Source organism: Oncorhynchus mykiss, chromosome 12 (genome assembly GCF_013265735.2).
Source record: "Oncorhynchus mykiss isolate Arlee chromosome 12, USDA_OmykA_1.1, whole genome shotgun sequence".
In the NCBI taxonomy this organism is placed as follows: domain Eukaryota; kingdom Metazoa; phylum Chordata; class Actinopteri; order Salmoniformes; family Salmonidae; genus Oncorhynchus; species Oncorhynchus mykiss.
Genome location: NC_048576.1, coordinates 98,972,313 through 99,074,812, shown reverse-complemented (window position 1 = coordinate 99,074,812; position 102,500 = coordinate 98,972,313). Strand labels below are relative to the sequence as shown.

The window sequence follows — 102,500 nt, the reverse complement described above, 5'->3', positions numbered from 1 at the left end:
TTGAGTTGAACTCCAGGAGGTGGAGGAGCGGTCTGAAAATGGCCCCCTGTTCCCTCCATAGTCAGCCTTGAGTTGAACTCCAGGAGGTGGAGGAGCGGTCTGAAAATGGCCCCCTGTTCCCTCCATAGTCAGCCTTGAGTTGAACTCCAGGAGGTGGAGGAGCAGTCTGAAAATGGCCCCCTGTTCCCTCCATAGTCAGCCTTGAGTTGAACTCCAGGAGGTGGAGGAGCAGTCTGAAAATGGCCCCCTGTTCCCTCCATAGTCAGCCTTGAGTTGAACTCCAGGAGGTGGAGGAGCGGTCTGAAAATGGCCCCCTGTTCCCTCCATAGTCAGCCTTGAGTTGAACTCCAGGAGGTGGAGGAGCGGTCTGAAAATGGCCCCCTGTTCCCTCCATAGTCAGCCTTGAGTTGAACTCCAGGAGGTGGAGGAGCGGTCTGAAAATGGCCCCCTGTTCCCTCCATAGTCAGCCTTGAGTTGAACTCCAGGAGGTGGAGGAGCGGTCTGAAAATGGCCCCCTGTTCCCTCCATAGTCAGCCTTGAGTTGAACTCCAGGAGGTGGAGGAGCGGCCTGAAAATGGCCCCCTGTTCCCTCCATAGTCAGCCTTGAGTTGAACTCCAGGAGGTGGAGGAGCGGTCTGAAAATGGCCCCCTGTTCCCTCCATAGTCAGCCTTGAGTTGAACTCCAGGAGGTGGAGGAGCGGTCTGAAAATGGCCCCCTGTTCCCTCCATAGTCAGCCTTGAGTTGAACTCCAGGAGGTGGAGGAGCGGTCTGAAAATGGCCCCCTGTTCCCTCCATAGTCAGCCTTGAGTTGAACTCCAGGAGGTGGAGGAGCGGTCTGAAAATGGCCCCCTGTTCCCTCCATAGTCAGCCTTGAGTTGAACTCCAGGAGGTGGAGGAGCGGTCTGAAAATGGCCCCCTGTTCCCTCCATAGTCAGCCTTGAGTTGAACTCCAGGAGGTGGAGGAGCGGTCTGAAAATGGCCCCCTGTTCCCTCCATAGTCAGCCTTGAGTTGAACTCCAGGAGGTGGAGGAGCGGTCTGAAAATGGCCCCCTGTTCCCTCCATAGTCAGCCTTGAGTTGAACTCCAGGAGGTGGAGGAGCGGTCTGAAAATGGCCCCCTGTTCCCTCCATAGTCAGCCTTGAGTTGAACTCCAGGAGGTGGAGGAGCGGTCTGAAAATGGCCCCCTGTTCCCTCCATAGTCAGCCTTGAGTTGAACTCCAGGAGGTGGAGGAGCGGTCTGAAAATGGCCCCCTGTTCCCTCCATAGTCAGCCTTGAGTTGAACTCCAGGAGGTGGAGGAGCGGTCTGAAAATGGCCCCCTGTTCCCTCTATAGTCAGCCTTGAGTTGAACTCCAGGAGGTGGAGGAGCAGTCTGAAAATGGCCCCCTGTTCCCTCCATAGTCAGCCTTGAGTTGAACTCCAGGAGGTGGAGGAGCAGTCTGAAAATGGCCCCCTGTTCCCTCCATAGTCAGCCTTGAGTTGAACTCCAGGGGGTGGAGGAGCAGTCTGAAAATGGCCCCCTGTTCCCTCCATAGTCAGCCTTGAGTTGAACTCCAGGAGGGGGAGGAGCAGTCTGAAAATGGCCCCCTGTTCCCTCCATAGTCAGCCTTGAGTTGAACTCCAGGAGGTGGAGGAGCAGTCTGAAAATGGCCCCCTGTTCCCTCCATAGTCAGCCTCAGGCACTCTGGAAATAGTGCACTGTTTAGGGAATAGTGTGCCATTTCAGATGTTCCCATGGAGACACTAAAGCTAAAGGCGATGACCCACAGAGGAAGGGTTGAATTTAGACGGTAAACCTACCGGGACACCTGGCTGAGCTTTAGTAAGGTCTCCGTCTCCCGCTGGAGACACTCCAACATGACATCCTGGTTGTCAGAGCGAGGGATGTACTTGTTGAAGTTACAGTAGGAGCATCTCTTCAGACAGTAAGGCCACTGTGAACAGGAGAGGGTCAGGGTTAGTGTCAGGGATGTACTTGTTGAAGTTACAGTAGGAGCATCTCTTCAGACAGTAAGGCCACTGTGAACAGGAGAGGGTCAGGGTTAGTGTCAGGGATGTACTGGTTGTTACAGTAGGAGCATCTCTTCAGACAGTAAGGCCACTGTGAACAGGAGAGGGTCAGGGTTAGTGTCAGGGATGTACTTGTTGAAGTTACAGTAGGAGCATCTCTTCAGACAGTAAGGCCACTGTGAACAGGAGAGGGTCAGGGTTAGTGTCAGGGTTGTACTTGTTGAAGTTACAGTAGGAGCATCTCTTCAGACAGTAAGGCCACTGTGAACAGGAGAGGGTCAGGGTTAGTGTCAGGGATGTACTTGTTGAAGTTACAGTAGGAGCATCTCTTCAGACAGTAAGGCCACTGTGAACAGGAGAGGGTCAGGGTTAGTGTCAGGGATGTACTTGTTGAAGTTACAGTAGGAGCATCTCTTCAGACTGTAAGGCCACTGTGAACAGGAGAGGATCAGGGTTAGTGTCAGGGATGTACTTGTTGAAGTTACAGTAGGAGCATCTCTTCAGACAGTAAGGCCACTGTGAACAGGAGAGGATCAGGGTTAGTGTCAGGGTTGTACTTGTTGAAGTTACAGTAGGAGCATCTCTTCAGACTGTAAGGCCACTGTGAACAGGAGAGGATCAGGGTTAGTGTCAGGGATGTACTTGTTGTTACAGTAGGAGCATCTCTTCAGACAGTAAGGCCACTGTGAACAGGAGAGGATCAGGGTTAGTGTCAGGGATGTACTTGTTGTTACAGTAGGAGCATCTCTTCAGACAGTAAGGCCACTGTGAACAGGAGAGGATCAGGGTTAGTGTCAGGGTTGTACTGGTTGTTCCAGTAGACAGAGGAGGCTGGTGGAAGGAGCTATAGGAGGCTGGTGGGAGGAGCTATAGGAGGACAGGCTCGTTGTAATGGCTGGAGACTCAATGGAACTGATTCAAATACGTTGTTCCCATGTGTTTGGCACCATTCCATTTTTTTTTTAAACTTTTATTTAACTAGGCAAGTCAGTTAAGAAACAAATTCTTATTTACAACGACGGCCTACACCGGCCAAACCCAGACGACGCTGGGCCAATTGTGCACCGCCCTATGGGACTCCCAATCACGGCCGGTTGTGATACAGCCTGGAATCCATTACAGCCATAATAATGAGCCCATCCTCCTATAGCACCTCCCACCAGCCTCCTCTGCAGTAGGCGCATCCCCTCAGACAGTATGGCCACTGTGTGTGTGTGACGGATTGACAAAGTGTTAGTTGAAATCGGATCTCATTCATTCATTGCCCTTTGCGAGAAGGATGGATAGCAGAAAGAGGGAGGCAGAATGGAAGAAAGCGATAAACTGATTGAATATAACGTTAGTAGTCTACTAATACTCACGTGAACATAGAGTGAAGCCTCCGTTGAGAACGGTGGAGAGGAGAAACCGGGTAACGTGGAATCTCCACCACTCACTTCACTGCTGAAACACCGACCCACGCAGACCGCAGGACCGCGGACAGCTGTTAAACATGTTCTCAGCATCCTTTCACTCAATATGTGAGCGAATGTCAGACAATCATTTCAAGTTGTTGCACTACTGTACAGTAACGTTACCTCGTGAGTTGGTTGCCTTTGAACTGTAGCACCAACCACGCGCAAGTCCGGTTTTTTAGTAACAATGTAACACCACGTCGATGTAGCGATCCGTGATTTACCGCGGGCATAATCATGACATGACACAATGTAGCTAAACTGTTACTGTCCATAGACCGTGCAATAGCATGCGATCAACTTCATACCGCGACACACATCTAGAAACAGGAAGACAACAAAACGATTTCCGTTGTGTAATACCTGCTACAACCAGACGGTGGTGCTGTTTTGTTTGATTTAAATGTGTCACCTTGCTGTACAGGCAGAATGATTGGTCAGGCTGATGGGCCAGACCATGAATTTTTCCCAGGGCCAGGAGTTGTTCCTGGTAAACTAAAGTGGTCGGGAAAAAAAATGTTATCATATATTTTGGCCTCTAAAACAGTCAGGCCATGAAGTGTAACTTTATATAGAGACATGTGACCACTGAGCACCATATACAACAGACTAATCTCATCTCTAACCACACTGTGGAGATATCAGATGTCTCCAGGCAACAGGTTGTGAAATGTAAGAGAAGTAGAGCCGTAGCAGGAGTTGGACTATCTAGACGATGTGGACCAAACATCATGTTTGGAATCTAAGACGACAAGAGCTACATGCCATTTTATTATGTATGTTATTTCACCTTTATTTAACCAGGTCGGCCAGTTGAGAACAAGTTCTCATTTACAACTGTGGCCAAGATAAAGTAAAGCAGTGCGACAAAAAACAACAACACAGAGTTACACATGGAATAAACAAGCGAACAGTCAATCATACAATAGAAAAGTCAATAGACAGTGTGTGCAAATGAGGTAAGATTAGGGAGGTAAGGCAATAAATAGGCCGTAGTGGTGAAGTAATTACAATGTAGCAAGTAAACACTGGAGTGACAGATGTGCAGAAGATGAGTGTGCAAGTAGAGATACTGGGGGGCAAAGGAGAGAAAATAAATCAATAATATGGGGATGAGGGAGTTGGATGGGCTGTTTACAGATGGGCTGTTTACGGATGGGCTGTGTACAGGTGCAATGATCTGTAAGCTGCTCTGACAGCTGATGCTTAAAGTTAGTGAGGGAGATATGAGTCTCCAGCTTCAGTGATTTTTGCAATTTGTTCCAGTCATTGGCAGCAGAGAACTGGAAGGAGAGGTGGCCAAAAGAGGAATTGGCTTTGGTGGTGACCAGTGAAATATACCTGCTGGAGCGTGTGCTACGGGTGGGTGTTGCTATGGTGACCAGTGAGCTGAGATAAGGCAGGGCTTTACCTAGCAAAGACTTATAGATGACCTGGAACCTGTGGGTTCGGCAACTAATTTGTAGCGAGGACCAGCCTACGAGAGCATACAGGTCGCAATGGTGGGTAGTATATGGGGCTTTGGTGACAAAACGGATGGCACTGTGATAGACTGCATCCAATTTGCTGAGTAGGGTGTTGGAAGCTATTTTGTAAATGACATCGCCGAAGTCGAGGATCGGTAGGATGGTCAGTTTTACAAGGTTATGTTTGGCAGCATGAGTGAAGGATGCTTTGTTGCGAAATAGGAAGCTGATTCTAGATACAATTTTGTAGACTAATGGAAATGGAAACATCTATTTGTATGGAAACAAATGGAAACATCTATTTCCATGGAAACAAATGGAAACATCTATTTCCATGGAAACAAATGGAAACATCTATTTCCATGGAAACAAATGCAAACATCTATTTCCATGGAAACAAATGGAAACATATATTTCCATGGAAACAAATGGAAACATCTATTTCCATGGAAACAAATGGAACATCTATTTCCATGGAAACAAATGGAAACATCTATTTCTATGGAAACAAAGGGAAACATCTACATCTATGGAAACATCTATTTCTAATTCCACATACTTTTTGAACACACTAAAGGCACCCGTCAACATGGTTGAGATAGGTCTGTCTATCAATAGAGACAGGCCTATCATTTATGACCCTGTTCTTCTCACAGATCAAACATAGTTCTGCGTCACAAATTACACCCTATTCCCAATCAATGTACTACTTTCGACCAGGACCCATTGGCTACCATTTAGGACAATGGGCCTCGGTCAAAAGGAGTCCACTATATGGGGAACAGGGTAGAATGTATGTCTTGTCCATAGGCTACGGCTACAGTAGATAATGAGTTATTGATCTGTCTGCTCTTCTGTTAGTCTGGATAACCTGGCTAAATGACTAACGCCCCGTAGCACTCACGACGGTGGCCATGAAGGAACAACTCTGAGCTATTGATCTGTCGCTCGTGATGTAGATCTGTCTGCTCTTCTGTTTGTCTGGAGAACCTGGCTAAATTACTACTGCCCCGTAGCACTCACGTCGGTGGCCATGAAGGAACAACACTGAGCTATTGATCTGTCACTCCTGATGTAGAACGGTCTGCTCTTCTGTTCACTGTCCTGTTCTGTTTGTCTGGATAACCTGGCTAAATGACTACCGCCCCGTAGCACTCACGTCGGTGGCCATGAAGTGCTTTGAAAGGCTGGTCATGGCTCACATCAACAGCATCATGCCGGAAACCCTAGACCCACTCCAATTTGCATACCGCTCCAACAGATCCACAGATGTCGCAATCTCAACCGCACTCCACACTGCCCTTTCACACCTGGACAAAAGGAACACTTATGTGAAAATGCTGTTCATTCACTACAGCTCAGCGTTCAACACCATAGTGCCCTCAAAACTCATCACGGGCTGCCCCCAGGCGGTGAAGATAGGCAACAACACATCTGCCACACTGATCCTCAACACGGGGGCCCCTCAGGGGTGGGTGCTCAGTCCCCTCCTGTACTCCCTGTTCACACACAACTGCATGGCCAAGCAAGACTCCAACACCATCATTAAGTTTGCTGACGACACAAAAGCCTGATCACCGACATCAATGAAACAGCCTGTAGGAAAGGAGGTCAGAGCCCTGGCAGTGTGGTGCCATGACAACAACCTCACGGCCTGGTATGGCAACTGTTTGGCATCTGGCCGTAAGGCACTACAGAGGGTTGTGCGCACGGCCCTGTACATCACTGGGGCCAAGCTCCCTGCCGTCCAGGACCTCTATACTAGGTGGTGTCAGAGGAAGGCCAAAACAATTCCAGTCACCCAAGTCATAGACTGTTCTCTCTGCTACCACATGGCAAGCAGTACCGAAGCACCAAGTCTAGGTCCAAAAGGTTCCTTAACAGCTTCTACCCCCAAGCCATCAGACTGCTGAACAGCTTCTACCCCCAAGCCATCAGACTGCTGAACAGCTTCTACCCCCAAGCCATCAGACTGCTGAACAGCTTCTACCCCCAAGCCATCAGACTGCTGAACAATTCATCAAATGGCTACCTGGACTATTTGTATTGACAGACACCTCCCCCCCTTTGTTTTCTACACTGCTGCTATTCGCTGTTTATTATCTATGCATAGTCACTTTACTCCTACCTACATGTACAAATTACCTTGACTGACCTCTAACCCCACACATTGACTCAGTTTAATTTTATTTCACCTTTATTTAACCAGGGAGGCCAGTTGAGAGCACCTTTATTTAACCAGGGAGGCCAGTTGAGAACACCTTTATTTAACCAGGTAGGCTATTTGAGAACACCTTTATTTAACCAGGTAGGCTAGTTGAGAACACCTTTATTTAACCAGGGAGGCCAGTTGAGAACAAGTTCTCATTTACAACTGCGACCTGGCCAAGATAAAGCATAGCAGTGTGAACAGACAACAACACAGAGTTACACATGGAGTAAACAATAAACAAGTCAATAACACAGTAGAAAAAAAGAGAGTCTATATACATTGTGTGCAAAAGGCATGAGGAGGTAGGCGAATAATTACAATTTAGCAGATTAACACTGGAGTGATAAATTATCAGATGGTCATGTGCAGGTAGAGATATTGGTGTGCAAAAGAGCAGAAAAGTAAATAAATAAAAACAGTAAGGGGATGAGATAGGTGAAATGGCTATTTACCGATGGACTATGTACAGTACCGGTACCCCCTGTATATAGCCTCATTATTGTTATTTTATTGTGTTAGTTTAAATGTAGATATATTTACTTTAGTTTATTTAGTAAATATAATTAAGCATTTCATTTTGATTTAATTTGATACTGGTACAGTTCAACTGAATGACCTCTAGAGGAGTTTAATGATCTAAGCTGCTATACTGTTTAACTGAATGACCTCTAGAGGAATGACCTCTAGAGGAGTTTAATGATCTAAGCTGCTATACTGTTTAACTGAATGACCTCTAGAGGAGTTTACTGATCTAAGCTGCTATACTGTTTAACTGAATGACCTCTAGAGGAGTTTAATGATCTAAGCCGCTATACTGTTTAACTGAATGACCTCTAGAGGAGTTTAATGATCTAAGCCGCTATACTGTTTAACTGAATGACCTCTAGAGGAGTTTAATGATCTAAGCTGCTTTACCGTATAAAGATGTTATGTACAGTAGGTCACACTTTAAACAAGCAACAAGCTGTACAGGCTTCATAGAGCATTCATAAAGGCTTCATAGAGCATTCATAAAGGCTTCATAGAGCATTCATAAAGGCTTCATAGAACATTCATAAAGGCTTCATAGATCATTCATAAAGGCTTCATAGAACATTCATAAAGGCTTCATAGATCATTCATAAAGGCTTCATAGAGCATTCATAAAGGCTTCATAGATCATTCATAAAGGCTTCATAGAGCATTCATAAAGGCTTCATAGAGCATTCATAAAGGCCTCATGGAGCATTCATAAAGGCTTCATAGAGCATTCATAAATGCCTCATGGAACATTCATAAAGCCACTGTGCATCTGTATCTGCAATGCTTGCTCTTTGGGGGTTTAGGCTAGTTATCTGTAATGCTTGCTCTTTGGGGGTTTAGGCTAGTTATCTGTAATGCTTGCTCTTTGGGGGTTTAGGCTAGTTATCTGTAATGCTTGCTCTTTGGGGGTTTAGGCTAGTTATCTGTAATGCTTGCTCTTTGGGGGTTTAGGCTAGGTATCTGTAATGCTTGCTCTTTGGGGGTTTAGGCTAGTTATCTGTAATGCTTGCTCTTTGGGGGTTTAGGCTAGTTATCTGTAATGCTTGCTCTTTGGGGGTTTAGGCTAGTTATCTGTAATGCTTGCTCTTTGGGGGTTTAGGCTAGTTATCTGTAATGCTTGCTCTTTGGGGGTTTAGGCTAGTTATCTGTAATGCTTGCTCTTTGGGGGTTTAGGCTAGTTATCTGTAATGCTTGCTCTTTGGGGGTTTAGGCTAGTTATCTGTAATGCTTGCTCTTTGGGGGTTTAGGCTAGGTATCTGTAATGCTTGCTCTTTGGGGGTTTAGGCTAGTTATCTGTAATGCTTGCTCTTTGGGGGTTTAGGCTAGGTATCTGTAATGCTTGCTCTTTGGGGGTTTAGGCTAGTTATCTGTAATGCTTGCTCTTTGGGGGTTTAGGCTAGTTATCTGTAATGCTTGCTCTTTGGGGGTTTAGGCTAGGTATCTGTAATGCTTGCTCTTTGGGGGTTTAGGCTAGTTATCTGTAATGCTTGCTCTTTGGGGGTTTAGGCTAGGTATCTGTAATGCTTGCTCTTTGGGGGTTTAGGCTAGGTATCTGTAATGCTTGCTCTTTGGGGGTTTAGGCTAGGTATCTGTAATGCTTGCTCTTTGGGGGTTTAGGCTAGGTATCTGTAATGCTTGCTCTTTGGGGGTTTAGGCTAGGTATCTGTAATGCTTGCTCTTTGGGGGTTTAGGCTGGGTATCTGTAATGCTTGCTCTTTGGGGGTTTAGGCTGGGTATCTGCAATGCTTGCTCTTTGGGGGTTTAGGCTGGGTATCTGTAATGCTTGCTCTTTGGGGGTTTAGGCTAGGTATCTGTAATGCTTGCTCTTTGGGGGTTTAGGCTAGGTATCTGTAATGCTTGCTCTTTGGGGGTTTAGGCTAGGTATCTGTAATGCTTGCTCTTTGGGGGTTTAGGCTAGGTATCTGTAATGCTTGCTCTTTGGGGGTTTAGGCTGGGTATCTGTAATGCTTGCTCTTTGGGGGTTTAGGCTGGGTATCTGTAATGCTTGCTCTTTGGGGGTTTAGGCTAGGTATCTGTAATGCTTGCTCTTTGGGGGTTTAGGCTAGGTATCTGTAATGCTTGCTCTTTGGGGGTTTAGGCTGGGTATCTGTAAAGGACTGTGTGACAACTGCTGATGGAAAAAGTGCTTTAAAAAATAAATTTGATTCATTGATTGAGCACTACATAGATTTGTAAGCAAAATCATACTACGTAAATGGTGATACAATTATACTACAAGTACGTAAGAGTGATAAAAGCTTAAATCAGGTGTGCCGAATTAATGTTTGGTTTAAAGTAGGCCAATTACATATCACATTGCATCAGCCAGACATAATCAGGCCATCATTCTCCCTCACGCTGCCATCGTTTTAGCCGTCCATATCGGATATGACAACATGCGTACGTGTCACAGGTGAATTCAGTCATGCAAACCAAACGCTCTCCTGACATAACATCGATCTCTGAGTGAACCACACTCTGGCTCCATGGAGGATGCTCCACAGAAACACTACTTACTGTAGACTCAGTTGGCTTTGGATATGACAACAAACGGTGAATTCAGTCAGGCAAACCAATCAAGCTGGTTTGCTTGATTCATTAGTCCAAAGGACAGATTTCCACCTGTCTAATGTCCATTGCTCGTGTTTCTTGGCCCAAGCAAGTCTCTTCTTCTTATTGGTGTCCTTTAGTAGTGGTTTCTTTGCAGTAATTCGACCATGAAGGACTGATTCACACAGTCTCCTCTGAACAGTTCATGTTGAGATGTGTCTGTTACTTGATCTCTGTGAAGAATTTATTTGGGCTGCAATTTGAGGTGCAGTTAACTCTAATGAACATATCCTCTTCAGCAGGGGTAACTCTGGCTCTTCCTTTCCTGTGGCGGTCCTCATGAGAGACAGTTTCATCATAGCGCTTAACGAAACTCGAAATGTTCTTGAAATGTTACGGATTGACTGACCTTCATGTCTTAAAGTAATGATGGACTGTCATTTCTCTTTGCTTATTTGAGCTGTTCTTGCCATAATATGGACTTGGTCTGTTACTAAATAGGGCTATCTTCTGTATACCACAGAAGGGGGTGGCAGCGTAGCCTAGTGGTTAGAGTGTAGGGGCGGCAGGTAGCCTAGTGGTTAGATTGTAGGGGCGGCAGGTAACCTAGTGGTTAGAGTGTAGGGGCGGCAGGTAGCCTAGTGGTTAGAGTGTAGATTGGCGGCAGGTAACCTAGTGGTTAGAGTGTAGGGGCGGCAGGTAGCCTATTGGTTAGAGTGTAGGGACGGCAGGTAGCCTAGTGGTTAGAGTGTCGGGACGGCAGGTAGTCTAGTGGTTAGAGTGTAGGGTCGGCAGGTAGCCTAGTGGTTAGAGTGGTGGGGCGGCAAGTAGCCTAGTGGTTAGAGTGTAGGGGCGGCAGCGTAGCCTAGTGGTTAGAGTGTAGGGGCGGCAGCGTAGCCTAGTGGTTAGAGTGTAGGGGCGGCAGGTAGCCTAGTGGTTAGAGTGTAGGGGCGGCAGGTAGTCTAGTGGTTAGAGTGTAGGGGCGGCAGGTAGTCTAGTGGTTAGAGTGTAGGGGCGGCAGGTAGTCTAGTGGTTAGAGTGTAGGGGTGGCAGGTAGCCTAGTGGTTAGAGTGTAGGGGCGGCAGGTAGCCTAGTGGTTAGAGTGTAGGGGCGGCAGTTTAGCCTAGTTGTTAGAGTGTAGGGGCGGCAGGTAGACTAGTGGTTAGAGTGTAGGGGCAGCAGGTAGCCTAGTGGTTAGAGTGTAGGGGCGGCAGGTAGCCTAGTGGTTAGAGTGTAGGTGCGGCAGGTAGCCTAGTGGTTAGAGTGTAGGAGCGGCAGGTAGCCTAGTGGTTAGAGTTTAGGGGCGGCAGGTAGCCTAGTGGTTAGAGTGTAGGGGCGGCAGGTAGCCTAGTGGTTAGAGTGTAGGGGCGGCAGGTAGCCTAGTGGTTAGAGTGTAGGGGCGGCAGGTAGCCTAGTGGTTAGAGTGTAGGGGCGGCAGGTAGCCTAGTGGTTAGAGTGTAGGGGCGGCAGGTAGCCTAGTTGTTAGAGTGTAGGGGCGGCAGGTAGCCTAGTTGTTAGAGTGTAGGGGCGGCAGTGTAGCCTAGTTGTTAGAGTGTAGGGGCGGCAGGTAGCCTAGTGGTTAGAGTGTAGGGGCGGCAGGTAGACTAGTGGTTAGAGTGTAGGGGCGGCAGCGTAGCCTAGTGGTTAGAGTGTAGGGGTGGCAGGTAACCTAGTGGTTAGAGTGTAGGGGCGGCAGGTAGCCTAGTTGTTAGAGTGTAGGGGCGGCAGTGTAGCCTAGTTGTTAGAGTGTAGGGGCGGCAGGTAGACTAGTGGTTAGAGTGTAGGGGCAGCAGGTAGCCTAGTGGTTAGTGTATAGGGGCGTACTGTACATATCTATTGTAGACTCAGTGACAGTGACATATATATCTACTGTAGACTCAGTAACAGTGTCATATATATCTACTGTAGACTCTGTAACAGTGTCATATATATCTACTGTAGACTCTGTAACAGTGTCATATATATCTACTGTAGACTCTGTAACAGTGTCATATATATCTACTGTAGACTCTGTAACAGTGTCATATATATCTACTGTAGACTCTGTAACAGTGTCATATATATCTACTGTAGACTCTGTGACAGTGCCATATATATCTACTGTAGACTCTGTGACAGTGCCATATATATCTACTGTAGACTCTGTGACAGTGCCATATATATCTACTGTAGACTCTGTGACAGTGCCATATATATCTACTGTAGACTCTGTGACAGTGCCATATATATCTACTGTAGACTCTGTGACAGTGCCATATATATCTACTGTAGACTTTGTGACAGTGCCATATATATCTACTGTAGACTCTGTGACAGTGCCATATATATCTACTGTAGACTCTGTGACAGTGCCATATATATCTACTGTAGACTCTGTGACAGTGCCATATACAGTGGGGAGAACAAGTATTTGATACACTGCCGATTTTGCAGGTTTTCCTACTTACAAAGCATGTAGAGGTCTGTAATTTTTTATCATAGGTACACTTCAACTGTGAGAGACGGAATCTAAAACAAAAATCCAGAAAATCACAATGTATGATTTTTAAGAAATTAATTTGCATTTTATTGCATGACATAAGTATTTGATCACCTACCAACCAGTAAGAATTCCGGCTCCCACAGACCTGCTAGTTTTTCTTTAAGAAGCCTTCCTGTTCTCCACTCATTACCTGTATTAACTGCACCTGTTTGAACTCGTTACCTGTATAAAAGACACCTGTCCACACACTCAATCAAACAGACTCCAACCTCTCCACAGTGGCCAAGACCAGACAGCTGTGTAAGGACATCAGGGATACAATTGTAGACCTGCACAAGGCTGGGATGGGCTACAGGACAATAGGCAAGCAGCTTGGTGAGAAGGCAACAACTGTTGGCGCAATTATTAGAAAATGGATGAAGTTCAAGTTGAAGGTCAATCACTCTCGGTCTGGGGCTCCATGCAATATCTCACCTCGTGGGGCAATGGTCATGAGGAAGGTGAGGGATCAGCCCAGAACTACACGGCAGGGCCTGGTCAATGACCTGAAGAGAGCTGGGACCACAGTCTCAAAGAAAACCATTTGTAACACACTACGCCGTCATGGATTAAAATCCTGCAGCGCACGCAAGGTCCCCCTGCTCAAGCCAGCGCATGTCCAGGCCCGTCTGAAGTTTGCCAATGACCATCTGGATGACCCAGAGGAGGAATGGGAGAAGGTCATGTGGTCTGATGAGACAAAAATATAACTTTTATTGTCTAAAATTCACTCGCCGTGTTTGGAGGAAGAAGAAGGATGAGTACAACCCCAAGAACACCATCCCAACCGTGAAGCATGGAGGTGGAAACATCATTCTTTGGGGATGCTTTTCTGCAAAGGGGACAGGACGACTGCACCGTATTAAGGGGAGGATTGATGGGGCCATATACTGCGAGATCTTGGCCAACAACCCTCCTTCCCTTGGTAAGAGCATTGAAGACGGGTCGGGGCTGTGTCTTCCAGCATGACAATGACCCGAAACACACAGCCAGGGCAACTAAGGAGTGGCTCCGTAAGAAGTATCTCAAGGTCCTGGAGTGGCCTAGCCAGTCTCCAGACCTGAACCCAATAGAAAATCTTTGGAGGAAGCTGAAAGTCCGTATTGCCCAGCAACAGCCCCGAAACCTGAAGGATCTGGAGAAGGTTTGTATGGAGGAGTGGGCCAAAATCCCTGCTGCAGTGTGTGCAAACCTGGTCAAGAACTACAGGAAATGTATGATCTCTGTAATTGCAAACAAAGGTTTCTGAACCAAATATTAAGTTCTGCTTTTCTAATGTATCAAATACTTATGTCATGCAATAAAATGCAAACTAATTACTTAAAAATCGTACAATGTGATTTTCTGAATTTTTGTTTTAGATTCCGTCTCTCACAGTCGAAGTGTACCTATGATAAAAAATGACAGACCTCTACATGCTTTGTAAGTAGGAAAATCGGCAAAATCGGCAGTGTTTCAAATACTTGTTCTCCCCAGTGTATATCTACTGTAGACTCAGTGGCAGTACCATATATAGTACCATATATGTGTGTGTGTGTGTACTGTTTTAGAACAAATGAAGAAATATTCTGATTCAGAACAGTGTGTGTTGACTAATCTGAGTTAATTGGCTGAGTCATTATCCACCCACTGTTACATTGACACGAAGAGAAACGTTTTCTACTGTTTTCACTCACTGGGACCTCATGACGTAGCTTTTCATTTACACTGAGACTCAGCGATATGACAGGTTCTCTTCATTTAAACTGAGACTCAGCGATATGACAGGTTCTCTTCATTTAAACTGAGACTCAGCGATATGACAGGTTCTCTTGTGTCTCCTGCAGCAACGTGACAGCTGATGCTGACTTATGCAGCAGCCTCTCAGTACATACGCTACGTGTTCCCAGCGGCACCCTATTCCCTATATAGTGCACCACTTTTTACCAGAATGGCACCCTATTCCCTATATAGTGCACTACTTTTGACTAGAGACCTATGGGCCCTGGTCAAAATAAGTGAACACTCTTTTCACACACTCTTCTGAAGGCTCCTTAGTGCTGAGTCTACCTTCACATTGGACAGTAAGGTGAAGTAAAAAAAGGGACGAGTACATTTGTGCTGCAGTGTGTGTGTGTGTGTGTGTGTGTGTGTGTGTGTGTGTGTGTGTGTGTGTGTGTGTGTGTGTCTTTGTGTGTGTGTGTGTGTGTGTGTGTGTGTCTTTGTGTGTGTGTGATTTGTGTGTGTGTGTGTGTGTGTGTGTGTCTTTGTGTGTGTGTTTTTGTGTGTGTGTGTGTGTGTGTGTGTCTTTGTGTGTGTGTGTGTTTTTGTGTGTGTGTGTGTGTGTGTCTTTGTGTGTGTGTTTTTGTGTGTGTGTGTGTGTGTGTGTGTGTGTGTTTTTTTGTGTGTGTGTGTGTGTGTTTTTGTGTGTGTGTGTGTTTTTGTGTGTGTGTGTGTGTGTGTTTGAGCGTGTGTGTGTGTGTGTGTGTGTGTGTTCGTGTGTGTGTGTTTGTGTGTGTGTGTGTCTTTGTGTGTGTGTTTTTTTGTTTTTGTGTGTGTGTGTGTCTTTGTGTGTGTGTGTTTTTGTTTTTGTGTGTGTGTGTGTTTGACAGCACTGTTCTTATTTTAGCAGGCTCCTGACCTGAGGGCATTTTCCACCTAATATGAAATAAGCTGAGAGGACGATCAATGAGGACAGAGGGAGAGAAGCGAGGGAAAGAGAGGAAGAGAAAGAGGGAGAGAAACGAGGGGTGATGTACAGTGTCTATCCATATCCATGCAGCCAAGGGGGGGGGGGGGGGGGGGGGGGAAGAGAGAGATGAGAGAGATAGAGATGAGAGAGAGAGAGGTACTGTGCAGTATAGTATCAGTGGGTTCTACAGCCAGAGATCCAGTAGTCATCGTGGAAGGCTGGACACCAGAGCCCCGCTAGAGTGGATTTGTGCAGCAGTGTAGGAGTTTAGCTGTGAAGGAGTTTAGCTGTGAAGGAGTTTAGTCGTGTATCTGTGAAGGAGTTTAGCCGTGAAGGAGTTTAGCCGTGTAGCTGTGAAGGAGTGCTGGAGGGAGTGCATCTCTGCAGAGCTACAACCTGGCCTGTGGAAGAGTTTAGCTGTGAAGGAGTTTAGCTGTGAAGGAGTTTAGCCGTGTAGCTGTGAAGGAGTGCTGGAGGGAGTGCATCTCTGCAGAGCTACAACCTGGCCTGTGGAAGAGCTGTCCTGGAGTGTTTCTCTGTCTGCACCATTAACAGCCTGGGAGAGATGGACAGTCACAACCACAGCCACAGGAGGCAGGAGGGTGAGTTTGGAACAGAATAATGGACGTATCCTTTTGACTGTCAAATAGCAGGCAGTTAATCCAAAGGTGACTTTTCAGTGGAATGTACAGTATGTATGAACCCTTTTTACAGTGTCCTGTCCAGGGGGTGTCCAGGGGGTGTCCCGGGGGTGTCCCGGGGGTGTCCAGGTGGTGTCCAGGGGGTGTTCAGGGGGTGTCCAGGGGGTGTCCAGGTGTCCATCAAGCTGCCTCACGCTACAGAAACAGGGGGAAACAGCCCTGTAGGCTGTTCTGTCTGGGACAGGGCTTCCTTACTCGACTGTAATGCTGCTGTGAGCCATAAGCGTGTTCAATGTCAGGGTATAAACGTGTATTAAAAGGTCCATGTTTGACCTAAACACGAACCTATACTTTTGTGTTGTTGGAAACCTACATGAATTGGTTTCTATGTTGATCTCTGGCTATGTCCCACATGGCAACAAATGGCACAATATTCCCTATGCAGATGTAAAGGAGAGTGAATTATCACCTTAAGTGATAAATACACTAATTTGGGCATCTTTGTAACGTTTTATTTATTTGTACTTATTCATTATAAAGGTTGAATTATTGTACAGTATTGCGTTGATTCATGATCGTTCTTGTTTGTTGTTCCAGCAACGTCCCACTGATGTGTGTGGTCTGACTGGTCTGTTTAGCTGTTAAACAGGGCTGTGGTCAATTAGAATGGTCTGTTTAGCTGTTGAACAGGGCTGTGGTCAATTAGAATGGTATTTTTTAGCTGTTAAACAGGGTTGGGGTCAATTAGAATGGTCTGTTTAGCTGTTAAACAGGGCTGTGGTCAATTAGAATGGTATTTTTTAGCTGTTAAACAGGGCTGTGGTCAATTAGAATGGTCTGTTTAGCTGTTAAACAGGGCTGTGGTCAATTAGAATGGTCTGTTTAGCTGTTAAACAGGGCTGTGGTCAATTAGAATGGTCTGTTTAGCTGTTAAACAGGGCTGTGGTCAATTAGAATGGTCTGTTTAGCTGTTAAACAGGGCTGTGGTCAATTAGAATGGTATGTTTAAGTGTTGAACAGGGCTGTGGTCAATTAGAATGGTCTGTTTAGCTGTTAAACAGGGCTGTGGTCAATTAGAATAGTCTGTTTAGCTGTTAAACAGGGCTGTGGTCAATTAGAATGGTATGTTTAAGTGTTGAACAGGCTTGTGGTCAATTAGAATAGTCTTTTTTTAGCTGTTGAACAGGGTTGGGGTCAATTAGAATGGTCTGTTTAGCTGTTAAACAGGGCTGTGGTCAATTAGAATGGTATGTTTAAGTGTTGAACAGGGTTGTGGTCAATTAGAATAGTCTTTTTTTAGCTGTTGAACAGGGTTGGGGTCAATTAGAATGGTATGTTTAAGTGTTGAACAGGGTTGTGGTCAATTAGAATGGTCTGTTTAGCTGTTAAACAGGGCTGTGGTCAATTAGAATGGTCTGTTTAAGTGTTGAACAGGGTTGTGGTCAATTAGAATGGTCTGTTTAAGTGTTGAACAGGGTTGTGGTCAATTAGAATGGTATGCTTAACTGTTGAATAGAATGAATGCAATTCAGGAGGTGATTTGAATTTAAAATAAATACATTTGAACTTTTTTAAATAAATAACTTCTGCTTGTTAGTTTATTGAAAATAGATGCCCTGTCTTTATTATTTAATTGTAATTTCAGTTTGCTTCCTGAACTGACTGCCTTCAATTCGAATTGACCACAACCCTGTTGTTAAGAATCTAATGGTCTTTTATCCAATGAAAAGTGAAAACATATTTATGACTTTTTTGTTTCACAATAAAGAGACGTCAACATAGATGTGATAGTGATACTAGTTGATGAAAGGTAAAGGAATGTTTTGTTGGTCTTTGTTGTCCCGGCAACATGTGCTAATATGTGGTCTGACTTACCTTTCCGTAGCTGTTGATGATCAAATGGTCTTTGTTGTCCCGGCAACATGTGCTAATATGTGGCCTGACTTATCTTTCCGTAGCTGTTGATGATCAAATGGTCTTAGCATGATGAAAACATCATGATCTTCTCCGGACACTGATACGTGGTTAGACTGATCTTTAACTGACCTAAGTTAACCTTTCCATAACTGTTAACCATCAAATGGTCTCTGTTGTCCCGGAAGCTCAGTCCACTGACATGGAGTTGAGGATCCTGGTGGTGGGGTCCAGTGGACCGTCTCAGTTCTCCCTGACCAACTCTATCCTGGGGAGGGAGGAGTTCTCCAAGGAAGTCACCAGCATCGTCCAGAGCAGGAAGAACCTGGGGGACCTGGCCGGGACGCGTGTTGCTGTGGTCAACGGACCCAACCTCTACGGGAAGCACCTGTCCCGCACCAAGATGAAGACAGAGATGAAGAGGTGGCTGTAATGTCGTGCTGTGTCTATGCTCTTCTGTGTCATGTATTCTGTAGTGTTAACGTCTGTACCCATAAGAAGAGGTGACGTTAACATGATTGATTCTTGCTCACAGTTGACAGAAAGTGCAGAAATCCTAAATGTAATATATTAATACTACAGGCCATTTAGCAGACACTTTTATCCAAAGTCACTTAGTCATGCAGACATCTCACATACAGGGAACTACTACCTGCTACTCCTGGGAATCTCACCATTCTGGAGTTGCAAGAGCCATGCTCCACCAACTGAGCTACAGATACAACACAATACAACACTATACCATACAAAACAATACAAGGTACAGGGTCCAGAAGTCCATCATAAATAGTGACATATTAGACAAAAATACAACACAACACAACACAACACAGTACAATACGATACAATACAATACAACACAGTACAATACGATACAATACAATACAACACAGTACAATACGATACAATACAATACAACACAGTACAATACGATACAATACAATACAACACAATACAACACAACACAGTACAATACGATACAATACAATACAACACAGTACAATACGATACAATACAATACAACACAGTACAATACGATACAATACGATACAATACAACACAATACGATACAATACAATACAACACAGTACAATACGATACAATACAATACAACACAGTACAATACGATACAATACAACACAATACAACACTACACAGTACAATACGATACAATACAATACAACACAGTACAATACGATACAATACAATACAACACAATACAACACAGTACAATACGATACAATACGATACAATACAATACAACACAGTACAATACGATACAATACAATACAACACAATACAACACAGTACAATACAACACAACACAATACAACACAGTACAATACAATACAATACAACACAATACAATACAATACAACACAATACAACACAACACAGTACAATACGATACAATACAACACAACACAGTACAATACGATACAGTACAATACAACACAACACAACACAACACAGTACAATAAGATACAATACAATACAACACAGTACAATACGATACAGTACAATACAACACAACACAACACAACACAGTACAATACGATACAATACAACACAATACAACAAAATACAACAAAATACAGTACAACACAATACAACACAATACAACACAATACAACACAACACAGTACAATAAGATACAATACAACACAGTACAATACGATACAATACAACACAATACAACAAAATACAACAAAATACAGTACAACACAATACAACACAACACAGTACAATACGATACAATACAACACAATACAACAAAATACAACAAAATACAGTACAACACAATACAACACAATACAACACAACACAGTACAATAAGATACAATACAACACAATACAACACAATACAACACAATACAACACAACACAGTACAATAAGATACAATACAACACAGTACAATACGATACAATACAACACAACACAGTACAATACGATACAATACAACACAGTACAATACGATACAATACAACACAACACAGTACAATACGATACAATACAATACAACACAACACAGTACAATACGATACGATACGATACAATACAACACAGTACAATACGATACAATACAACACAACACAGTACAATACGATACAATACAACACAGTACAATACGATACAATACAATACAACACAACACAGTACAATACGATACAATACAATACAACACAACACAGTACAATAAGATACAATACAACACAGTACAATACGATACAATACAACACAGTACAATACGATACAATACAACACAGTACGATACGATACAATACAATACAACACAACACAGTACAATACGATACAATACAACACAGTACAATACGATACAATACAACACAACACAGTACAATACGATACAATACAACACAGTACAATACGATACAATACAATACAACACAACACAGTACAATACGATACAATACAATACAACACAACACAGTACAATAAGATACAATACAACACAGTACAATACGATACAATACAACACAACACAGTACAATACGATACAATACAACACAGTACAATACGATACAATACAATACAACACAACACAGTACAATACGATACAATACAATACAACACAACACAGTACAATACGATACGATACGATACAATACAACACAGTACAATACGATACGATACGATACAACACAATACAACACAACAATACAAATTGTAAGCGTTTAGGCTGCACCTTTTCAGTAAGGTGTTTTGCAGCCTTTTCATGTGATAGAACACTGTAAATAACATGTGATTTTATTTAGGTGTAAGTGTCTGTCAGCCCCCGGCCCTCACGCTCTGCTCATGGCCTTTGACCTGGAGCAGATCTGCCCCAACGACGTCAAGACGCCCAAGCTGATGGTGAAGCGTTTCGGTGAAGACGCACTTTCCCACACCATAGTCCTCCTGGCCTACGAGGGGGACGTGGACATTCTGGCCCTGGAGAACCGGGTCAGCACCGACTGGCACCTCCGGGAGCTCGTCGAGCAGTGCGGCGGGCGCTACCACGTCTTCAACAAGAACTGGAGGGACCGTTCTCGAGACAAGGAGCTCCTCCAGAAGATTGAACGGATGCTGGCGACCCTGGGCGGGCAGCACTACACCAGCCGCTCTTACGGGCAGGCGGAGGAGAGCGTGAGGAAGGAAGAGAGGAAGCTGCTGAAGAAGAGGGCGGCGGAGACGGAGGAGGCGTGGAGGGAGCTGGAGCAGCAGTACCGCGGGGAGGCGCTGCGCTGGCAGATGGAAGCCTACAACAACAGCGTGGGAGCAGAGATCAGGGCTAAAGCCGAGATGGACAACGGATGGTTGAGGACGTCGCTCGCCGTAGGGGCGGGGTTGGGGCTGGCCGCGGGGGCCGCCATGGGGATGGCGATGGGGGCGGTGGCGGGGGCGATGGGGATGACGATGGGAGGGGCTTTCGGAGGGTTGATGGGCGGCTCGGCGGGTGGGACGGCCCAGGTAGCGATAGAACACCTGGAGGACAGAGTGGGACCACACGCTACTAACTTCAACACTGTTTTCATCAACCGCTTCTTCAGACCACCACGTTCATGACATGGAGGAAGTGTTAATGACTGGAACCTGGACACATACATAGGTAGTAGTTACTGGAACCTGGACAAATACATAGGTAGTAGTTACTGGAACCAGGACAAATACATAGGTAGTAGTTACTGGAACCAGGACATAGGTAGTAGTTACTGGAACCTGGACAAATACATAGGTAGTAGTTACTGGAACCTGGACAAATACATAGGTAGTGGTTACTGGAACCTGGACAAATACATAGGTAGTAGTTACTGGAACCTGGACATAGGTAGTAGTTACTGGAACCAGGACATAGGTAGTAGTTACTGGAACCAGGACAAATACATAGGTAGTAGTTACTGGAACCAGGACATAGGTAGTAGTTACTGGAACCTGGACAAATACATAGGTAGTAGTTACTGGATCCAGGACAAATACATAGGTAGTAGTTACTGGAACCTGGACACATACATAGGTAGTAGTTACTGGAACCAGGACAAATACATAGGTAGTAGTTACTGGAACCTGGACATAGGTAGTAGTTACTGGAACCAGGACAAATACATAGGTAGTAGTTACTGGAACCTGGACACATACATAGGTAGTAGTTACTGGAACCTGGACACATACATAGGTAGTAGTTACTGGAACCTGGACATAGGTAGTAGTTACTGGAACCTGGACAAATACATAGGTAGTAGTTACTGGAACCTGGACATAGGTAGTAGTTACTGGAACCAGGACATAGGTAGTAGTTACTGGAACCAGGACAAATACATAGGTAGTAGTTACTGGAACCAGGACATAGGTAGTAGTTACTGGAACCTGGACAAATACATAGGTAGTAGTTACTGGAACCAGGACAAATACATAGGTAGTAGTTACTGGAACCTGGACACATACATAGGTAGTAGTTACTGGAACCTGGACACATACATAGGTAGTAGTTACTGGAACCTGGACAAATACATAGGTAGTAGTTACTGGAACCTGGACATAGGTAGTAGTTACTGGAACCAGGACAAATACTTAGGTAGTAGTTACTGGAACCTGGACAAATACATAGGTAGTGGTTACTGGAACCTGGACAAATACATAGGTAGTAGTTACTGGAACCTGGACATAGGTAGTAGTTACTGGAACCAGGACATAGGTAGTAGTTACTGGAACCAGGACAAATACATAGGTAGTAGTTACTGGAACCAGGACATAGGTAGTAGTTACTGGAACCTGGACAAATACATAGGTAGTAGTTACTGGATCCAGGACAAATACATAGGTAGTAGTTACTGGAACCTGGACACATACATAGGTAGTAGTTACTGGAACCAGGACAAATACATAGGTAGTAGTTACTGGAACCTGGACATAGGTAGTAGTTACTGGAACCAGGACAAATACATAGGTAGTAGTTACTGGAACCTGGACACATACATAGGTAGTAGTTACTGGAACCTGGACACATACATAGGTAGTAGTTACTGGAACCTGGACATAGGTAGTAGTTACTGGAACCTGGACAAATACATAGGTAGTAGTTACTGGAACCTGGACATAGGTAGTAGTTACTGGAACCAGGACATAGGTAGTAGTTACTGGAACCAGGACAAATACATAGGTAGTAGTTACTGGAACCAGGACATAGGTAGTAGTTACTGGAACCTGGACAAATACATAGGTAGTAGTTACTGGAACCAGGACAAATACATAGGTAGTAGTTACTGGAACCTGGACACATACATAGGTAGTAGTTACTGGAACCTGGACACATACATAGGTAGTAGTTACTGGAACCTGGACAAATACATAGGTAGTAGTTACTGGAACCTGGACATAGGTAGTAGTTACTGGAACCAGGACAAATACATAGGTAGTAGTTACTGGAACCTGGACACATACATAGGTAGTAGTTACTGGAACCTGGACACATACATAGGTAGTAGTTACTGGAACCTGGACATAGGTAGTAGTTACTGGAACCTGGACATAGGTAGTAGTTACTGGAACCAGGACAAATACATAGGTAGTAGTTACTGGAACCAGGACATTGGTAGTAGTTACTGGTACTGGTAGTGATTGTGTGATAGATTGTCTCTCTATCTGACTCAACTCTAAACCACTGCTGCAAAAATGCTGCATTTCGTGACGGAAACTCGGGAACCTAGGAGTTAACCTAAGTTTAACAGCCTGGTTAATTCTGATACTTTCCAAGTGGGAAACTCAGGTGTCATCTCTCTATGAGTTTTCAAGTACTAGTTACCTAGCAACAGTATGTGTGTGTACCTGTATAGAGAATATCCTCTTACCTCTTATCGCAAGTCGAGGTAGTATTTTAGGATTATACTGAGTAGATATAGGTTCACTAGAAATAGTTATACATGAGGCTATTTATTCAGTAGACTGCTCTATGGACAGGTTGAGGCTATTTATTCAGTAGACTGCTCTATGGACAGGTTGAGGCTATTTATTCAGTAGGCTGCTCTATGGACAGGTTGAGGCTATTTATTCAGTAGACTGCTCTGTGGACAGGTTGAGGCTATTTATTCAGTAGACTGCTCTATGGACAGGTTGAGGCTATTTATTCAGTAGGCTGCTCTATGGACAGGTTGAGGCTATTTATTCAGTAGACTGCTCTGTGGACAGGTTGAGGCTATTTATTCAGTAGACTGCTCTATGGACAGGTTGAGGCTATTTATTCAGTAGGCTGCTCTATGGACAGATTGAGGCTATTTATTCAGTAGACTGCTATATGGACAGGTTGAGGCTATTTATTCAGTAGGCTGCTCTATGGACAGGTTGAGGCTATTTATTCAGTAGACTGCTCGATGGACAGAATGAGGCTATTTATTCAGTAGACTGCTCTATGGACAGGTTGAGGCTATTTATTCAGTAGACTGCTCTATGGACAGGTTGAGGCTATGTATTCAGTAGACTGCTCTATGGACAGGTTGAGACTATTTATTCAGTAGACTGCTCTATGGACAGGTTGAGACTATGTATTCAGTAGACTGCTCTATGGACAGGTTGAGGCTATTTATTCAGTAGGCTGCTCTATGGACAGGTTGAGGCTATTTATTCAGTAGACTGCTCTATGGACAGGTTGAGACTATTAATTCAGTAGACTGCTCTATGGACAGGTTGAGGCTATTTATTCAGTAGGCTGCTATATGGACAGGTTGAGGCTATTTATTCAGTAGACTGCTCTATGGACAGGTTGAGGCTATTTATTCAGTAGACTGCTATATGGACAGGTTGAGGCTATTTATTCAGTAGACTGCTCTATGGACAGGTTGAGACTATTAATTCAGTAGCCAGCTATACTGCCTTCAGAAAGTGTTCACACCCCTTGATTTTTTCCGCATTTTGTTGTGTAACAAGGTGCGATTTAATTGTAATTTATTGTCAACGATCTACACAAAATACTCTGTGATGTTAAAGTGGAAGAAAAAATCTAACAATTGTAAAGAAATGATGGAAAATGAAACACTAATAGATCTTGCTTATTTAAGTGTTCAACCTCCTGAGTCAATACATGTTAGAATCACCTTTGGCAGCGATTACAGCTGTGAGTATTTCTGGGTGAGTCTCTCCGAGCTTTACACACCTGGATTCTACAATATTTTCACATTATTCTTTCTAAAATTCTTCAAGCTCTTTTCAAATTGGTTGTTGATCATTGCTAGACAGTCATATTATAATCTTGTCATAGATTTTCAAGAAGATTTAAGTCAAAACTATAACTAGGCCATTCAGGAACAGTCTATGTAATTTTGGTCAACAACTCCAGGGATTTTTTGGCCTTGTTTTCAAGGCTATTGTCCTGCTGAAAGGTGCATTTTTCTCTCTGTGTCTGTTGGAAAGCAAACTGAACAAGGTTTTCCTCTAAGATTGTACCTGTGCTTAGCTCTATTCCATTTATTTTTATTTAAAAAAAAACTTCCTAGTCCTTGCTGATGACAAGCATACTCTTAACATGATGCAGCCACCACCATGATTCAAAATATGAAGAGTGGACCTCATCAAATAAATTTCAACGCGTGTTTAGCAGATGTTATTGCAGGTGTAGCGAAATGCTTGTAATGACAATTTAAAGTTTGTATCTTTTAGAGACTGTATCCATAATATAGTGAGGTCATCAGAGTTGGGTTTTAGAGAAACTGGAGACATTATCCTGGTCCTCAATGAGGCCCTTCAAGGTAGAAGAGGAATCAAGAGAAATCTTCAATCACCGACATACATTGATACTTTTGCCTCTTAATTTTTGCCCCTTAATGTTATCATTAGACCTTGATGTTATCATTAGACCTTGATGTTATCATTAGACCTTGATGTTATCATTAGACCTTGATGTTATCATTAGACCTTAATGTTATCATTAGACCGTAATGTTATCATTAGACCTTGATGTTATCATTAGACCGTAATGTTATCATTAGACCTTGATGTTATCATTAGACCGTAATGTTTTCATTAGACCTTGATGTTATCATTAGACCTTGATGTTATCATTAGACCGTAATGTTATCATTAGACCTTGATGTTATCATTAGACCGTAATGTTATCATTAGACCTTGATGTTATCATTAGACCTTAATGTTATCATTAGACCTTGATGTTATCATTAGACCTTGATGTTATCATTAGACCTTGGTGTTATCATTAGACCTTGATGTTATCATTAGACCTTGATGTTATCATTAGACCGTAATGTTATCATTAGACCTTGATGTTATCATTAGACCGTAATGTTTTCATTAGACCTTGATGTTATCATTAGACCTTGATGTTATCATTAGACCGTAATGTTATCATTAGACCGTAATGTTATCATTAGACCTTAATGTTATCATTAGACCTTAATGTTATCATTAGACCGTTCTACTACAATGTTGTTGATCCATCCTCAGTGTTCTCCTATCACAGCCATTAAACTCTGTAACTGCTTTAAAGTCACCATTGACTTCATGGTGAAATCCTTGAGCGGTTTCCTTCCTCTCCGGCAACTGAGTTAGAAAGGACGCCTGTATCTTTGTAGTGACTGGGTGTATTGATACACCATCCAAAGTGTAATTAATAACTTCACCATGTTCAAAGGGATATTCAATGTCTTTTTTTGTATTTATCCATTTACCAGTAGGTGCCCTTCTTTGCGAGTCTTTGGAAAAACGTCCCTGGTGTTTGTGGTTGAATCTCTGAAATTCACTGCTCAACTTAGGGACCTTACAGATAATTGTATGTGTTGTGTACAGAGATGAGGTAGTCATGCAAACATCATGTTAACCACTATTACGGCACACAGTGACTTATACAACCCATTATGTGAATTGTTAAGCAAATATTTACTCCTGAACTTATTTAGGTTTGCCATAACAAAGGGTTTGAATAATTATTGACATTTCAGCTTTTCAGTTTTGTATTCATTTGTGAAAATGTGTAAAAACATCATTCCACTCTGACATTATGGGGTTATTGTGTCTAGGCCAGTGACACAACACCTACATTTCATCCATTCTAAATTCAGACTGTAACACAACAACATGTAAAACGATTCAAGGGGTGTAAACACTTTCTGTAGGCTCTGTCTACGGACAAGTTGGCTTTGTGATTCATACCGTTTATGTCCTACCAGTAGATGTCAAGTCGTAGGTAGCTACAACAACGTCCTACCAGTAGCTGTCACGCCAAGTCGTAGGTAGCTACAACAACGTCCTACCAGTAGATGTCACGCCAAGTCGTAGGTAGCTACAACAACATCCTACCAGTAGCTGTCACGCCAAGTCGTAGGTAGCTACAACAACGTCCTACCAGTAGCTGTCACGCCAAGTCGTAGGTAGCTACAACAACGTCCTACCAGTAGATGTCACTCCAAGTCGTAGGTAGCTACAACAACGTCCTACCAGTAGCTGTCACTCCAAGTCGTAGGTAGCTACAACAACGTCCTACCAGTAGATGTCACTCCAAGTCGTAGGTAGCTACAACAACGTCCTACCAGTAGATGTCACTCCAAGTTGTAGGTAGCTACAACAACGTCCTACCAGTAGCTGTCACTCCAAGTCGTAGGTAGCTACAACAACGTCCTACCAGTAGCTGTCACTCCAAGTCGTAGGTAGCTACAACAACGTCCTACCAGTAGATGTCACTCCAAGTCGTAGGTAGCTACAACAACGTCCTACCAGTAGCTGTCACGCCAAGTCGTAGGTAGCTACAACAACGTCCTACCAGTAGATGTCACTCCAAGTCGTAGGTAGCTACAACAACGTCCTACCAGTAGATGTCACTCCAAGTCGTAGGTAGCTACAACAACGTCCTACCAGTAGCTGTCACGCCAAGTCGTAGGTAGCTACAACAACGTCCTACCAGTAGCTGTCACTCCAAGTCGTAGGTAGCTACAACAACGTCCTACCAGTAGCTGTCACTCCAAGTCGTAGGTAGCTACAACAATGTCATACCAGTAGCTGTCACGCCAAGTCGTAGCTAGCTACAACAATGTCATACCAAACATACAATTCCTAATAAAATGTACATATTTAGGAGTGTTTTTGTACGATGTGAAACTGTAAGATCCCTATGGGGTTTCTGTTATGGATCTCCATTCAGTTCCTAATAAAATGTACATATTTAGGAGTGTTTTTGTAAGATGTGAAACTGTAAGATCCCTATGGGGTTTCTGTTATGGATCTCCATTCAGTTCCTAATAAAATGTACATATTTAGGAGTGTTTTTGTAAGATGTGAAACTGTAAGATCCCTATGGGGTTTCTGTTATGGATCTCCATTCAGTTCCTAATAAAATGTACATATTTAGGAGTGTTTTTGTAAGATGTGAAACTGTAAGATCCCTATGGGGTTTCTGTTATGGATTTCCATTCAGTTCCTAATAAATTGCCTGACCATTTGCTGTACTATATTTATTGTGTTGAAACACAGATCTGATCTTCTACATACTAAACTGTACAGTCTCACAGAGAGGTCAACCAGGAGAGACTGTCTCCCTAGCAACGTTGGAGTCTGTCTCACAGACAGGTCAACCAGGAGAGACAGACTCCAACGTTGCTAGGGAGTCAGTCTCACAGGCCGGTCAACCAGGAGAGACTGTCTCCCTAGCTACGTTGGAGTCTGTCTCACAGACAGGTCAGCCAGGAGAGACTGTCTCCCTAGCAACGTTGGAGTCTGTCTCTCCTGGTTGACCTGTCTGTGAGACTGACTCCCTAGCAACGTTGGAGTCTGTCTCTCCTGGTTGACCTGTCTGTGAGACTGACTCCCTAGCAACGAAGGAGTCTGTCTCTCCTGGTTTACCTGTCTGTGAGACTGACTGTAAACACATAACTGGTTCTATCACACAGTGTGTAAACACACAACTGGTTCTATCACACAGTGTGTAAACACACAACTGGTTCTGCCAGCAGCCAATGTTTTATTGAACTGTTAATAACAGACATATTGTGCACCTCCCTCTGAGACTCCCAATCACAGCCAGATGGGATACAGCCTGGATTTGAACCAGGGACTGTAATGACGCCTCCTGCACTCAGATGCAGTGCCTTAGACCGCTGGGCCACTCAGGAGCCTTAAAGGAAAAAACAAGTTGTCAAATATTTGGTGAGTTGCCTTTTGCTTGAGTGTAGATTGAGCTAAAATGAGTCTAAAATGAGTAAACTATGCACATCCGGGTAACCCGTAATGCATCCTGATTGGCTGTAGCCGCTGATGTCACTTTCGATTTGACTCTAAATTATAAAGTTGACGTTCTAAAGCCTACAGTTCAAACCGATTTGATCAGATTTGTATATGCCTATATCTTCTCATTTAAATTATATCGTGAACTGGATTATTATGCAACGATAAACGATATAGTTTGTTATTTTAGCGTGTGTGAATGAATAAAGTTTCGGAGCGCTCGACCGAACGACGTTGTTGACAAAAATGAAGACGTAGAATTCTCCAGTCGGCAAATTCCGTAAGTAATGGACGTACATGATTCCTGCGGTAAAACAGTTCTTTCTATTGGTTGAATATTCCTGTCCACTTTATTATAATTATCCTATGTATATTGTTATATGTCATGTTTTTCTTTCTTTCTGTGAAGTACTTGTGATGGTTTCGGTGTTCAGTAACTGTACAAAGCGGTGCATCGTGCCTTTATAGGCCTGTACACAAAGCCTTATGAGATATTCAAATATACGTTCTGATCACACTAATTATCAGGCTACTCATTTCCTCCACATTAACCATTGTTTCACCGTTGTTTTAATAGGTTAAGCTGCACAACTATGGCATCCAATGAGCGTGAGTATCATTCCTTATTCGATACATTGTTGGATCCCATTGGGCACAGACGTCAAACCAAGGTCTATTCCACCATGGTTCAATGTAATTTAATTGAAATAACGTGGGAAACAACGTTGATTCAACCAGTGTGTTCCCAGTGGGATATTGCAATTGTTATTGCTGAGTAGGTCTGTATGTAGTATATAAGTATTATAGTATATTATACTGTATTATAGTATATTATAGTGTGTTGTGTTTGTGTATGCTGACTTCTCTAAATTAATTTCCATGTAAATAACAACAAAGTATATTTAAGTAATAAGACCAGAGGAGGTGTGGTGTAATGTACTGTAGCTAGGGGCTGTTCGTACAGACGACGACGCAACACTGAGTGTCTGGACACAGCGCTTAGCAGTGGTATATTGGTGTAACAGTATAACTTTAGTCCGTCCCCTCGCGCGAACCAGGGACCCTCTGCACACATCGACAACAGTCACCCACGAATCATCGTTACCCATCGCTCCACAAAAGCCGTGGCCCTTGGCAGAGCAAGGGGAACCACTACTTCAAGGTCTCGGAGTGACGTCACCGATTGAAACGCTATTTAGTGCGCACCACCGCTAACTAGCTAGCCGTTTCACATCCGTTACATTGGCCATATACCACAAACCCCGGAGGTGCCTTATTGCTGTTATAAACTGGTTACCAACATGATTAGAGCAGTCAAAATAAATGTTTTGTCATACCTGTGGTATACGGTCTGATATACCACGGCTGTCAGCCAATCAGCATTCAGGGCTCGAACCACCCAGTTTATAATATACTTTATATTATAGTCTGTTGTGTTTGTGTATTTGTTTGACTTCTCTAAATGAATTTTCCATGTAAATGGACAGTAGAGTATGTTGTATGGTATGTCAGGAAGGGATCTGGGTTTACAGTATATTTAGTAGGTCCGTAACTTAACATGTTTTCATAGGTTCTCAACCGAAAAGGAGGAGGAAGAGCAGCATGGAGGAGCCCCCTTATTGTGAGTTCTATACATTTTAGTTTTGTATTCATCTGTACATAAATAAATACTTGTGATGGCCAAGAGAATAGTGCATGCTGGTCTAATTGTGTACTTTTGTTGACTGTTGGTTGTGTGTGTGTGTTTGTCAGTGTCAGGCGATGCAGAGTTTAGAGTCCTTCTCTTTGGGAGAAGTGGCCGCAGTCAATTTTCTCTGGCAAACTTCATTCTGGGGACAGATGTGTTCAGCGATGAGCTCTGCCACATTACAGAGAGTCAGAGACACAGGAGCGAGGCGTTCGAGAGAAAACTAGCTGTGGTCAACACTCCAAACCTCTCTGAGTACCAGGCATCCCAGAAAGAGCTGAGAAGAGTGTTCAAGTTGTCTGTGTGTATGTCCTCTCCTGGTCCCTACGTCGTTCTCTTTGCATTCGACCTGAACAACATCTCACCAAGTGCAGCAAGCATCCTGGAACTCGTCACAAAGCACTTTGGGGACAGCATCTTGAACCACATGATGGTTGTGGTGTGTCATGTAGAGGAGAAGGAGGATTCAGCTCTGGAGGAGAAAGTCCAGACTAACAGAGACTTCAGGGAGCTCCTGGAGAAGTGTGGCCGAAGGTATCACCTCTTCAATGAGAGGAAGGCCCGGAGAGATGAGAAGGTTTCCAGACAGCTCCTGGAGAAGATGGACGACATGGTGAGGGAAAACGGCTGCAGATTCTACTCCAATCACCAATACCAGGAAGCAGAGGAGAGAATCCAGAAAGAGGAGCGTTTCATGATGAAAGGGAGAAAGAAAGAGATGCTGACAAAGAGGAAGGAGCTGGAGAGCAGGTACACAGGGGAAGGTCTTGAAAAGGAGCTGCTGCAGTTTGAGACCGGGATAAGAGTAGAGAACCGAGCGACGGCTGAGAGGAAGATCTCAGAGGTACTGGGATTTACTCTCACAGCAGTTGACTATGCTGCTGCGGTAGGTAAAGGGGCAGCTCTAGGGGCTTTATGTGGAGCGGTCGTGGGGTTTGAGGGTATGGCGGTGGGAGCCGCTGTAGGTGCCGTCGTCGGCGGGGGCATAGGAGGTGCTGTCAGTGCGGCATGGGGTTACCTCACAAACACTGCTGCACAAATGAATAGACGTTGAGACAATGCTGCTTACATCGATGATGCATTGCCCAGTTTAACAGATTGTGTCATTTTGGTGCCGTTCCTGCCCAGTTTAACAGATTGTGTCATTTTGGTGCCGTTCCTGCCCAGTGTAACAGATGGTGTCATTTTGGTGCCGTTCCTGCCCAGTTTAACAGATTGTGTCATTTTGGTGCCGTTCCTGCCCAGTTTAACAGATTGTGTCATTTTGGTGCCGTTCCTGCCCAGTGTAACAGATGGTGTCATTTTGGTGCCGTTCCTGCCCAGTTTAACAGATTGTGTCATTTTGGTGTCGTTCCTGCCCAGTTTAACAGATTGTGTCATTTTGGTGCCGTTCCTGCCCAGTTTAACAGATGGTGTCATTTTGGTGCCGTTCCTGCCCAGTTTAACAGATTGTGTCATTTTGGTGCCGTTCCTGCCCAGTTTAACAGATTGTGTCATTTTGATGCCGTTCCTGCCCAGTTTAACAGATGGTGTCATTTTGGTGCCGTTCCTGCCCAGTTTAACAGATGGTGTCATTTTGGTGCCGTTCCTGCCCAGTTTAACAGATTGTGTCATTTTGGTGCCGTTCCTGCCCAGTTTAACAGATTGTGTCATTTTGGTGCCGTTCCTGCCCAGTTTAACACCACTGTGTAGAGGTCTGAGGCTAATCAGTTCAGTAATACATTTTATTTGTCAGTGAGAAAATATTCAGAGATGTATGTTTTGTAGATATTAGACGCTGTTGATTTGTTTTTGGCTGCTGATCTGGTGATGGTTTCTAGTCGGTTATTTTAAACAGATTCATTGTTGAAATACGTAATCATGAATAAAGGGAAGATCCTTTAACAATGGAATATTTAAACACGTAATAAATGTACTGTTGCTTTTGATGTCTTTGGAATTCCCAATAAATCTGTGTACATTTAAATAGGAAATAAATATAAATATACATTCTAAATCCATTTAAATAGGAAATAAATATGCATTCTAAATCCATTTAAATAGGAAATAAATATACATTCTAAATCCATTTAAATAGGAAATAAATATAAATATACATTCTAAATCCATTTAAATAGGAAATAAATATACATTCTAAATCCATTTATGAAAGTTACAGAGTTATTCTTTAATTTTATATTACTGCTGCTGTATATGTCTCTATTTTGCCTAATAAATTCCTTCTTTAAAAAAATTAAAATAAATCCCTGTTTTGCTTCCCTGTGGTATTCGTATTGTGTTAAAGCACATATCTGATCTTCCATTGCATACTGTACTGAAACAGTCTGACAGACAGTTCAATCAGGAGAGACCAGTCTGTCTCCCTGTAGGTTCTCTTTGCTCTTTCAGCTTCAACTCTTCCATCTCAAAGACATTCCACTTTATCTTTCCACCAGCCGTCCCTCCAGCACTCCTTCACGGCTAAACTCCTTCACGGCTAAACTCCTTCACGGCTAAACTCCTACACGGCTAAACTCCTACACGGCTAAACTCCTTCACGGCTAAACTCCTTCACGGCTAAACTCCTTCACGGCTAAACTCCTTCACGGCTAAACTCCTTCACGGCTAAACTCCTTCACGGCTAAACTCCTACACGGCTAAACTCCTACACGGCTAAACTCCTACACGGCTAAACTCCTTCACGGCTAAACTCCTTCACGGCTAAACTCCTTCACGGCTAAACTCCTACACGGCTAAACTCCTTCACGGCTAAACTCCTTCACGGCTAAACTCCTTCACGGCTAAATTCCTTCACAGCTAAACTCCTTCACAGCTAAACTCCTTCACAGCTAAACTCCTTCACAGCTAAACTCCTTCACGGTTAAACTCCTACACGGCTAAACTCCTACACGGCTAAACTCCTACACGGCTAAACTCCTTCACAGCTAAACTCCTTCACAGCTAAACTCCTACACTGCTGCACAAATCCACTCTAGCAGGGCTCTGGTGTCCAGCCTTCCACAATGACTACTGGATCTCTGGCTGCAGAACCTACTGTACTGCACAGTACCTCTCTCTCATCTCTCTGTCTCCTCTGTCTCTGTGTGTGGCAGTTGAGGCTGGGGACAAGGCTAGCCACCACATAGTCTCATCCACAGGCTCAACTGATACAGTACAGAGAGACAGCGCAGGCTAGTGGACGAGACTAGCTACTACAGGGCTAGCTCTGGTCCAGGGTGTTAGTGAACCTTCAGGAAGGCTCAGCGTTAGCAAGCCACACTAACACACCCTGGACCAGAGCTACTGCAGAGCCCAGTGCTGCTGTTTGACAGCTCTAACACCCTGGACCAGAGCTACTGCAGAGCCCAGTGCTGCTGTTTGACAGCTCTAACACCCTGGACCAGAGCTGTTTGACAGCTCTAACACCCTGGACCAGAGCTACTGCAGGGCCCAGTGCTGCTGTTTGACAGCTCTAACACCCTGGACCAGAGCTAATACAGGGCCTGGTGCTGCTGTTTGACAGCTCTAACACCCTGGACCAGAGCTGTTTGACAGCTCTAACACCCTGGACCAGAGCTAATGCAGGGCCCGGTGCTGCTGTTTGACAGCTCTAACACCCTGGACCAGAGCTAATGCAGGGCCCGGTGCTGCTGTTTGACAGCTCTAACACCCTGGACCAGAGCTACTGCAGAGCCCAGTGCTGCTGTTTGACAGCTCTAACACCCTGGACCAGAGCTACTGCAGAGCCCAGTGCTGCTGTTTGACAGCTCTAACACCCTGGACCAGAGCTACTGCAGGGCCCAGTGCTGCTGTTTGACAGCTCTAACACCCTGGACCAGAGCTACTGCAGGGCCCAGTGCTGCTGTTTGACAGCTCTAACACCCTGGACCAGAGCTACTGCAGAGCCCAGTGCTGCTGTTTGACAGCTCTAACACCCTGGACCAGAGCTACTGCAGAGCCCAGTGCTGCTGTTTGACAGCTCTAACACCCTGGACCAGAGCTAATGCAGGGCCCGGTGCTGCTGTTTGACAGCTCTAACACCCTGGACCAGAGCTGTTTGACAGCTCTAACACCCTGGACCAGAGCTACTGCAGAGCCCAGTGCTGCTGTTTGACAGCTCTAACACCCTGGACCAGAGCTACTGCAGAGCCCAGTGCTGCTGTTTGTCAGCTCTAACACCCTGGACCAGAGCTACTGCAGAGCCCAGTGCTGCTGTTTGACAGCTCTAACACCCTGGACCAGAGCTACTGCAGAGCCCAGTGCTGCTGTTTGACAGCTCTAACACCCTGGACCAGAGCTACTGCAGGGCCCAGTGCTGCTGTTTGACAGCTCTAACACCCTGGACCAGAGCTACTGCAGGGCCCAGTGCTGCTGTTTGTCAGCTCTAACAGGGTGGGGCCTTACCTAAGATTTGCCCCTTCTCCAAGTGTGCACTTGTTAACTTCACTTTTAATTATTTTAAATTAATATAGGAAATACAGAAACTTCCTCTAGCCTATAGTCCATGGCTCCACCAATCAAATGCTTTTAAGTTTGTGGGGAGTGGTGAAGTGCACACTTCAGGAGGAAGGAGAGATAATTGGGACGTAGCCAATGTCTAAGGTTACAGACTCCTCCCAAAGCAAACGCCTGATTGACTGACAACAGCTGAACACACCTGGATTAAACCCCACCCACAAGCACCTTTCTAGGAACTCACACCTGTCACCTGGTCTCTGAATACAGGAAGAGACACAGACTGACTAGCGACCGAAGCTCTGAGCACCTGGCCAGGAACAAGTGGGACAGGTAGGTTTAACTTGTTAACATTGTACTGAAAACACGTTGTAAATATTGAAGACAGCTTAGGAACAATAAAGCTTATTCTAATCAATCCTCCTTGTCAGGACGTCGGCTCTCTGTTCAGAACAGTATGTGAAACATCCGTTTTCTTTTATATCATGGTTACGACTGAACAGGTCAGGACGTCACTCTTCTCAGTTCAGGAAGTCACAACTTTATAGGTACTACACTGTTTGTTTTTAACTGGTAAAATAGAGAAAATACAATACCGCTTTGAGGTAAAACAAACAGTTGTGATTGTAGTGAGAATAACAGCTGGAAGAGGTCATGCAGGTGTTGAGTGTTGTGTTGATTCCTTCATTATGTAACAGAATACTTGGCGTTACCTGTTCTACTGCATACCAGGGAATTTTACACTCTCTGTCTCTCAAACACACAGACAGACACAGACAGACAGACAGACAGACAGACAGACACAGACAGACAGACAGACACAGACAGACAGACAGAGAGACGGACACAGACAGACAGAGACAGAGAGACGGACACAGACAGACAGACACAGACAGACACAAACAAACACAGACACACAGACAGACAGACAGACAGAGACAGACAGACAGACACAGACAGACAGACAGACAGACAGACACAGACAGAGCCAGAGAGACAGACAGAGACAGACAGACAGACAGAAAGAGACAGACACACTTTTCCTTGAATGACACACATGATCACATAACTGACTTGGCTATGAGACACACACAGAAACATTAGGTGAGTTCAGGTGAATCTGTGACCTGAAAGAGTTCCAATAGTGAAATATCCAAAGACAAGCCTTCACTGCCTGACAAAGAAACATGTTTGACCGTGGAGTTGATAACAATTCACTTCCTTTGAGAATCTCCACCTCCTGTCTTTCGTCCAAATCAGATTGGATTAGCTGGAATGTGACTTTGCACGCTGCGGTGACGTCAAGGACATGAGGTCACAGCTTTTATGTTGGGAGTCTGTTGGCTGCACCATGTTTAAATGGCTTTCTCTCCAATACTGCAAATGGCACCCTATTTCCTTGATAGTGCACTACTTTTGACCCAGGGCCCCATAGGGAATAGGGTGCCATTTTGCATGCAGACTATTTGAACACACACAAGAATGGTGTTTCGGTATAAAAGACAAGTATACAATTCTTATCTACACATAAACAAATATTACAAAACACGACATACAGAACAAGGACAGGTAGAAAGAAAGAGGGTAGATGTCACCTATTCCCCCCCACTTATTCCCCACTTATTCCCCCCTTATTCCCCCCCACTTTTTCCCCCCACTTATTCTCCCCCAACATATTCCCCCCCTTTATCCCCCCACTTATTCATCCCCAACATATTCCCCCCCTTTATCCCCCCACTTATTCCCCCCAAACATATTCCCCCCCTTTATCCCCCCCAACATTTTCCCCCCCTTTATCCCCCCCACTTATTCCCCCCTATTCCCCTCCCCCCTCCCAACTGCTCGGGTGCTTCTGGGTACAAAACAAATATTACAAAACACGAGAGGGTAGATGTCAACTCCCCCACTTATTTCCCTCCTTTAGTCCCCCCTATTCCCCTCCCAACTTCTCGGGTGGCGTGGCCAGCACATGCTGCCCAAAGGCAGATTAAAATATTACAATTGAGAGTAACACGTTAAAATGTACAAATTCACAGCGCTGACTGGTCCAGGTAGGAGAGGAAAGGCTGCCAGATTTGATCAAATGTTGATCATTTATTGTTCAGAATATATCTAATTCTTTCTAAGTGTACAGTGTTTGCCAATTCGATGAGCCATAAATTGGTATAGGGCGACGAGAAACAAGATTCTCTGGTCTGATGAAACCAAGATTGATCTCTTTGGCCTGCATGCCAAACGTCACGTCTGGAGGAAACCTGGCACCATCCCTACGGTGAAACATGGTGGGGGCAGAATCCTGTTGTGGGGATGTTTTTCATCGGCATGGACTGGGAGACTAGTCAGCATCGAGGCAAAGATGAACATAGCAAAGTACAGAGAGATCCTTGATGAAAACCTGCTTAAGAGCTCTCAGGTCCTCAGACTGGGGCGACGGTTCACCTTCCAACAGGACAACGACCCAAAGCACACAGCCAAGGGAATGCATGAATGGCTTCGTGACAAATCTCTGAATGTCCTTGAGTGGCCCCGCCAGAGTCCGGACTTGAACCCGATTGAACATCTCCGGAGAGACCTGAAAATAGCTGTGCAGCAACGCTCCCCATCCAACCTGACAGAGTTTGGGAGGATCTGCAGAGCAGAATGGGAGAAACTCCCCAAAAAGCAGGTGTGCCAAGCTGGTAGTGTCATTACTAAGAAGACTCAATGCTGTAATCGCTGGGGTCTAAATACCAATATTTAAGTTTTTTTGTTCTTAATAAATTTGCAAAAATGTCTAAACCTGTTTTTGCTTTGCTTTTCATTTTGGGGTATTGTGTGTGTGTGTAGCTTGAGGGAGGGGGGGACGGGACAATTTAATCAATTTTAGAATAAGGCTGTAATCGAACAAAATGTGGAAAAAGTCAAGGGGTCTGAATACTTTCGAAAGGCAGTGTATCCCAACTGACTAGTTGATTCAGTTGAACCTTGAAGCGAGTGAATACTGTGGCTTTTAACGCACACTCTCATTCCATTGGGAAAAAATGAATGGGGGAAACCTTCAATAACTTGTTTAAATTTTGTATTTGGCCAATCAAATGGAAGTATTACGTGACAAGAACATGAAGGTATTCAGAGAGACCTGACATTACATTTCATCTCTATATTGATATGTAATGGGGTGCAACTTTGGGTTTTTAGAAGTGAGGGGACGACAATGATAAAACTGGGGAGGGGGCATGATATATATTTTCCAAACAGTCTACTCGACCGCTCCGAGACGTCCACATGGTCCTAAAGCACACCGGTGCCTCGTTTTTGTATAACATTACAATGGTAATGGGCGGAGATAAAAATGCAATTTCAGAATGTGGGGTGGGGGGGGCATGCCCCCAGTGAAAGTTGCTTCCCTGTTAATGAGAGACGGTACACTACAGGTTTCTGTTACTACAAAGTGTTTCATGCTCAATCTCGTGATATATTGAACTTGGACATTTTAGAAAAAGGGGAATTGGAAAGGGTGGAGAGATGGATCAGAGGGGCAGAGGGAAAAGAAGGGGTACGGAAAGGATGAGTTGATTGATTTCTATGGTGTTCTTCCAGGGCATGGCATCTACCATCTCTACCATCAGCCTCGTCTCCGAGAGGCACTTCCTGTGCCCGCTGTGTAAGGACATCTTCAGCAGTCCTGTGACTACTCCGTGTGGCCACAGTTTCTGTCAGGACTGCCTGTGTGGGTACGTCCCCCCTTTATCTTACGATTATAAATTATTATAAATGGAGGTCGGGGGGTGTCTGATATCGTTTGTTGAACTTTATTGAAAGCATTGCAGAGGATCCATACATTGTTGTTCACTAGCTCTGAAGCTCAAATAGTGCATGAGTAAAACATGGACTGGAGTACTGAGAGCATCATCAGAATAATAAAAACATGGACTGGGCTCATTACAGGTACTGGACCCGGCACCGTTCAGACTACTGTCCCCTCTGCAAGAGGTTGTTCCATTCCAGGCCAGACCTTAGTATCAACCGCATCCTGGCTGACGTCTGTGACAACTACAGGAAGACACGGCCTGAGAGCCCTGAGGAGAGCCACGACACGGTACTCTACTGACCTTAGTGCAACATATTGTGACATTAAGAGGTTCAAGACGCTACGGTGTACCTGTAATAGATACCTTGGTGTCATGATACCTTGGTGTAATCCTCTCGATGTTATGATACCTTGGTGTAATCCTCTTGGTGTCATGATACCTTGGTGTAATCCTCTTGGTGCCATGATACCTTGGTATAATCCTCTTGGTGTCATGATACCTTGGTGTAATCATATTGGTGTCATGATACCTTGGTGTAATCCTCTTGGTGCCATGATACCTTGGTGTAATCCTCTTGGTGTCATGATACCTTGGTGTAATCCTCTTGATGTCATGATACCTTGGTGTAATCATATTGGTGTCATGATACCTTGGTGTAATCCTCTTGGTGCCATGATACCTTGGTGTAATCCTCTTGGTGTCATGATACCTTGGTGTAATCCTCTTGATGTCATGATACCTTGGTGTAATCCTGTTGATGTTATGATACCTTGGTGTAATCCTCTTGGTGCCATGATACCTTGGTGTAATCCTCTTGGTGTCATGATACCTTGGTGTAATCCTCTTGATGTCATGATACCTTGGTGTAATCCTCTTGGTGTCGTGATACCTGGTGTAATCCTCTTGATGTCATGATACCTTGGTGTAATCCTCTTGGTGTTGTGATACCTTGGTGTAATCCTCTTGATGTTATGATACCTGGTGTAATCCTCTTGATGTCATGATACCTTGGTGTAATCCTCTTGATGTCATGATACCTTGGTGTAATCCTTGTGATATCATGATACCATGGTGTAATCCTCTTGATGTCATGATACCTGGTGTAATCATCTTGATGTCATGATACCTTGGTGTAATCCTCTTGATGTTATGATACCTGGTGTAATCCTCTTGATGTTATGATACCTTGGTGTAATCCTCTTCTGCAGCCACAGGTTGTAGACATTGACCAGATGATCCAGGAGCGACTGAAGAAAGTTGACAGACTCAGACACTCCCTGCAGCTCCTCAAAGTGAGTCCCGATCCCAAATGGACCCCTAGCCCCTACACCAGGGCTCTCCAAGCATGTTCCTGGAGAGCTACCTAACTCCAACTCCAGTTATAACTAACCTGATTCAGTTTATCAACCAGCTAATTATTATAATCAGGTGCGCTAGATTAGGGTTGTAGTGAAAACCTACAGGATGGTATCTCTCCAGGTACAGGGTTAGAGAGGTCCTAGAGGATGGTATCTCTCCAGGTACAGGGTTAGAGAGGTCCTACAGGATGGTATCTCTCCAGGTACAGGGTTAGAGAGGTCCTACAGGATGGTATCTCTCCAGGCACAGGGTTAGAGAGGCCCTACAGGATGGTATCTCTCCAGGTACAGGGTTAGATAGGTCCTACAGGATGGTATCTCTCCAGGTACAGGGTTAGAGAGGTCCTACAGGATGGTATCTCTCCAGGTACAGGGTTCGAGAGGTCCTACAGGATGGTATCTCTCCAGGTACAGGGTTCGAGAGGTCCTACAGGATGGTATCTCTCCAGGTACAGGGTTCGAGAGGTCCTACAGGATGGTATCTCTCCAGGTACAGTGTTCGAGAGGTCCTACAGGATGGTATCTCTCCAGGTACAGGGTTAGAGAGGTCCTACAGGATGGTATCTCTCCAGGTACAGGGTTAGAGAGGTCCTACAGGATGGTATCTCTCCAGGTACAGGGTTAGAGAGGTCCTACAGGATAGTAGATCTCCAGGTACAGGGTTAGAGAGGTCCTACAGGATGGTATCTCTCCAGGTACAGGGTTCGAGAGGTCCTACAGGATGGTATCTCTCCAGGTACAGGGTTCGAGAGGTCCTACAGGATGGTATCTCTCCAGGTGCAGGGTTCGAGAGGTCCTACAGGATGGTATCTCTCCAGGTACAGTGTTCGAGAGGTCCTACAGGATGGTATCTCTCCAGGTACAGGGTTAGAGAGGTCCTACAGGATGGTATCTCTCCAGGTACAGGGTTAGAGAGGTCCTACAGGATGGTATCTCTCCAGGTACAGGGTTAGAGAGGTCCTACAGGATAGTAGATCTCCAGGTACAGGGTTAGAGAGGTCCTACAGGATAGTAGATCTCCAGGTACAGGGTTAGAGAGGTCCTACAGGATGGTATCTCTCCAGGTAAAGGGTTAGAGAGGTCCTACAGGATGGTATCTCTCCAGGTACAGGGTTAGAGAGGTCCTACAGGATGGTATCTCTCCAGGTACAGGGTTCGAGAGGTCCTACAGGATGGTATCTCTCCAGGTACAGGGTTCGAGAGGTCCTACAGGATGGTATCTCTCCAGGTACAGGGTTCGAGAGGTCCTACAGGATGGTATCTCTCCAGGTACAGTGTTCGAGAGGTCCTACAGGATGGTATCTCTCCAGGTACAGGGTTAGAGAGGTCCTACAGGATGGTATCTCTCCAGGTACAGGGTTAGAGAGGTCCTACAGGATGGTATCTCTCCAGGTACAGGGTTAGAGAGGTCCTACAGGATAGTAGATCTCCAGGTACAGGGTTAGAGAGGTCCTACAGGATAGTAGATCTCCAGGTACAGGGTTAGAGAGGTCCTACAGGATAGTATCTCTCCAGGTACAGGGTTAGAGAGGTCCTACAAGATGGTATCTCTCCAGGTACAGGGTTAGAGAGGTCCTACAGGATGGTATCTCTCCAGGTACAGGGTTAGAGAGGTCCTACAGGATGGTATCTCTCCAGGTGCAGGGTTAGAGAGGCCCTACAGGATGGTATCTCTCCAGGTGCAGGGTTAGAGAGGCCCTACAGGATGGTATCTCTCCAGGTGCAGGGTTAGAGAGGCCCTACAGGATGGTATCTCTCCAGGTACAGGGTTAGAGAGGTCCTACACCCTACGCCCTTATGTAGATCTAGATGAGTTAGACAAATCCACCACCCTTACCACATACATGTTTTGTCCAATCACACCTTATCATCTTAAAGTGATGTGAGATACAGACATGTATTTTATCCAATCAGAACTGATGTCTGAGATATTGACATGTCTCTTGTCCAATTAGAACTCGTCTGAGATACAGACATGTCTTTTGTCCAATCAGAACTCGTGTGTGAGGGAGGTGCGTGAGAGCCAGAAGGTGTTCTCTGCCCTTGTCAGTTCCATGGAGAAGAGCCACAAGGCCGTGGTGGCAGCCATTGAGGAGAGACAGGGGGAGGAGGAGGTCTGTAAATGTACAGTAATACTCTGATTTATTTATGAATTTATAAACTTAGATTAAAAATAATAACGAATTGGATTTATTTACCTCCTTTCTTGTGAATGAGTTACAAAAATCACTTTACATAGTAAGGGGAAAACTCACCTCATCCACCACCTATTGACAGAATACAATGTGATTATCAATATACCAAATGTAACAATGTTTGTGTTTCTTTAGAGGATTGTTGAGAAGCTGGTGAAGGAGCTGGAACAGGAGATTCTACAGCTGAGGAATGGAGACATTGACCTGGGGCCTTGTCATTCTCAGCAGAGCAATGATGAGCTCTGTGGTGGTGGTGGTGGTCAGAAGAGTGTTGCAGTGGTAAGCATGGCGTAGGGTGAAGTCGCCCCTAGACGCTAGTTTTGGGCCAGTTTAGCATTTTCTCCAATAATGGTTAAGGTTTAGATTGAGGGAAAGGAAGCTGATCCTAGATCTGTACCTAGGGGAAACTTCACCCCAGAGCGGTAATCATATACATAAGCAATAAGGCCCGAGGGAGTGTGGCATATAATCAATATACCAGAGCCAAGGGCTGTTCTTATGCACGACGCAACGCAGAGTACGGACTGGATACAGACCTTAAAACTGGTTACCAACGTCATTAGAACAGTAAAAATACGTGTTCTTTCATACCCGTGGTATACCACGACATTCAGCCAATCAGCATTCAGGGCTCGAACCACCCAGTTTATAATGTCTGATATACCCTTGGATTTCATCCAATCAGAATTCAGGGCTCGAACTACCTGGTTTATAATGTAGATTAGGACACAGTAGGTCGACACGTGTCTCAATTTCCAAAAAGAGTTTGTGAAACAGAGTTTCTTAACAGTTTCTATCATGACCACAGAAGAAAAGGCTTGAACCCTTAAATTAGTCCCCCAACCACTTATATTTCATCTTAAAATATAGCCGTGTTTGTTTGTTTGTCCTCTATGAACGTCGCAGAGCACCACTTCCACCACGGGCTACTCTGAGAGGAGGGACTGGTCCAAGGTTTCCATGGAGACAGACCCCTGTATGGGCGTGACCAGGAGAGCAGTGTCAGACCTGATGGACGTGGTTAAAGGAGAGCTCCGTAGACTCTCTAAAGCTGGTTAGTATTTACACTACAGGTACGATCATGTCATCCTGGATCCATCTCTTACAGTTCTACTTCCACCCTCAACACTTTAGTAGACCACATGTTTTGTGTTGATTAGAAATCTGTCAGCATCTGATAAATGATTACTGTATTATTCTACTGTTATCTTTAGTTATCTGTTATCTTTAAGGTGAGTGAAATGTTAGATCTGTTTATCTGGGAAGGATTCTTATGGAACTGTTATCTTTAGGGTGAGTGTGAGTGTAATGTCAGATCAGTTTGTCTGGGAAGGATTCTTACTGGAGCTGTTATCTTTAGGGTGAGTGAAATGTTAGATCTGTTTATCTGGGAAGGATTCTTACTGGAGCTGTTATCTTTAGGGTGAGTGTGAGTGTAATGTCAGATCTGTTTGTCTGGGAAGGATTCTTATGGAACTGTTATCTTTAGGGTGAGTGAAATGTCAGATCAGTTTGTCTGGGAAGGATTCTTACTGGAGCTGTTATCTTTAGGGTGATTGTGAGTGTAATGTCAGATCTGTTTGTCTGGGAAGGATTCTTATGGAACTGTTAGCTTTAGGGTGAGTGAAATGTCAGATCTGTTTGTCTGGGAAGGATTCTTATGGAACTGTTATCTTTAGGGTGAGTGAAATGTCAGATCTGTTTGTCTGGGAAGGATTCTTATGGAACTGTTATCTTTAGGGTGAGTGAAATGTCAGATCTGTTTGTCTGGGAAGGATTCTTACTGGAGCTGTTATCTTTTGCAGAGCTGAAGAAAATACAGAAATACACAGGTATGTCTCCACCTGCCCAAAGAGTTAGATACGCCATAATATCTATTTTTTGTTGTTCTTAAAGGACCAGTGCAGTCAACATTCAGTTGTTCTGTGTTTTATATCATATTGTACAACAGCTGATGAAACTAACACTGTAAAAGTGTGGGAAAGTGTTATTTCCTGACTGTATCTTAATCAGCAGGTGTGCGTGGGCGGAAGTTTAGACTTTCCATTGTGACATCACAATGTGGTAAATTGGTTAATAGACTAATGACAAAGAGAGTTCCAAACCTCTCTGCCAATAACAGCTAGTCTTCAGTTTCCCCCACCCCTACTCAGACCACTCCCAGACAGTCCTAGCCTAAATCTTGCTTGAGAAATACTTTTGAAATTTTTGCCCATTTTAATGGAAATACATAATTATTACTCAGAAAATAATTTGATATTGAATTAAGAATGGCGGCGTTGGGCCGTCAAAGTACTTGTTTTACCAAGGTGCGTTTTCTGTTGCCATGGCACTTATATGTTTCTCTCTCCATCCTCTACCCTAGTAGACATCTCCCTGAGTCCCAAGACGGCCCACGCCTTCCTCTCGGTCTCAGACGACCGGAAACAGGTGCGACACACAGACAAACACCAGGAGGTCCCAGACAACCCCAAGAGGTTTGACCGCGTGGCCAACATCCTGGGAAGAGAATCCTTCAGCAGCGGCAGGTACTGTAATGTCCCTCTTTATACTGTTTGCCTATATAACAGAATTCTATATCTATATATCTATATTATCATAAAGATCTATGATCATATATCTATGGTACTTAGAACGGCTGTCAGGCCGTCTGATATAGTTTGTTTGTTGAACTTCACTGAAACTATTCACTCATGACTCTTTACCTTTAACTTTAACTAGTGCTGTAGTAAAACATGGACTGGATTTCAATACTAAGCTCATCAGTTATAATGATGAAAACATGGACTGGACTTCAATACAAGGTTCATCAGTTATAATGATGAAAACCTGGACTGAACTTGAATACAAAGTTCATCAGTTAGAATGACGAAAACATTGATTCCATTCCAGGTACTACTGGACTAATGTTGACTCCATTCCAGGTACTACTGGACTAATGTTGACTCCATTCCAGGTACTACTGGACTAATGTTGACTCCATTCCAGGTACTACTGGACTAATGTTGACTCCATTCCAGGTACTAATGTTGACTCCATTCCAGGTACTAATGTTGACTCCATTCCAGGTACTAATGTTGACTCCATTCCAGGTACTAATGTTGACTCCATTCCAGGTACTAATGTTGACTCCATTCCAGATACTAATGTTGACTCCATTCCAGGTACTAATGTTGACTCCATTCCAGGTACTAATGTTGACTCCATTCCAGATACTAATGTTGACTCCATTCCAGGTACTAATGTTGACTCCATTCCAGGTACTAATGTTGACTCCATTCCAGATACTAATGTTGACTCCATTCCAGGTACTACTGGGAGGTGGAGGTGGGAGAGAAGATTGAGTGGAACCTGGGCGTGGCCAGACAGTCCATCAACAGGAAAGGGAAGTTTACAGTCAGCCCAGCCAATGGCTTCTGGACACTGAGCCTAAAGAGCGGGGGTCAATACGTAGCTAACACCTCCCCCACTGTCACCCCCTTGGGCCTGGAGCAGAAGCCCAGGAAGGTGGGGGTGTTTCTGGACTACGTGGAGGGCCGAGTGTCCTTCTACTGCGCGGAGACTGGGGTTCACATCCATACGTTTACAGATGGCTTCACTGATAGACTACATCCACTCTTTAGTCCTGGGAGGCAACATGGGGGCAGGAATATCGCTCCTCTGACTATTTGTACTACCTTCTGTAGCATCTGAGCCCCCTGACTTAACCCCCACGCCTGGAATAGTCATTTAATCATGTCATTATGTAGCCTAATGTAGAATAAGGCTCACTCGGTCCTCTCTCACGTCTGCATTTTCAGTTGGATAAACCGGCTTCTTTCCTAATATTGAGTTAATGCAGTGTCTGTGTTATCAGGCAATGAGCTGGGTAATCAATAGTAATGCTATAATTTATTTTAATTATAATTTATGACAGTATATATGAACCCTCAAATGTATTTTTTTTACAAAGTGTTGACTTTTTTTAAAATTCTGTGCATCATTAAAAAATCTGTAAATTATTCACAGACATTCTAGTTCTAGAATGTCTGAGTCATTTCATAAACCATGCCGCAGGCCCTAACTATTTGTTTGATAACAAGAAACCTTGACCATTCATGTATATCAACCTTGTCCAGTCATGCTACCTAGCTAACAGCGGGCCACCTAGCTGGCCACCTAGCTGGCTACCTAGCTGGCTACCTAGCTGGCTAACAGCTGGCTACCTAGCTGGCTAACAGCTGGATAGATACTCCAGGTGATGTGCTTGAAAGGTAGGATCGATCATCTCTTTTTCTAGTTCCCCTGTGACTGTCTGGCGCTCCTAACTTCTTAAAGGTCCAATGCAGACATTTTGATTTAAATGTCAAATCATTTCTGGGTAACAATGAAGTGCCTAACTGTGATTGTTTTCAATTGAAATGGTCAAAGAGAAACAAAAAATTAGCTTCTTTAAAAAAAGAGCAATTTCTCAAACAAGAATTTTGCTAGGGCTGTCTGGGAGTGGTCTGAGTAGGGGAGGGAGAAACTGAAAACTAGCTGTTATTGGCAGAGAGGTTTGGAACTATCTTTCTTATTGGTCTACTACCAATTTATGAGCTGGTGATGTCACCAGGAAGGCCAAAACTCCATCCCACCAGAACAGGCTGTCATTTCAGGCGGTCTTTTTAAACAGCTCGTACACTACAAGGGCATTATCATAAATTTCACAATTGCACAGATTTATTCCAATCTCATAGTGTGGAAATATATAAACACAGAAAGGTCTAGTTTTTGATTGAACTGGGCCTTTAAAGTTGTCAGCACCACACGTGCTCCCACCCACTACAAGACTATCCACTCACTATCCACCCACTACAAGACTATCCACTCACTATCCACCCACTACAAGACTATACACTACAAGACTATCCACTCACTATCCACCCACTACAAGACTATCCACTCACTATCCACCCACTACAAGACTATCCACTCACTATCCACCCACTACAAGACCATCCACCCACTACAAGACAATCTATCCACTACAAGACTATCCACTCACTATCCACCCACTACAAGACTATCCACTCACTATCCACCCACTACAAGACTATACACTACAAGACTATCCACTCACTATCCACCCACTACAAGACTATCCACTCACTATCCACCCACTACAAGACTATCCACTCACTATCCACCCACTACAAGACCATCCACCCACTACAAGACAATCTATCCACTACAAGACTATCCACTCACTATCCACCCACTACAAGACTATCCACTCACTATCCACCCACTACAAGACTATCCACTACAAGACTATCCACTCACTATCCACCCACTACAAGACTATCCACTCACTATCCACCCACTACAAGACCATCCATCCACTACAAGACAATCTATCCACTACAAGACTATCCACTCACTATCCACCCACTACTAGACCATCTATCCACTACAAGACCATCTATCCACTACAAGACCATCTATCCACTACAATACCATCTATAACACTACAAGACCATCTATCCACTACAAGACCAACTATCCACTACAAGACCATCTATCCACTAGAAGACCAACTATCCACTACAAGACCATCTATCCACTAGAAGACCATCTATCCACTAGAAGACCAACTATCCACTACAAGACCATGGTGTTTACCTACGGAGCAGCAAGGTGAACTGCCTTCAGGCTGAAACCCTACATCCCAACCTCCCGAGTGGTGCAGCGGTCTAAGGCACTGCATCTCAGTGCTAGAGGCATCACTACAGACCCTGGTTTGATTCCAGGCTGTATCACAACCGGACGTGATTGGGAGTCCCATAGGGTGGCGCACAATTGGCTCACCGTCGTCCGGGTTAGGTTTTGGTTAAATAAAAAAATAAAAAACCCTGAGTACTCCGTTCTGGTGTCTTGGTCCTCCCACCCCTAGGGGAGGGCAGTTCCCACTCAGCCCAGTCAAAGTTCTTCTCTGTCCTGGCACCCCAATGGTGGAACGAGCTTCCTCATGAAGCTAGGACAGCAGAGTCCCTGTCCATCTTCTGAAGACGTGTGTACCTCTCCAAAGAGTATCTTGAATAAGACATCCCACTCTTATTTCCCCTCCAACTTAAATTAAACTTCTCTTTTCCTACAAGCACTGACCTTGCTGATAACTACTTCATTGAGTTGAGTGTCCCACCTTGCTATTTTAAGATGAATGCTCTGACTGTAAGTCACTCTGGATAAGAGCGTCTGGTAAATTACTTAAATGTAAATCGTAAAGAAAGTTTTATTTCGATCCCTGTCTGTTCTCCCAGTACTTCCTGTTTCTTTCGTGGGTTAGTTGAATTCCCGTCGTTGATCAGCATGGTTAACGGGTTGATGGTTGGTTACCACAGCTACAACGGTTCTTTCGTAACTTCCAAAGGTCAAGTTAAAGGCAGGTCTTTAGGAGACAGGAGACATGTGAACAGGAGGTAGAATAAAGGGAGAGAACTGAACTAGAGCCCTATGTGACCCGCCTCAGTCACCAACTTCAGTTGAACACATAAAACATTAGAAACGGGGAGATGAAAAGAATGGAGCACATCAAAGAACAAGCGAGGCGAAAAGATGAAAAAGAAGACAGAATGGGTTGTTGGCCTGGATGGATGGAGGAATGAATGGATGATGGTGTGGGGGTGTCGGAGAGAGAGAACAGCAGTGGAGAACAGAGTGTCATTGTACTTGAACACCAGGCACTGGGAGACACACACACACACACACAAACACGGCTACACACACTGTCACACACGCTTACACAGACACACTGACAGACACACAAGCGTATGCTTCTACCCACTGCCACACAGACTTGCGCTAGCTGGCATCTCAGAGGGCAGCCCTCTCTCCAGTCCTGTCCTGTCCTGGGTGTTGAAGCTAGCTGGATGTTGAAGCTCTTCACCCCCTCTGCAGAAGCCAACCTGACCTCTCAGGTCCTCGTTCGTACCTGTGGACTGAGCTGAACCTTCCAAGGCCTCTGTCTCTGCCTCCCCCTGAACCAGCCAACCCGGTTACCTACATCCACCTCTGACCTATACAACCACAGCTCCACAGGACTGCTGAAGAACACGTTGCTTCTCCAACGACTGCTTGGAAGAGGAGAGGAGATTCATCACACTCCATCTGAGGTGACTAATGTACTCTAATGTATTGTTGATTTGTGTGTTGAAAATACTACGGCGTTAGTAGAGTCAACAAAAGCATTGTGGTACTGAAACCTTCCACCTCAAGGTAAAGAAGGTGCATTCCGTAGCTTGTTGGACCTGTCTGTGTCAGGATCTCACTGTCTATTATACTAATGTGTTTATTCTCTTTTAGGATCTCACTGTTATACTAATGTGTTTATTCTCTTTTAGGATCTCACTGTCTATTATACTAATGTGTTTATTCTCTTTTAGGATCTCACTGTTATACTAATGTGTTTATTCTCTTTTAGGATCTCACTGTCTATTATACTAATGTGTTTATTCTCTTTTAGGATCTCACTGTCTATTATACTAATGTGTTTCTTGTCTTTTATCATTAGTATGATACTGTAATTTATAAACTGGGTGGTTCAAGCCCTGAATGTTGATTGGCTGAGAGCCGTGGTGTACCGTATACCACGGGTACGACAAATCATTTCTTTCTACTGCTCTATTTACGTTGGTAACCAGTTTATAATGGCAATAAGGCACCTCGGGGGTGTGTGGCATATGATCAATATACCATGACTAAGGGCTGTATCCAGGCACTCTGCGTTGTGTCGTGCATAAGAACAGCCCTTAGCTGTGGTATATTGGCCATATACCACACCATATACCACACCATATACCACACCATATACCACACCCCCCCAGGCCTTATTGCTTAAGTATCTGATGCCTATTCTTTTTTTTTAAACAATGTGGCATGAAACTAGAGAGGGGAAACTAAAGATAAAGGTCCATCCCCTGTTAGACAATATGTTAATCATAGTCTTATTTCATCATCCCACTGGGCACAGACGTCAGTTCAATGTCAAGTTTGGATTTACATTTGGTTGAGTTGTCAACTAACCGTGAATTCAACTTGAAATGAACAACAGATGTCACCATGTCATTGGGTTTGGGTTAAAAGTTAGGTGAAATAAAAACATTTGATCCGATAAGTTTTCCACATTGATTCAACGTCATCACGTAGATTTTTTGTGGCAACAACGATGATTCAACCAATTTTTGCCCAGCGGGTTAACCTCTATCAATTTTGCCGATACAAGTAGTGATTGATCCATCTATTGTATCTGTCCAGCTGTTATTTCTCCCTGTGTAATTAAGGCAGTCCAGAACAGAGTTAAACCGAGCTGGGTCCTCAGTCAACAGAGCCTGGGCCCACTGTACCAGTCCTGTATGAAAGCCCTGCTGTGTTCCGATCCTCCTCATGTTTTTCTGAGATAACCCAGTGTTCAGGCCAGGCAGGCGTAGCAGCTCGTAGCTCCAACACCCACAGCAGCACAGTCAATGGAAACCGTTCTCTCTCTGCTCCTTCGGGTCCACACTGGAATCCAGTCACTCTCAGGCCCTCCCCCCTGCCTGTTTACAAATAGTTATGATAAACATTAGTTACAGTAGCTAAACACTGGGATTATTTTGACTTTTAAGTGTTTATGAATGCTATGCTAATCTGTGTAGGATTCAATAGACTGGGTGAATGGTACTTATGACTGACAACACAGCTCTTAGCTCCCTCAGTAGATTCCTACTGGAGAACTTTTATTTGTATTGCATTTAATCTTATTAGGAATTTATCTTATTAACACTTTGTTCTAGCTAGCTATTTGTGTAGGTAGCTATCAAGTAAACACAATGATTCATGATAGGATTTGCTATTATTCTGGTGGTTTAGAAGTTCATTTGCATAAGTGCAGTTCAGAAATGTCCTCAACTGGATCACTATACTAACCACTGCTTTTATTTCATCTGGTTGTTAGGACGTTTGGCCTCGTCTGTCCCCAGTTGGTCTCCGCATCAACCAGAGAGAAGGAGAGGGTCAAGAAGAAGAGGAGGAGGAAGACATCTGTTTTTCAAGATTTCGGGGGTGCATAGACTTTCCACGGCTTGGGACTATTTTAGTGAGACAAAGAGAAAGGACTTTAACATCCCAGTAACAACCAACGTGGTACAAATACTTACGAAAATCCAGCCAAATACCGGTAGACATCGTCAACCGTCACCACAACCGTTACTACTGCCACAACAACAACAGCCTGACACCTTAACCATGGCGACCACCGGCATGCAGCTCCTGGGCCTGATCTTGTCTCTGGTTGGCTGGGTGGGCGGCTTCCTGGTATGCTCTGTTCCGCTGTGGCGCGTCACCGCCTTCATCGGCAACAACATCGTGACGGCTCAGATCATCTGGGAGGGGCTGTGGATGACCTGCATCGTCCAATCAACGGGCCAGATCCAGTGCAAGGTGTACGACAGTCTCTTGGCCCTGCCCAGCGACATGCAGGCGGCCCGGGGCCTCACCGTGCTCTCCGTCCTCCTCTGTGGCCTGGCCCTGGCTCTAGGTGTGGTGGGGGTAAAGTGCACCAAGTGTATTGGTCAGAATAGTCTGAAGGCTCGTATTGCAAGGATCTCCGGCTTTCTGTTCGGCATCGCTGGGTTTCTCTACCTGGTTCCTATCTGCTGGACGGCCCACTCCATTATCAGGGACTTCTATGATCCCCACGTGGCCGCGCCGCACAAGAGAGAGCTAGGCCCCGCCCTATACCTAGGCTGGGGGGCGTCGGCCTTGCTCCTGATTGGTGGGTCGCTGCTGTATGCGGGGTCGAGTCCTCCCGGCATCCCCGGGTCTCCGACCTTCAGCAGCGACAGCAGCCCCCGTAGAGGACCTGCTGCTCAGGTCAAAGGTTATGTCTGATCGGAATGCCACAAAACCCCATGATTCCATGATTCCGAGATTCTATGATTCCATGATTCCGCCCTGACAACATGAAAAACCCTCCTCTCTTAGTATTTATACTTTTTAATACTTTGGAATGTTAATGTTATTATTATTATTCGGTGGTGCTTTTTGTCATTCTTTCAAAAGATGCAATAGGAGGTTATGAAGGGAATTGTGAAATCATTTTGCTATTTCATGTGTCCCTGTTGTCCTCCGATAACCCTATTGTCTGTCAGTCTGTCTGTCTGTCAGTGTAAAACCCAATAAAATCATCAGCCTTTCATTTCCTCTCTGGGAAACTCCTCTGTGTGAATTCATCTATTCTGGGATACAGTAGCCTATATTCGCCTCAAACCAAAGGATTAGGATGGTCACCAAGAGTAAATGTCCTGGCATTGTAGTGGGCCAACAGAACATGTTGTCATGTCGTCACCATTGTGACCTGTGAGTGGTGGTGCAGATTGGAACGGAACAATGGAACAATGGGGAACTGTGTATGTGTGTACGTCTGTGAGTGTGTGGTGTAGCGCTGATGGAGAGAGCACCAGCCAAGGGCCTTTTTTTCCCAACCAGCTACCACTCATCCTCCATCTCCCATCAGGTCATCACTACAGACTGTACAGTTATCTCCATGTTTCAATGTCTCCAGTCCAGTCTAGATATCAAAACCGGGCTCCTGTCCTCAGTTCTTAGGGGACACTGCCCGCGTCCCAAATACCACCCTATTCCCTATACAGTTCCATGCTTTTGATGGAAGCATAGAGCTCTGGTTTAAAACTAGTGCACTTACAATGGGCTCTGATCAAACAAAGTGCACTATATAGGGAATAGGGTTCAATTTAATTTAAGACTCAGACTCCAGTCCAGTCCAGCAGAACCAGGCTCCTCACAAATGATTGGCTGACAATGACATCATCGGGTGATGATGTCATTGTTATCGTTGCCATACACCGTAAGACAGGGTTCGTCAGCTAGGGGTTTTTGCCTCGGGGCCCAAAAGGTTTTCAGAGCTAATGGTTGGCGGGCCGGAACACAATTAGCATATAACAGGAGCAAAGTTAATAGAGGCATACAGCACAAATGGAACAACGTTGTTTCTGAACACATGATTCATACGTAATACATTTAATGACAATAACATAATCATTTTGAATTGATTAAACTCCTAAAATCACCAATGTCTTCTTTATTCAGTTGTTATTGTTGTGAATGTCTCTGTGCGTTGATTGGCAGGGGGAAAACAGCTCTAGAATAGTCTACTGGAGGCTACGCTAGTTTGATTTACGTCAACATTCCTTCAGAACAATTACCTTCCATATACTGGAAGATCTGATGTCAAATCTCCAAACTGTTGATTGAGTACATTAGAAGAAATGACAAACATCTCTCCATTCAAACGGTAAGTGTGTGTGTGTGTGTGTGTGTGTGTGTGTGTGTGTGTGTGTGTGTGTGTGTGTTTTGTTGAAGCATGTCATGTGGGATGTGTTGAGCGCCAGTAATAACTATTGTATTCATGAGACATAGTTGACATCCTTCAGATTCTACAGTTGCAGCGCTGTTATAGCTACTTTAATTATGATAAGACATTTCATAAGATCTATCCATCTTATAAATATGACAACCCATCCAGCCCTACCAGCTAACAGTAGAGACTAGTAGAGACAGAGACACAATGTCACTGTATGGAGCATCAGCAGCACAGCCACAACAATGGCCTCCAGTGTTGTGAGTGCCAGGTAGTGACTCATACATAGAACTATAATCCACAGAAAAGGGCTTGGAACCTCTAACCCTGGAAATTTGACTTGTATATGGATGGGTACACTCACATTGGCTGCCAGTCCACCCATAATGCCATCATTGACTTGAATGGGGTGGGTCGTTCTATGCATTCTGCGTCTATGTACTCATCTATGACCTAAGTAGACCTATGTATACCAGTGTAGGGAGGAGGAGAGTGTGATGAAATATAGCAAGGCAGTTCCTCTTATTCCTCATAACAATGTGATGGAATGGATAGATGGCTGGATAGGGCCTGATCACACTTGATGACGTAGGCCAATACCACAGGAGGCTGCTGACGGAAGGATGGCTCATAATAATGGCTGGAATTGCGCAAATGGAATGGCATCAACCAAATGGAAACCATGGAAACCATGTGTTCTATGTATTTGCTACCCGTCCACCCCAACTAAAGTGCCACCAACCTCCTGTGGCCTAGACACATAGAAGGCTGCAGCTCCACCACCCACCAACACTTAACGATCCCTCTCTTCTCTTGAACAATTTCATGTCGATTAAATTGGCTCACACAGATAGACTGTGAATGGGCTTCCGATTTGTTCTCTAATTTGAATGTCTCCCTGTATTTCACTGTATCAAACTGAGTAGAATTTAGGCGAACCAAGTGATCAGAAAACCGCCATTGCTGAGGATTTATTGAGTACCCAGTAAGGCTAGCTTGTTGCACCGTCATAAAAATGTTCCTCTGTCAAACGTAATGTTGTGGAACCCATGTCCACTTGAATGAACTGTACACAACCAAGTCCCCCTGTACAATCCCCTCTTCAGACTCTAGGGGGCAACGTCACAATACCGTTAGGAATAGACGGACTTCACCACCGAACCACAGAGTTTCTAAACCCGAAACAGGAAGTAGGAAGTAGCAAATAACTTTACAGCTGGCTAGCGATCTATACAGTGGATGTGTTCAAATAATTTTTGGATTGACCCCCAAAAAAATAACGTTCTCGTCAGCTAGCCTGCGTCATTGGATCAGCCATGGGAAAGGGTGGTGGTACATTTGAGAGGCTTCTTGGTAAGATATGAGTATCTACATTTTTTACACCGGTGATTGTTTTTTGCGTATTGTTTTGGCAGTCGTTTGGGGCTGTGACACAGCCCTGCTAACAAGCTAACATTAGCTAACGTTACCTAGCTAAACTTGGCATTGTCTGTGTTCAGTTCGACGATAGGCCGAGGCCTCTAATCGAGTATAGTCTTCTCTATCGAGTATTGCAGTGTAACTGCTTATCAATAACATGTCATTTAATCTACCAAAAACTATGCTTACATGCCAGGCATTTTGTCTAGCCTAGGTTAGCTTGGCTAGCTAGCATGCTAGCAACGCAATCAGAGGATGTTGTGTGGGTGCGCTGCGCCCCGATTTTCCCGACATAAAATAAAAAATAAAAACATATTTGTTTAGTTGGATATCCCCGATCGTCAGACATAAATCATTGTTTTTATGATTTGCATAACTTTCATTATTTGCCATCCAGCTAGCTAGTTGTTCTAGATATTTTAGCTCGTTTGCTAGTAGTAGCTTAGTTGGCTATCTATCCAGCTCACCCCACTGCGCCAGACAACGTCACCAGACATATGTTCTTATCAGTCTCATCGTAGACTAACTTCAACCCCTAAACAGTTTAGACAACTCGCTGACAACTGTAATCATCAGTAGATTGCTTCAAGTGCTCTGATGTTATTGAGGGTGCCAGTGCCAATTGTTGAGCCCTGTGTTGGCATAATAAATTAAGGCCAACACATCATAAACTGGCCAACAGAAAAGGCCGAAGGTTTGTGTCAAATCATAATAACATACAGGCTCATTCCCGGTTACCGACGTTTCCTCTTAGTTTTGCAACAGCCGCAAGCTACTTAGTTACTGTGTAGAAATGCATTCCATAACAACATACCTTGATCCACTCACTATTAATCACTAACTAGGCCTACCCCATCCCCATCATTTACTGAATGGAGAAATCCTCTGTTTCATACTACAGTGATCGAATAACATATTATTATTATTATTAGGATCAGTTACATTTGTATAGTCCCACACGCCATGCCTGGAAATGTTCATGTTGAAGTCTAAATTGTGATGTGGGAAAGGCTGCTTTCTCAGTCATTAATGGTTTTGAATAGGCGCTAGTCACAATCAATTTCACCTGCTCACTAGCAAGCACACAACTCCACTGTTTAGAGAAATAGCCTATGCTTTCAGGTGTAAGGTTTTGTCTTATCCACCCTGGTTAAAAGACCCTCACACTTATCTTCTCTTACTAACACTGACTTAGCTGATAGCTACTTTATTGAGGGAAAGTGTACTTGCTACGACTGTGATATGTGGTTGTCTCACCAAGCTATTTTAAGATGAATGCAGTGACTGTAAGTCGCTCTGGATAACGTTGTCTGCTGAATGACGTAAATGTTTATGATAATCTTGAATGAAAGACATGTGAGACACTGAACCCTCTCCTCTCTGTCTGCAGATAAAGCAACCAGTCAGCTGCTGCTGGAGACAGACTGGGAGTCCATCCTGCAGATCTGTGATCTCATTCGTCAAGGAGACACACAGTGAGTAGTAGAGTGCCGAGTACACCACGGCCCTGATCAAATACTTAGAATCCTTCCTTCCTTCTGGTAATCACTAGCCTAATCTCTGTGATGGGATAATTGCAGTGGAGAGGTCCTTAAGTGTTTCCGTGACGAGGCCTAGGAAGGAAGGAAGGAAGGAACCATTTGAAAAATAATTGGAACTAGCCCCATGTTTCTCCACACGGTAGAAGTGTGTCTGGTCTGATCAGTCTTTCTCTTCCTGCAGGGCGAAGTATGCCATCGGAGCCATTAAGAAGAAGCTGATGGATAAGAACCCACATGTGGCCCTTTATGGTCTTGAGGTGGGTTACGAGACTGACCAATGCTGCGTGGATCTACGCTGAACCACTCCCCCACTTGTGATGACACAATCATAACCTCCTAGTGCTGCTTTACAGGACGGCTCATCAATTATTCACATTGGGCCATATTCAGATGTTTTGAATAATAAATGCGCGTTAAGGAAATGTTATCCAGATATGTATATACGCCTCGATCACACCGACAGGCGTGATTCCATTTGGATACACCAGAGGTACGTTAGTTTCCCAGTGGAACGCTGCGTTTGCCTTGCAGCATTGCAGAGGCAGTGCGTTCTGTGTGATGTAGAGGTTGGATTTATGGAACGTAAGCATCAAACTGTATGTGTCGACGGCTCGACAGAAATGGTAGCGAAAAGTGTGAATGTTGAACTTCTGTTGCCCACATATCCAGATGATGCTGCGTAACATTTTGCGTAATGATGCTGTCGGTGTAACCACGGTGACAGGCTAGTTCCATAGTGAAAGGTCTGACGTGAGGCGTAATCAGAAGAATTAGGCCTCTGTGTTGTGAAGTGTGATTGAGGGTTTCTTCCCCCTGTCAGGTGTTGGAGTCTGTAGTGAAGAACTGTGGTCAGACGGTCCATGATGAGGTGGCCTGTAAGACCACCATGGAGGAGCTGAAGGATCTACTGAAGGTGACCCTGTCTTGATTCACCCCCTCTACACCCCCTTCACCCCCTCTACACCCCCTTCACCCCCTCTATACCTCCTTAACCCCCTCTATACCTCCTTCATCCCCTCTACCCCCCCTTCAGCCCCTCTACCCCTCCTTCAGCCCCTCTACCCCTCCTTCAGCCCCTCTACCCCTCCTTCAGCCCCTCTATACCTCCTTAACCCCCCTCTATACCTCCTTCAGCCCCTCTACCCCTCCTTCAGCCCCTCTACCCCTCCTTCAGCCCCTCTACCCCTCCTTCAGCCCCTCTACCTCTCCTTCACCCCCTCTATACCTCCTTCAGCCCCTCTACCCCTCCTTCAGCCCCTCTACATCTTCCTTTCACCCCTGTCATGCGCCATCTTTCTTAGCATCATAGCAGAGACATACTCTTAATGATCGGCTATGGAAAGCCAACTGACATTTACTCCTGAGGTGCTGACTTGCTGCACCCTCGACAACTACTACTATTATTATTGTTACAACATCAAGAGCCTCGTAAACCAAAAGTTTCAATTGAAACCAACTGAAGCCAAATCATTTTAAGCAGGTTACTCAGATGATTCTCTCTCTCACCCTCCCACTCTCCACTTGCTCAGTTCCACTCCAGGGAAGCTCCATTGAGACCTGGATGACCCCGTTCTGATGGGTCATTCCTTAAAACAAGTGGAGTCAGACCTAATGGTGTCACGTCCTTACCTTTACCTCCACTCGTTGTTGTATAGAAGTGTTACTCTAGAGTGAACTAGTCTGCTGTGGTCTTCTACAGGCCTACATCCCATCAATCTCCTCCTTGTTGTATAGGAGTGTTACTCTAGAGTGAACTAGTCTGCTCTGGTCTTCTACAGGCCTACATCCCATCAATCTCCTCCTTGTTGTATAGAGTGTTACTCTAGAGTGGACTGGTCTGCTGTGGTCTTCTACAGGCCTACATCCCATCAATATCCTCCTTGTTGTATAGGAGTGTTACTCTAGAGTGAACTAGTCTGCTGTGATCTTCTACAGGCCTACATCCCATCAATCTCCTCCTTGTTGTATAGGAGTATTACGCTAGAGTGAACTAGTCTGCTGTGGTCTTCTACAGGCCTACATCCCATCAATCTCCTCTTGGGTTACTTCCATTCAGACAACTCTCATAGGGCCAGTTAAGTTTGTGGTGAGCCAAGAGAATGAAGGGACAGGAAGAGTTATGTGTGTGTGGTGAGCCAAGAGAATGAAGGGACAGGAACAGTTAAGTTTGTGGTGAGCCAAGAGGATGAAGGGACAGTAACATTAATGTTTGTGGTGAGCCAAGAGGATGAAGGGACAGGAACATTAATGTTTGTGGTGAGCCAAGAGGATGAAGGGACAGTAACATTAATGTTTGTGGTGAGCCAAGAGGATGAAGGGACAGGAACAGTTATGTTTGTGGTGAGCCAAGAGAATGAAGGGACAGGAACAGTTAAGTTTGTGGTGAGCCAAGAGAATGAAGGGACAGTAACAGTTAAGTTTGTGGTGAGCCAAGAGGATGAAGGGACAGTAACATTAATCTTTGTGGTGAGCCAAGAGGATGAAGGGACAGGAACATTAATGTTTGTGGTGAGCCAAGAGGATGAAGGGACAGGAACAGTTATGTTTGTGTGGTGAGCCAAGAGGATGAAGGGACAGGAACATTAATGTTTGTGGTGAGCCAAGATGATGAAGGGACAGAAACAGTTATGTTTGTGGTGAGCCAAGAGGATGAAGGGACAGGAACATTAATGTTTGTGGTGAGCCAAGAGGATGAAGGGACAGGAACAGTTAAGTTTGTGGTGAGCCAAGAGAATGAAGGGACAGGAACAGTAATGTTTGTGGTGAGCCAAGAGAATGAAGGGACAGGAACAGTTATGTTTGTGGTGAGCCAAGAGGATGAAGGGACAGTAACATTAATGTTTGTGGTGAGCCAAGAGGATGAAGGGACAGGAACAGTAATGTTTGTGGTGAGCCAAGAGAATGAAGGGACAGGAACAGTTATGTTTGTGGTGAGCCAAGAGAATGAAGGGACAGGAACAGTTATGTTTGTGGTGAGCCAAGAGGATGAAGGGACAGTAAGAGTTATGTTTGTGGTGAGCCAAGAGGATGAAGGGACAGGAACAGTTATGTTTGTGGTGAGCCAAGAGAATGAAGGGACAGGAACAGTTAAGTTTGTGGTGAGCCAAGAGAATGAAGGGACAGGAACAGTTATGTTTGTGGTGAGCCAAGAGGATGAAGGGACAGTAAGAGTTATGTTTGTGGTGAGCCAAGAGGATGAAGGGACAGGAACAGTTATGTTTGTGGTGAGCCAAGAGAATGAAGGGACAGGAACAGTTAAGTTTGTGGTGAGCCAAGTGGATGAAGGGACAGGAACAGTTATGTTTGTGGTGAGCCAAGAGAATGAAGGGACAGGAACAGTTATGTTTGTGGTGAGCCAAGATAATGAAGGGACAGAAACATTAATGTTTGTGGTGAGCCAAGAGGATGAAGGGACAGGAACATTAATGTTTGTGGTGAGCCAAGAGGATGAAGGGACAGGAACATTAATGTTTGTGGTGAGCCAAGAGAATGAAGGGACAGGAACAGTAATGTTTGTGGTGAGCCAAGAGGATGAAGGGACAGGAACAGTGATGTGTGTGTGGTGAGCCAAGAGAATGAAGGGACAGGAACAGTTATGTTTGTGGTGAGCCAAGAGGATGAAGGGACAGAAACTACACATTAGAATAATAAAAACATGTTAGCATTTCAATTTAGGTCAGAAAATGAATGTCTTGGTTTTTATGTCGACTGTCAGTTTTACAAGATACAACTTATTGTGATCTCAGTGTAGAAACTGGGAGTGTTAGGCTGCAGCACTGACGTACTAATCCAATCACGTGAGGGTTTCTTCTGGACGAGGGGGAAGTTCTCCCTAGACACTGATCTTGGGTCAGTTTTGCACCGCCCCCCCTACTAATGGTTAAGGTTTGGAGTGGGGGAGGGGAAACTGACCCTAGATCTGAACCTAGAGGAAACTTCAGCCCAGAGTGCTCCTTGTGGAAGGAATGCCCTCTCTTTTCTCTGTAGCTCTTGTGGTTGAGTTGGGTAAAGGAGGGAAGCTAAGACTAGGCTGTGACCCAGTCAGCTGACATGGGCTTCGCTTCCCAAATTACACCCTGTTTCCTAGTGCGCTACTTTTGACCAGGGCCCGTATAGGACTCTGGTATAAAGTAGTGCACTATGTAGGGAATAGGGTGCCGTTTGGGACGTAACCATGGCGATCACTGCACACCAGAACGGCTGTAATAGCACAGCAGACACCTCTCCCTCTGCTCTGATTTCTCCACCGTGTCTAGATAGCAGACGTATTCGTGGTCCCTCTACTACTGAAATCAGCTTCATGGCCAGCTACAGTTTGTACTAGTTTTTACACACACAGTGTGATCTGTCTGGGGGGATATGTCTGAGCCTTGTGCTGCACACTCCAATCCTTATGACCTTTTCACCCTGCGTCTTAGCCTCATAATCACCCACTGGGGCTGTAGTGAACTGCAGACCTGGGTTCAAATAGGGTTCGAAGTCTTTCAAATATTTCTGGTGTTTTGCTTAAACCTGTCTGGAGTGCCAGAATCTGCAGGGTTGCAGATTTTCAGACTTTTCAGACTATTCTATTGGTTGCATTGCTCCAGGTGAGCGAAATCAAGCCTTGATCAAGTCTTTAAAATGATTTTCAAATAGTATTTGAACCCAACCTGGGAGCTGGCCAGAGGTCATTCAGTTTTCCACATAGAAATGTAGCCCAATGAGTAGTTGACACGATTCCTTGTTCTACACAATGCATTTCTATCTGCAATGTTCAGAACAAGATAGATATTTTATGAATAAAACAGAAATCAGTCTATTTTTTTATATTTATTTTTAACCTTTATTTTATTTAACTTGGCAAATAAGAACAAATTCTTATTTTCAATGATGGCCTAGAGGCAGAACGACAGATTTGTACCTTGTCAGCTCGGGGATTCGAACTCACAACCTTCCGGTTACTGGTCCAACGCTCAAACCACTAGGCTACGCTGCCGCCCCTATTCTACCTGACAGTTATATCTGTTCTACACAATGCATATCTATCTGATTGTGAATGGTATGTTAAGGGTGCCACCCTCTTGAACAGTTCATTTGGATACACTATACAGCATGACATTGCAGTCTTTTGATTGGCTCCCCACCCTTGTCATGTGACCTTCTGTTGACTTCCTGATGGTGATGTCATAGCTTGGTCACACGCTGATTCAGGTCAGACCGACTGAGGGACTTCCCAGCACAAGTCTCTACTCTCTGTGAGAGAACACAGCAAGACAACACTCTGAACATGTGACGTCTGGAATGGGATTATTTAGGGGGGAAAGGACTGAAGGCAAGACAACACTCTGAACATCTAGTCTCTGAAGTGACGTCTGGAATGGGATTATTTAGGGGGGAAAGGACTGAAGGCAAGACAACACTCTGAACATGTGACGTCTGGAATGGGATTATTTAGGGGGGAAAGGACTAAAGGCAAGACAACACTCTGAACATGTGACGTCTGGAATGGGATTATTTAGGGGGGAAAGGACTGAAGGCAAGACAACACTCTGAACATGTGACGTCTGGAATGGGATTATTTAGGGGGGAAAGGACTGAAGGCAAGACAACACTCTGAACATGTGACGTCTGGAATGGGATTATTTAGGGGGGAAAGGACTGAAGGCAAGACAACACTCTGAACATGTGACGTCTGGAATGGGATTATTTAGGGGGGAAAGGACTGAAGGCAAGACAACACTCTGAACATGTGACGTCTGGAATGGGATTATTTAGGGGGGAAAGGACTGAAGGCAAGACAACACTCTGAACATGTGACGTCTGGAATGGGATTATTTAGGGGGGAAAGGACTGAAGGCAAGACAACACTCTGAACATGTGACGTCTGGAATGGGATTATTTAGGGGGGAAAGGACTGAAGGCAAGACAACACTCTGAAGTGACGTCTGGAATGGGATTATTTAGGGGGGAAAGGACTGAAGGCAAGACAACACTCTGAACATTTAGTCTCTGAAGTGACGTTTGGAATGGGATTATTTAGGGGGGAAAGGACTGAAGGCAAGACAACACTCTGAACATGTGACGTCTGGAATGGGATTATTTAGGGGGGAAAGGACTGAAGGCAAGACAACACTGAACATGTGACGTCTGGAATGGGATTATTTAGGGGGGAAAGGACTGAAGGCAAGACAACACTCTGAACATGTAGTGTCTGAAGTGACGTCTGGAATGGGATTATTTAGGGGGGAAAGGACTGAAGGCAAGACAACACTCTGAACATGTGACGTCTGGAATGGGATTATTTAGGGGGGAAAGGACTGAAGGCAAGACAACACTCTGAACATGTGACGTCTGGAATGGGATTATTTAGGGGGGAAAGGACTGAAGGCAAGACAACACTCTGAACATGTAGTGTCTGAAGTGACGTCTGGAATGGGATTATTTAGGGGGGAAAGGACTGAAGGCAAGACAACACTCTGAACATGTGACGTCTGGAATGGGATTATTTAGGGGGAAAAGGACTGAAGGCAAGACAACACTCTGAACATGTGACGTCTGGAATGGGATTATTTAGGGGGGAAAGGACTGAAGGAAAGACAACACTCTGAACATGTGACGTCTGGAATGGGATTATTTAGGGGGAAAAGGACTGAAGGCAAGACAACACTCTGAACATTTAGTCTCTGAAGTGACGTCTGGAATGGGATTATTTAGGGGGGAAAGGACTGAAGGCAAGACAACACTCTGAACATGTGACGTCTGGAATGGGATTATTTAGGGGGAAAAGGACTGAAGGCAAGACAACACTCTGAACATGTGACGTCTGGAATGGGATTATTTAGGGGGGAAAGGACTGAAGGCAAGACAACACTCTGAACATGTAGTGTCTGAAGTGACGTCTGGAATGGGATTATTTAGGGGGGAAAGGACTGAAGGCAAGACAACACTCTGAACATGTGACGTCTGGAATGGGATTATTTAGGGGGGAAAGGACTGAAGGCAAGACAACACTCTGAACATGTGACGTCTGGAATGGGATTATTTAGGGGGGAAAGGACTGAAGGCAAGACAACACTCTGAACATGTGACGTCTGGAATGGGATTATTTAGGGGGGAAAGGACTGAAGGCAAGACAACACTCTGAACATGTGACGTCTGGAATGGGATTATTTAGGGGGAAAGGACTGAAGGCAAGACAACACTCTGAACATTTAGTCTCTGAAGTGACATCTGGAATGGGATTATTTAGGGGGGAAAGGACTGAAGGAAACGTTTAAGTTTGAAGTATTTCTATAGAGACTTGTTGGTCTGGTAAAACAAGTCTCTACCTAGAGTAGAACCGTGATTCAGTCTAGGTGTAGAACCTTGTTTCAGTCTAGGTGTATTCATATCATATTATTATAGTATAGCCTAGTATTATCTTCTATTCTGGAAGAAGGAAGTGTTGTGTTTGTCAGGGGACTGGGGTGCACAGTTTTTTGTGTGTTTTCTTTGCACTTAATATAGAGTAGTGTTTTTAAATGCAGTTTATCTGTCTAAAAGTTGTTCTTGGGAAGTTGTACATAACCACTCACTGAGTACTACAGTGTATCTGTACTGTGAGTACTACAGTGTATCTGTGACTGTAACTCAGTGAGTGGTGATGTACTACAGTGTATCTGTGACTGTAACTCAGTGAGTGGTGATGTACTACAGTGTATCTGTGACTGTAACTCAGTGAGTGGTGATGTACTACAGTGTATCTGTGACTGTAACTCAGTGAGTGGTGATGTACTACAGTGTATCTGTGACTGTAACTCAGTGAGTGGTGATGTACTACAGTGTATCTGTGACTCAGTGAGTGGTGATGTACTACAGTGTATCTGGACTAACTCAGTGAGTGATGATGTACTACAGTGTATCTGTGACTGTAACTCAGTGAGTGGTGATGTACTACAGTGTATCTGTGACTGTAACTCAGTGAGTGGTGATGTACTACAGTGTATCTGTGACTAACTCAGTGAGTGGTGATGTACTACAGTGTATCTGGACTAACTCAGTGAGTGATGATGTACTACAGTGTATCTGTGACTGTAACTCAGTGAGTGGTGATGTACTACAGTGTATCTGTGACTGTAACTCAGTGAGTGGTGATGTACTACAGTGTATCTGTAACTCAGTGAGTGGTGATGTGCTACAGTGTATCTGTAACTCAGTGAGTGGTGATGTACTACAGTGTATCTGTACTGTGACTGTAACTCAGTGAGTGGTGATGTACTACAGTGTATCTGTGACTGTAACTCAGTGAGTGGTGATGTACTACAGTGTATCTGTGACTGTGACTCAGTGAGTGGTGATGTACTACAGTGTATCTGTGACTGTAACTCAGTGAGTGATGATGTACTACAGTATCTGTGACTGTAACTCAGTGAGTGGTGATGTACTACAGTGTATCTGTGACTGTAACTCAGTGAGTGGTGATGTACTACAGTGTATCTGTGACTCAGTGAGTGGTGATGTACTACAGTGTATCTGTGACTGTAACTCAGTGAGTGATGATGTACTACAGTGTATCTGTGACTGTAACTCAGTGAGTGGTGATGTACTACAGTGTATCTGTGACTGTAACTCAGTGAGTGGTGATGTACTACAGTGTATCTGTGACTAACTCAGTGAGTGGTGATGTACTACAGTGTATCTGTGACTGTAACTCAGTGAGTGGTGATGTACTACAGTGTATCTGTGACTGTAACTCAGTGAGTGGTGATGTACTACAGTGTATCTGTGACTGTAACTCAGTGAGTGGTGATGTACTACAGTGTATCTGTGACTGTAACTCAGTGAGTGGTGATGTACTACAGTGTATCTGTGACTGTAACTCAGTGAGTGGTGATGTTCTACAGTGTATCTGTGACTGTAACTCAGTGAGTGGTGATGTACTACAGTGTATCTGTGACTGTAACTCAGTGAGTGGTGATGTACTACAGTGTATCTGTGACTGTAACTCAGTGAGTGGTGATGTACTACAGTGTATCTGTGACTGTAACTCAGTGAGTGGTGATGTACTACAGTGTATCTGTGACTGTAACTCAGTGAGTGGTGATGTACTACAGTGTATCTGTGACTCAGTGAGTGGTGATGTACTACAGTGTATCTGTGACTGTAACTCAGTGAGTGGTGATGTACTACAGTGTATCTGTGACTCAGTGAGTGGTGATGTACTACAGTGTGACTGTGACTCAGTGAGTGGTGATGTACTACAGTGTATCTGTGACTGTAACTCAGTGAGTGGTGATGTGCTACAGTGTATCTGTGACTGTAACTCAGTGAGTGGTGATGTACTACAGTGTATCTGTGACTCAGTGAGTGGCGATGTACTACAGTGTATCTGTAACTCAGTGAGTGGTGATGTACTACTGTGTATCTGTAACTCAGTGAGTGGTGATGTACTACAGTGTATCTGTGACTGTAACTCATTGAGTGGTGATGTACTACAGTGTATCTGTAACTCAGTGAGTGGTGATGTACTACAGTGTATCTGTGACTGTAACTCATTGAGTGGTGATGTACTACAGTGTATCTGTGACTGTAACTCAGTGAGTGGTGATGTACTACAGTGTATCTGTGACTCAGTGAGTGGCGATGTACTACAGTGTATCTGTGACTCAGTGAGTGGTGATGTACTACAGTGTGACTGTGACTCAGTGAGTGGTGATGTACTACAGTGTATCTGTGACTGTAACTCAGTGAGTGGTGATGTGCTACAGTGTATCTGTGACTGTAACTCAGTGAGTGGTGATGTACTACAGTGTATCTGTGACTCAGTGAGTGGCGATGTACTACAGTGTATCTGTAACTCAGTGAGTGGTGATGTACTACTGTGTATCTGTAACTCAGTGAGTGGTGATGTACTACAGTGTATCTGTGACTGTAACTCATTGAGTGGTGATGTACTACAGTGTATCTGTAACTCAGTGAGTGGTGATGTACTACAGTGTATCTGTGACTCAGTGAGTGGTGATGTACTACAGTGTATCTGTGACTGTAACTCATTGAGTGGTGATGTACTACTGTGTATCTGTGACTGTAACTCAGTGAGTGGTGATGTGCTACAGTGTATCTGTAACTCAGTGAGTGGTGATGTACTACAGTGTATCTGTGACTGTAACTCAGTGAGTGGTGATGTACTACAGTGTATCTGTGACTGTGACTCAGTGAGTGGTGATGTACTACAGTGTATCTGTGACTGTAACTCAGTGAGTGGTGATGTGCTACAGTGTATCTGTGACTGTGACTCAGTGAGTGGTGATGTACTACAGTGTATCTGTGACTGTAACTCAGTGAGTGGTGATGTGCTACAGTGTATCTGTAACTCAGTGAGTGGTGATGTACTACAGTGTATCTGTGACTGTAACTCAGTGAGTGGTGATGTACTACAGTGTATCTGTGACTGTAACTCAGTGAGTGGTGATGTACTACAGTGTATCTGTGACTGTAACTCAGTGAGTGGTGATGTACTACAGTGTATCTGTGACTGTAACTCAGTGAGTGGTGATGTACTACAGTGTATCTGTGACTGTAACTCAGTGAGTGGTGATGTACTACAGTGTATCTGTGACTGTAACTCAGTGAGTGGTGATGTACTACAGTGTATCTGTGACTGTGACTCAGTGAGTGGTGATGTACTACAGTGTATCTGTGACTCAGTGAGTGGCGATGTACTACAGTGTATCTGTGACTCAGTGAGTGGCGATGTACTACAGTGTATCTGTAACTCAGTGAGTGGTGATGTACTACAGTGTATCTGTGACTGTAACTCAGTGAGTGGTGATGTACTACAGTGTATCTGTGACTGTAACTCAGTGAGTGGTGATGTACTACAGTGTATCTGTGACTGTAACTCAGTGAGTGGTGATGTACTACAGTGTATCTGTAACTCAGTGAGTGGTGATGTACTACAGTGTATCTGTGACTCAGTGAGTGGTGATGTACTACAGTGTATCTGTGACTGTAACTCATTGAGTGGTGATGTACTACTGTGTATCTGTGACTGTAACTCAGTGAGTGGTGATGTGCTACAGTGTATCTGTGACTGTAACTCAGTGAGTGGTGATGTACTACTGTGTATCTGTGACTGTAACTCAGTGAGTGGTGATGTACTACAGTGTATCTGTGACTCAGTGAGTGGTGATGTACTACTGTGTATCTGTGACTGTAACTCATTGAGTGGTGATGTACTACTGTGTATCTGTGACTGTAACTCATTGAGTGGTGATGTACTACTGTGTATCTGTGACTGTAACTCAGTGAGTGGTGATGTACTACAGTGTATCTGTGACTGTAACTCAGTGAGTGGTGATGTACTACAGTGTATCTGTGACTAACTCAGTGAGTTATGTATTGCCCCTTGAAACAGACGGAGCCCAATGTGAGGAATAAGATCCTTTACCTGATCCAGGCCTGGGCCCACGCCTTCCGCAACGAGCCCAAATACAAGGTGGTTCAGGACACGTACCAGATCATGAAGGTGGAGGGTAAGTCAGATCCCAGATCAGCCCCTAGCCCCCTAGACACTCCTGAAGACCTGAGAAGATTGGCTCGGTGGAAGAAGCACAGTGGCAGCTGTCATCCCTTCCTCTCAGGTGTCCTCAGGTTTTCCATAGGGTCTGGAGGTTGGCTATGATTTGGGATTCAGACACACTCACTAACACACAGTAAAACAGAACAGTGTCACAGTAAATATTGATCTTGTATTAAAAAAGCTTTATCCTGTATTGTTGGACATCTTGTATCTCCTGTTGTTCCAGGTCACGTGTTTCCAGAGTTCAAGGAGAGTGACGCTATGTTTGCTGCAGAGAGAGTAAGAGTCTTCCTCTCACTGATGTTGTTCTGGTTCGATACATCCTTACTACTGAATGTTCTCAGCTTGTTAGAAGGACCTCTAATCTCTTTGTCTCTCTCTCTCTGTGTGTCCAGGCTCCAGATTGGGTGGATGCGGAGGAGTGTCATCGCTGTCGGGTTCAGTTTGGAGTGATGACTAGAAAGGTAAGGTAACATGGCAGACTGGCGGGAGGGGAGGACGGACTGGCGGGAGGGGAGGACGGACTGGCGGGAGGGGAGGACGGACTGGCGGGAGGGGAGGACGGACTGGCGGGAGGGGAGGACGGACTGGCGGGAGGGGAGGACGGACTGGCGGGAGGGGAGGACGGACTGGCGGGAGGGAGGACGGACTGGCGGGAGGGAGGACGGACTGGCGGGAGGGAGGACGGACTGGAGGGAGGGAGGACGGACTGGCGGGAGGGAGGACGGACTGGCGGGAGGACGGACTGGCGGGAGGGAGGACGGACTGGAGGGAGGGAGGGAGGACGGACTGGAGGGAGGGAGGACGGACTGGCGGGAGGACGGACTGGCGGGAGGGAGGGAGGACGGACGGGAGGGAGGACGGACTGGCGGGAGGGAGGGAGGACGGACTGGCGGGAGGGAGGACGGACTGGCGGGAGGGAGGGAGGGAGGACTGGCGGGAGGACGGACTGGCAGGAGGACAGACTGGCGGGAGGGAGGACGGACTGGCGGGAGGACAGACTGGCGGGAGGGAGGGAGGACGGACCAGCAGCAGTGGTTTGTGTGGAAATGTTCTTTCCTTCCTCCTCCAGTAACACATTGTGTAAGTAAAAGGGGGAGAATTATATGACTTTATCTGTTTGGATTATTCTGTCTGTCTGTCTGACATTCTCTCCCTCCTGTTGCAACACAACTCTAGAGCCTGTGGTCAGATCTTCTGTCTGTCTGACATTCTCTCCCTCCTGTTGCAGCACCACTGTAGAGCCTGTGGTCAGATCTTCTGTCTGTCTGACATTCTCTCCCTCCTGTTGCAGCACAACTGTAGAGCCTGTGGTCAGATCTTCTGTCTGTCTGACATTCTCTCCCTCCTGTTACAGCACCACTGTAGAGCCTGTGGTCAGATCTTCTGTGGGAAGTGTTCCTCCAAGTACTCCACCATCCCCAAGTTTGGCATCGAGAAGGAAGTGCGTGTGTGTGAGCCCTGCCACGAGCTGCTCAACAAGTGAGTTTCTGGGAGGGAGAGAGTTAACAAGAGAGTTAGTGAGTTAACGAGAGAGTTAGTGAGTTAACGAGAGAGTTAGTGAGTTAACGAGAGAGTTAGTGAGTTAACGAGAGAGTTAGTGAGTTAACGAGAGAGTTAGTGAGTTAACGAGAGAGTTAGTGAGTTAACGAGAGAGTTAGTGAGTTAACGAGAGAGTTAGTGAGTTAACGAGAGAGTTAGTGAGTTATCGGGCTAGAGAGAGAGTTAGTGAGAGAGTTATCGGGCTAGAGAGAGAGTTAGTGAGAGAGTTATCGGGCTAGAGAGAGAGTTAGTGAGAGAGTTATCGGGCTAGAGAGAGAGAGTTAGTGAGTTATCGGGCTAGAGAGAGAGGCTCAGTCAAAACCACCCTCAATTCCATTTCATCAGCCTGTATATTTAAAATGTCCCACTTCAGCCTTCATAGAGCATTTCATCAGCCTGTAGAAGTTGTTGTTCTAGTGGTATAATTTCATGTGGTGGGTTGGTACAGTTAACGAATGATCTGTATGGATACTTGTGATCTTCTACTGTAAATACCATTCTGCTGCTCAGTTCCCAGTCGGTTTCCATCCATCCAGTTTATTGTCCATGTCCAACAACCTCTGACTCACCAAGTTGTGTGTCTGACCCCTGACCTCCCTTCTGACCCCTCTCCTCACCAGCCACCCTTCCCTCTCTCCCCCGCCTAGGAAAGCTGAAGGGGGTAAACCGGTCGGGACATCCACGTCCGTGGCCCCAGGCCCGGCAGAGCTGCCCCCAGAGTACCTGACCAGCCCCCTGTCCCAGCAGTCTCAGGTAGTGGTCCAGGAAACAGTAAGTGAATGTATGGCCTAAGAGACGACCCCCCCTGGTGGTGATAGCCAGGGTCAAGGTGTCTACGTCCCAAATGGCACCCCTATTCCCTACATAGTGCACTACTTTGGGCTGTGACCACCAGAGCTCTATGGTAGTGCACTACTTTGGGCTGTGACCACCAGAGCTCTATGGTAGTGCACTACTTTGGGCTGTGACCTCCAGAGCTCTATGGTAGTGCACTACTTTGGGCTGTGACCACCAGAGGTCTATGGTAGTGCACTACTTTGGGCTGTGACCACCAGAGCTCTATGGTAGTGCACTACTTTGGGCTGTGACCTCCAGAGCTCTATGGTAGTGCACTACTTTGGGCTGTGACCACCAGAGGTCTATGGTAGTGCACTACTTTGGGCTGTGACCACCAGAGGTCTATGGTAGTGCACTACTTTGGGCTGTGACCACCAGAGCTCTATGGTAGTGCACTACATAGGGAGTAGGGTTTAATTTCAAGTGCAGACCCAGACAGTCTCATCCTCCCCCAATAGAGACAATGTATGGGGATCAGTTTAACATGCCATAAACTACAACATGGGAGTTGTAGTTCGATGAGCCTTTTTGGGGGGGGGGGGGGGTGTAGTTTGACGTGGTAAAATGATTCCCAATGATCACCAATCATCTCCCTCCCCCGTTCGAACACACAGAAAACAAGTCTTTGATATTAGAGTCTTATCAGGCCCTCCTGCTGTCTCCCGTTTGTCTTTGTCCTAACTCTCCCTCCCCCCCTCGAACACACAGAAAACAAGTCTTTGATATTAGAGTCTTATCAGGCCCTCCTGCTGTCTCCCGTTTGTCTTTGTCCTAACTCTCCCTCCCCCCCTCGAACACACAGAAAACAAGTCTTTGATATTAGAGTCTTATCAGGCCCTCCTGCTGTCTCCCGTTTGTCTTTGTCCTAACTCTCCCCGCCTCCTTGACCGCGGTGGGGTTCCAGGTTGTCTGGGTTTGCAGTGAGGCTGCTCCTCAATTCATGCCCCTTGGTTGGAGAGCGAGGCGGCAGCAGTGTTCCCTTCCCTCTGATGATCAGATCTCACAACGTCTGTCGGACTGTTTTCAAGTTAACCATCAATCCTGGAACCGCAACAATATGATAAAAAGTTATATTGTGAGAAGTGAAGCACAACTGCATTGAAGACCACCTGGAACGCAGCCATTGGCTTATTACCCAATGCCCACCCTGCTTTACCTTCCCTGGTGTTTCTCCTCTAACCTTCCCTTCCCTGGTCCACTCTCCTCCCTGGCCCTTTCCCCTGGGGGCCTCCCTGGCCCTTTCCCCTGGGGGCCTCCCTGTTCCTCCCTGGTCCTCTCTCCTCCCTGGTCCTCTCTCCTCCCTGGCCCTCTCCCCTCCGGGCCTCCCTCCCCTGTGGGTTTCATCTCTCTTCCCTGTCTCACCAGGTGCCCCCCAAACGGGACGAGGCGGCCCTGCAGGAGGAGGAGGAGCTTCAGCTGGCCATCGCCCTATCACAGAGCGAGGCTGAGGAGAAGGAGAGGATGGTGGGTAGTGCTGTATATAAATCATGGGACTGTAGCTCCACAGTGGGAATGGAAAGACACTGATACATGTTGTGTGTCTACAGAGACAGAAGAACTCGTACGGGGTCTACCCCAAAGCTGACCCCGCCCCAGTCACCTCCTCAGCCCCGCCCGTCAACTCACTCTACTCCTCTCCTGTGGTAAGACTTACTCTCATCCACTCCCTCCATCCTCTCTCTCTCTCTCTCTATAGATGTACTCTGTGTTCACACCATCCTCTTTCTCTCTAGATGTACTCTGTGTTCACACCATCCTCTCTCTCTATAGATGTACTCTGTGTTCACACCATCCTCTCTCTCTATAGATGTACTCTGTGTTCACACCATCCTCTCTCTCTATAGATGTACTCTGTGTTAACACCATCCTCTTTCTCTCTAGATGTACTCTGTGTTCACACCATCCTCTCTCTCTCTAGATGTTCTCTGTGTTCACACCATCCTCTCTCTCTATAGATGTACTCTGTTCACACCATCCTCTCTCTCTCTAGATGTACTCTGTGTTCACACCATCCTCTCTCTCTATAGATGTACTCTGTGTTCACACCATCCTCTCTCTCTATAGATGTACTCTGTGTTAACACCATCCTCTTTCTCTCTAGATGTACTCTGTGTTCACACCATCCTCTCTCTCTCTAGATGTACTCTGTGTTCACACCATCCTCTCTCTCTATAGATGTACTCTGTGTTCACACCATCCTCTCTCTCTATAGATGTACTCTGTGTTCACACCATCCTCTCTCTCTATAGATGTACTCTGTGTTAACACCATCCTCTCTCTCTCTAGATGTACTCTGTGTTCACACCATCCTCTCTCTCTATAGATGTACTCTGTGTTAACACCATCCTCTCTCTCTCTATAGATGTACTCTGTGTTCACACCATCCTCTCTCTCTATAGATGTACTCTGTGTTCACACCATCCTCTCTCTCTCTAGATGTACTCTGTGTTCACACCATCCTCTCTCTCTCTATAGATGTACTCTGTGTTCACACCATCCTCTCTCTCTATAGATGTACTCTGTGTTAACACCATCCTCTCTCTCTCTAGATGTACTCTGTTTTCTTCTCTAACTGGTACACTATGACGTCTCCATATTATACTGAACTGCTGCACATCTTTTTTGTCTAAATATTTCTTTCGACCCCTAAGTCATCTTTTACAATAACCACCTAGTTGGTCAAGAGGTGAATGAGACATGTACTCTGTCTGTATGTGTTGTTATGGTAACGTGTATATTCAAGTACCACTATTCACCTGTAATTACTATGCTGGGGGCCCATGCACCTGTAATTACTATTCCGGGGGCCCATGCACCTGTAATTACTATGCCGGGGGCCCATACACCTGTAATTACTATGCCGGGGGCCCATACACCTGTAATTACTATGCCGGGGGCCCATACACCTGTAATTACTATGCCGGGGGCCCATACACCTGTAATTACTATGCCGGGGGCCCATACACCTGTAATTACTATGCCGGGGGCCCATACACCTGTAATTACTATGCCGGGGGCCCATACACCTGTAATTACTATACCGGGGGCCCATACACCTGTAATTACTATGCCGGGGGCCCATGCACCTGTAATTACTATGCAGGGGGCCCATGCACCTGTATTTACTATGCAGGGGGCCCATGCACCTGTAATTACTATGCCGGGGGCCCATGCACCTGTAATTACTATGCCGGGGGCCCATGCACCTGTAATTACTATGCCGGGGGCCCATGCACCTGTAATTACTATGCCGGAACTTAACCATGTATGGGCTCTGTTGTGATGTATAATGTGTGTGTTCTCCACAGAACTCCTCTGCTCCCTCAGCTGAAGATGTCGACCCTGAGGTAAGACACATGTCAACTCTGACACTCTTGAGCTGTCCCTGAGCTGTCTCTGAGCTGTCTCTGAGCTGTCTACTGAGCTGTCTACTGAGCTGTCTCTGAGCTGTCTACTGAGCTGTCTCTGAGCTGTCTCTGTGCTGTCTCTGAGCTGTCTACTGAGCTGTCTACTGAGCTGTCTCTGAGCTGTCTACTGAGCTGTCTCTGAGCTGTCTCTGAGCTGTCTACTGTGCTGTCTACTGTGCTGTCTACTGTGCTGTCTACTGAGCTGTCTACTGAGCTGTCTACTGAGCTGTCTCTGAGCTGTCTCTGAGCTGTCTCTGAGCTGTCTACTGAGCTGTCTACTGAGCTGTCTCTGTGCTGTCTATTGAGCTGTTTACTGAGCTGTCTCTGAGCTGTCTCTGAGCTGTCTCTGAGCTGTCTCCTGAGCTGTCTCCTGAGCTGTCTCCTGAGCTGTCTCCTGAGCTGTCTCCTGAGCTGTCTACTGAGCTGTCTACTGAGCTGTCTACTGAGCTGTCTACTGAGCTGTCTCTGAGCTGTCTCTGTGCTGTCTATGTGCTGTCTAGAATTAAACCTATGTCTCATTTGATATGGTTACATTTACAGCTCAGACTGCACTATAGTGTAAATGAACTATATACTGGGGTGAGTTTCCCAGAAACATAAAGGTGATTACTAGATCACTGGTTGTCCATTGCCCACCTATGGATGTATGATCTTACTGCTAAAGACGATCTTTACGTGTTTGGGAAACTGGTCCCGGGTCAGTATGTCTAGTCATGTTTTGGTTGAGAGGACAATCCTGAACTATAATGGTCTTCTCTCCAGCTGGCTCGCTACCTGAACAGAACGTACTGGGAGAAGAAACAGGAAGAGGCACGCAAGAGTCCCACCCCCTCTGCCCCTGCCCCCGTACCATTGGCTACTGAGCCCCTGCCAATCAGCCAGCCCCAGCCAGTGGAAACGGTCGCACCACTCCCAGCACAAGTCGTCATGGCCCCGCCTCCAGTCAACATAGTGGAGGTGAGTTGTACACTGCTGTGTTATGAGAGATGGAAGACAAACGGATGTTCTTAGTTGTTCAGGTGAATATTCATGCATAGCAGCAGAGAAATAGATTTAGATTAGAAATGACTACATGCTCTTTGTCATTAGCTGTTTGTTCCTGCTGATTGACTTTCCCTCCTCTCCTTTCTCTTCCCCCCGTCTTTCCTTTCTCCTCTCCTCTTCCTCCCTTTCTCCTCTCCTCTTCCTCCCTTTCTCCTCTCCTCTTCCTCCCTTTCTCCTCTCCTCTTCCTCGCTTTCTCCTCTCCTCTCCTCTTCCTCCCTTTCTCCTCTCCTCTTCCTCGCTTTCTCCTCTCCTCTTCCTCCCTTTCTCCTCTCCTCTTCCTCGCTTTCTCCTCTCCTCTTCCTCCCTTTCTCCTCTCCTCTTCCTTGCTTTCTCCTCTCCTCTTCCTCCCTTTCTCCTCTCCTCTTCCTCCCTTTCTCCTCTCCTCTTCCTCGCTTTCTCCTCTCCTCTTCCTCCCTTTCTCCTCTCCTCTTCCTCCCTTTCTCCTCTCCTCTTCCTCCCTTTCTCCTCTCCTCTTCCTCCCTTTCTCCTCTCCTCTTCCTCGCTTTCTCCTCTCCTCTTCCTCCCTTTCTCCTCTCCTCTTCCTCCCTTTCTCCTCTCCTCTTCCTCCCTTTCTCCTCTCCTCTTCCACCCTTTCTCCTCTCCTCTTCCTCGCTTTCTCCTCTCCTCTTCCTCCCTTTCTCCTCTCCTCTTCCTCGCTTTCTCCTCTCCTCTTCCTCCCTTTCTCCTCTCCTCTTCCTCGCTTTCTCCTCTCCTCTTCCTCCCTTTCTCCTCTCCTCTTCCTTGCTTTCTCCTCTCCTCTTCCTCCCTTTCTCCTCTCCTCTTCCTCCCTTTCTCGTCTCCTCTTCCTCCCTTTCTCCTCTCCTCTTCCTCGCTTTCTCCTCTCCTCTTCCTCCCTTTCTCCTCTCCTCTTCCTCCCTTTCTCCTCTTCCTCCCTTTCTCCTCTTCCTCCCTTTCTCCTCTTCCTCCCTTTCTCCTCTTCCTCCCTTTCGCCTCTCCTCTTCCTCCCTTTCTCCTCTCCTCTTCCTCCCTTTCTCCTCTCCTCTTCCTCCCTTTCTCCTCTCCTCTTCCTCCCTTTCTCCTCTTCCTCCCTTTCTCCTCTTCCTCCCTTTCTCCTCTCCTCTTCCTCCCTTTCTCCTCTTCCTCCCTTTCTCCTCTTCCTCCCTTTCTCCTCTTCCTCCCTTTCGCCTCTCCTCTTCCTCCCTTTCTCCTCTCCTCTTCCTCCCTTTCTCCTCTTCCTCCCTTTCTCCTCTTCCTCCCTTTCTCCTCTCCTCTTCCTCCCTTTCTCCTCTCCTCTTCCTCCCTTTCTCCTCTTCCTCCCTTTCTCCTCTTCCTCCCTTTCTCCTCTCCTCTTCCTCCCTTTCTCCTCTCCCCTCTCTTCTTCCCCACCCCCAGCAGCAGTATCAGAACGGTGAGTCGGAGGAGAACCACGATGCGTTCCTGAAGGCTCTGCAGAACGCGGTCACCACCTTCCTGAACCGTATGAAGAGTAACCACATGCGTGGTCGCAGCATCACCAACGACAGCGCCGTGCTCTCCCTCTTCCAGTCCATCAACACCATGCACCCCCAGCTACTGGACATCCTCAATCAGCTGGACGAGAAGAGACGTGAGTTAGGGGGAGATTTGGTTCTGAGTGTGTGTGGGGGGATGGATCTGAGTGTGTGTGGGGGGATGGATCTGAGTGTGTGTGGGGGGATGGTTCTGCGTGTGTGTGGGGGGATGGTTCTGATGGTTCTGAGTGTGTGTGTGTGTGTGGGGGGTGGTTCTGTGTGTGTGTGTGGGGTGGTTCTGTGTGTGGGGGGGGTGGTTCTGTGTGTGTGTGGGGGGGGGGGGGGGGTTCTGAGTGTGTGTGGGGGGATGGTTCTGAGTGTGTGTGGGGGGATGGTTCTGATGGTTCTGAGTGTGTGTGGGGGGGGTGGTTCTGTGTGTGTGTGTGTGTGTGGGGGGTGGTTCTGAGTGTGTGTGTGTGGGGGGTGGTTCTGTGTGTGTGTGTGTGTGTGGGGGGTGGTTCTGTGTGTGTGTGTGTGTGGGGGGGTGGTTCTGTGTGTGTGTGTGACTTTGTTTCAGTGTTTGTTTATGTAAGAGAGATTCTCTGAAGCCGGGATTCAATCTGATCGCGCTTTGTCTGCAATGCATGTTTTAAAAACTACGTTCCCATGTGTGGAGACCACATTCACTGTAAACAATATGTCTCAATCAGGAATATCCTATCAATGGCATATTGTCCAAATCTGTGATTGGATTCAATCCCGACCTCACTCTTGCTCAAACCGTGAGCATGTCTGTCTGCTTGTTGGTTTACCATGTTTGTTGTGTTGGTCCTGTACAGTTTAACCACTGTCTAACTAAACATCTCCATGTCTGTCTGCTTGTTGGTTTACCATGTTTGTTGTGTTGGTCCTGTACAGTTTAACCACTGTCTAACTAAACATCTCCATGTCTGTCTGCTTGTTGGTTTACCATGTTTGTTGTCTTGGTCCTGTACAGTCTAACCACTGTCTAACTAAACATCTCCATGTCTGTCTGCCAGTGTACTACGAGGGTCTGCAGGACAAGCTGGCCCAGGTGCGTGATGCGAGAGCCGCCCTGAACGCCCTACGAGACGAGCACAGAGAGAAGCTGCGTCGTGCTGCCGAGGAGGCGGAGAGACAGAGACAGATCCAGCTGGCCCAGAAACTAGAGATCATGAGACAGAAGAAACAGGTGACAGAACTGGGGAACAGCAGGACTGGGAGTCTGTTTAGGAGGGGTGATATGTTATAGATAATAACAGGACTGGGAGTCTGTTTAGGAGGGGTGCTATGTTATAGATAATAACAGGGCTGGGAGTCTGTTTAGGAGGGGTGCAATGTTATAGATAATAACAGGGCTGGGAGTCTGTTTAGGAGGGGTGCAATGTTATAGATAATAACAGGGCTGGGAGTCTGTTTAGGAGGGGTGCTATGTTATAGATAATAACAGGGCTGGGAGTCTGTTTAGGAGGGGTGCTATGTTATAGATAATAACAGGGCTGGGAGTCTGTTTAGGAGGGGTGCTATGTTATAGATAATAACAGGGCTGGGAGTCTGTTTAGGAGGGGTGCTATGTTATAGATAATAACAGGTGACAGACTGGGGAACAACGGGACTGGGAGTTTAGATATATTGTGTAGAACAGATCAGCTGTAGTGTTTAAAGGCCCAGTGCAGTGAAAAACGTGATTTTCCTGTTATTCACATGATGAGGTATGGGTTGTTATCCAGTAGGGGGTTAGTCACATGATGAGGTATGGGTTGTTATCCAGTAGGGGTTAGTCACATGATGAGGTATGGGTTGTTATCCAGTAGGGGGTTAGTCACGTGATGAGGTATGGGTTGTTATCCAGTAGGGGTTAGTCACATGATGAGGTATGGGTTGTTATCCAGTAGGGGGTTAGTCACATGAGGTATGGGTTGTTATGCAGTAGGGGTTAGTCACATGATGAGGTATGGGTTGTTATGCAGTAGGGGTTAGTCACGTGATGAGGTATGGGTTGTTATCCAGTAGGGGGTTAGTCACATGATGAGGTATGGGTTGTTATCCAGTAGGGGTTAGTCACATGATGAGGTATGGCTGGTTCTGCGGTAGGGGGTTAGTCACATGAGGTATGGGTTGTTATCCAGTAGGGGTTAGTCACATGATGAGGTATGGGTTGTTATCCAGTAGGGGTTAGTCACATGATGAGGTATGGGTTGTTATCCAGTAGGGGTTAGTCACATGATGCAGTAGGGGTTAGTCACGTGATGAGGTATGGGTTGTTATCCAGTAGGGGGTTAGTCACATGATGAGGTATGGGTTGTTCTGCAGTAGGGGGTTAGTCACATGAGGTATGGGTTGTTCTGCAGTAGGGGTTAGTCACATGATGAGGTATGGGTTGTTATGCAGTAGGGGTTAGTCACATGATGAGGTATGGGTTGTTATCCAGTAGGGGTTAGTCACATGATGAGGTATGGGTTGTTATGCAGTAGGGGTTAGTCACGTGATGAGGTATGGGTTGTTATCCAGTAGGGGGTTAGTCACATGATGAGGTATGGGTTGTTCTGCGGTAGGGGGTTAGTCACATGATGAGGTATGGGTTGTTATGCAGTAGGGGTTAGTCACATGATGAGGTATGGGTTGTTATCCAGTAGGGGTTAGTCACATGATGAGGTATGGGTTGTTCTGCGGTAGGGGGTTAGTCACATGATGAGGTATGGGTTGTTATGCGGTAGGGTTTAGTCACATGATGAGGTATGGGTTGTTCTGCGGTAGGGGGTTAGTCACATGATGAGGTATGGGTTGTTCTGCGGTAGGGGGTTAGTCACATGATGAGGTATGGGTTGTTCTGCGGTAGGGGGTTAGTCACATGATGAGGTATGGGTTGTTCTGCGGTAGGGGTTAGTCACATGATGAGGTATATGGTGTCTGATGTGGTGACTGTTTCAGGAGTACCTAGAGATGCAGCGTTAGCCTGTTAGGTGGTATATGGTGTCTGATGTGGTGACTGATGTGGTGTCTGATGTGGTGACTGTGTTTCAGGAGTACCTAGAGATGCAGCGTCAGCCTGTTAGGTGGTATATGGTGTCTGATGATGGTGTCTCTGATGTGGTGTCTGATGTGATGTCTGATGTGGTGACTGTGTTTCAGGAGTACCTAGAGATGCAGCGTCAGCCTGTTAGGTGGTATATGGTGTCTGATGTGGTGTCTGATGTGGTGTCTGATGTGATGTCTGATGTGGTGACTGTGTTTCAGGAGTACCTAGAGATGCAGCGTCAGCCTGTTAGGTGGTATATGGTGTCTGATGTGGTGTCTGATGTGGTGTCTGATGTGATGTCTGATGTGGTGACTGTGTTTCAGGAGTACCTAGAGATGCAGCGTCAGCCTGTTAGGTGGTATATGGTGTCTGATGATGGTGTCTCTGATGTGGTGTCTGATGTGATGTCTGATGTGGTGACTGTGTTTCAGGAGTACCTAGAGATGCAGCGTCAGCCTGTTAGGTGGTATATGGTGTCTGATGTGGTGTCTGATGTGGTGTCTGATGTGATGTCTGATGTGGTGACTGTGTTTCAGGAGTACCTAGAGATGCAGCGTCAGCTGGCCATCCAGCGGCTCCAGGAGCAGGAGAAGGAGAGACAGATGAGGCTGGAGCAACAGAAACACACCATCCAGATGAGAGCCCAGATGCCTGCCTTCCCCATGCCCTACCCACAGGTAGACACTACACTATAACCTACCCACAGGTAGACACTACACTATACCCTACCCACAGGTAGACACTACACTATACCCTACCCACAGGTAGACACTACACTATAACCTACCCACAGGTAGACACTATACTATACCATGCCCACAGGTAGACACTACACCATGCCCACAGGTAGACACTATACTGTACCATGCCCACAGGTAGACACTATACTATACCATGCCCACAGGTAGACACTATACTATACCATGCCCACAGGTAGACACTATACTATACCCACAGGTAGACACTACACTACACTATACCATGCCCACAGGTAGACACTACACTATACCATGCCCACAGGTAGACACTATACTGTACCATGCCCACAGGTAGACACTACACTATACCATGCCCACAGGTAGACACTATACTGTACCATGCCCACAGGTAGACACTATACTGTACCATGCCCACAGGTAGACACTATACTGTACCATGCCCACAGGTAGACACTATACTGTACCATGCCCACAGGTAGACACTATACTATACCATGCCCACAGGTAGACACTACACTATACCATGCCCACAGGTAGACACTATACTATACCCACAGGTAGACACTACACTATACCCTACCCACAGGTAGACACTACACTATACCCTACCCACAGGTAGACACTACACTATACCCTACCCACAGGTAGACACTATACTATACCCTACCCACAGGTAGACACTACACTATACCATGCCCACAGGTAGACACTATACCATGCCCACAGGTAGACACTACACTATACCCTACCCACAGGTAGACACTATACTATACCATGCCCACAGGTAGACACTATACTATACCATGCCCACAGGTAGACACTACACTATACCATGCCCACAGGTAGACACTATACTATACCCACAGGTAGACACTACACTATACCCTACCCACAGGTAGACACTATACTGTACCATGCCCACAGGTAGACACTATACTGTACCATGCCCACAGGTAGACACTATACTATACCCACAGGTAGACACTACACTATAACCTACCCACAGGTAGACACTACACTATACCCTACCCACAGGTAGACACTACACTATAACCTACCCACAGGTAGACACTACACTATAACCTACCCACAGGTAGACACTACACTATACCCTACCCACAGGTAGACACTATACTATACCCTACCCACAGGTAGACACTATACTATACCCTTACCCACAGGTAGACACTATACTATACCCTACCCACAGGTAGACACTATACTATACCATGCCCACAGGTAGACACTACACTATACCCTACCCACAGGTAGACACTATACCCTACCCACAGGTAGACACTATACTATACCATGCCCACAGGTAGACACTATACTATACCCTACCCACAGGTAGACACTATACCCTACCCACAGGTAGACACTATACTATACCCTACCCACAGGTAGACACTATACTATACCATGCCCACAGGTAGACACTATACTATACCCTACCCACAGGTAGACACTATACTATACCATGCCCACAGGTAGACACTACACTATACCATGCCCACAGGTAGACACTATACCATGCCCACAGGTAGACACTATACTATACCCTACCCACAGGTAGACACTATACTATACCCTACCCACAGGTAGACACTACACTATACCATGCCCACAGGTAGACACTACACTATACCCTACCCACAGGTAGACACTATACTATACCATGCCCACAGGTAGACACTATACTGTACCCTACCCACAGGTAGACACTACACTATACCATGCCCACAGGTAGACACTATACTATACCATGCCCACAGGTAGACACTATACTGTACCCACAGGTAGACACTACACTATACCATGCCCACAGGTAGACACTATACTATACCATGCCCACAGGTAGACACTATACTATACCATGCCCACAGGTAGACACTATACTGTACCATGCCCACAGGTAGACACTATACTGTACCCACAGGTAGACACTACACTATACCATGCCCACAGGTAGACACTATACTATACCATGCCCACAGGTAGACACTATACTGTACCATGCCCACAGGTAGACACTACACTATACCCTACCCACAGGTAGACACTATACTATACCATGCCCACAGGTAGACACTATACTGTACCCACAGGTAGACACTATACTATACCATGCCCACAGGTAGACACTATACTGTACCCACAGGTAGACACTACACTATACCATGCCCACAGGTAGACACTATACTGTACCCACAGGTAGACACTATACTGTACCATGCCCACAGGTAGACACTATACTATACCATGCCCACAGGTAGACACTACACTATACCCTACCCACAGGTAGACACTATACTATACCATGCCCACAGGTAGACACTATACTGTACCCACAGGTAGACACTACACTATACCATGCCCACAGGTAGACACTATACTATACCATGCCCACAGGTAGACACTATACTGTACCCACAGGTAGACACTACACTATACCATGCCCACAGGTAGACACTATACTATACCATGCCCACAGGTAGACACTATACTGTACCATGCCCACAGGTAGACACTATACTATACCATGCCCACAGGTAGACACTACACTATACCATGCCCACAGGTAGACACTATACCAAGCCCTACCCACAGGTAGACACTATACCCTACCCACAGATACACTATACTATACCCTACCCACAGGTAGACAGGCCTTCTCTCTGGCCGGCACACGGGGGAGGCCTTCTCTCTGGCCGGCACACGGGGGAGGCCTTCTCTCAGGCCGGCACCCGGGGGAGGCCTTCTCTCTGGCCGGCACACGGGGGAGGCCCTCTCTCTGGCCGGCACACGGGGGAGGCCCTCTCTCTGGCCGGCACACGGGGGAGGCCCTCTCTCTGGCTGGCACACGGGGGAGGCCCTCTCTCTGGCCGGCACACGGGGGAGTTAGTCTTCAAGCAGATCCTTGGGGAAGGCGTGTCACGACACTGTTAGTCTACAGAGGTTCTGTGTAAATGATTGCTGCAGAGGAGTTTCGCCTGGCGTTTACCTTAGTGGCTGTTCTTGTTGTCCAGCTCTTGTGTAAATTCCTCTCCTTTTCACCCTAGATGCAGTCTTTACCCCCCAACGTGGCAGGAGGGGTGGTGTACGGGCAGCCGGGGGGACCCCCCAGTTACCCAGGCACCTTTAGCCCCTCAGGGTCAGTGGAGGGGTCGCCCATGCACAACGTCTACATGAACCAGCCTGGACCAGGACAGTACCAGGCCATGCCTCCAGGTTAGTACAGACCCCAATGAGTCAAATGTTTGTGTCTAGTTGAATAGCATGGTAGTTAGTCTGGGGATGTCTAGTTGAATAGCATGGTAGTTAGTCTAGGGGCCAGCATGTCTAGTTGAATAGCATAGTAGTTAGTCTAGGGGCCAGCATGGTAGTTAGTCTAGGGGCCAGCATGGTAGTTAGTCTAGGGGCCAGCATGTCTAGTTGAATAGCATGGTAGTTAGTCTAGGGGCCAGCATGTCTAGTTGAATAGCATGGTAGTTAGTCTAGGGGCCAGCATGTCTAGTTGAATAGCATTGTAGTTAGTCTAGGGGCCAGCATGGTAGTTAGTCTGGGGGCCAGCATGGTAGTTAGTCTAGGGACCAGCATGGTAGTTAGTCTAGGGACCAGCATGGTAGTTAGTCTAGGGACCAGCATGGTAGTTAGTCTAGGGGCCAGCATGTCTAGTTGAATAGCATGGTAGTTAGTCTAGGGGCCAGCATGTCTAGTTGAATAGCATGGTAGTTAGTCTAGGGGCCAGCATGTCTAGTTGAATAGCATTGTAGTTAGTCTAGGGGCCAGCATGGTAGTTAGTCTGGGGGCCAGCATGGTAGTTAGTCTAGGGACCAGCATGGTAGTTAGTCTAGGGACCAGCATGGTAGTTAGTCTAGGGACCAGCATGGTAGTTAGTCTAGGGGCCAGCATGTCTAGTTGAATAGCATGGTAGTTAGTCTAGGGGCCAGCATGTCTAGTTGAATAGCATGGTAGTTAGTCTAGGGGCCAGCATGGTAGTTAGTCTAGGGACCAGCATGGTAGTTAGTCTAGGGACCACCATGGTAGTTAGTCTAGGGACCAGCATGGTAGTTAGTCTAGGGACCAGCATGGTAGTTAGTCTAGGGGCCAGAATGTCTAGTTGAATAGCATGGTAGTTAGTCTAGGGGCCAGCATGTCTAGTTGAATAGCATGGTAGTTAGTCTAGGGGCCAGCATGGTAGTTAGTCTAGGGGCCAGCATGTCTAGTTGAATAGCATGGTAGTTAGTCTAGGGGCCAGCATGTCTAGTTGAATAGCATGGTAGTTAGTCTAGGGGCCAGCATGTCTAGTTGAATAGCATAGTAGTTAGTCTAGGGGCCAGCATGGTAGTTAGTCTGGGGGCCAGCATGTCTAGTTGAATAGCATGGTAGTTAGTCTAGGGACCAGCATGGTAGTTAGTCTAGGGGCCAGCATGGTAGTTAGTCTAGGGGCCAGCATGGTAGTTAGTCTAGGGGCCAGCATGGTAGTTAGTCTAGGGGCCAGCATGGTAGTTAGTCTAGGGGCCAGCATGTCTAGTTGAATAGCATGGTAGTTAGTCTAGGGGCCAGCATGGTAGTTAGTCTAGGGGCCAGCATGTCTAGTTGAATAGCATGGTAGTTAGTCTAGGGGCCAGCATGTCTAGTTGAATAGCATGGTAGTTAGTCTAGGGGCCAGCATGTCTAGTTGAATAGCATGGTAGTTAGTCTAGGGGCCAGCATGGTAGTTAGTCTAGGGGCCAGCATGGTAGTTTCTGTATGGACCTGGCTTTGTGCTCTTGTCATGCTGAAACAGGAAAGGGCCTTCCTCAAACTGTTGCCACCATTATTCCTCCTTCACTAAACTTCCTCCTTCATGACAGTTGGCACTATCCATTGGACCGGTTATCATTCTCCTGGCATCCTCCAAACCCATTGAGCATGGTGATCTTAGTCTTGTGTGCGGCTGCTCGGCCATGGAAACCCATTGAGCGTGGTGATCTTAGTCTTGTGTGCGGCTGCTCGGCCATGGAAACCCATTGAGCGTGGTGATCTTAGTCTTGTGTGCGGCTGCTCGGCCATGGAAACCCATTGAGCGTGGTGATCTTAGTCTTGTGTGCGGCTGCTCGGCCATGGAAACCCATTGAGCGTGGTGATCTTAGTCTTGTGTGCAGCTGCTCGGCCATGGAAACCCATTGAGTGTGGTGATCTTAGTCTTGTGTGCGGCTGCTCGGCCATGGAAACCCATTGAGCGTGGTGATCTTAGTCTTGTGTGCGGCTGCTCGGCCATGGAAACCCATTGAGCGTGGTGATCTTAGTCTTGTGTGCGGCTGCTCGGCCATGGAAACCCATTGAGCGTGGTGATCTTAGTCTTGTGTGCAGCTGCTCGGCCATGGAAACCCATTGAGCGTGGTGATCTTAGTCTTGTGTGCGGCTGCTCGGCCATGGAAACCCATTTCAAGTTCTTGTGCTGACGTTGCTTCCAGAGGCAGTTTGGAACTCGGTAGTGAGTCTTGCCATCGAGGATTAGATGATTTTTACGTGCTTCAGCACTCAGATTTCCCGTTCTGTGAGCTTGAGCTCCTAGACGTTTCCACTTCACAATAGCAGCACTTACAGTTGACTGGGGGAACTCTAGAAGGGCAGAAATGTGACAAACTGGCTTGTTGGAAAGGTGGCATCCTATGACGGTGCCACGTTGAAAGTCACTGAGCTCTTCAGTAAGGCCATTCTACTGCCAATGTTTGTCTATGGAGATTACATGGCTGTGTGCTTGATTTTATACACCTGCCAGCAGCAGGTGTGGCTGAAATAGCTGAATCCACTAATTTGAAGGGGTGTCCACATACTTCTGTATATATTGTGTACATTAACTTTCTGTAACGTGACGCTCCTGTGTTTGCCTCCCTGCTCCAGACCCCAACATGTACATGTACCAGCCTGCAGGAACCAATGGACAGCCTGCACCCCCTGGCCAGGCCCCGCCCACTACTAGCCCCGCCTACTCTAACTACCAGCCCACACCCACACAGGGATACCAGGTGAGAACAGAGGGGGGAAGGTCATGCCTGTTACAAAACTATTGGTGTTGAAATGAAAACGTGCTCGTGGACTTCCTCATGCTGAGTTTGTCGTCTAGGTAACTAGGTTTCCTCCTTAATGTGAACCACATGATGTAATGCCTGATGTCAAGTCACAATGAGAGGCTCAGCAATACACCGTCAGATCAAATCAAATGCTGTTTGTCACATGAGCCCGAAGCCAACAGGTGTAGAGACCTTACAGTGAAATGCTTACTGACAAGCCCTTAACCAACAGGTGTAGAGACCTTACCGTGAAATGCTTACTGACAAGCCCTTAACCAACAGGTGTAGAGACCTTACAGTGAAATGCTTACTGACAAGCCCTTAACCAACAGGTGTAGAGACCTTACAGTGAAATGCTTACTGACAAGCCAACAATGCAGTTTTAAGAAAATAATTAAATGTAAGTAAAACAATAGAAAATAGAAAGTAACAAATAATTAAAGAGCAGCAGTAAAATAATAGTAGACTATATACAGGGGGTACTGGTACAGAGTCAATGTGGAGGCTATATACAGGAGGTACTGGTACAGAGTCAATGTGGAGGTTATATACAGGAGGTACTGGTACAGAGTCAATGTGGAGGTTATATACAGGGGGTACTGGTACAGAGTCAATGTGGAGGCTATATACAGGGGGTACCGGTACAGAGTCAATGTGGAGGCTATATACAGGGGGTACCGGTACAGAGTCAATGTGGAGGCTATATACAGGGGGTACTGGTACAGAGTCAATGTGGAGGCTATATACAGGGGGTACCGGTACAGAGTCAATGTGGAGGCTATATACAGGGGGTACTGGTACAGAGTCAATGTGGAGGCTATATACAGGGGGTACAGGTACAGAGTCAATGTGGAGGCTATATACAGGGGGTACCGGTACAGAGTCAATGTGGAGGCTATATACAGGGGGTACTGGTACAGAGTCAATGTGGAGGCTATATACAGGGGGTACTGGTACAGAGTCAATGTGGAGGCTATATACAGGGGGTACAGGTACAGAGTCAATGTGGAGGCTATATACAGGGGGTACCGGTACAGAGTCAATGTGGAGGCTATATACAGGGGGTTCCGGTACAGAGTCAATGTGGAGGCTATATACAGGGGGTACCGGTACAGAGTCAATGTGGAGGCTATATACAGGGGGTACCGGTTCAGAGTCAATGTGGAGGCCATATACAGGGGGTACTGGTACAGAGTCAGTGTGGAGGCTATATACAGGGGGTACCGGTACTGAGTCAGTGTGGAGGCTATATACAGGGGTACTGGTACAGAGTCAATGTGGAGGTTATATACAGGGGGTACCGGTACAGAGTCAATGTGGAGGTTATATACAGGGGGTACTGGTACAGAGTCAATGTGGAGGCTATATACAGGGGGTTACGGTACAGAGTCAATGTGGAGGCTATATACAGGGGGTACCGGTACCGAGTCAATGTGGAGGCTATATACAGGGGGTACTGGTACAGAGTCAATGTGGAGGCTATATACAGGGGGTACTGGTACAGAGTCAATGTGGAGGCTATATACAGGGAGGTACCGGGTACAGAGTCAATGTGGAGGCTATATACAGGGGGTACCGGTACAGAGTCAATGTGGAGGCTATATACAGGGGGTACTGGTACAGAGTCAATGTGGAGGCTATATACAGGGGGTACCGGTACAGAGTCAATGTGGAGGCTATATACAGGGGGTACTGGTACAGAGTCAATGTGGAGGCTATATACAGGGGGTACTGGTACAGAGTCAATGTGGAGGCTATATACAGGGGGTACTGGTACAGAGTCAATGTGGAGGCTATATACAGGGGGTACAGGTACAGAGTCAATGTGGAGGCTATATACAGGGGGGTACCGGTACAGAGTCAATGTGGAGGCTATATACAGGGGGTTCCGGTACAGAGTCAATGTGGAGGCTATATACAGGGGGTACCGGTACAGAGTCAATGTGGAGGCTATATACAGGGGGTACCGGTTCAGAGTCAATGTGGAGGCTATATACAGGGGGTACTGGTACAGAGTCAGTGTGGAGGCTATATACAGGGGGGTACCGGTACTGAGTCAGTGTGGAGGCCTATATACAGGGGGTACTGGTACAGAGTCAATGTGGAGGTTATATACAGGGGGTACCGGTACAGAGTCAATGTGGAGGTTATATACAGGGGGTACTGTACAGAGTCAATGTGGAGGCTATATACAGGGGGTTACGGTACAGAGTCCAATGTGGAGGCTATATACAGGGGTACCGGTACCGAGTCAATGTGGAGGCTATATACAGGGGGTACTGGTACAGAGTCAATGTGGAGGCTATATACAGGGGGTACTGGTACAGAGTCAATGTGGAGGCTATATACAGGGAGGTACCGGTACAGAGTCAATGTGGAGGCTATATACAGGGGGTACTGGTACAGAGTCAATGTGGAGGCTATATACAGGGGGTACTGGTACAGAGTCAATGTGGAGGCTATATACAGGGGGTACTGGTACAGAGTCAATGTGGAGGCTATATACAGGGGGTACTGGTACAGAGTCAATGTGGAGGCTATATACAGGGGGTACTGGTACAGAGTCAATGTGGAGGCTATATACAGGGAGGTACCGGTACAGAGTCAATGTGGAGGCTTATATACAGGGGGTACTGGTACAGAGTCAATGTGGAGGCTATATACAGGGGGTACTGGTACAGAGTCAATGTGGAGGCTATATACAGGGAGGTACGGTACAGAGTCAATGTGGAGGCTATATACAGGGGGTACTGGTACAGAGTCAATGTGGAGGCTATATACAGGGGGGTACTGGTACAGAGTCAATGTGGAGGTTATATACAGGGGGTACCAGTACAGAGTCAATGTGGAGGCTTATATACAGGGGGTACTGGTACAGAGTCAATGTGGAGGCTATATACAGGGGGTACTGGTACAGAGTCAATGTGGAGGCTATATACAGGGGGTACTGGTACAGAGTCAATGTGGAGGCTATATACAGGGGGTACTGGTACAGAGTCAATGTGGAGGCTATATACAGGGGGGTACTGGTACAGAGTCAATGTGGAGGTTATATACAGGGGGTACCAGTACAGAGTCAATGTGGAGGCTTATATACAGGGGGTACTGGTACAGAGTCAATGTGGAGGCTATATACAGGGGGTACTGGTACAGAGTCAATGTGGAGGCTATATACAGGGGGTACTGGTACAGAGTCAATGTGGAGGTTATATACAGGGAGGTACCAGTACAGAGTCAATGTGGAGGCTTATATACAGGGGGTACTGGTACAGAGTCAATTTGGAGGTTATATACAGGGGGGTTACTGGTACAGAGTCAATGTGGAGGCTATATACAGGGGGTACTGGTACAGAGTCAATGTGGAGGCTATATACAGGGGGTACTGGTACAGAGTCAATGTGGAGGCTATATACAGGGGGTACTGGTACAGAGTCAATGTGGAGGCTATATACAGGGGGTACTGGTACAGAGTCAATGTGGAGGCTATATACAGGGGGGTACTGGTACAGAGTCAATGTGGAGGCTATATACAGGGGGTACTGGTACAGAGTCAATGTGGAGGCTATATACAGGGGGTACTGGTACAGAGTCAATGTGGAGGCTATATACAGGTGGTACCGGTACAGAGTCAATGTGGAGGCTATATACAGGGGGGTACTGGTACAGAGTCAATGTGGAGGCTATATACAGGGGGGTACTGGTACAGAGTCAATGTGGAGGCTTATATACAGGAGGTACTGGTACAGAGTCAATGTGGGAGCTATATACAGGATGGTACTGGTACAGAGTCAATGTGGAGGCTATATACAGGGGGGTACTGGTACAGAGTCAATGTGGAGGCTATATACAGGGGGTACTGGTACAGAGTCAATGTGGAGGCTATATACAGGGGGGTACTGGTACAGAGTCAATGTGGAGACTATATACAGGGGATACTGGTACAGAGTCAATGTGGAGGCTATATACAGGGGGTACTGGTACAGAGTCAATGTGGAAGGCTATATACAGGGTGTTACGGTACAGAGTCAATGTGGAGGCTATATACAGGGGGTACTGGTACAGAGTCATTGTGGAGGCTATATACAGGGGGTTCTGGTACAGAGTCAATGTGGAGGCTATATACAGGGGGTACTGGTTCAGAGTCAATGTGGAGGATATATACAGGGGGTACCGGTACATAGTCAATGTGGAGGCTTTATACAAGGGGTACTGGTTCAGAGTCAATGTGGAGGCTATATACAGGGTGTTACGGTACAGAGTCAATGTGGAGGCTATATACAGGGTGTTACGGTACAGCGTCAATGTGGAGGCTATATACAGGGTGTTACGGTACAGAGTCAATGTGGAGGCTATATACAGGGTGTTACGGTACAGAGTCAATGTGGAGGCTATATACAGGGTGTTACGGTACAGAGTCAATGTGGAGGCTATATACAGGGTTTGTACTGGTACAGAGTCAATGTGGAGGCTATATACAGGGTGTTACGGTACAGAGTCAATGTGCAGGGGCACCGTTAGTTGAGGTAATTGAGGTAATATGTACATGTAGGTAGAGTTAAAGTGACTATACATAGATAATAAACAGAGAGTAGCAGCAGTGTTAAAGAGGAGTCTGGGTAGCCATTTGATTAGCTGGTCAGGAGTCTTATGTCCTTGGGGGTAGAAGCTGTTAAGAAGCCTCTTGGTACACCGACATCGACAAACCATTCTGTATGGACCTGGCTTTGTGCTCGGGGGCGTTGTCATGCTGAAACAGGAAAGGGCCTTCCTCAAACTGTTGCCACCATTATTCCTCCTTCACTAAACTTCCTGCTTCATGACCGTTGGCACTCTCCATTGGGACCTGGTGCTCCGGTACCACTGACCTGGACTCCTTTTAAAATGGGCTTCAGGTTCATGTCCCTCTTTCATTTTGTGTCCCTGGTCCTCACTGACTTTCCAAAGCTCCTCCTCTTCCTCCTCTTCCTCTTCCTCTTCCTCCTCCATCCTCCTCCTCCTCCTCATTTAGCATCATAATGTGATGTTTATAAAGGGAGTCAAAGCTCAACGTGGCTCCTCCTCCTCTTCCTCCTCCTCCTCATTTAGCATCATGATGTGATGATGTTTATAAAGGGAGTCAAACGGCTCATGACTAGTGTTATAATAGATTATAACCACATCATAATACATTCTACATGTAGGCTTTAAATCATCTGTTAGCGACGTCTGTAATGTTAATGTTTTCTTGTCATCGGTCTCAGCAGAACGTGGTGTCCCAGGCCCAGTCTCTGCCCCCCATGTCCCAGCCTCCTCCCACTAACGGTATGTCCTACGTGGCCTAACCTACCACCCTACGCCATGCAGAGTATGATGGCAGCCCTACCTGGGCAGGACCCAACATGCCCCCACAACAACCCTACATGCAGGGCCCAGGACAACAGCCCATGTACAACAGGTAGGAGTTCTTGGTTTCTCTCTTCCCCCTCCTATCTTCCTCTCTCTCCCTCCTATCTTCCTCTCTCTCTCTCTCTCTCTTCCTCTCTCTCTCCTCTCTTCCTCTCTCTCCCTACTCTTCTTCCTCTCTTCTCTCTCCCTCCCTCTCTTCCTCTCTTCCTCTCTCCCTCCTCTCTTCTCACTCTCCCTCCTCTCTTCCTCGCTCTCCCTCCTCTCTTCCTCTCTCCCTCCCTCTCTTCCTCTCTCTCTCCTCTCTTCCTCTCTTCCTCTCTCCTCCTATCTTCCCCCTCCTCTTTCCCTCTCTCTCTCTCTCGCCCTCTTCCCATTCCTCTCTCCTCTCTCGTCCCCCTCCGCTCTCTCTCTCAGCATAGTGTTTGCCTGTCTATAGGGGGACTTCTGATTCTGTCTGTCAGAGGCTTGTTTTTCTATGTAGTGGGAGTTGCAGTGAGGGATTGATGGTAATCTCATCTCTCTCACCGCTAACTTCTGTCTCTCTCCTGTGTAGATGGCTCCCCCTGGTGGCCCGCAGCAGCAGGTTCAGCAGCAGCAGCCTCCGCAGGTCCATCCAGGCAGCGAGGCACGCTCATCTCCTTCGACTGATCCATCCACCATGGCTAGCTCAGCTTAACATTACCAACCTGCTGCTGGCAGGGTTCAACACACTACACCCTCTCTCTCCTCTTCTGTCCTCACCTCTCTTCTGTCCTCACCTCTCTTCTGTCCTCACCTCTCTTCTGTCCTCACCTCTCTTCTGTCCTCACCTCTCTCTGTCCTCACCTCTCTTCTGTCCTCACCTCTCTCCTCCTCTTCTGTCCTCACCTCTCTTCTCCTCCTGTGTTCTCCTCTCTCTCTCTGCTGGCTCGTGCCTGGATTCCCCAACAAACACACGTTTCTCACAATGTTTCTGTTTCGTTACGGCAATGTTGTGAAATATTATAGTTGTGTAACAGACATGTTACCTCTCCTCCTAGCCATCCTCTCTCCCCCAGATGACATAGAGGATGAGAGGAGTGAGGAGGGGGTGTAGGTAGTGTTACTATGCACCATGCCTAACCCCAGGGTTGTATTTCACTAGGAACCTAGACGGGGAGGGAACTCACCTGAGCTATAAGAAACACTTTACCCCTTTTAATGCATTTTGTACAGTGTTCTGTCCTCACCCTCTCTCTGTCTCTCTGTCTCTGTCCTCACCTTCTCTGGTCCTCACCTCTCTCTGTCCTCACCTCTCTCTGTCCTCACCTCTCTCTGTCCTCACCTCTCTCTGTCCTCACCTCTCTCTGTCTCTGTCCTCACCTTTCTCTGTCCTCACCTTTCTCTGTCCTCACCTTTCTCTGTCCTCACCTCTCTCTGTCCTCACCTCTCTCTGTCCTCACCTCTCTCTGTCCTCACCTCTCTCTGTCCTCACCTCTCTCTGTCCTCACCTCAACTCTCTCTGTCTCTCTCTCTCTCTCTGCATCTCTCTCTCTCTCTGTATCTCTCTCTCTCTCTCTCTGTATCTCTCTCTCTCTGTATCTCTCTCTCTCTTTCTGTATCTCTCTCTGTATCTCTCTCTCTCTGTATCTCTCTCTCTCTCTCTCTCTCTGTATCTCTCTCTCTCTTTCTGTATCTCTCTCTGTATCTCTCTCTCTCTGTATCTCTCTCTCTCTCTCTCTGATACTGTATGTAGTCTTTCTCTTCTGAAACTAATATCTGAAGCTCATCTAGTCAGTGGTATAATAAAGGAACAAATCAAATATGACAGGAATCAATGGAATCTAAGACAAGACCATGACCATCCTTTCTCATATTTGAATAAGCTAGTTTGCATGTTAAAGTCGTTATTTCCATGGACATGTCAGGTGTTACAGCAGTAACTGTTCTGGGGTCATATTGTGGTGATTGGACATTGGTTCATACTGCCTGCTTGGTTGACAGGGGCTGGGAGAGTTAATGGAGAGGTGAGTGAAGGAAGATGTTGGACGGAGCACAGAAAAGCACCTCTAGCAGGTCCCAGGGTTCTAGTGAGAGTGTCAGAGACACACAGAGCTCATTTTAAAGTATAGATGAGCCGTCTTGTGTTGCTACGGCTTGGTAGTGTTTTTCACTAAAGCTTTTTGAGTTTATGATTGAGAACATGGGAGAAAGGAAGTACCTTTTTTTATTAGGTTTTACACTTCCTATATCGTCTCACCAATCAGACTGGCTGAGGGGAAGCCGTATGGGACTACAATAGAACACTTACATCCAGCGTGGAACTACAATTCCCAATATTCACAGCTCCAGAGACCGATTACCACCATCACTCTCTCAAGGTGTCCCATGTCACAACTGTTGACATAATGGGTCTCTCCCAACAACTCCATTAATTAACCACAATGCCTTGCATCACACTCCAGGAGGAACTAGTGTGAATGGAACGTAAGATTACAAATGTAGTTCCATTGCCAAATATTAACTAGCAGTTATCCAGAGGGTTGCAGTCGGGTCTATATGGCTGTTTACACAGGCAGTCCCATTCTGATCTTTTGACCAATTAGTGGCAAAAGATCTGACCTGATTGGTCAAAAGATCAATTAGTGTCAAAACCCCAGAATGAGTCTGCCTGTGTAAACACAGCCTATGAGCGAGTAGAGAGACCCTCTGACTGGGTGTGTCCTAAACAGCACTCTTTTTCCTATATAGTGCACTACTTTTGACAAAAGCCCTATAGGTGTGTATCTGTGGGTGCTGAGGTGGAGTTATCTGTAGAGGGGGACTCTACATTAGATGGGCATCATTTTTGTTTCTGGTGCTAGTTTCAGTAAAGTTCGGTTTAATCACAAAACCATTTCCTCAATTCCCTCGTTTCCTTTCCTTGGTTCTTCTCTAATTCTTTGCTCGCTTCCGTCTGATGTTTTGAGGAGGAGAGAGAGAGAGGACGTAGGGGAGGGAATCAGGAAAATACCTGTTGAGATCCACCCTTTCAGAGTGTCTTTCAGAACCCTGTGGCCGGGAGTGGAGAGGTGGTGGGAGTCAGTTCTTCAGGGTATGGCATGTGATGTAACATGTGATGTAACATGTGATGTAACATCCACCCAATCAGTGACTTCCTATGTAACCCCCTTTGACGCCATCTTGAACTTCTTTACTCATCATAATGATCTTCTTTCTGTCTGACTTGTTTTAAAGTCATTTTCAGATTCTATTGAATAAATATCTTGTTCTTCTCTGTCCATCTGCTCTGTGTTGTTTTCTGTCATATTATCTTTGGAATCTGAAGTAGGCGGTAGTGCCAGCCTGTTGTCATGCCAACTCCTTGTCACTCATTGCCATGCAGTTGGCAGGTGCACAAACAGATCTGGGACCAGGCTGTAGAGCCAACTCAATATAGAACAAACAGATTCTGGGACCAGGCCTGTAGAGCCAACTCAATATAGAACAGATGTGGGACCAGGCTGTAGAGCCAACTCAATATAGAACAAACAGATGTGAGCCCCAGGCCAGATGCTATTGCCATGCAGTTGGAAGGTGAACAAACAGATCTGGGTACCAGGCTGTAGAGCCAACTCAATATAGAACAAACAGATCTGGGACCAGGCTGTAGAGCCAACTCACTATAGAACAAACAGATGTGGGACCAGCTGTAGAGCACAACTCAGTATAGAACAAACGACTCTGGACCAGGCTGTAGAGCCAACTCAGTATCGAACAAACAGATCTGGGGACCACGGCTGTAGAGCCAACTCAATATAGAATCAAAACAGATGTGAGACCAGGCTGTAGAGCCAACTCAATATAGAACAAACAGATGTGGGACCAGGCTGTAGAGCCAACTCAATATAGTGACAACAGATGTCTGGGACCAGGCTAGATGCATTGCCATGCAGTTGGCAGATGCACAAACAGATCTGGGACCAGGCTGTAGAGCCAAACTCAATATAGAACAAACAGATCTGGGACCAGGCCTGTAGAGCCAACTTAATATAGAACAAACAGATCTGGGACCAGCTGTAGAGCCAACTTAATATAGGACAAACCGATTGTGGGACCAGGCTAGATGCATTGCCATGCAGTTGGCAGATGCACAAACAGATCTGGGACCAGGCTAGATGCATTGCCATGCAGTTGGCAGATGCACAAACAGATCTGGGACCCAGGCTGTAGAGCCAACTCAATATAGAACAATAGATCTGGGACCAGGCTGTAGAGCCAACTCAATATAGAACAAAACAGATGTGAGACCAGGCTGTAGAGCCAACTCAATATAGAACAAACAGATGTGGGACCAGGCTGTAGAGCCAACTCAATATAGACACAAACAGATCTGGGACCAGGCTGTAGAAGCCAACTCAATATAGAACAAACAGATGTGAGCCCAGGCCAGATGCATTGCCACGCAGTTGGCAGGTGCACAAACAGATCTGGGACCAGGCTAGATGCATTGTCATTTAGGAGCAGAAAATGAAAGGGCACAACATACATTTTATTTTGCATTAACGTACTTTATTTACATAATAAATACATGTTTAAAACACGGGTCATTGGGATGTCTGTTCAGATGCAGAAGAAGCCCTGTTTCCATGGCAACGTTTCCTCAAGACCAGGTATTTATTATCCTGTTCCCTCTCTATCTGGGGAAACAAATGAAGACTTGGTCCTAAACATCCTGATAGACCAGTATTTATTATCCTGTTCCCTCTCTATCTGGGGAAACAAATGAAGACTTGGTCCTAAACATCCTGATAGACCAGGTATTTATTATCCTGTTCCCTCTCTATCTGGGGAAACAAATGACTTGGTCCTAAACATCCTGATAGACCAGGTATTTATTATCCTGTTCCCTCTCTATCTGGGGAAACAAATGAAGACTTGATCTAAACATCCTGATAGACCAGGTATTTATTATCCTGTTCCCTCTCTATCTGGGGAAACAAATGACTTGGTCCTAAACATCCTGATAGACCAGGTATTTATTATCCTGTTCCCTCTCTATCTGGGGAAACAAATGACTTGGTCCTAAACATCCTGATAGACCAGGTATTTATTATCCTGTTCCCTCTCTATCTGGGGAAACAAATGACTTGGTCCTAAACATCCTGATAGACCAGGTATTTATTATCCTGTTCCCTCTATCTGGGGAAACAAATGACTTGGTCCTAAACATCCTGATAGACCAGGTATTTATTATCCTGTTCCCTCTATCTGGGGAAACAAATGACTTGGTCCTAAACATCCTGATAGACCAGGTATTTATTATCCTGTTCCCTCTATCTGGGGAAACAAATGACTTGGTCCTAAACATCCTGATAGACCAGGTATTTATTATCCTGTTCCCTCTCTATCTGGGGAAACAAAAGAAGACTTGATCCTAAACATCCTGATAGAAGGACTGAGCTGGTAGCAGATATACCTTCTGTTACATATTCTGAAGGCTTGGTCCTAAACATCCTTATAGAAGGACTGAGCTAGTAGCAGATATACCTTCTGTTACATATTCTGAAGGCTTGGTCCTAAACATCCTTATAGAAGGACTGGGGTTAGCAGCAGACACCCATGTTACATGTTCTGTGTGTACAGTATAGTCCATCCTTAAAGATACATTAGTTTATACATACACACCAGCAGACTGGTTAAAGAGACTCACCATCCTCTCCATGCGCATCCCGTTCCCAAACGCCAGCTGTCTCAGAATGTCGATGTCTGGTAGACCCCACCCTGGGTTCCTGTAGGGGAACAGAATTGATGGTAAAACAGAGTGACGGTTGGGATTCATGGCTTTGACCCTCAACCCTGAGTGAACTAATGGGAAGAAGCTATATGGTAGTAGCTCCGCATTGGCCAGCTCCTCTCTTATGATGTAATAACTCACATCTGTCGTAGTTCCTGGTCCAAGTCCTCCATACAGCTGGGGGTGATGGTGCCGTTGATGGCGTAGGGCTGGGGAGGGGAGAGGTGTCTGTTGTAAAAAAAATATATTTCCCCCCCCCCCATTCCCCCTTCTGTCCATCCATGATACCTACCCCATGTGTGATCAAGAGACCATTTTGTCTGAGGATCTGTCCTGATCCTTTGACGACGCCCTGGGGAGAGAGACAGAGACCCAGACTCTGGCGCTTCACACGGGCTATAAGTGACTGACACATCTTCACTCATACATTCATAAAGCTTCACAGCCAAATTATGATGCGTATAATGCTGACCTGCCGTGTTAGGCCTACCTCTACGGTGTCGAAAGAGCTGCACTGAAGCAGGTTAATGGCCACGATGACATCACAGGCCCCGCGTGGAAGGCCCGCCCACTTCTCCCAGGGTTCGCTGGCGTCCAGGTGCACAGGCTGCAGCACGGTCTTCACTTTGGTCACCGCTATGTAGGATCTGACACTGCGAAATAACACCACACCCACTGGAGCCATGACCCCATAGGTTCCATAGACAGTATGACATGTTGGAGCCATAACCCCATAGGTTCCACAGACAGTATGAAATGTTGGAGCCATAACCCCATAGGTTTCATAGACAGTATGAAATGTTGGAGCCATGACCCCATAGGTTTCATAGACAGTATGAAATGTTGGAGCCATAACCCCATAGGTTCCATAGACAGTATGAAATGTTGGAGCCATGACCCCTAGGTTCCATAGACAGTATGAAATGTTTGGAGCCATGACCCCATAGGTTCCATAGACAGTATGAAATGTGGAGCCGTAACCCCATAGGTTCCATAGACAGTATGACATGTTGGAGCCATAACCCAATAGGTTCCATAGACAGTATGACATGTTGGAGCCATGACCCCATAGGTTCCATAGACAGTATGAAATGTTCATAGACAGTATGAAATGTTGGAGCCATAACCCATAGGTTCCATAGACAGTATGAAATGTTGGAGCCATGACCCCATAGGTTCCATAGACAGTATGAAATGTTGGAGCCATAACCCCATAGGTTCCATAGACAGTATGAAATGTTGGAGCCATAACCCCATAGGTTCCATAGACAGTATGAAATGTTGGAGCCATAACCCCATAGGTTCCATAGACAGTATGAAATGTTGGAGCCGTAACCCCATAGGTTCCATAGACAGTATGAAATGTTGGAGCCATAACCCCATAGGTTCCATAGACAGTATGAAATGTTGGAGCCATAACCCCATAGGTTCCATAGACAGTATGAAATGTTGGAGCCATAACCCCATAGGTTCCATAGACAGTATGAAATGTTGGAGCCATGACCCAATAGGTTCCATAGGACAGTATGAAATGTTGGAGCCATAACCCCATAGGTTCCATAGGACAGTATGACATGTTGGAGCCGTAACCCCATAGGTTCCATAGACAGTATGAAATGTTGGAGCCATAACCCCATAGGTTCCATAGACAGTATGAAATGTTGGAGCCATAACCCCATAGGTTCCATAGACAGTATGAAATGTTGGAGCCATAACCCCATAGGTTCCATAGACAGTATGAAATGTTGGAGCCATAACCCATAGGTTCCATAGACAGTATGAAATGTTGGAGCCATGACCCCATAGGTTCCATAGACAGTATGAGATGTTGGAGCCGTAACCCCATAGGTTCCATAGACAGTATGAAATGTTGGAGCCGTAACCCCATAGGTTCCATAGACAGTATGAAATGTTGGAGCCGTAACCCCATAGGTTCCATAGACAGTATGAAATGTTGGAGCCGTAACCCCATAGGTTCCATAGACAGTATGAAATGTTGGAGCCGTAACCCCATAGGTTCCATAGACAGTATGAAATGTTGGAGCCATGACCCCATAGGTTCCATAGACAGTATGAAATGTTGGAGCCATAACCCATAGGTTCCATAGACAGTATGAAATGTTGGAGCCATAAACCCATAGGTTCCATAGACAGTATGAAATGTTGGAGCCATGACCCCATAGGTTCCATAGACAGTATGAAATGTTGGAGCCATAACCCCATAGGTTCCATAGACAGTATGAAATGTTGGAGCCATGACCCCATAGGTTCCATAGACAGTATGAAATGTTGGAGCCATAACCCCATAGGTTCCATAGACAGTATGAAATGTTGGAGCCATGACCCCATAGGTTCCATAGACAGTATGAAATGTTGGAGCCATGACCCCATAGGTTCCATAGACAGTATGAAATGTTGGAGCCATGACCCCATAGGTTCCATAGACAGTATGAAATGTTGTAGCCATGACCCCATAGGTTCCATAGACAGTATGAAATGTTGGAGCCCATGACCCCATAGGTTCCATAGACAGTATGACATGTTGGAGCCATAACCCCATAGGTTCCATAGACAGTATGACATGTTGGAGCCATAACCCCATAGGTTCCATAGACAGTATGAAATATTGGAGCCGTAACCCCATAGGTTCCATAGACAGTATGAAATGTTGGAGCCGTAACCCCATAGGTTCCATAGACAGTATGAAATGTTGGAGCCATAACCCCATGGGTTCCATAGACAGTATGACATGTTGGAGCCATAACCCCATGGGTTCCATAGACAGTATGACATGTTGGAGCCATAACCCAATAGGTTCCATAGACAGTATGAAATGTTGGAGCCGTAACCCCATAGGTTCCATAGACAGTATGAAATGTTGGAGCCATAACCCCATGGGTTCCATAGACAGTATGACATGTTGGAGCCATAACCCCATGGGTTCCATAGACAGTATGACATGTTGGAGCCATAACCCCATAGGTTCCATAGACAGTATGAAATGTTGGAGCCATGACCCCATAGGTTCCATAGACAGTATGAAATGTTGGAGCCATAACCCCATGGGTTCCATAGACAGTATGACATGTTGGAGCCATAACCCAATAGGTTCCATAGACAGTATGAAATGTTGGAGCCATAACCCCATAGGTTCCATAGACAGTATGACATGTTGGAGCCATAACCCCATGGGTTCCATAGACAGTATGACATGTTGGAGCCATAACCCAATAGGTTCCATAGACAGTATGAAATGTTGGAGCCATAACCCCATAGGTTCCATAGACAGTATGAAATGTTGGAGCCATGACCCCATAGGTTCCATAGACAGTATGAAATGTTGGAGCCATAACCCAATAGGTTCCATAGACAGTATGAAATGTTGGAGCCATAACCCCATAGGTTCCATAGACAGTATGAAATGTTGGAGCCATGACCCCATAGGTTCCATAGACAGTATGAAATGTTGGAGCCATAACCCAATAGGTTCCATAGACAGTATGAAATGTTGGAGCCATGACCCCATAGGTTCCATAGACAGTATGAAATGTTGGAGCCATAACCCATAGGTTCCATAGACAGTATGAAATGTTGGAGCCATGACCCCATAGGTTCCATAGACAGTATGAAATGTAGGAGCCATAACCCCATAGGTTCCATAGACAGTATGAAATGTTGGAGCCAGTGCAGCCCGGCAAAATATGACATCTTATGACTTGACTCTCGTGGTCAGACAATAGCTTTGTTATTACATTGTAATTACCCTATTGAAAATGTAATTACAATGTGAGCCTGTTTAGTGCGTCGGGATATAAGATTGACATGAGAAATACAAGAAAGCATTTGCCAACGACCAACGACCAACGACCATATAGAATCAGAGAGGTCAGATAACAAGAGGGTTCAGAGAAATGGACTGTTGTAGTATCTACCTCTATATCATGGTATATATATATACATATATATATATACAGTGCCTTGCGAAAGTATTCGGCCCCCTTGAATTTTGCGACCTTTTGCCACATTTCAGGCTTCAAACATAAAGATATAAAACTGTATTTTTTTGTGAAGAATCAACAACAAGTGGGACACAATCATGAAGTGGAACGACATTTATTGGATATTTCAAACTTTTTTAACAAATCAAAAACTGAAAAATTGGGCCTGCAAAATTATTCAGCCCCTTTACTTTCAGTGCAGCAAACTCTCTCCAGAAGTTCAGTGAGGATCTCTAAATGATCCAATGTTGACCTAAATGACTAATGATGATAAATACAATCCACCTGTGTGTAATCAAGTCTCCGTATAAATGTACCTGCACTGTGATAGTCTCAGAGGTCCGTTAAAAGCGCAGAGAGCATCATGAAGAACAAGGAACACACCAGGCAGGTCCGAGATACTGTTGTGAAAAGTTTAAAGCCGGATTTGGATACAAAAGATTTCCCAATCTTTAAACATCCCAAGGAGCACTGTGCAAGCGAAATATGAAATGGAAGAGTATCAGACCACTGCAAATCTACCAAGACCTGGCCGTCCCTCTAAAAATTCAGCTCATACAAGGAGAAGACTGATCAGAGATGCAGCAAGAGCCCATGATCACTCTGGATGAACTGCAGAGATCTACAGCTGAGGTGGGGAACTCTGTCCATAGGACAACAATCAGTCGTATATTGCACAAATCTGGCCTTTATGGAGAGTGGCAAGAAGAAAAGCCATTTCTTAAAGATATCCATAAAAAGTGTCGTTTAAAGTTTG

General features: G+C 45.8%; 7 protein-coding genes across 12 annotated transcripts in view; 5 read left to right on the top strand and 2 right to left on the bottom strand.

Annotated features, from left to right (window-relative positions):
- Positions 1-3,817, bottom strand: part of LOC110539183 (radical S-adenosyl methionine domain-containing protein 1, mitochondrial-like) — a 17,305-nt gene extending 13,488 nt beyond the window's left edge. Inside the window, exons 1-2 of the mRNA XM_036939475.1 lie at positions 3,372-3,817; positions 1,801-1,934 (exon numbers count right to left, since the gene is read on the bottom strand). Of these exons, the coding sequence (XP_036795370.1) occupies positions 1,801-1,934; positions 3,372-3,515 (278 nt within the window). The 5' untranslated portion in view covers positions 3,516-3,817. The remainder of the gene's footprint in view (positions 1-1,800; positions 1,935-3,371) is intronic.
- A 12,154-nt stretch (positions 3,818-15,971) lies between these two features.
- LOC118937838 (GTPase IMAP family member 9-like) lies at positions 15,972-21,529 on the top strand. The gene is made up of 3 exons (XM_036939569.1): positions 15,972-16,008; positions 18,150-18,384; positions 20,740-21,529. Exons 1-3 carry the CDS (start codon positions 15,972-15,974, stop codon positions 21,527-21,529), a joined length of 1,062 nt encoding a protein of 353 aa, XP_036795464.1.
- Positions 21,530-29,192: 7,663 nt separating this feature from the next.
- On the top strand, positions 29,193-32,794 carry LOC110538834 (GTPase IMAP family member 9). Of its 3 annotated transcripts, XR_005035258.1 has the most exons (5): positions 29,193-29,459; positions 29,757-29,788; positions 30,750-30,800; positions 30,932-31,977; positions 32,095-32,794. XR_005035258.1 is itself a non-coding variant. In XM_036939473.1 (4 exons), exons 2-4 carry the CDS (start codon positions 29,773-29,775, stop codon positions 31,918-31,920), a joined length of 1,056 nt encoding a protein of 351 aa, XP_036795368.1. In that variant the 5' UTR covers positions 29,194-29,459; positions 29,757-29,772; the 3' UTR covers positions 31,921-32,794. The 3 variants fall into 3 exon arrangements, 2 of the variants coding, with proteins under 2 accessions (XP_036795368.1, XP_036795369.1); XM_036939473.1 differs by having other exon boundaries at positions 29,194-29,459; positions 30,932-32,794; XM_036939474.1 differs by lacking the exons at positions 29,193-29,459; positions 29,757-29,788 and adding an exon at positions 29,941-29,958 and having other exon boundaries at positions 30,932-32,794.
- A 1,184-nt stretch (positions 32,795-33,978) lies between these two features.
- Positions 33,979-46,645, top strand: btr02 (bloodthirsty-related gene family, member 2). Of its 4 annotated transcripts, none has more exons than XM_036939471.1 (10): positions 33,979-35,633; positions 38,880-39,013; positions 39,228-39,378; positions 40,300-40,383; positions 42,444-42,563; positions 42,780-42,923; positions 43,551-43,698; positions 44,450-44,476; positions 45,010-45,172; positions 45,953-46,645. In XM_036939471.1, exons 2-10 carry the CDS (start codon positions 38,883-38,885, stop codon positions 46,335-46,337), a joined length of 1,353 nt encoding a protein of 450 aa, XP_036795366.1. In that variant the 5' UTR covers positions 33,979-35,633; positions 38,880-38,882; the 3' UTR covers positions 46,338-46,645. The 4 variants fall into 4 exon arrangements, with proteins under 4 accessions (XP_036795366.1, XP_036795364.1, XP_036795365.1 ...); XM_036939469.1 differs by lacking the exon at positions 33,979-35,633 and adding an exon at positions 38,151-38,404 and having other exon boundaries at positions 45,013-45,172; XM_036939468.1 differs by lacking the exon at positions 33,979-35,633 and adding an exon at positions 38,152-38,404.
- A 2,779-nt stretch (positions 46,646-49,424) lies between these two features.
- On the top strand, positions 49,425-52,855 carry LOC110538838 (claudin-6). Its single transcript, XM_021625816.2, has 2 exons — positions 49,425-49,777; positions 51,598-52,855. Exon 2 carries the CDS (start codon positions 51,888-51,890, stop codon positions 52,530-52,532), a length of 645 nt encoding a protein of 214 aa, XP_021481491.1. The 5' UTR covers positions 49,425-49,777; positions 51,598-51,887; the 3' UTR covers positions 52,533-52,855.
- Positions 52,856-55,179: 2,324 nt separating this feature from the next.
- On the top strand, positions 55,180-93,052 carry LOC110539185 (hepatocyte growth factor-regulated tyrosine kinase substrate). Its single transcript, XM_036939568.1, is given in 23 exon segments — positions 55,180-55,374; positions 56,831-56,915; positions 57,163-57,238; positions 57,802-57,894; positions 68,359-68,476; positions 68,750-68,802; positions 68,919-68,987; positions 69,881-70,005; positions 70,686-70,836; positions 72,268-72,366; positions 72,450-72,545; positions 74,211-74,249; positions 75,072-75,266; positions 76,708-76,921; positions 77,846-78,018; positions 80,382-80,522; positions 83,627-83,795; positions 86,457-86,581; positions 91,870-91,943; positions 91,945-91,997; positions 92,000-92,060; positions 92,565-92,618; positions 93,049-93,052. Coding segments are annotated over 23 exon segments (2,304 nt in total). The 5' UTR covers positions 55,180-55,337.
- A 4,514-nt stretch (positions 93,053-97,566) lies between these two features.
- Positions 97,567-98,480, bottom strand: LOC110516605 (methyltransferase-like 26 B). The gene is made up of 4 exons (XM_021594997.2): positions 98,236-98,480; positions 98,038-98,097; positions 97,887-97,954; positions 97,567-97,740 (listed from the first exon to the last, which is right to left on the bottom strand). The coding sequence occupies exons 1-4, from the start codon at positions 98,470-98,472 to the stop codon at positions 97,623-97,625; spliced, it is 483 nt and encodes a 160-aa protein (XP_021450672.2). The 5' UTR covers positions 98,473-98,480; the 3' UTR covers positions 97,567-97,622.
- Positions 98,481-102,500: the final 4,020 nt, after the last annotated feature.

Coding starts and splice junctions, on each gene's coding strand:
- LOC118937838 (XM_036939569.1), top strand. CDS start 15,972: ATGGACAGTCACAACCACAGCCACAGGAGGCAGGAGG. Junction 16,009..18,149: donor CAGCCACAGGAGGCAGGAGG/GTGAGTTTGGAA, acceptor TTGTCCCGGAAG/CTCAGTCCACTGACATGGAG. Junction 18,385..20,739: donor ATGAAGACAGAGATGAAGAG/GTGGCTGTAATG, acceptor GATTTTATTTAG/GTGTAAGTGTCTGTCAGCCC.
- LOC110538834 (XM_036939473.1), top strand. Junction 30,801..30,931: donor CATGGAGGAGCCCCCTTATT/GTGAGTTCTATA, acceptor TGTGTTTGTCAG/TGTCAGGCGATGCAGAGTTT.
- btr02 (XM_036939468.1), top strand. CDS start 38,375: ATGGAAGTATTACGTGACAAGAACATGAAG. Junction 39,014..39,227: donor TGTCAGGACTGCCTGTGTGG/GTACGTCCCCCC, acceptor GGCTCATTACAG/GTACTGGACCCGGCACCGTT. Junction 43,699..44,449: donor CCGTAGACTCTCTAAAGCTG/GTTAGTATTTAC, acceptor TATCTTTTGCAG/AGCTGAAGAAAATACAGAAA.
- LOC110538838 (XM_021625816.2), top strand. CDS start 51,888: ATGGCGACCACCGGCATGCAGCTCCTGGGCCTGATCTTGTCTCTGGTT.
- LOC110516605 (XM_021594997.2), bottom strand. CDS start 98,472: ATGGCTCCAACATGTCATACTGTCTATGGAACCTATGGGGTCATGGCT. Junction 97,955..98,037: donor GTCTCTTGATCACACATGGG/GTAGGTATCATG, acceptor TCCCCTCCCCAG/CCCTACGCCATCAACGGCAC. Junction 97,741..97,886: donor GACCAGGAACTACGACAGAT/GTGAGTTATTAC, acceptor GTTCCCCTACAG/GAACCCAGGGTGGGGTCTAC.